Source organism: Gorilla gorilla, chromosome 1 (assembly GCF_029281585.2).
Source record: "Gorilla gorilla gorilla isolate KB3781 chromosome 1, NHGRI_mGorGor1-v2.1_pri, whole genome shotgun sequence".
Classification (NCBI taxonomy): Eukaryota; Metazoa; Chordata; class Mammalia; order Primates; family Hominidae; genus Gorilla; species Gorilla gorilla.
This window is the reverse complement of record NC_073224.2, coordinates 113,945,214-114,089,392: the sequence shown is the minus strand read 5'-3', so window position 1 is coordinate 114,089,392 and position 144,179 is coordinate 113,945,214. Positions and strand designations below refer to the sequence as shown.

The 144,179-nt window shown below is 37.7% G+C and overlaps 1 protein-coding gene and 1 pseudogene across 2 annotated transcripts; both read left to right on the top strand.

The window, feature by feature from the left end:
• The first annotated feature begins 10,830 nt into the window (after positions 1 to 10,830).
• LOC101152568 (translation initiation factor IF-2, mitochondrial-like) lies at positions 10,831 to 26,712 on the top strand (annotated as a pseudogene).
• Positions 26,713 to 41,842: 15,130 nt separating this feature from the next.
• On the top strand, positions 41,843 to 88,813 carry LOC101152936 (embigin-like). Of its 2 annotated transcripts, XM_063695444.1 has the most exons (9): positions 41,843 to 42,254; positions 55,233 to 55,316; positions 73,438 to 73,623; positions 73,860 to 73,949; positions 79,161 to 79,288; positions 81,569 to 81,845; positions 82,686 to 82,719; positions 85,083 to 85,137; positions 85,712 to 88,813. In XM_063695444.1, exons 1-9 carry the CDS (start codon positions 42,140 to 42,142, stop codon positions 85,727 to 85,729), a joined length of 987 nt encoding a protein of 328 aa, XP_063551514.1. In that variant the 5' UTR covers positions 41,843 to 42,139; the 3' UTR covers positions 85,730 to 88,813. The 2 variants fall into 2 exon arrangements, with proteins under 2 accessions (XP_063551514.1, XP_063551516.1); XM_063695446.1 differs by lacking the exon at positions 73,438 to 73,623.
• The last annotated feature ends 55,366 nt before the right edge of the window (positions 88,814 to 144,179 follow it).

Below are 144,179 nucleotides of genomic sequence, written 5' to 3'. Positions count from 1 at the left end.
AGTGACAGAAGGCACCTGGAAAATCGGGTCACTCCCAACCTAATACTGTGCTTTTCCAACAGTCTTAGCAAATGGCACACCAGGAGATTATATCCTGCACATGGCTCAGAGGGTCCCATGCCCATGGTGCCTCACTCATTGCTAGCACCGCAGTCTGAGATCGAACTGCAAAGTGGCAGTGAGGCTGGGGGAGGGGCGCCCACCATTGCTGAGGCTTGAGTAGGTAAATAAAGTGGTGGGGAAGCTTGAACTGGGTGGAGCCCACCACAGCTCAAGGAGGCCTGCCTGCCTCTGTAGACTCCACCTCTGGGGTCAGGGCACAGCTGAAAAAAAGGCAGCAGAAACCTCTGCAGACTTAAATGTCCCTGTCTGATAGCTTTGAAGAGAGTAGTGGTTCTCCCAGCACAGAGTTTGAGACCTGAGAATGGACAGACTGCCTCCTCAAGTGGGTTCCTGACCCCTGAGTAGCCTAACTGGGAGGCACCCCCCAGTAGGGGCAGATTGACACCTCACACAGCCGGGTACCCCTCTGAGACGAAGCTTCCAGAGGAACGATCAGGCAGCAACATTTGCTGTTCAGGAATATTCGCTGTTCTGCAGCCTCCGCTGCTGATACCCAGGTAAACAGGGTCTGGAGTAGACCTCCAGCAAATTTCAACAGACCTGCAGCTGAGGGTCCTGACTGTCAGAAGGAAAACCAACAAACTGAAAGGACATCCACACCAAATTCCCATCTGTACGTCACCATCATCAAAGACCAAAGGTAGATAAAACCACAAAGATGGGGAAAAAACAGAGCAGAAGAACTGAAAATTCTAAAAATCAGAGCACCTCTCCCCCTCCAAAGGAATGCTGCTCCTCTCCAGCAATAGAACAAAGCTGGACGGAGACTGAGAGAAGAAGGCTTCAGATGATCAAACTTCTCTGAGCTAAAGGAGGAAGTTCAAACCCAATGCAAAGAAGCTAAAAACTTTAAAAAAGATTGGGCAAATGGCTAAATAGAATAACCAGTGTAGAGAAGTCCTTAAATGACCTGATGGAGCTGAAAATCATGGCATGAGAACTACATGATGAATACACAAGCTTCAGTAGCCGATTCGATGAACTGGAAGAAAGGGTATCAGTGATTGAAGATCAAATGAATGAAATGAAGAGAGAAGTTTAGAGAAAAAAGTAAAAAGAAGCAAACAAAGCCTCCAAGAAATATGGGACTATGTGAAAAGACAGGTGATTTCTGCATTTCCAACTGAGGTACCGGGTTCATGTCACTGGGGCTCATTCAACTGTGGGGGCAGGACAGTGGGTGCAGCCCATCAAGTGTGAGCCGAAGCAAGATGAGGCATTGCCTCATCTGGGAAGTGCAAGCGGTCAGGGAATTCCCTTTCCTAGCCAAGGGAGGGAGTGACAGAAGGCACCTGGAAAATCGGGTCACTCCTTCATCTGCTTGGTGTACCTGAAAATGATGGGGAGAATGAAAACAAGTTGGAAAACACTGTGCAGGATATTATCCAGGAGAACTTCCCCAATCTAGCAAGACAGGCCAACATTCAAATTCAAGAAATACAGAGAATGCCACAAAGATACTCCTTGAGAAGAGCAACTCCAAGACCCATAATTGTCAGATTCACCAAAGTTGAAATGAAGGAAAAAATGTTAAGGGCAGCCAGAGAGAAAGGTCGGGTTACCCACAAAGGGAAGCCCATAAGACTAACAGCAGATCTCTCGGCAGAAACTCTACAAATAGAAGAGAGTGGGGGCCAACATTCAACATTCTTCAAGAAAAGAATTTTCAACCCAGAATTTCATATCCAGTCAAACTAAGCTTCATAAGTGAAGGAGAAATAAAATCCTTTACAGACAAGCAAATGCTGAGAGATTTTGTCACCAACAGGCCTGCCCTACAAGAGCTCCTGAAGGAAGCACTAAACATGGAAAGGAACAACTGGTACCAGCCACTGCAAAAACATGACAAATTGTAAAGACCATCGAGGCTAGGAAGAAACGGCATCAACTAACAAGCAAATTAACCAGCTAACATCATAATGGTAGGATCAAATTCACACATAACAATATTAACCTTCAAAGTAAATGGGCTAAATGCTCCAATTAAAAGACACAGACTGGCAAATTGGATAAAGAGTCAAGACCTATCAGTATGCTGTATTCAGGAGACCCATTTCATGTGCAGAGACACACATAGGCTCAAAATAAAGGGATGGAGGAAGATCTACCAAGCAAACGGAAAACAAAAAATAGGCAAGGGTTGCAATCCTAGTCTCTGATAAAGCAGACTTTAAACCAACAAAGATCAAAAGAGACAAAGAAAGCCATTACATAATGGTAAAGGGATCAATTCAACAAGAAGAGCTAACTATGTTAAATATATATGCAACCAGTACAGGAGCACCCAGATTCATAAAGCAAGGCCTTAGAGACCTACAAAGAGACTTAGACTCCCACACAATAATAATGGGAGACTTTAACACCCCACTGCCAACATTAGAGAGATCCACGAAACAGAAAGTTAACAAGGATATCCAGGAACTGAACTCAGCTCTGCATCAAGCAGATCTAACAGACATCTACAGAACTCTCCACCCGAAGTCAACAGAATATACATTCTTCTCAGCACCACATCACACTTATTCCAAAACTGACCACATAGTTGGAAGTAAAGCACTCTTCAGCAAATGTGAAAGAACAGAAATTATAACAAACTGTCTCTCAGGCCACAGTGCAATCAAACTAGAACTCAGGATTAAGAGACTCACTCAAAACCGCTCAACTACATGGAAACTGAACAACCTGCTCCTGAATGACTACTGGATACATAATAAAATGAAAGCAGAGATAAAGATGTTCTTTGAAACCAATGAGAACAAAGACACAACATACCAGAATCTCTGAGACACATTTAAAGCTGTGTGTAGAGGGAAATTTATGGCACTAAATGTCCACAAGAGAAAGCAGGAAAGATCTAAAATTGACACCCCAACATCACAATTAAAAGAACTAGAAAAGCAAGAGCAAACACATTCAAAAGCCAGCAGAAGGCAAGAAATAACTAAGATCAGAGAAGAACTGAAGGAGATAGAGACACAAAAAACCCTTCAAAAATCAATGAATCCAGGAACTGGTTTTTTGAAAAGAACAACAAAATTGATAGACTGCTAGCAAGACTAATAAAAAGGAAAAGAGAGAAGAATCAAATAGATGCAATAAAAAATGATAAACGGGATATCAATCCCACAGAAATACAGAAATACAATCCCACAGAAATACAAACTACCATCAGAGAATACTATAAACACCTCTATGCAAATAAACTAGAAAATGTAGAAGAAATGATAAATTCCTTGACACATACACCCTCCCAAAACTAAACCAGGAAGAAGTTGAATCTCTGTATAGACCAATAACAGGTTCTGCAATTGAGGCAATAATTAATAGCTTACCAACCAAAAAAAAGTCCAGGACAAGGCAGATTCACAGCTGAATTCTATCAGAGCTACAAGGAGGAGCTGGTACCATTCCTTCTGAAACTATTCCAGTCAACAGAAAAAGAGGGAATCCTCCCTAACTGATTTCATGAGGCCAGCATCATCCTGATACCAAAGCCTGGCAGAGGCACAACAAAAAAAGAGAATTTTAGACCAATAACCTGATGAACATCGATGCAAATATCCTCAATAAAATACTGGCAAACCGAATCTGGCAGAACATCAAAAAACTTATCCACCATGATCAAGTGGGCTTCATCCCTGGGATGCAAGGCTGGTTCAACATATGAAAATCAATAAATGTAATCCAGCATATAAACAGAATCAAAGACAAAAACCATATGATTATCTCAATAGATGCAGAAAAGGCCTTTGACAAAATTCAACAACACTTCATGCTAAAAACTCTCAATAAATTAGGTATTGATGGGACATATCTCAAAATAATAAGAGCTATCTATGACAAACCCAGAGCCAATATCATACTGAATGGGCAAAAACTGGAAGCATTCCCTTTGAAAATTGGCACAAGACAGGGATGCCCTCTCTCACCATTCCTATTCAACATAGTGTTGGAAGTTCTGGCCAGGGCAATCAGGCAAGAGTAGGAAATAAAACGTATTCAATTAGGAAAAAAGGAAGTCAAATTGTCCCTGTTTGCAGATGACAGGATTGTATATTATAAAACCTCATCGTTTCAGCCCAAAATCTCCTTAAGCTGATAAGCAAATTCAGCAAAGTCTCAGGATACAAAATCAATGTACAAAAATCACCAGCATTCTTATACACCAATAACAGACAAACAGAGAGCCAAATCATGAGTGAACTTCCATTCACAATTGCTACAAACAGAATAAAATACATAGGAATCCAACTTACAAGGGATGGGAAGGACCTCTTCAAGGAGAACTACAAACCACTGCTCAATGAAATAAAAAAGGATACAAACAAATGGAAGAACATTCCATGCTCATGGGTAGGAAGAATCAATATCGTGAAAATGGCCATACTGCCCAAGGTAATTTACAGATTCAATGCCATCGCCATCAAGCTACCAATGACTTTCTTCACAGAATTGGAAAAAACTACTTTGAAGTTCATATGGAACCAAAAAAGAGCCCGCATTGCCAAGTCAATCCTAAGCCAAAAGAGCAAAGCTGGAGGCATCACGCTACCTGACTTCAAACTATACTACAAGGCTACAGTAACCAAAACAGCATGGTACTGGTATCAAAACAGAGATATAGACCAATGGAACAGAACAGAGCCCTCAGAAATAATGTCACATATCTACAACTATCTGATCTTTGACAAACCTGACAAAAACAAGAGATCAGAAAGGATTCCCTACTTAATAAATGGTGCTGGGAAAACTGGCTAGCCATATGTAGAAAACTGAAGCTGGATCCCTTCCTTACACCTTACACAAAAATTAATTCAAGATGGATTAAAGACTTAAATGTTAGACCTAAAACCATAAAAACCCTAGAAGAAAACCTAGGCAATACCATTCAGGACATAGGCATGGGTAAGGACTTCATGTCTAAAACACCAAAAGCAATGGCAACAGAAGCCAAAATTGACAAATGGGATCTAATTAAACTGAAGAGCTTCTGCACAACAAAAGAAACTGCCATCAGAGTGAACAGGCAACCTACAGAATAGGAGAAAATTTTTGCAATCTACTTGTCTGACAAAGGGCTAATATCCAGAATCTAGAAAGAACTCAAACAAATGTAGAAGAAAAAACAACCCCATCAAAAAGTGGGTGAAGGATATGAACAGACACTTCTCAAAAGAAGACATTTATGCATCCAAAAGACACATGATAAAATTCTCATCATCACTGGCCATCAGAGAAATGCAAATCAAAACCACAATGAGATACCATCTCACACCAGTTAGAATGGTGGTCATTAAAAAGCCAGGAAACAACAGATGCTAGAGAGGATGTGGAGAAATATGGATGCTTTTACAGTGTTGGTGGGACTGTAAACTAGTTCAACTGTTCTGGAAGACAATGTGGTGATTCCTCAAGGATCTAGTACTAGAAATACCATTTGACCTAGCCATCCCATTACTGGGTATATACCCAAAGGATTATAAATCATGCTGCTATAAAGGCACATGCACACGTATGTTTATTGTGGCACTATTCACAATACCAAAGACTTGGAACCAACCCAAATGTCCATGAATGATAGACTGGATTAAAAAAATGTGGCACTTATACACCATGGAATACTATGCAGCCATAAAAAAGGATGAGTTCGTGTCCTTTGTAGGGACATGGATGAAGCTGGGAACCATCATTCTTAGCAAATTATCGCAAGAACAAAAATCCAAACCCCACATGTTCTCACTCATAGGTGGGAATTGATCAATGAGAACACTTGGACACAGGAAGGGGAACATCATGCACCCGGGCCTGTCCTGGGGTAGGGGGAGGGGAGAGGGAAAACATTAGGAGATATACCTAATGTAGATGATCAGTTAATGGATGCAGCTCACCAACATGGCACATGTATACATATGTAACAAACCTGCACGATGTGCACATGTACCCTAGAACTTAAAGTATAATTTAAAAAAAGAAAAAGAAGAGGGGGGAGGGGGGAGAGGGAAGTTCATGCATTAAAATAAAAAAGAATGGGGACATATGAGAAGATTCAGATGACTGAGCATTTCTAAAATCCTCCAATTTAATGAAATATCCTTTACTAGCAGAAGCAGCTCCTATTTCTCCTCATGAAAAAGCAGATTCTTACTTGCAAAAAGATCTGGTTACAAAGTTATGTGAGGCACTTAACCTTACAAAAAGAACTTAATCCTCCTTAATCCTCACCCATATTGTACCTATGACCACAGTTGAATCCCAGCATGTCCCCTACCAAATTGCAAGAATGTAATTTTTTAATACAGTAACTGCCTGGGAATATTTGTGGGAATGGTCTCTGAAGGAGTAACAATTCCGATCACTGTAATAGGACATTGCAGTAGTTTACTATACTAATTACATTATGCTGATAGAATCTGGTGAGCTGAAAGTAGCAGGTAATCAAATGCTGTGGTAAAATTATTCACACCAGAGGATAGAAGATAAATAACCTCTTCCCTAAATACAAGTGGCTTCACCTCAGTCAAACTTTAGGAGCTTCATGCCAACCATAGTCTGGGGTATGTTGGACTTTCTTCACCAAAATGAAGAAAACATGCTACAATGCCATTGCTTTTCACTAAGATACAAACATGAAAATCATTGAGTGTCTTTTCACTTGCGTGACAACATATACACATATAGGTATTCAGTAAACACCATGTTTGAGTGAGGCTGAGCCCATCATGAACACAGTATCATCTGAACTATCAAGTCATAAAATCACGCGTGTTCAGCAGCATACTTTCATGAATTGGAGATAAAATAAAGATAATCAAGCATGAGCTCTCAAGCAAGATGCAAATGTATCGCATCAGCAAATGACTCACATTTCCAGCATATGCCTGCAGAAGCACACATGAGGGTGGATTCTGAGAATTCTCGATTAGGGATGTCACGTGGGAGAACACAAGGCTGTGAAAGGAGAGTTTAGGTTGGGAAAGCACTCTTCTGGGATAAAGGACTAACATAATGTCCAGGACTCAAGCAGATGGCACAAATTCACTAAGAGGATAGTCCCTAGAAATATGAATTATGCCCCATGCATAAATTATCTTATCTAGTAGTGGAAAAAAATAAAAGTTTCAGAGGTTTAGGTGTGCTAGAGTCAAATATTAGTGAGGGCCAGAAAAACCCACAATTTTCCAATTCTTCCTTGGGAGGGCTCTGAGGATACCATTTATGGCAGCAATTAAAATGTCCTGGGGAGAGGAGAAACAGCATCAGTAAAGTGTTCAGTGGTGACTCTCCTCCCTAACAAAGTAAGAGCGGTTGTTACAGAACTAGGCTCATTGATAATAACAGTGGTGATTAGAAATAATAGAGGCTAGATGGGTTATGGCACTTAACCAAAAGAAGCTAAATGGACACAATTACTGTAATGAATGGAAAGCTTAGAGGGACAGCCAAGGGTCTTGACCCACAGAGGTCTATGGAAACTGTTAGAACTTAACACCCTTAGAACAAAATAAATAGGCAGTCAACAAGGGTATTCAACTGTACAATAAAAAGAAAGCAAGGATGGATAACCAGGAGGCTAAAGGAAATTACCCCAATAAAACTCAAGGCCCTTTGTCTAGGAATTATTAGTTAGGATTGTGTAGTAAATAAAATCTTGGTTCAAATTTGCCTCACTGGGGTTCCCTGGGTCTGGAGACCCATTTGGCAATCACTCATCTAGTCTCTGATTGCATAATTAAAAAATATTTGGTTTTGGCATAATATATATGTTAGATTCTTAGACTCCAGAACAAGAGTCACTATGATAGGGAAGACTAAGTGGAAACTTCTGAAAATTCCCCTAATCCCAACCAAGATAGTTAATCAAAACTAATATTATGTCTCATGGTCATGCAGGAATTACTGCCATTCTTAAACACCTAAAGCATGGAGAAATGGTGATCTCTAACATATCCCATTTAACTCATCAGTCTGCCCACCCTTTCCACCCCCAAATATGTATATAATTCCTGTGCTATGACAGTGCAGTATTGCAAACTTAACTAAGCAGTAGTCCTAGTTGCAGCTGCTATGCCAGGTGTGGTACCCTTGCTAGAGTAGATTAACACAGCCTCAGGAATACAGACATTTGTGTTAGTCTGCTGGAACTGCCATAACAAAATATCACAGATGGAGTGGCTTAAAGAACATAAAAATTTATCTATTTTACATTTCTGGAGGCTGGAAATCCAAGATCAAGATTTCAGCAGGTTTGGTTTCTCCTTGGTCTGTGGATGAACACCTTCTCTTTGTGTTCTCACATGGACTTTTCTCTGTATATGCACATCCTTGGTGTCTCTTCCTGTTTTTATGAGGGCATAATAGATGTGTATTTTGTGTCATTATGGCTTCATTTAACCTTATGTCTTCATTTAACCTTAGTTACCTTTTAAAGGCCCTATCTCCAAATAAGGCCATATTGAGAGGTACTGGGATTAAGCTTCAACATATGAATTCCAGGACCTAGCTAATGCATCTTTTTCCCTCCTTATCAAAAAAAAAATTCAGAAATAGTTTATATTTACTTGGAATAGACAACAGTACTTTTCCTATCTTACCTTGAGTCTAGGTCTGTCTTCTCTCCCTTCTGTCATAATATATTCTGAAGATACCCAGACTAACTCAAACTCCTGCAGAATATCACATGGGTCTATATCAATATCTATTTCAATGACACCATGACTATCACATGGGTCTATATCAATATCTATTTCAATGACACCATGACTATCACATGGGTCTATATCAATGTCTATTTCAGTGACACAGTGCTAATCAGATCGGATGTGCAAGAAGCAGCTAGTATATTAAGGTCCGTGGTAAGACATTTAAACTCCAGAGGGTGAGAAATAAATCCTATGGAGATTCAGGGGCTCATCACTTCAGTTTGATTTTTAGGTCTCCAGTATCTATGGACTGCTAGAATTACCCTTCTGAAATAAAAGAAACATTTATTCTTCGTTGTCCACTATGCAGAAGTAAGCACAGGTCTGGTAGTTCCTTACAGGTTTGGTGCAGCATTTTCCATAGCTGAGAATACTTCTCTGACCCATACAGTAGTTGACATGAAATACTGTCCAGAACAGGGAAGGTCTGTACAACATTTCCAGGCAGACTCATGGGCTGTCATGCTGCTTGGGCCACAAAACTGAGAAGAACCTATGATATTAGAGGTATTATTGGTAGGAAAAGTTGCTATATGGGGTTTATGGCAAGCCCAAATAGGAAAAACATAGCTGACATTTTGGGATCTGGAGCAATGCCATGTTATCTGCACCAAAGGATTACATACTTTTCAAAAAAGAGCTTCTTTTGTTTCCACTGGAGTTCTAGATGGGGGCAGTAAGAGACCATGAGGCCAGAGTAGTCCATTAGTACTGTAAGACTCACAAAGTGTTAAAGTTGAGCAGAACCAGCAGCAATGAGGATGGAAGTGATGTATCTAGAATGGTGCATAAGCAGAGTCAGAGGGCCCAATAACCTGAATGAGAAGATAGATTGGGCCTCATGGCACCCACCGCATTTGCAACAGTACCTCTCTCAGCACTCATTATAGTTATATTGAGAAGCCCAGATAACTAGCTGATGGAGGAGGGATAAATCTGAGCTTGCTTCCTGGATGGCATCTGCACTCAGGCCCACTCAGAGATGACCTTGTAAGTCAGTGGTGAGGAGAAATACTCCCAATGGGCAGAGACTCAGGAGGTTCACTTGATCATCCAACTTTAAGGAGAAAGAAGGAACCCAAGATTAGCATATGAACAAACTCACAGACAGTGGAAAATAGCTTGGTCAATTTGTCAGGAACCTGGAATAGAAAACACTGAATATTTGAGGTCTCAGGAAAATGCCTGAGGATGAACGTTTCTGAATGGGCACACAGAGTGAAGTCTTTGTACTTCTTGTTAATGCCCACTCAGCCAGTTGACATCAGGTGGGTGGGCTCAGTGTTGGGACAATGCTCATTTGAAATGAATAAACATGGTGGAAGAGATGGAAGCTAAGAATGATGTTAACAGCATGAGTCTCTACTTGCCAAGTATATTAGTTTCCTTAGTTTGCAACAACAAAGTGCTACAAACTGGGTGGCTCTCACAACAGAAATGTATTGTCTCCCAGTTCTGAAGGCTTCACATCATCGTCGTTCTGTTTGTTTCTCTGTCTTTTCATTCATATAGCATTCTTTTTTTTATAAGGACAACAGTCATATTGGATTAGGAACCCACCTTATTCCAGTATAACCTCATCTTAGCTACATCTGCAACAATCCTGTTTTTAAATAAGACCATATTCGAGTTCCTGAGGTTAGGACTTCAACCTATCAATTTTGGCAAGACGCAATTCAACCTACAACACCAAGGATGGTCTAGTTTTGGCTGATGCTGAATTTCCAAATTGTCAATAGCAGAGGCCAGTGCTGCATTTCTGTTGGAGCTAACTAGCTTGATCACTTTGACCCTTTCAACCCTTGGGAAGGACAGTAATTCATTTTAACAGAAATATACATGTACTTTTGGTGAAGGTTTGTCTTTCCAGGTTGCCGAATCTCAGCCTGCACATCTCACCCATGGCTTACTACACGCTTGATGCATTGACTTAGAGTCCTGCACAACATTGTGACAGACCAGGGGATTCATTTTCTAGCAAAGGAAGTGTAAGAGTGGGCACATGACCATGGGGTCCACCAGTCACATCACATTTTCATCATCCAGAAGTTGTCAGTTTGACGGAGGTACAGAGCTGCCTATGAAGACATGGCTGAAGTGACAATTCAGAAACAGGACTTTGAGAGGATAGAAGGCTATCTTGCAATATAGTGCATAATTTAAAACAACAAATTTTTATAAACCCAGGAACTAAGCAGTGGAAATTAGAGAATTCGTGTTTCTTTTCCTTGCAACTCAGGCTTCTGCGGAATTAAAGTTCCTGGTTCTCAAGGAGAAAATACTTCCACTAGAGAAAACAGAAAGAGTCTCATTAACATTGAGACATCACTGCCACTTGAGTACTTTGTCCTCATCATCACCAAGGAATGGAAAAAAGAAAAGGAGTCAGCATGTTGGCAAGGTTGGCACTCGAATGACCCACACACAGTAAAGGGACTGAGAAGGGCACAGTGGCCAGGAGCTCTGGCTCCTCTGGAATGAGGGTCTGTGTTATGCATCCAAGTAAGAAACTGAAGCCAGATAGGTTCTAGCAGGTTGGATAGTTGTGTAGAAGTGAAGGGAAAACTTACCATTTGCCCTTTGAATTTTTGCTAAAAAATTAATTTATAAAAGCCAGATTACTAGGAAAATGGCATATAATTTATTAGCACATACAGGGAAGAATTATAGAGTGATTGATCAATATTTAAATGGGGTATAGAAGTTTCTATCTCTTTTTTTTTTTAAAAGAGGAGAGTGAGATGGAGAAGCGTGGATGATTTTAAAGAGGTAGAAAATAATTTTGAGGGGAATTTAATGGGCGTAAAGAACATATAATGGCCTGGGACAAAGTCTACTGGGCCCACAGAACAGAAAATGTTTTGTGACAAAAGTCTGTCCAGATGTGTTTAAAGACTTTAGTCTTTCTTTCTGTGATGTGAATTTAGCTAATGAAAACTCAGGGAAGAAATCAAAAGTAATTGGTTTTGTTTCTTTGTTTTTGGCAGGTTCGAACTTTAGGCAGATAAGGGATCTTCAGAGAACAACTTTTTCCTGTGCTTTGGGAAGGAGGATTGAGAGACAGGAGGGCAAAGGAAGGCCAGAGAGAGCTCAAGAGGTTTCTTTTTCAGTTCAGCATGTCAAAGTGCCATATTCTAGGGTATCGGTTTCCGAGCCCCAACAGAATAAAAGGAAGACTGTAAGTGTTGAGTATGCTGCCAAGACCAGCTGCAGTGTGGCAGGTGCTCTAGTTCTTCCCACTAACCTTCCATTTCTGAAGCATTCTATTTCAAACAATTACCATCATAAAAGAAAAAATAACTTATGGTCCATTTCTAATTATATATGTTGTATTGTGAAATATATCCCTGATAGGACAAACTTCAGTTCTGTCTAAATGTGGGTGAGAATTGAAACTTTCCCTTAAATTTAACTGGTCTGATGATTGGAAGAATTTTTGACAAACCAGCTCCTGGCTCCATACATTTGTAACCTGGTATCTCCTGCACTCCGTACTTACTTCTGGTGGCAAGTGACACCAGGATATCAGGACCTGGTTTGTGACACTGCACCTTCATGTTGGAATACTCAATCCCAGTGCTGGGTGAGTTACACAGCAGAAGTTCTGTGTGCCTTGAAGCTATTTCTACACTGTGGTGGTTAGCAATAACCTGTCTCTACACAGAAGTGACTGCAAAACACAAACTATATTATAAAAAATCCCTAACAAATGTACCCTTAACTTCTTAGCACACCATCTGACATGTGACTAAGTGCAATGAAAAATTTGTAGTAGAAATAAGTAGTAGTATTAAACAATTTCAGTTAAAGTAGTTTATTTCAGCAAATTTTATAAAAGCATATGGGAAATAAACATATTACTAACTTCTCTCCCAGGATCTTAGAATGCACCTGTACAAGTTAGAGACATGAGACATCCTTTTCTGGGGGATGCTGGGAATGGGAATGTTTGCACTGGAAATGAGTGGAAGGTGTACTATGTTGGGGGAATATCTGCTTTTGTTTCAAAGACTGAGTATGAAGAATGGTTTGGAGTTCTGGAGTGGATATTTGACATGTTCAGGGCTTCTTTACATATTTTGAAAAACATTTGCATATTGGGGGAAATGTTAATATCATGAATCCTGTCTTTCCCATCAAAACCAGAACTCAGATACCCAGCCTCTCTTGCGACTAGCACTCAGGCAGGTGACCTAGACTTCGACCAACAGACACACCCCTATGAGACTGATTTAGAGATGAGCAAAACAGTGTTCCCATTTTGCTAGTATAGGTGGCAGCAGGAATTGCAAGGGCAAGTACCTGATCACAGGTAGTGTCCGTGATGGTGCAATAGTGAATGTGGGAGCACTAAGACCTGGCATTTCATGTGTGATGAAAGAGGCCCCAGTGGTATCCATGTCAGGCCATTTATTGCATGGTTTTTTGTGTTCCCAAAAGTATTATATTTCTGGCTGAACTAGCCAGACTGGATTTGTTGATTGCAGCAAGATTTTACATCCCATTTTAATACATAAAAAGTGCTCACCCTGACTCATAATAAAACAAATACAAAGTAAACCGTAAATTCATGCCATTTTTCATCTGTCAGATTGATAAAGATTAAAAATTTGATCTGTAGTCATTGGTATAGGAAAACAAACCCTCTCATTGGTGAGAATGCAAATGAATTACAGTGTTGAAGGAAAATGATATGGCAATATCTATGAAAATGTATAGCACAGGCCGGGCACGGTGGCTCACGCCTGTAATCCCAGCACTCTGGGAGGCCGAGGCGGGCAAATCACGAGGTCAGGAGATCCAGACCATCCTGGTTAACATGGTGAAACCCCGTCTCTACTAAAAATACAAAAAATTAGCCGAGTGTGGTGGCAGGCACCTGTACTCCCAGCTACTTGGGAGGCTGAGGCAGGAGAGTGGCGTGAACCCAGGAGGCGGAGTTTGCAGTGAGCCAGGATCGCACCACTGCACTCCAGCCTGAGTGGCAGAGCAAGACTCCGTCTCAAAAAAAAAAAAAAATGTATAGCACAAATATCTTCTGACAAAGAAATATTGCTACAATTATATTCTACATATGCATTCATAAGAACCAGTCAAGAAATATACAATAATTATTTTTGAATTATTTGTAAGTGGGGAGTTTTAATGTTAATGTAGTCAATTGAGAACAGATTAATACATAGTTGAACATCCACAGAATGGAGTAATATTTAGCTGTGTAAAGAGGAATGCTGTATATGTGACATTTTGTTACATATACAGTAGACATATTGTTAAAGTAGAAAAGCTGGGTGTGGGGCAGCAATCACAGAATGCTGCCATCTGTGGAGAAGGGAAAAAAAAAAACAAAAATGTATGCATAGATTTGGAAGATCTCTGGAAGAAGGTGCAACTGATAACTGTTATCTCTAGGGAGGGAAGCTCGATGAAAGATACTCCAGGAGATGGTTGCTTTTCAAAGTATACCTGTTTGTGGCTTTTGAATTTCATTATTTCCTTCTGTGTAAGAAATAACCATGGAATGACAGCTGTGTGCTGGATACCATGGCACATAGGACACAAAGGTAACCCAGACACTGCCTCAGCATTTGGGGGTTAATTGATAGAGATAAAAATGACTATAGCATAATGGGTTAAGAGCTGGGATAAGGATGTACACAAGATGCTGGGGGAAGCCAGAGAAGAAGCTCTTGAAGAAGGACAATCAGAAAAGTTTTCCAAAGGGAAGGGTGCACAGGAATTGAACTGAGAACTAGTCATCAGAGCTTCAGGCAAAGCTATGCCAAAATGTAAAAAAGAAGATGAAACAAAATAATCAGAGGTAAAATCAATGAGGTACATAGGACAGCCAACTTTGGAGGAACTTCAAGTATCTCTTGATAATTCGAGTTTGGGTGTGGGAAGACGTTGAAAGGTAAGTTAAAGAGTTATTTAAGGCCCACATAATGAAAGACCTTAGATACTGGATATTATTCTTATAGCAAGGATGAGCCATTAAAGCTAGAAGGTAGAAAGAGAATTCCGTGTGGAGACTTCAAATGGCAATTCTAAGGCATAGCACAAGGCTTTATATTTATTTAAATTAAGGCAGGCCACAGAAAGTCCTAGAGCAAATAGGAATGCATTCAGTTGTCCGTTATTCAAAAATCCAAGTAACAATGCTGTAACTAACAGTTACTGGTATTATTATTATTGTTTTACAGAAGGTCTGGAAGTAAGCATCTCAGGGCTGGCAGCTCAGTTCAATAATGTCATCAAGGAACCTGGTTTCTTCTTTTCCTTCCACACTCATTCTTGACGTCGTTCAAGTATAGAATGATTTTTTAGTTTTTTTTTTTTTACAGTGTAAGTAGAATCATACTCTATTAGTTTTCTATTGCTGTGTCACAAATTATCACTAACTTAGTGGCTTTAGACAACAGAAATTTATGATCTGACAGTTTTTATGAGTAAAGAGTTCAGGCACAGTTACTGGGTGTTATGCTCAAGTCTCAACAGACTGCAATCAAGGTGTTAGCTCAGGCTGTGATCTCATCTGAGACTTTGGGGGCCTCTTCTAAGTTCATTAGTTGTTGTCAGAATTCAGTTCCTTGGGGTTGTAGGACTAAGGTGCTCAGCTTTTGAAGGTTACCCCTTTTCATAGGCATTTCACAATGTGGGTATTTACTTATTCCAGACAAGCATGAGGGCATCTCTCTCACTAGGAATTTCTCCATCCAGCTGGCTAAAATGGAACCTTATCAAATATAACCTAATCAAGGAGTGACTACCCCAATATATTCACAGGCCTTTCCATGCTCAAGGGGAATGAATTACATAAGTTATGATATATATTATAAAATATGATATATATTATATAAGTCAGTAATCTTGGGGGTCATCACAGAATTTTGGCTATACTATCCCAGGACTTGTGTTTGTATTTTTGTTTGTTTTTATTATTTGTTTTCTACTAATGGATCATTTGTAAATTCTCACCTTTATTTTATTACTTTATATACCACTCAGTGGCCGACATATGTTTTTCTCTAGTGATTTTTAATCAAATATTATTTTTAATAAGAGATAACCTACATCCACATTCCCACTCTCATTTCCACATTTTCTCATCACCTTGTCACTCACTTTTATTCAATGATGGCTCATATACTAAAAGGAAAAATAAATAAAGATGTTTGTAGCATTATATAAACACAACACAAATTTTGGTTAAAAAAAGGTGAGTTTTTCCTATACTAATTTTCTAAAGAATAAAAGCAGAGTTCACCAAAAATACTATATATAAGACTATTTGTAGGTAATAAAAAAGAATTGTAATCTCACTGGGACAGAAGATGTACTCATACAACAAACTGAATAACAATAAAATATTTAAATTGAAATTTAAGCCAACAGTGGAGGTCAAGTCACAAGGCTATAAGCTATTACTTGTCACATTAATCCTATAGACAATCTAAGTTTAGAGGAGAATGTTTGGATTATTTATTGTGGTGACATAAGCTACCCCAAAACTTAGTGGCTTACAACAACAGCAATTTTATTATACCTCACAGTTACATGGGCCAGGAGTTTGGGCAGACCTTAGCTGGGCAGTTTTTCTGCTCCAAGTGGCATCAACTGGATCACTGTGTGGTACTCAGCTGGAGGCTTGCCTTGCCTGAAAGCTCCAAGAAGGGTCCCTCACAAATCTGGCACCTCACTGCTCCTTGGCCTCTCTCTTTCTCTCTCTGCATGGCATCTCATTGTTAAGGGATGTTAAAAAAAATTGAAAATGAAGGCCACAGTTTGGATATACACTCAGAACAACCAACCATAACCATAACAAAATGTAAGCTATGTTGATCTCTCTGAAATGCAAGCTCTAACCGTAAATAAACCATAAGCCTTTCTTCCATGTCAGTATTATAAAGTTGAGTCAATCAGCTACAGAAAAATAAGCTCCTACAGCTCTATGTGCCCTAAAAGGGATACAAATTTATCATAGCCAATTACAATAGAGTTCAATGTCTTTCTCACAGATGCTATAAAGCTATAAGCTGTGCTGTAACACTTGTGAGATGAGCTTCTTAACACGTTCAGTTTGAAATCTCCTGGTTTTTGAAATGTTCTTTGGTAGGCACAATAAACTCCTATCTTCCTGTTTTACTTGATCTGACTTTATGTTTTCATTTTTTATTTTTATTTATTTATTTATTTATTTTATTTTTAACAGTTTCTGGTGTCAAATATGAGATGTAAACTAGATCCTTGATAAGCTCCAAGGCAGGTGAGTAACCTGATGCCGTAGGCACAATAAACCCCTTTATTCCTGTTTTACTTGATCTGATTTTATTTTTAGCAGTTTCTGGTATCAAATATGAGATGTAAAGTAGATCGTTGATAAGCTCCAAGACAGGTGAGTAACCTGATGCCAGTACCACAGAGCCCATGGTGCTCACTGCTTTCTTGCTGAACACGGAGCTCAAGGGTACTCTCAGATCCAAGATGTACTCTCTGCATTTCAAGCTCTTCAACTCTGTTGTGCATACCTGTGCTGTGTGAAAGTTTCTTGATAAGTCATCCTTACATCTGCAAGAGGAGAAAACCCATTATTCCCTGTGTCTGTAACAGGAGACAACCTGCCATTCCGTTGGGTTTCTGGACAGCAGTACAAGTACAAGGTTCCCTATAGATACATTCATTTGAGGAAATCCAAGGCAAAGATACTTTCCACCTGGTCCATAATCCCTTCCCTACATCTGTCTGAACCCCCTGCTTCCTATATTTATAACAGCTATGGATCAGGATCTTGTGTCTTTTTTGTGTGTGTGAAAAATTGGTGACCTTTATAAAGGTCAATGTGAGGCTGCAGTGGCTGCTTTGGGTGACCTTCAACTTAGACAAAATAGTTCATTCTGAAAGCACTCTTGAAAAGAAATGACCCAGAACCTCTCAAAGACAATGGAATGCAGTCTTGGACTGGTAGGCAGAGGCTTTTAATAGACAGAATGACTCACAATAACCTCTCCAAAATAATGTCTACCAGTGTGCAAATAATAATTTAAAAGCTAAAACTCAGCCTGACTCTATAGACCCTTCTGTGAATCCTTCTGCTTCATTTTATCCTCCAGTAATTGATTTTTCTGAACCTCCTTTAATGTTTTGGCTTTTCCACCTAAATCTCTTCACACCAGCTTCCTTTAAAAAATTAGACACTCAAATGAGCCAGGAGTACCTGTTACAGCTGAATTTAAACCTTGATCTTACACAGAACTCTGAGCCATTATAAAAGATTTTGTGATATTAAAAAAATACAACCAAATTTATAGAAGAATTTAAAATTTTTTAGGGGGTCTATAATCCATGCTTTTAATTTGTACCAATTTGTCCATGTGATAGTATGCACAGGAAGTAACTGAAAATGGCTAGAAAAACCCCATTGGGATAATCCATCTGGATATACTGAGGCTCCTGCTAAGCATGCTTTTAAATAAGAAACGCAGATGGACAGAAAAATGGGCCAACAACTGTTAGACGCTATTACTGAAGCACTTCCAATGAGAGTAGGCTGGACCATAATCTAACCTTATAAAAAATGAATCTGCTGCAGACTATCATGCCCATCTGTAGACAGTTTTCACATAATACTGGCTTTAAAGGCCAGGACGATAAAGTGGCTATACTAGCCCATTTTGTTCCTGGATTGCATACAGAAATAAGTGAGTTACTGAAGAAATCTAGACTAAAATGAGAGGTAATTCTCACAGAACTGCAACATCTAGTAGAGCATGTTGAAGGGATATTAGATTAAAAAAAAAAGAAGCCATCAGGTAAACAAACCAATGACTCTACAACAGTTGCAGGGAATTTGGCCTATCTTTAAAAAAATCTTGTTCCCAATTTTGCCTCCATTGATAAAGATGCTTAGGGTTACTGGAAGCAGAAGGGGCATTGGCAAAAAGACTGCCCGTTGCTAAATAAGGGGAAATTGGAACAACCCCCACATCCTTTTAACAACTCTTAATGTTGATAGGGTTCCAAGGAATTGCCCAGTAAGCTGCTTCCAATAATTCCTTTAAATCAATGAGGAGAAACCAAACTTAACTGAAGAAATTTGTACTGTGACACCAGAACAACTCTTTCTACTTTAGAGTCCACCATGATATATCAAGAACTTTCTCAGGATAATAAAAGTTATCTCAATGGCAGGAGTTTCAAATCAAGTTCAAAGGGTTCCTTTAACAGAATTCTCAACTGTCACCCTTGGCCCTTTTTCTGAGAATCATGCCTTCCTTTTATGTGATATTGCTCCTCTGAATCTCCTAGATAAAGATCTGTTTTCCTAAATAGGAGGCTCAATAAAGTTATCCGCTGGAGAAATGACCCTACAAATCTAAGATTTATCAGACAATAAAACCTTGTGGGTTCTCCAGGCCCAAATTGGCTGTCCTAAGGAAACTAAGTTCCATAAATGTATAGACATACATCTTTCTGAAATTCCTGATACTCTATGGGCTTCTACTCTACAGATGTGGGAAAGATCAAACACATCAGATCCATTAAAATTGTGACTGACCCTTTTAAATTGCTTTATTTTCTTTTTCGAGACGAAGTCTCACTCTGTTGCTCAGGCTGGAGTGCAGTGGTGTGATCTCGGCTCACTGCAACCTCTGCCTCCCGAGTTCAAGTGATTTTCCTGCCTCAGCCTCCTGGGTAGCTGGGATTACAGGTATGCGCCACCGTGCCCGGCTAATTTTTATACTTTTAGTAGAGATGGGGTTTCACCATGTTGGCCAGGCTGGTCTCAAACGCCTGGCCTCAGGTGATCTTCCCACCTTGGCCTCCCAAAGTGCTGGGATTACAGGCATGAGCCACCGCACCCGGCCTAAACTGCTTTGTAAGTTACCCCAATACCCTCTGAAACCTGAAGCAAATCAGGGACTCACTTTAAGAGTAGAGGACCTAATAAATCAAGGAGTAATTATTTCGTGTGCTAGTCCTTGTGACCTTCTTATCTTACCTGTCAAGAAATCCCATGGACAGGGATCGAGATTTGTACAGGGCTTTAGAGCTACAAATAAAATTATATGTCAAGATTCCCGGCCAGGTGCTGTGGCTCACGCTTGTAATCCCAGCACTCTGGGAGGCCGAGGCGGGTGGATCACGAGGTCAGGAGATCGAGACCATCCTGGCTAACACAGTGAAACCTGTCTCTACTAAAAATACAAAAAGACAATTAGCCGGGCATGGTGGTGGGCGCCTGTAGTCCCCAGCTACTCGGGAGGCTGAGGCAGGAGAATGGCATGAACCCAGGAGGCGGAGCTTGCAGTGAGCCGAGATGGCGCCACTGCACTCCAGCCTGGGCGACGAAGTGAGACTCTGTCTCAAAAAAAAAAAAAAAAAAAAAGATTCCCAGTGATACCAAATCCAAACACTTTGTTGTCAAAGGGATCAACTGAATCTGAGTGGTTCACAGTAGTAGACTTATACTTTGTATATATATTTTAGCATTCCAGTAGACAAAAAAGAGTGTTAGTATTTGTTTGTTTTCACTTGGAAAAATCAACAATGTACTTTGACAGTAACACCTTAAGGATTAAAGGCTCTTTCATATTTCTCACAAATTTTATATCAAGATTTGAACACTGCAGTTTCCCAGACATTCTACCTTGATTCAATATGTAGGTAATTTGCTTCTTTGTTCTTCATCTAAAGAGGACATACAAATTGACCAAATATGTATAAGAACCAGCTTATGAGGGCCATAAGACCTCTTGAGATAAGCTTCAATTCTCACAAGAAGTGGCACATTATCTAGGTCATGACTTCTCTGCAAAAGTAATCTTTCTGTCTCCAGAAAAAATAAATATTATTCAAAATTATTCTAGACCTGTGACTAAAAGGCAACTCAGAGGATTCCTCAGAATTTCACGATAGACCAGGTCACAACATTGGCGTCTCCACTACATGAACTAACTAAAAATAGCAATTGGGACCCTTTTCTTTGGAAAGCAAAATAGTAGGGGGCCCTTACTGAACTAAAACAGGTTTTGCGAAATCCTCCTGTGTTATGACTCTCCAATTATTCTAAACCATTCACATTGTTTATTCATGAATGAAACAATCAGACTCTAGGGGTCCTCATTCAAAAACTTGTAGGAAAAAATAGGCCCATAGATTAGTATAGTGTACAGTTATGTCTGGTTGCTACAGCATATCCAAATTGTTTAAAGGCAGTAGTTGCAGGTGCCAAATTATACAATTTTTCTCAGAACTTGTTCAAAGCAATAACTTATGCCTACACCTTTCACATGCTGTAGAAAGCTTGCTAAATCGTGAATGTACCCAGCATTTCTCAGCCAGCAGGATAACATTTTATGTGATTCTGCTCCTATCACCTTCAAATCTGCATATTCTTTGCTGCAATTCTTTATTTAAACTCTGCTACCATCTTACCTTTACCCAACAAAAGTGAGACGTATAATTGTGTTAAACTGATTTCTCAAAATTTGACTCCGAGATTGGATTTACAAGAAATTCTATTCACCAATCCAGAACTGTTGCTCTATGCTGATGGTTCCTATGCCAAAAATTTTGAAGGAAAATACTAAGCTGGGCATGCTGTTACAATTCAACATGAACTATGATAAAAAGGAGATCTCCCCATTTTAATTCAGCCTAATCTGCAGAATTATTTGCCCTCACTTGAGATTGTAAAAGAGCAAAAGATAAGATTGTAAATATCTAGACTGATGTCAGGTATGCTTTTGCAGTAGTCCGTGATTTTAGTGTGTTGTAGAAACAGAGGGGATCCTTAACGTCAAATGATATGCCTACAAAAATGGGTCTCAGGTTGCTAATCTCTGCATTATTGCTGCCATCATAAGTAGCTATCATAAAAATTAAAACTCCTACTTATAAAAGAGACCCTGAAAATCAGAGAAATTCCATGGCTGATTTTCATGCTAAAGCTGCCACCAAAAAAACAAACAAACAAACAAAAAACAAAACAAAAAAACTTCAAAACTGTCTCAACTAATAAACTATGCACCTTGAGTGAAATCCATCCAAAGGACATAAAAAAAAAATTCAGAACTTACAAGAATGGTAAAAATATGTCTTAGAAACAGAAAAAAAGATTGGATTAATACAGGTTGTGAAATCCTTGAGAGATTCTGGGGGCACCCAGATAGCTGTTTAGTACTTTCTGATCCCTAAAGTTGCCATTCTTCTGAGCTTTTCATTCTTTTACTTACCATGGAGTTGATAAAATGATTCAAGCCCTGGTGAAGTATTGGTGGGCAGACTTTTCAAAAGGAGCTTAGCGATGTCTACCATCCCCAGCCCTGGAAACTCTGCTGTGTCACTCAGCCAAAGGAGATGCCAAATCAGACTGGCTATTCAGCAGCACAACACTGTCAGAAATTTGTCCCACATGTCCCCTGGGCATGATCCCCTAACTAGACTTCCTACATTGCTGGGACATCCTCTTTTGGACCTCTTCCATTAGCAAAGGGCAGCACTCTGATTGTTTATTAGAACTGAGGTTAACCTGGGATTAAGGTGCCATCTAGAACTGAAAAGGAGGCAATGGCGTGGCAATAAAGAACCTCTAAGCAAATATATCCAGTAAAAACCTAAACAAGTCAGACAAGGAAGACGAGTACATAACCAATCCTTCAGTGCAAAGACACAGACATACATCCACAAAAAACAATAGCAAACAGGAAACCATGTTCTCCTCAAATGAACAAAACAAGGAACCAGTAACTTCCAATCAATAGAAGAGAGAGAATCCTCCCTAACTCATTTTATGAGGCCCAGCATCATCCTGATACCAAAGCCTGGCAGAGACACAACAAAAAAAGAGAATTTTAGATCAATATCCCTGATGAACATCGATGCAAAAATCTTCAATAAAATACTGGCAAACCGAATCCAGCAACATATCAAAAAGCTTATCCACCAAGATCAAGTTGGCTTCATCCCTCAGATGCAAGGCTAGTTCAACATACACAAATCAATAAATGTAATCCATCACATACACAGAACCAAAGACAAAAACCACATGATTAGCTCAATGGATGCAGAAAAGGCCTTCGACAAAATTCAACAGTCCTTCATACTAAAAACTCTCAATAAACTAGATATTGGTGGGAAGTATCTGTTAAAATAAAAAGAGCTACTTATGACAAACCCCAGCCAATATCATACTGAGTGGGCAAAAACAGGAAGCATTCCCTTTGAAAACTGGCACAAGACAGGGATGCCCTATCTCACCACTCCTATTCAACATAGTGTTGGGAGTTTCGGCCGGGGCAATCAGGCAAGAGAAAGAAATAAAGGGCATTAAATTAGGAAAAGAGGAAGTCAAATTGTCCCTGTTTGCAAATGACATGATTGTATATTTAGAAAACCCCATTGTCTCAGCCCAAAATCTCCTTAAGCTGATAAGCAACTTCAGCAAAGTCTCAGGATACAAAATCAATGTACAAAAATCACCAGCATTCTTGTACACCAATAACAGACAAACAGAGAGCCAAATCATGAGTGAACTCCCATTCACAATTGCTACAAACAGAATAAAATACATAGGAATCCAACTTACAAGGGATATGAAGGTCTTCTTCAAGGAGAACTACAAACCACTGTTTAATGAAATAAAAGAGAACATAAACAAATTGACGAACATTCCATGCTCATGGGTAGGAAGAATGAATATCGTGAAAATGGCCATACTGCCCAAGGTAATTTATAGATTCAATGCCATCCCCATTAAGCTACCAATGACTTTCTTCACAGAATTGAGAAAAACTTTAAAGTTCATATGAAAACAAAAAAGAGCCACATTTCGATGTCAATCCTAAGCCAAAAGAACAAAGCTGGAGGCATCATGCTACCTGACTTCAAACTATACTACAAGGCTACAGTAAACAAAACAGCATGGTACTGTACCAAAATAGAGGTATAGACCAATGGAACAGAACAGAGGTCTCAGAAATAACACCACACGTCAACAACCGTCTGATCGTTGACAAACCTGACAAAAACAAGAAATGGGGAAAGGATGCCCTATTTAATAAATGGTGCTGGGAAAACTGACTAGCCATATGTAGAAAGCTGAAACTGGATCCCCTCCTTACACCTTATACAAAAATTAATTCAAGATGGATTAAAGACTTATTTGTTAGACCTAAAACCATAAAAGCCCTAAAAGAAAACCTAGGCAATGCCATTCAGGACATAGGCATGGGAAAGGACTTCATGTCTAAAACACCAAAAGCAATGGCAACAAAAGCCAAAATTGACAAATGGGATCTAATTAAACTAAAGAGCTCCTACACAGCAAAAGAAACTACCATCAGAGTGAACAGGCAACCTACAGAATAGGAGAAAATTTTTGCAATCTACTCATCTGACAAAGGGCTAACATCCAGAATCTACAAAGAACTTAAACAAAATTACAAGAAAAAAATCAAACAAGCCCATCAAGAAGTGGGCAAAGGATATGAACAGACACTTTTCAAAAGAAGACATTTATGCAGCCAACAGACACCTGAAAAATGCTTATCAGAACTGGTCATAGAGAAATGCAAATCAAAATCACAATGAGACACCATTTCACACTATTTAGAATGGTGATCTTTAAAAAGTTAGGAAACGATAGGTGCTGGAGAGGACGCGGCGAAATAGGAATGCTTTTACACTGTTGGTGGGAGTGTAAACTAGTTCAACCATTGTGGAAGACACTGTGTTGATTCCTCAAGGATCTACAACTAGAAATACCATTTGACCCAGCCATCCCATTACTGGGTATGTACCCAAAAGATTATAAATCATGCGGCTATAAAGACACATGCACATGAATGTTTATTGCAGCACTATTCACAATAGTAAAGACTTGGAACCAACCCAAATGTCCATCAATAATAGACTGGATTGAGAAAATGTGGCACATATACACCATGGAATACTATGCAGCCAAAAAAGGATAAGTTCATGTCGTTTTTAGGGTCATGGATGAAGCTGGAAACCATAATTCTGAGCAAACCACTGTAAGGACAGAAAATCAAAAACTGCATGTTTTCACTCATAGGTGGGAATTGAACAATGAGAACACTTGGACACAGGGCAGGGAATATCACACACTGGGGCCTGTCGTGGGGTGGAGGGATAGCATTAGGAGAAATACCTAATGTAAATGACGAGTTAATGGGTGCAGCAAACCAACACGGCACATGTATACATATGTAACAAGCCTGCACGTTGTGTACATGTACCCTAGAACTTAAAGTATAATAAAAAGAAACAAAAAGAAAAAAGAAAAACTCAAGTGGCAGCAATGGAAGCTGGAGGTACCACTCAGCACATTGGTGCCTTTCTTGTGTCTCTGCCTTCGGGGGAAAAGATAACTTTTCTTGATACTCCGGGACATGCTACTTTCTCAGCAATGAGAGCAGAGGGGCTCAAGTCACTGACATTGTCATCTTGGTTGTAGCTGCAGATAATGGGGTGCAGAATCTATTCAGCATGCCAAGGATGCTCAAATTCCTATTGTCCTTGACATAAATAACTGTGACAAAGCTGAGGCTGATCCTGAGAAAGCGTAAAAAAAGCTACTGGCTTATGATGTGCTGTGTAAATATTATGGAGGTGATGTTCAAACACTGCCTGTCTCTGCACTTGCAGGCGATAATCTAATGGCTTTGGCAGAAGAACAACTGCAGAAACGTTGGAATTGAAAGCAGAGCCCCACTGGTCCAGTGTAAGGAACAGTAATAGAGTCACAAAGGAAGAGGTCCTGTTACTACAGCTATAATTCAAAGAGGAATTTTAAGAGAAGACTCTGTTCTGGTTGCTGGAAAAAGTTGGGCAAAAGTACACTTAATGTTTGATGAAAATGGAAAAACAATCGGTGAGCCCTATCCCAGCATGGCAGAGGGAATTATAGGCTGAAGAGATCTTCCTTCTGCAGGAGATGAAATTCTTGAAGTAGAACCTGAGCTAAGGGCATGTGAAGTTTTGACTGGAGGAAGTATGAATAAGAACAGGAGAAAAGTCAACAGGATCTGAAAATAATAGAAGAAAAGTCAAAGGAACATGAAGAAACACATTGGAAAGCCCGTGAGAAGTATGGCAATGTGCAGTGGAAGGGGAGATCATTTCTAAAGTATTTAGAAAGAAAAGAACAAACATCCTTAAAGCCAAAAGAGAAAATGGAAAGAGATTCAAATGTACTTCCCAGTGATTATTAAAAGTGATGTTGATGATCTGTTGGGGCCATTTTGAACATTATAGATACCTATGATGCATCACACGAGTGTGAACTAGAATTAGTACATTTTGGAGTGGGTGATATAAGTGCAAATGATGTTAACCTTGCTGAAAGATTTGATGGTGTTATATATGGCTTTAATGTGAATACAGGCAATGTTATCCAACAGTCAACTGCAGAAAAGGAGTAAAAATTAAACTTCACAAAATAATTTACCGTCTAGTTGGAGATTTGCAAGAGGAAGTGAGCAGGAGATTACCCTGCGCTGTGGAAGAGCACCCAGTAGGTGAAGCGTCTATACTAGCTACCTTCTTTATAACAGAAGGGAAGAAAAAAGTTCCTGTGGATTGCTGCAGAGTCCAAAAGGGACAGTTAGAAAAAAAAATTAAATTAGCCTGTAATGGACATGTAATTTGGAAGGGATCATTAACCTCAGTGAAACACCATAAAGATGATGTTTCAATTGTCAAAACTGGAATTGATTGTGGTATCAATTTAGATGAAGAAAATATAGAATTTAAGGTGGGAAATAAAATTGTTTGTTATAAAGAAAAGCAAATTCGAGCCAAGACTTTTTGGGATCCAGGATTTTAAAATTACATTAAAAATGTAAATAACTAAAAAAAAAAAGACAAAGAGGGGCATTACATAATAGTAAATAATTCAGTTCAAGAAGAAGACCTAAATACCCTAAATATATATGCACCCAACACAGGAGCAACCAGATTCATAAGGCAAGTTCTTAGAGACCTACAAAGAGGTGTAGATTCCCACATAATAATAGTGGGAGACTTCACCACTCCACTGAGAGTATTAGATAGATCATTGAAGCAGAAAATTAACAAAGATATGCAGGACCTGAACTCAACAATGGACCAAATGGACCTGATAGACCTCTATAGAACTTTCTACCCCAAAACAACAGAATATACGTTCTTTTCATCACCAAATGGTTCATACTCTAAAACTGACCACATAATTGGACATAAAACAATCTTCCACAAATGAAAAAGAACCAAAACCATCCCAAACACACTCTTGGATGACAGTGCAATAAAAATAGAAGTTAAGACTAAGAAAATTGCTCAAAACCATGCAATTACATGGAAATTAAACAACATGATCCTGAATCGCTTCTGGTTAAATAATTAAATTAAAGCAGAAATCAAGAAGTCCTTCTAAACAAATGAGAACAAAGATACAACATACCAGTATCCCTGGGACACAGCTAAGGCAGTGTTAAAAGGGAATTTCATAGCACCAGGTGTCCACATCAAAAAGGCAGAAAAATCTTAAATTAATAATCTAACATCACAACTGGAAGAACCAAAGAAGCAAAAACAAATCAACACCAAATTCAGCAGAAAACAAGAAATAACCAAAATCAGAGCTGAATTGAAGGAAATAGAGACATGAAAGACCATTCAAAAGATCAATGAACGCAGGAGTTGGTTTTTTGAAAAAGTTATGACAGACTGGCCACTAGCTAGACTGATAAAGAAGAAAAGAGAGAAGATCCAAATAAACACAATTAGAAAAGATGATGGGGATGTTACCACTGACCCCACAGAAATAAAAATAGATATCAGAAACTATGAAAAACACCACTATGTACACAAACTAGAAAACCTAGAAAAGAATAAATTCCTGGACACATACACCCTCCCAAGACAAAACTAGGAATAGACAATATTCCTGAACAGACCAATTACAAGGTCCAAAATTGGATCAGTAATAAATAGCCTACCAACCAAAAAAGCCCAGCACCAGATGAATTCACAGCTGAATTCTACTGGCTGTACAAAGAAGAACTGGTACCATTTCTACTGAAACTATTCCAAAAATTAAGGAGGAAGGACTCCTCCCCAACTCATCCCATGAAGCAACATCCTGACACCCAAACCAGGTACAGATACAACAAAAAAAAGAAAACCTCAGGCCAATAATATCCTTGATGAGTATCTATGCAAGAATCCCCAAAAAACAAAAAACAAAAACATTTGCAAACCAAATCCAGCAGCACATCAAAAAGCTATTTCATCATGTTCAAATACGCTTCATACCTGGGATGCAAGGTTGGTTCAACGTATGCAAATCAATAAATATGATTAATCACATAAACAAAACTAAAGACAAAAGCCACATGCTCATCTCAATAGAGGCAGAAGAGGCTTTCAATAAAATTCAACACCTTCATGTAAAAACTCAATAAACTAAGTGTGCAAGGAACAGACTTCAAAATAATAACAGCTATCTGTGACAAATCCACAGCCAACATCATACTGAATGGTCAAAAGCTGGAAGCATTCCTTTTGAATATTGGCACAAGAAAAGAATGCTCTCTCTTACCACTCCTATTCAACATATCATTGGAAGTCCTGGCCAGATCAGTCAGGCAAGAGAAAGAAATAAAGGGCATCCAAATGGAAAGAGAGAAAGTCTAAATATCTCTGTTTGTAGATGACATGATTCTAAATCTAGAAAACCCCATAGTCTCAGCCAGAAAACTCCTTCAGCATGGTACTGGTATAAAAACAGTCAAATAGACCAATGGAACAGAATATAGAGCCCAGAAAAAAGGTAGCAAACTATGACCATCTGACCTTTGAAAAAGCTGACAAAAACAAGTAATGGGCCTCCTGAAACTATTCAAAAAAATTGAAACGAAGGGACTCCTCCTTAACTCATTCTATGAGGCCAGCATCATCCTGATATCAAAATCTGGCAGAGACACAACAAAAAAGAAAACTTCAGGCCAATATTCTTGATATACATTGATGCAAAAATCCTCAACAAAATACTTGAAAACCAAATCCAGCAGCAGCACATCAAAAAGCTTATCCACCACAATCAAGTAGGCCCTGGGATGCTAGGTTGGTTCAACATATTCAAATCAATAAGTGTGATTAATCACATAAACAGAACTAAAGACAAACAACCACGATTGTCACAATAGATGCAGAAAAGACTTGATAAAATTCAACATTCCTTCATGTAAAGAACCTCCAATAAGCTAGGTATTGAAGGAACATACCTCAAAATAATGAGAGCCATCTATGACAAATCTACAGCAGGCATCATGCTGAATTGGAAAAAGCTGGAAGCATTCCCCTTGAAAACTGGCATAAAACAAGGATTCCCTCTCTCACCACTCCTATTCAATATAGCATTGGAATTTCTGGCCAGGGCAATTAGTCAAGAGAAAGAAATGAAGGGCATTCAAATAGGAAGAGAGGAAGGAAGTCAGACTATCTCTCATTGTGGATGACATGATCCTATATATTGAGAACTCCATTATCTCACCCCAAAAGCTTCTTAAGGTGATAAACAACTTGAGCAAAGTCACAGGATCCAAAATCAATGTGCAAAAAATCACCAGCATTCCTATACACCAAAAACAGTCAAGGCAAGAGCCAAATCATGAATGAAATTTCATTCACAATTGCCACAAAAAGAATAAAATACCTAGGAATACAGCTAATAAGGCAGGTGAAAGATTTCTACAAGGAGAATCACAAACCACTGCTCATATAAATCTGAGGTGACATGAACAAATGGAAAAACATTCTATGTTCATGGATAGGAAGAATCAATATCATGAAGAATGTACTATTCCCATTAAACTACCATTGACATTCTTCACAGAATTAGAGAAAACTATTTTAAAATTCATGTGGAACCAAAAAGGAGCCTGAATAGCCAAGACAATTCTAAGAAAAACAAAAAACAAACAAACAAACAAATGAACAACAACAACAAAAAAACAAAGCAGGAGGCATCACACACCTGACTTTATACTACAGGGACACAGTAACCAAAATAGCATGGTACTGGTATAAGGACAGGCACACAGACTAGTGGAACAGAACGGTGAACTCAGAAATAAAGCTGCACACCTACAACTATCTGATCTTTGACAAACCTGATGGAAACGAGCAATGGGGAAAAGTTTCCCTATTCAATAACTGGCTAGCCATATGCAGAAAATTAAAACTCGGCCCCTTTACACTATATACAAAAATTAACTCAAGATGGAGTAAATACTTAAATGTAAAAACCAAATCTATAAAAACCTTGGAAAACAACCTAGGCAATAACATTCAGGACATAGGCACAGGCAAAGATTTCGTGAAGAAGGCACCAAAAGCAATGGCAACAAAAACAAAAATTGACAAATGAGACCTAATTAAACTAAATATCTCCTGCACAGCAAAATAAACTATCAACAGAATAAACAGAAAACCTACAGAATGGGAGAAAATTTTTGTAAATTATGCATCTGACAAAGGTATAATATCCAGCACCTATAAGAAACTTAAACAAATTTACAAGAAAAAGAAAAACCCCATTAAAAAGCGAGCAAAGGACATGAACAGACACTTCAAAAGAAGACATTTATGTGGACAACAAACATATGAAAAAAAGCTCAACATCAGTGATTATTAGAGAAATGCAAATCAAAACCACAGTGAGATATCATCTCACACCAGTTAAAATGGCCATTATTATCAAGTCAAAAAATAACAGATGCTGGTGAGGTTATGGAGAAAAAGGAACACTTTTACACTTTTGGTGAGAGTGTAAATTAGTTTAACCACTGTGGAAGAGAGTGTGGCAATTCCTTAAAGACCTAAAGATAGAAATACCATTTGACTCGGCAACCTCATTACTGGGTATATACCCATAGAAATAGAAATCATTCTATTATAAAGACACATGCATGTGTATGTTCATTGTAGCACTATTCACAATAGCAAACACATTCACAATGGCAAAGACCATCAACTACAGACTGGATAAGTAAAATGTGGTACATACACACCATGGAATACTATGCATCCATAAAAACGGATGAGATCATGCCTTTTGTGGGAACATGGATGGAGCTGGAGGCCATTATCCTTATCAAACTAAAACAGGAACAGAAAACCAAATACGGCATGGTCTCACTTATAAGTGTAACTAAATGATGAGAACACATGACACACAGAGGAGAAAAACACACACTGGGGCCTATTGGAGGGTAGAAGGCGGCAGGAGAAAGAGGATCAGGGAAAATAACTAATGGATACTAGGCTTAATACCTAAGGTGATCAAATAATCTGTGTAATAAACCCCCATGACACGTTTACCTGTGTAACAAATCTGCATATCCTGTGCATGTGTCCTTGAAATTAAAATAAAGGTTAGAAAAAAGCAATATGCACAGAGGAAAAAAACACACAATGTTATATGAGTAAAACAATTAATTACATAAGAAATGTATAAAACCAATAAAGTTCAAAATAATTAAAAAATGGGAAAAAGACTCCCTATTCAATAAATGGTGCTGGGATAACTCACTAGTCATATGAGAAGATCCCTTCCTTATACCATATACAAATATCAACTCCAGATGGATTAAAGACTTAAATGTAAAACCCAAAACTGTAAATATCCTGGAAGATAACTTAGACCATATCATCCTGGACATTGGAATGGGTAAAGATTTCATGATGAAGACACTGAAAGCAATTGCAACAACAGCAAAAATTGACAAATGGGATGAAATTAAACTAAAGAGCTTCTGCATAGCTGAAGAAACTATCAACATAGTAAACAGACAACCTACAGAATGGGAGAAAATTTTGCAAACTATATATCTGACAAAGGTCTAATATCCAGCATCTATAGCAAACTTAAACAAACTTACAAGAGAAAAACAATCCCATTTAAAAGTGGGCCAAGAGCATGAACAAACACTTCTCAAAAGAAGGGATACATGTGTCCAAGAAGCATGTGAAAAAAAGCTCAATATCACTGATCATTAGAAAAATGCAAATCAAAATCACAATGAGATACCATCTCACACCAGTCAGAATGGCTATTACTAAAAAGTCAAAAATAACAGATGCTGGTGAGGTTGCAGAGCAAAGGGAACACTTATACACTGTTGTGGGAGCATAAATTAGTTCAACCATTGTGAAAAGCAGTATGGTGATTCCTTAAAGAGCTAAAAGCAGAACTACAATTAGACCTAGCAATCACATTACTGGGTACATACCCACGGGAATATAAATAGTTCTACCACAAAGATATATGTACACAAATGTTCACTGCAACATTATTCATGATAGCAAAGACATGAAATCAACCTAAATGCCCAACAATGACAGACTGAATAAAGAAATTGTGCTACATATATACCATGGGATACCATGCAGCCATAAAAAACAATGAGATCATGTCTTTTGTGGGAACATGGATGGAGCTAGAAGCTATTATCCTTAGTAAACTAACACAGGAACAGAAAAGAAAATACTGCATGTTCTCACTTATAAGTGGGAGCTAAATGATGAAAACTCATGAACACAAAGAAGATAACAACAGACACTGGGGCCTATTGGAGTGTGGAGGGTGGGAGGAGGGAAAGGGGCAGAAAAAATCACTACTGGGTACTAGGCTTCATACCTGAGTGATGAAATAATCTGTACAACAAAATCCCATGACAGGAATTTCACATGTATCCTCAAACCTAAAATAAAAGTTAAAAAATAAAACTGTCATACAAGAATAGTGTATCCAGCAAACTTATTTTGAAGATGATATAAAATGTTTTCCAGGCAAAGGAAACCTGAGAGAATTCACCACTACCTGACTCATCTTACAAGAAATGCTAAAGGGAATTCTTCATTCTGAAAGAAAAAACCATTAATGTGCAAAAAAATTAAGGTATAAAGCATGTTGGTAAAATTATGTTTATGAATAAACTTGAGAGGTGAAGCCAGCTGGGCTTCTGGGTCAGGTGGGGACTTGGAGAACTTTTCTGCTTGCTGGAGGATTGTAAATGCACCAATCAGCATTCTGTAAAAATGGACCAATCAGCACTCTGTAAAATGGACCAATCAGTAGGACATGGGTGGGGCCAAATAAGGGAATAAAAGTTGGCCACCCGAGCCAGCAGTGGCAACCCACTCAGGTTCCCTTCCATGCTGTGCAAGCTTTGTTCTTTCGCTCTTCATAATAAATCTTGCTGCTGCTCATTGTTTGTGTCTGCACTACCTTTATGAGCTGTAACACTCACTGCGAATGTCTGTGGCTTCATTCCTGAAGTCTGCGTGACCATGAACCCACTGGAAGGAACAAACTCTGGATGCACCACCTTTAAGAGCTGTAACACTCACTGTGAGGCCCGCAGCTTCATTCTTGAAGTCAGTGAGCTTGACCTTTTCTGTAAGAGGGAAGGCAAATGGAGTGAAATACCTTATGTCCAAGCTTTCTTTTCATTGAAGGAGAATCCACAACTATGCAAAGCTTCTAATGTACATCCCACAAGAGGACCTCTCAGCTTACCCCATATCCTAGCCTCCCTATAACTCCCCTTCCTAGTAATGATAAGCCTCCTCTATTATCCCTGTCTAGAAGGAAACAAGGAAAGAAATCTCCAAGGGACCACAAAAACCCCCGGGCTATGGGTTATGTCCCCTTTAAACTGTAGGGGGAGGGGAATTTGGCCCAACCTGGGTACATGTCCCCTTCTCCCTCTGATTTAAAGCAGATCAAGGCAGACCTGGGGAAGTTTTCAGATGATCCTGATAGGTATATAGATGTCCTACAGGGTCTAGGGCAGATCTTTGATCTCACTTGGAGAGATGTCATGCTATTAGATCAAACCCTGGCCTTTAATGAAAAGAATGTGGCTTTAGCTGCAGCCTGAGAGTTTGGAGATACCTGGTATCTTAGTCAAGAAAATGACAGAATGACAGCTGAAGAAAGGGACAAGTTCTCTACCAGTCAGCAAGCCATCCCCAGTATGGATCCTCATTGGGACCTAGACTCAGATCATGGGGACTGGAGTCACAAACATCTGTTGATCTGTGTTCTAGAAGGACTAAGGAGAATTAGGAAAAAGCCCATGAATTATTCAATGATGTCCACCATAACTCAGGGAAAAGAAGAAAATCCTGCCTTCCTCGAGAGGCTACAGGGGACCCTAAGAGAATATACTCCCCTGTCACCTGACTCCTTCAAGGATCAATTGATCCTAAAAGATAAGTTTATTACCCAATCAGCCACAGACATCAGGAGAAAGCCCAAAAGCGAGCCCTGAGCCCTAAACAAAATCTGGAGGCATTATTAAACCTGGCAACCTTAGTGTTCTATAATCAGGACCAAGAGGAACAGGCTGAAAAGGAAAAGTGAAATCAGAGAAAGGCCACAGCCTTAGTCATGGCCCTCAGACAAACAAACCTTGGTGGTTCAGATAGGACAGAGAATGGAGCAGGCCAATCACCCGGTAGGGCTTGTTATCAGTGTGGTTTGCAAGGATATTTTAAAAAAGATTGTCCAATGAGAAACAAGCCGCCCCCTCGCCCATGTCCATTATGCCAAGGCAATCACTTGAAGGCTCATTGCCCCAGAGGACAAAAGTTCTCTGTGTCAGAAATCCCCAACCAGATGATCCAACAACAGGATTGAGGGTGCCCAGGGCAAGCGCCAGCTCATGTCATCACCCTCACTGAGCCCCGGGTACATTTAACTATTGAGTGCCAGGAAATTGGCTTCCTCCTAACATTGGTGCATCTTTCTCAGTGTTAATCTCCTGTCCCAGACAGCTGTCCTCAAGGTCCGTTACCATCCGAGGAATCCTGGGACAGCCAGTAAACAGGTGTTTCTCCCACCTCCTCAGTTCTAAGTGGGAGACTTTGCTACAGATGGTAAGTATGCTTATCTAATCCTACATACCTATGCTGCAATATGGAAAGAAAGGGAGTTCCTAACCTCTGGGGAAGCCCCATTAAATACCACAAGGAAATCATGGAGTTATTGCATGCAGTGCAAAAACCCAAGGAGGTGGCAGTCTTACACTGCTGAAGCCATCAAAAAGGGGAAGGAGAGGGGAGAGCAGCAGCATAAGCAGCTGGCAGAGGCAGGCAAAGACCAGCAGAAATGAAAGTCAGAAAGAGACAGAAAGTCATAGAGAGAGGGAGAGAGAGGAGGAGACAGAGACAAAGAGGGAATCAGAGAGAGAGAGAGAGAAAGAGAGAGATAGAAAGCCAAAGAGAGAGAGGAAGAGACAAAGAGGGAGTCAGAAAGAGAGAAAGAGAGAGACAAAGAAGAAGTCAAAGAGAGAGATGGAAGTAGTAAAGAAAAAACAGTGTATGCTATTCCTTTAAAAGCCAGGGTAAATTTTAAACCTATAATTGATAATTGAAGGTCTTCTCCATAACCCTATAACACTCCTAACCACCGTGTTGTCAGTGTAAACAAGGGTGTAGCCCAAAAACACTGAGGCCACTGACAACCCGTAGCCTTCCTATCAAAACCATAGCCTTCCTATCAAAAATCCTTAACCCAGCAGGTTTCCTAACAGGGGATCTAAATCTTAATTACTATACAAAGGTCCTATCAGACCTAGGAAGTACTCCCTTCAGAACTGGATGATAGACGGTTCCTCCCAGGTGATTAAGGGAAAAAGACACAATGGGTATTCAGTAAGTGATAAAGAAACTCTTGTAGAAGCAGATTTAGGAAAATTGCCTAATAACTGGTCTGCTCAAACGTGCCAGTTGTTTGCACTCAGCCAAACCTTAAAGTACTTACAGAATCAGGAAGGAGCCATCTATACCAATTCTAAGTTAATATGGACTGAATGAGGTCTTATTAATAGCAAAGAATAATTGAAATCCCAAACTTACAAGGTTTTCAACAATAGTAAAGTTTGCTAAAAGTTAACAGTGTAACATGTATTATCCTACTACCACACGCTCTCAAAGGATTTCTCAGACAGTTCGCAAAAAATAACAAAATCTATCCTTACTCTACAATCCCAAATAGACTCTGGTAGCAGTGACTCTCCAAAACCACCAAGGCCTAGACCTCCTCACTGCTGAGAAAGGAGGACTCTGCACTTTCTTAGGGGAAGACTGTTGTTTTTACAATAACCAGCCAGGGATAGAAGAAGATGCTGCCTGGCATTTACAGGAAAAGGCTTCTGAAATCAGACAACGCCTTTCAAACTCTTATGCCAACCTCTGGAGTTGGGCAACATGGCTTCTCCCATTTCTAGGTCCTGTTTCAGCCATCTTGCTATTACCTTTGGGCCCTGTGTTTTTAATCTCCTTGTCAAATTTGTTTCCTCCAGGATGGATGCCATCAAGCTATAGAGGTCTTACAAATGGAACCCTAAATGAGGTCAACTAACAACTTCTACTGAGGCCCCTGGATCAACTCACTGGCCCTTTGTCTGGCCTAGAGAGTTCTCCTCTGGAGGACACTACCACTGCAGGGCCCCTTCTTCACCCCTATCCAGCAGGAAGTAGCTAAAGTAGTCATCACCCAATTCCCACAGCAGTTGGGGTGTCCTATTTGGAGGGGGGATTGACAGGTGAAGCCAGCTGGGCTTCTGGGTCAGGTGGGGACTTGGAGAACTTTTCTGTCTAGCTAGAGGATTGTAAATGCACCAAAGCTCTGTGTCTAGCTAGAGGATTGTAAACACACCAGTCAGCATTCTGTAAAAATGAACCAATCAGCACTCTGTAAAATGGACCAATCAGCACTCTGTAAAATGGACCAATCAGCAGGACATGGGTGGGGCCAAATAAGGGAATAAAAGCTGGCCACCAGAGCCAGTAGTGGCAACCTGCTTGGGTCCCCTTCCATGCTGTGGAAGCGTTATTCTTTCATTCTTCATGATAAATCTTGCTGCTGCTCACTCTTTGGGTCCACACTACCTTTATGAGCTGTAACACCATGAGGGTCTGTGGCTTCATTCCTGAAGTCAGTGAGACCATGAACCCACCAGAAGGAACAAACTCCGTATGTGCCACCTTTAAGGGCTGTAACACTCACTGCGAGGTCTGCAGCTTCATTCTCGAAGTCAGCGAGACCAAGCGCTCACCAGAAGGAATAAATTCCAGACACAAACTCAGAATACTCTAATACTATAATTGTAGTGTGCAATCCACTTATAAATCAAATATGAAGCCTCAAAAAGCAAATCTATCAAAAACAATCATAGCTACAGAAACTTGTTAAGAGATAGGTAATATAAAAATATGTAAAGTCAATTAAAATTCAAAATGAGAGAGAAATGAAGTTAAAATGTGGAAGTTTTGTTTTTTCTTCGTTTGTTTCTATTCTTTGTGATCTAAGATAAATTGTCATCTCTTTAAAATAACTTGTTATATCTACAAGATGTTTTTTGTAAGCCTCATAGTAACCATAATGCAAAAACCTATAATAGATTCACAAAAATTAAAAAGCAGCAAATTAAAACATACTACCACAGAAAATCACTTAACCACAAAAGGAGAGTCAGAAAAGAAGAAAGGAAGAGAGGAGTTTCAAAATACCAGAAAACAAGCAACATAATGGCAGTAGCAATTCCCTACTTATCAATAATAACACTGGATTTACATGGACTCGATTCTCCAATTAAAAGGCATAGGGTGGCTGAATGGATAAAGAAACAATACCTAACTACATGCTGCCTATAAGAAACCCACTTCACCTCTAAACATATAGATAGACTGAAAGTGAAGGGGCGAAAAAAGATATTGCATGCAACTGGAAACTAAAAAAGAGTGGGAGTAACTATACTTATATTAGAGGAAACAGACTACAAATCAAAGATTGTAAAAAGGGATAAAGAAGTTTACTACATAATGATTAAAAGGTCAATTCAGTAAGAAAATGTAACAATTATATATATCTATGAACCAACACTGATAGGTCTATACAAATATAAGTATAAAAAACTGATTAAAGTAATTGAACAAAACATTTAAATAAGGATATTCTATGTCATGGATTGGAAGAATTAATATTGCTAAAATAACAATACTATCCAAAGCAATTTACAGATTTAATGCAATCCTTATTAAAAAACCAATGCCATTCTTCACAGAAATAGGACAAATGCTAAAATTTATATGAAACCACAAAGACCCTGAAGACCCAAAGCAATTCTGAGCAAAAAAAAGAAAAAAAAAAAAAAGCTGGAGTCATCACATTACCTGGCTTCAAAATTTACTGCAAAGATATAATAACCAACTATTCACAATAGTAAAGACATGGAATCTATCCAAATGCCCATCAATGGTAGACTGGATAAAGAAAATGTTGTACATATACACCATGGAATACTATGCAGCCATAAAAAGGAACAAGATCATATCCTTTGTAGGGACATAGATGGAGCTGGAAGCTGTTATCCTCAGCAAACTAATGCAGGGACAGAAAACCAAACACCACATATTCTCAGCTGAATGAGCTTAATGATGAGACCGCATGGACACATACTGGGCCTGTTGGGGGTGGGGTGTTGCAGGAAGGAGAGCATCAGGAAGAATAGCTAATGCATGCTGGGCTTAATACCTAGGTGATGGGATGATCTGTGAAGCAAACCACCATGGCACATACCTACATAAGAAACCTGCATATTCTGCACATGTACCCTGGAACTTAAAACAAAAATTAAACATTAAAAAAAAAAGCTATAGTAACCAAATTAGCCTAGAACTGGCAAGAAAACAGACACATAGACCAATGAAACAGAATAGAGAACCCAGAAATAAACCGATGCATTGACAGCCAACTCATCTTCAACAACAACACCAAGAGCATACAACAGGAAAAGGAGTGTCTGTTTAATAAATGGTGCTGGGAAAACTAGGTAATTACATGTAGAAGGATGAAACCAGACCCCTATATCTCACCATACACAAAAATAAAATTAAAATGGATTAAAGGTTTAAATCTAAGACCTGGAACTATGACTATGAAACAATTAGATGAAAACTTTGGGGAAGTGTTCCAGGACATTAGTCTGAGCAATGATATTTTGTGTAAGACCTCTAAAGCACAGGCAACCAAGAAAGAATAAACAAATGGGATTGAATCAGGCTAAAAAGCTTCTGCTAAAAAGCTTCTGCACAGCAAAGGAAACAATCAACAATGATTTAAGGTCCTGTATGGGGGATTTGTTAAAGTATAATCAAAATGGAGGCCACAGTATATCCTTAGGTTAACCACTCATAGCCACATAACCAAAATTTAAGCTATCCTGATTTCCCTGAAATGCAATTTCTAACCATTAACAAAAGTTAAGCTTTCCTTTCTTGTTAGTATGATGAAATTGAACCAATTTGTTACAGACAAATAAGCTTATACAGCTCTACTTGCCCAAAAAGGAATATAAGTTTTTAACAGCCAGTCACAATAGAGGTCAATGCACTTCCTCACTGATGCTTTATAAGCTGCACTGTAACTCTCATGTCAAGTTTCTTACTACTTTTGATTTGAAGTCTTCCGGTTTGTGAACTATTCTTTTGTATGTATGATAACCTGCATATTCCTTTTTTACTTGATCTGACTTTATTTTTACGGGGTCCTCCATGGTGTTTGGGTTTCTCACAGTGTGGCAGTCTCAGGATAATACCATAGTACTTTTCACCAGGCAGCTGTCTTCTGTGAGCAAGGTCTCCAAGAGAAAGGAAGTGGAAGCTCTTGTGGTCTGGAACAGAAAGCCCACACAATCTCTCTCTCTCTCTTTTTTTTTTTTTTTTTTGAGACTGAGTTTTGCTCTGTTGCCCTGGCTGGAGTGCAGTGGCGCAATCTTAGCTTACCACAAGCTCTGCCTCCTGGGTTCAAGCAATTCTCCTGCCTTAGCTTCCCAAGTAGCTGGGATTACAGGCATGTGCCACCACACCCAGTTAATTTTTTTTTTTTTTTTTTTTTGCATTTTTAGTAGAGATGGGGTTTCACCATATTGGCCAGGCTGGTTTCGAGCTCCTGACCTTGTCATCTGCCTGCCTCAGCCTCCCAAAGTGCTGGAATTACAGGCGCGAACCACCAGGCCTGGCCAGCCCACACAATATCTCTTCAGCAATATTCAGTAGGTTAGGGGAGTCACAGAGCCCACCCAACTCAAGGGGAGAAAACAAAGGACCCTTATTCCCCCTTTATACACTTCATGATGATGAGAGTATCAAAGTGCTTGTTGCAATATTTATTTCACCAAGGAGGAAAAGGTCAATTTGGACCAGAAAGGTCAGAAAAAGTTATATAGGGAAGGCAGTTGATAAGCTGGTTTTAAAGGATATGGAGCATTTGAAAAAGTGGAATGTGCATAAGGCTGGAAATATCAAATATCTAAATATAGAACAGGAACAATGATGAAAAGACTTTCTAAATGCTTAGCAAAATGAGAATTATATTTATTTCTCAACTTTTTTGTTCTAACAGCAAAAGCAACAGTGGGGATCAGCATCAACTTGGGCAAGTAAGTTTTTCTCATCATAAATAGGCTGATTCAACTGAAAAAAAATGTTTAAGTAAGTTCGGCTCATTTGAAGACGGGTGAATACTGTGTCTAAGGATTTTATGAGACTAACTGGGAAAAGTCAGTCAGAGTTTAGTTTGAGGTGAGAAGTGCTTAGTGTTGACACTCTACCTAATTATAGGGAAATGTGTGCAGTTAGTCCTGAGACCAGATGCAGGGTAGAAAGAAAGAGGCGTGATGTAGCAGCCATTGATTAGGCAATTTGGGTTTAGCAAGCCCAGTCAACGCCCTCAGAGGGTCAACAGTGTATACAATTTAGTCCTTGAAGGCATCTTTTAAAGTTTCATTCAAAAGATTTTAATCATTGTGACCATAATTTTCTGAGAAGAGGCTTTTCTGAGATTTGTTATTCACAGATAAATAGTTGTCTAATTTGTGTGTGTGTGTGTACATGTGTGCATGCGTGCATTCGTGCATGCGTGCCTATCTAGCCTTTTTTGAACACAATGACTGGCACCTGGTAGATAATATGGTTGAATGAATTGTATTATTCATATTCTCTCACTGCCAACTTGAAGAATCTACATCTGTTTCCAAAGTTTTGCGCATATAATACTAAAACAAAAACGGACATGTTTTAGTAATACGTACCAATTACAAATTAACCATTCCTGCCTGGAATAAGCATAGGTTTTGTGAAATAGTTCAATTTTCAAAATTTGTCTCATGTTATTTCCAATCCTTTTTTTTTAACGCTGATATATTTTGAATTTACGAATGTGAAAGCTGAACTTCAAAAAATAAAGGGAGAGGAAACAAAGCTCGTGAAAAATATTTAAAATATCTTTTAATGCGTTATAACATCCTGGAGAGAAATCAAATCAATGTGTTTCAATGTTACAACATAGATTTCTCCTCCCCTCCCGGATAAAGCACTAATTTATTTAATTGGGTTCAGAGCACTGAATATTCCAAGCTACAGCCTCGTGGGTAAGAGATAGCATTATCTTAAACAGTGTTCGGATTTAACAAAGGTCAACGTCTTGTGCAGTTTACATAGCATCTACTCTCAGTAGCTTTTGCTTCTTGAGCTCTACGTGGCTCCTCAGAAGCTGTTAGGCTTAACAAACAAAAATAAAGTAAAATCAGATACGGTATGGGGCCTTGGGACTCTGAAACCTTCATCCGTAGAAAATCAGTTAAGCCTTCAGAGGCTAGAAGAGAGGGTGTGTGTGATTAGTAGGCAAAGCAAAGAAAGACTAGTACAAGTTGTCTGGCAGCTGGATAAAACCTTACACCTGCGCAAAAATAAGCCTCCCTCATAAGAAAGCCCAAAGATGTCCGGGGTCGGGGAGGAGGAAAGTGTCTCTCATCTGTCCCATCAACGCAAATTAGTGAAATCTGCCTCAGATGAAGTGCAAAGGCCAGTCTGCAGGGATAGTTTCAACCTCTCCCCACGAGATGGGCTAGACATCACCTGCCCAAGCTCTCTCCCGACCTGCTAGAGCCTAGAGGCGGAGGCCGGAGAGGCTGCAGCCGGGAGTAGCACCGCACATCCGGGAACGCCAGCAGCCGGCTGAGGGCTGCATAATTGATGGAAGGCCGGGCGCGGTAAGAGCGTCTCGGGGAGTAGGGCAAGGCGGCCGGGCCCCTCCCATTCCGCCTTTTCTTCAGCGTCCTGCACGCGGCACTGGCTGCGGGTGCCGGGCCACCTGCGAGTGTGCGCAGGGATTCCGGACACCCGCGGCGGCGAGCTGAGGGAGCAGTCTCCACGAGGACTGAGGCGGACCCTCTGGCGCCATGCGCGCCCTCCCCGGCCTGCTGGGGGCGAGGGCGCCTATGCCCCGGCTGCTTCTTCTCCTCCAGTGCCTTCTCGCCGCCGCGCGCCCAAGCTCGGCGGACGGCAGTGCCCCAGGTGTGATGGGTACAGGGGCCAGGGTAGGGAGGGCGGAGGGCGCGCGAGGCTCGGGTCTCCGCGGGCAGAGGGCATCGCTGGCGCTCCGGGCAGGGTTGGCGGGAAGAGGCGCGGGGATGCTGGTGAGGGCGGGTGGCGAGAGTCGGCGGCGGCCTCCTATTGGCTACGTTTGTGTCACCTGAGCTGAACCCTGGAACTGGTGCGGCTCGCGCTCCCGCGCTCTTTGGGGCGAGTCTTAAACAAACAGCGCCCCGCGAGTCGGGCGCGTAGGTATCAGGGCAGAGTCTGGTGTTTCCTAGGAAGACGGCAGTGGGGTGTGTGGGTGGATGCAGGGACCAGATAGCGATTTGGCTTGTGCAAATGCGGCATGAATTTTGAAAGCCACATTTCCCCAAGGCCTACTCCCTTTTCTTGATTCGAGAGTGAGGCTCGAGTATCAGCTCCTTCCCTCCTTTTGTCAGGTGGGTTGGCTTTGAGGAATTTTTTTTTTTCTTTTTTCTTTTTGAGACGGAGTTTTGCTCTTGTTGCCCAGGCTGGAGTGCAATGGCGTGATCTCGGCTCACCGCAACCTCCTCCTCCCGAGTTCAAGCGATTCTTCTCTCTCAGCCTCCAGAGTAGCTGGGATTACAGGCATGCGCCACCATGCCCGGCTAATTTTATATTTTTAGTAGAGACGGGGTTTCTCCACATTGGTCATTCTGGTCTCTTAACTCCCAACCTCAGGTGATCCGCCCGCTTCGGCCTCGCAAAGTGCTGGGATTACAGGTGTGAGCCACCTCACCTTGCCAAGGATGTTTTTTTAGAGCTGAGCGGGGGAAAAAACATCATAACCAATTAGCCAACCGAAGATCCACAACTTAAAGGATAACGTGTGTGTATCTTCATTTTACACCGTGGTCTTTGAAAACAAAATGTGTGTGTGCGTGTGTGTGTGTGTGATTTTTGCTTGTTTTATTGTTTAAGACACTTTGACAGAGGGATTACATGCAAAACATTACCAAAGCCAACACGAAAGTTGCCATTTTACCTTCACCTGTTTATAATTACTTTTCATATTGAAAGGATTCCATCCAACCTATTGCAAGTTTCTGTGTCATAACTGTTAACAGCCAGTAAGGGTAATAAAACACCACCTCTCAAGCTGGTAAATATTGGCCACCAGTAACTAAAATTGGGACATTATTCTGCAAAAAGTTTTCAAACTCTCATGGGGATTTATTTTCATGGGCTTGTAATATGTGGAATTTTTGTAACACACCATAGAGAAAGAAGGATAATCAAAAGGTAAGACTATTAATTTTTATAAATGCCTTTTAAAAGGTCTAGTTGTTAACAACTTGGACAGAACATCTTGGGTTGCTTCAGTTCTAAATTTCCTTGTGCCATATCTCTTTTCCGTAATACCACTTATAAAGAATGGTCCAGGCCTGTAATCCCAGCACTTTGGGGTGCTGAGGTGGGAGGATGGCTGGAATCCAGGAGTTCAAGACCACCCTGGGCAAAATAGCAAGGTCCCTTATTTATTAAAAATAAATTTTAAAAGTGCGGTTGTGGTGATGTACACCTGTAGTTCCAGGTGCTTGGGACGCCAAGGCAGAAAGATTGCTTCAGCCCAAAGTTTGAGGCTGCAGTGAGCTATGATGATGATGGTGCCAGTAAGCTCCAGCCTGGGTGACAGCGCAAAACTGTCTCAAAAAAAAAAAAAAAAAGAAAAAGAAACAGAATTGCCCAGTTCATTTTTCCCCCTTCTGGGTATCTCCAATTCTTCTATCCCTGGTTCATCTCAGAGTATTGCAGTTCTGAGAACCAGTGCATTCTGGATTCATTGTAGAACTTTGATTCTCTTCTTGACTGTATGTCAGAATCACCAGAGAGCTTGAAAAATCCTGATACCTGGATCTTTCCCTACAAAACTCTGGTTCATTTGGCTTGGGATTCAGTGTGGGCATTAAGAAGTTTTATCAGCTCCCCATGTAGCTTTAAATGTGATTTTGAGCTGGTTAAAAACCACAGCTTTAAAATGATATGGCCTAGAGAGTGCACTGTTAGATAAATACTTATTCCGTAGGCATCACGGTTAAGTTGATATGCAGAGAAGATCTCTAAAGAGAGAGAGAAAAAAAAAGGTAGGAAACAAATGAGAGTGGAATAAATGAAGGTGTAAATCAATAAGATGAATGGGGGAGGGGATGTCCCTCTATGTATATGGTATAAGTTCTGTCCTTTTAGCTCCACTTAAGCTAAAATTGTGGAACAATGTACAAGACAAAAGTTATGAAGTTAGCATCGAATTTAAGCCAGAATTAAAAATTGTCAGGCACTCTCAGCTTGTTTTCTAGATTCGGTATTGATCTCTGCAAAATTCAGTTTTCTCTTTGCAAAAGGATATTGTGAGGTTTACTGGATATTTTTTACCTAGATGTATAGACCTACACACTTGGACATAGGTTTTCTGTTAACCTAAGACTTTGAGTCAAATTTTAATAATAAGAATAGTTATAAATGTATAGCCCTACGAGTTAGCATTTTTTTTTAGTTCCAGCTGAAAAAAAATAGAATTGTCCAGGACATTTTTCTCCCTTCTGGGTATCCCCAATTCTTCTATCCCTTATTCACCTTTCAAAATTCATCTCAGAGTATTGCAGTTCTGAGAACCTCTGCACTCCTGGGGAATTCTCACTCTTTTGCTCAGGCTGGAGGGCAGAGGCACATTCACAGCTCACTGCAGCCTTGACCTTCTGGGCTCAAGATGAAGAAATCGGGGCTTAGTTTAATAATTGCCCAAGTACACATACTTAGTTAAGCAGCAGAGCAGGAAATTTGGCATTGGTCCATCCAGTACCTGTTTGCTTAAACACAGTGCTTAAACACAATTTCCAGTTGTCTCTCCGAGTTAATTGGAAATGTTTTTGAAAGTTCAGAACTACTGACAGCATAGCCTACGCATTTAAATGTCTGATTTGCACTGAATGACATGCTGACATGGTTTGAGTCCTGGAATAAAATTAGGTACAGGGACTCTTCTAAGGTTTTTTGATTAAATAAGACGTGTAATATATCTTTGTAAAGGATACATCAGTGGGAATATTTAAATATCATTATTATTACTATTACATGGCACAAATTGGAGAAATGGGTCATGTTTATCTTTTGAAAAATGTTTGCAGTAGAATCATTTTAAATGATCCTTTTAACTTCCAGAGGACGTGGCTTTTGCATTCCCTTTATGAACCCCCTTCCCTACTAAACCCTCACCCCAAACACAGTAGCTTTCTAGTAATAAATATTTTTGAAGCAAATATTATTCTAGCACCCACATATGTCTGACATTGTTAGCCCATATCTCAGTAGAACATGCTAGCAGTTTTTTACCTTTAAGGACATTTAAAGGGGTTCCCACTGGACAAATCTGGGACAAATTGAGCATCAAATAAATAATAATATTAGTGGATTGCAACTCATTTAATAATATGGGAATTCATGAGTACCAACTGATATAAACTAAAAAAGGAGTCAATGAAAAGTTTGATGGGATACAAAGTACTAAAGATTCAAAGTAACTCTTCAGAATGTGCTTATTAGTATCAAGGGCAAAAGAGTAACTTTATGGTGGAGAAGCTTGGCAGACAACACTTTGATCAAATGATCAAAGACTAAAATCTGTTTAAAGGGAACAGATTAACCATAAGCCTACCTTTATTTATTTATTTATTTATTCATTCATTCATTTAATTTTTGAGGCAGGGTCTCACTCTGTCATTCAGGCTGGAGTACCGAGGCACACTCATGGCTCACTACAGCCTTGACCTTCTGGACTCAAGGGATCCTCCCACTTCAGCCTCCCACATGGCTGGGACTACAGGCGTATGCCACCACACCCGGATAATTTTTGTATTTTTTGTAGAGATGGGGTTTCACTACGTTGCCTAGGCTGGCCTTGAACTCCTAGGCCCAAGCGATCTTCCTGCCTTGGCCTCCCAAAGTGTTGGAATTATAGGCAAGAGCTACTGTGCCCAGCCTAAGCCTACGTTTAATAGTGATGTTTGTGATGCATGAACATATTTACCCTAAATTTATCATCACAAAAAAATTATATGTTTAAAACATTTGTTAAGAATTAGGGCAACTGACTCTTCCTCAGCTTCTGTCACCCTCATTCCCTTCCCTCCTCCCTCTCATCTTTCCCTCGATAGATCCTATAGTTATTTGGTGGGGAAGAGCAAGGAGACATCCTCACTAAGTGGGTGGAGCCCAAGGGGCCCAGATCAGGATATCTGAGGCTGACCTTGGTAAGGATGGCATCCAGGCAAGAGGGCAGCCTGGTATGGAGTGTTAGGGCCTGAGCACAGTGAATGGGTGCTCCTGCAGCGGGCAGCTTGACACAGGGTCCCAGAGTTCAGCAAGTTTACAAGGCTTTTGTGCAGGAGCAGCAGATGGGTGATGTTTGATCCCAAACAAGATGTGGAGGAAAGCATGTAGGAGGGTCAGACCAGCGATGGAGGTTGGAGCCTGAGTGGGTAAGGAGACATCTCTGTGGGGACAGGTGTGGCAGTGGCAATGAGAGTTTAGCAATATACAGGGTGACTGATCAAGTAATTAAATCTAGGAAAGTTAATAGGATCTAGGTTTTTCACTAGAGAAGAATGAAATAAAGATAGAGAAAAAGTAGAATGAACCCTGTGGTGTTGGATTGCAGTTGGCAGTATCCATGGGAATCCATGACATTAAATCCCTATCTCTTTACCTATGTCTATATAGGTATATAGATTTAAACAAGTATATGTGTAAATATATGTATGATGAATACATATCATGCATATCATATACATAAATATATATGATATACATTATAAGTTGTATGTGTATATGAATATGTGCACATGTATTCTTAGCAGTGATTTCCAGTAGTGATGAGTATACTTAGCACCCAGATCTTGGATTCTAAATACCATTCTTTACTAACAGTAACCAAAGCTTCTTGGAGAAATGGCTGATTTCAGGGCTAGTGTGGGAAAGTAGCAGATAAGCCTAGAACATCTTGTGCCAGAAAGCAATGGAGTGCTCAAAGGATAATGAGTCATGTCAGAAAGATACAGAGGCCAACATGAAGGGGTTCCCACTGGACAAATCTGGGACAAAACTGAGCATCAAAATAAATAATAATATTAGTGGATTGTAACCCATTTAATAATATGGGGATTCATGAGTACCAACTGATGCAAATTAAAAAATGAATCAATGAAAACTTTGATGGGGTACAAAGTACTAAAGATTCAAAATAACTCTTCAGAATATGCTTATTAATATCAAGGGGAAAGAGTAACTTTATATTGGAGAAGCTTGGCAGATAGCACTTTGATCAAATGATCAAAGACCAAAAAAATGGTGTGCCATCTGAGACGATATGGTGAGAAGAGCACAGCATCACTTCTATGATGTTCCTGCCAAAGGTGCCTACCTCATATATAATCACATTACAGCAGAACTGTCTCGGAATTTTAAAAAGTGTCAAGGTTATGGAAAAGTCAGAAGAGACTGTCGCACTTCCAGAGTGAAGCCACATTAGAGAGAAGTGACAGCCAATGGCAATGGGTGATTCTGAGCTGGAACATTTTGCTACCAAGTGCATTGTAGGGACTTTTTTTCTGAAACTTAGATGGGGTATGGGGACCAGATGGTGCTTCGTATATATTCATTTCTTGATTTTAATGGCTGTATTGGGATGGTATGGGGAATGTCCTTTGTAGGAAATAGATGGTAATGTTTAAGTGGGGCATGAAGCATCAGGTCAGAAACTTACTCTCACATGGTTCAGAGGAGAAAATGTTCTGTTCTTGAAATGTTTCTGCTACTTTGAGATTGTTTGAAAAGAAACAAAAATAATTAGTTTACCTGAGAAAGCTTCAGTTTACATAGGCATTAAACTAAAACAACAGTTGAGAAATCTGTTAAGGTTCTTAGGTATCATTTTCCAAAGGTGTATATGCCCTCCAACAGAAACAAATCACATGTGTTGAGGCTATTTGTTCTAAAGTGTAATCTTTTGACATTAACTTTGTATAGCTGGTCTCACATATTGCACAATATAAGGTGAACGTTAGAAATTAACAACTTATCACATACATGCTGATGTAAGATAACAAACCTCACAACACTTTGGTAAAAATAAGCTCTACTCCTAATAAAAATTGCCGCTATTTAAACATAGAATATCTCAAATAATGTTAGAATAGAAATAAAGAATGTTACCTTTAAAGAGTTGTTATTCTTTTCTTTGAAAATAGCATTTTTCCTGGCATTTTTGAAGTTATTGAGGTTATTGTACTAATATGTCCCTAATCCCAAGCCAGAAGCTTTTAATAGCCTTACAATTATATACTTCTGAGAACCTGAAAGGGAATTTAGATACCTCGTTTGATTGATCTTGAAGCCCAAAGTGCTTTTGTAACTTAGCCAAAAACAATGAGATAGCTAACAGCTATAAGTGTTTTCCTGGGTTGCATTTCAGTGTCCATCCAGCATGTGGTTTTTCTTCATAAAAAGTCCTCAAAATAGGCCCCTGGCAGGAGGGTGTTCTTGGGAGGGAAGGGTGGCAAAAAATGTTCACACTTTAGAAATGTCTGCACCTAAACTATGCAGAACAGGAATTTAGGGCCACAGGGCCATTGGAAGGTTATTAAGAATCATCACATTGAAGAATCAGGGTTGCCGATGTATCTGTTCAAAATCAAGGTTTTCAACTTTGGTACTATTGGCATTTTCCACTGGATAATTCTTTTTCGTGGCAAGCTGTTATTCTAAAATGTTTAGCAGTATCCCTGGCCTCTACATATGTGGTGGGTGAATTGTACACCCCAAAAAGATATGTTTAATCCCTGATCTTTGGTACCTGTGAAAGTGACCTTATTTGGGAGTAGGGTCTTTGCAGATGCAATGAACTAAAATAAGGTCATACTAAATTAGAGTAAGCCCTAAACCTAATGACTGTGGTCTTTATTAAAAAAAAAAAAAGGGAGGGAGATTTGAACATAGAGACAGAGACATATACAGAGGGAAGATCATCATGTGAAGACAGAGGCAGGTGTTGGACTAATGCAGCTACCACCAGCCGAGGAATGCCAAGGTTGCCAGCAACTCCCAGATGCTAGGCAGAGGCAAGGAAGGATTCTTCACTGGAGAGTTCAGAGGAGGAAGGCCCTGCCAACACCTTGATTTCAGACTCCTGGCCTCCAGAACTGTGAAAGATTACACTTCTGTTGTTTTTGCCACCAAATTTGTAGTCATTTGTTATGACACCTAATTTGTGGTAATTTGTTATGGAAACTTATATAACCTACTAAATAAATGTAGTAATCATCCCCCAATTGTGACAAGCAAAATGCTTTCAGACATTGCCAAATGTCTCCTGTGGGGCAAAACTACCCTCAGTTGAGAGCCACTGAACAAAATCCCAACTCTTATCGAATAGACTAACAATTGAAACATTTAACAAATCTATAGTCTTTAGAAAGAATAGAAATCTTAGTTATTAACTTTTGGGGTTTTATTTTTTAATAAGTTTTTATTTGGCTTAAGTTACTGTTAAAGTATCTTAGTGACCCATGTAGAGGTGATTTGAAACAGAATTTTTATGCTGCCCTTTGAAATGTATATTATTGCCAAAATTATATATTTTTAAAAAGATCAATTTATTTCCATTCCTATACCATCTGGTTTTTAAAATAGTTTTACAAGACTGGTAAAAGTGTACATTGTACTTGTCAGTAAGCCTTAAAAAACCTTGTCTATAAAGGCTTCTTGTCCAATAGCTTCCATACTATGCAGAAAATATCAAGAGCTCAAGAGTTCTCTATGTGGATTATTATCTGTCCCTGACTTAGAAAGTCTGACTTATAAATGCCTACATCAGGATTACTATATAATTTTTTTTTTTTTTTGGAGATGGAGTCTCACTCTGTCATCCAGGCTGGAGTGCAGTGATGTGATCTCAGCTCACTGCAACCTCCAACTGCCAGGTTCAAGCAGTTCTCCTGTCTCAGCCTCCCAAGTAGCTGGGACCACAGGCACATGCCATCATGCCTGGCTAATTTTTTGTATTTTTAGTAGAGATGAGGTTTCACCATGCTGGCCAGGCTGGTCTCGAGCTCCTGACCTCATGATCTGCCCGCCTCAGCCTCTCAAAGTGCTGACATTAGAAGCGTGAGCCACCGCACCTGGCCCCAATAACTAGAATTTTTTGACAAGCTTTTTTTTTTTTCCCCCTTGTTTATCTTGTTTTTTGGATGAATCGCTCTGGAGTATAATTTCCAGGACTCAGAGATGCCTTATTTCCTTTTTCCTCCTTCTGCTGCATTTATGGACAGGGGATAAGGCTACTCTGTTCCTAAAACTCATAATTCTCCATGTGTTGTGTATAATCAGTATTTTACTTAGTAATTAGGTATTTTAAAGATAAGTTTTAACTATATCATGGCTTAAGTGGCCTTTACAATTTGGCATGGGATCACATGGTTATATATAATATTGCTTCCATGAAGAAATATATTCTTATTTCCAAATCTCTATTTTATGAATAATATATAATATTCATTCCTGTCAGTGTTTCTGTAATTGGGTTGCACATTTATAATGCTGTATATCAGAATGTTAAAATTAAGATTTATTAAGTACTGCATGTTGATAGCAATCAGTATAGAGATGAGAAAGATAAAGAATAATATTTATTTTAATAGTAGTTGCTTCTTACACTTTTTTCTTAATGAAGTTCAGACCCTTCCAAGATTTTAACATATAATAAAGGGATTTTGGGGGCTTTAGAGAGAATGTTTATTCTTAATCAGAGATATAGTTGCATTTATTTCCTGATTTAAAAAAGCAAATCATAAGACCCAATGCAGTTTTCTAGTGTTACTTATTTTTCTTCCCAACTTCAATTAAATGAAGCCCTCAAAATGAAATATGTGAAAATGTTACCTTAATACCTTTAAGTAGAATTATAGCATGTTTATTTCACTTGAAAGTGTTAATAGAATAAATTATAAGCCCTTCTAGAAACACATATTTTAAAATATAATATGTGAAAAACATTTAAGTAGAGGCCATTTTGCTATTTCACAGAAAATTATAACAGGTGAAAATTAAGATGTTACTCAATTATTTGATGCAGTAGTCTCATGCCTCATCTGCCCTGCAGAGAGAGAAAAAAGTCTTTTAATCTCTTGAGCAACTATTTGATGTTACTTTTTCATGTTGATATTTTTGTCTCTTCCATATAGCATATAGAATGCTATATGGAAATTTTCCAGCAATGATTAAGAAAGGGAGTGTTTGATAACTTCAGAAATGCATGTTATGATCTTGGCATCATCACTCATATTTATATAACTTTTCTGATCCTCATTTTTTTCCCTATCAGATGAGGTTTACAGTGGAGACATATTTTCAAAGCACTGAGCTGGGCATATGGCGTTTGGAAACCCTAAGTAACAGTCAGTGACAGAATTTGGATTAAGACCCCAAATTCCTTCATCTTCATTTTATACTTCTTTTTGTGACTCAGCCTAATCCTTTTAGGGAAGTATTCAAACCACATCTGCCTGAGTCTCCTGCCAATTTCCTTTAAACCCCAATGTTAGCTGAATCAGCCTCCTGCCAGCTGTCCTCCAACTAAAAGCAATAAGGTTTACATTCTCACTTTTTTTGGTTAAAAAATATCTTGCCTAAACAAAGAACTTCTTTTACTGTCCTAATACCTTCTGTAGGCTGTCCTGCTTTTCCACTTAAGGCATTTCTGTATATTGCCTCTTTAAGGGACTTTTCCCAAGGCAAAAGCCACACAGCAGTTATATGTGTTCTTTTGCACTTGGGGCTTTTTCAGTGGAACCTGAAGCTTGATCAAGATTAATGCCATAAAGGGAATATGAAGTTAAGGTACTGGTGGTGTTTGGTTTATGGATGTCTGATTGTATTTTTAATATGTGAGCCAGCAATTGGAAATGGCCTCAACAGCTAGTATATTCTGGAAATACCCAGACTTCCCTACCTCTGGAAACTTGGTGTTTCCTTCCTTTCCTATCCTTCAACTGTCATCAGCTTAGATTCTGCCAAAGCCAAACTTAGACTCATTTTCTCTCCTTGTTCTGACACAGGTCCCTGTTGAGCCCATCCAAGACAAGTCCTAGTGATCGGTAAGGGAGAATAGCCCCAGCATTGGAGCTCATCTTCCTGGAATTATCTTCACCCTCCTTCCACCTCCAGGCTCAGGCTTCACACTCTATCTCATGTGCCAATTTGTATAAAATATACTGGCTAGTTTTAGTCAATACTGTGCATTAATGGGTGCTGCTCAAAATTTTAATGACTCTCAAGTTCAAATTGTGGGCCCAAACCCCTACTATTATGATCCATATAACCCCTTAAGGACCAAGTTTGCCCAGCTTCATATTCCCCAACAGTACCAAGTGTGCATCAGATACTGTGTATATTCATTTACTTAAGTGGAATGGGAATAAGAATGACAGTAATTTTTTCATTAGTTTATGTCACTCTTATTAGGAAATAAGATGTTGGAAATCTCAAAAAGGTTATGGGCTTGTTTCAGGGATAAAGAGTATAATAAGAACCCTTAAGATTGTATTCTGCTGTACAGTGGGGTATCCCTGGAAAGGAAAGCAAAGATATCAAAGCTTACGTTTTGCAGGCTTCACAGAACAGATGATATAGTAGAATAGCTGTTTCCTTCTCATCCACCCCCCGCCTGGCTTCCTGTCCATAAGTGAATAGCATCTGCCTTGATCTTCCTGAAATATTTTGTCTTTAACCTCTAAGTATGCTAGCCCCAAGAATAGAAACAAGGATTTTTCATTAGGAAAATAACATTTATGGGAGCCTTTCTTTTAAGCAGTGTGTATATGTGTGTTTGTGTGTGTGTGTGTGTGTGTGTGTGACAGAGAGAGAGAAAGAGAGAGTTGGGGAGGGTAGGAGGGAAGAGGAAGAGAGAAAAGGGGGAAAAGACAGAGAAGGAGGGTGATGGGAGGAGAGGGAGAATGGGAGAATATGGGTATGAATATGAATGAATGAGTGAATGAATGAATGAATACTAGATGTGACTGGAGGAAAGGTTTTGTATACTTGATAGCCCAGTGAGAAACTCAGGACATATTTTCCTATATAATCATTGTGAGAGGGTAGTCTGATTTAATATGTTATTTAAGGACTTTTTTTTTTCTTTTTTTGAGACGGAGTCTTGCTCTGTGGTCCAGGTTGGAGTGCAGTGGCGTGATCTTGGCTCACTGCAAGCTCCGCCTCCCAGCTTCACGCCATTCTCCTGCCTCAGCCTCCTGAGTAGCTGGGACTACAGGCGCCCGCCACCACGCCCAGCTAATTTTTTTTTTGTATTTTTAGTAGAGACAGGGTTTCACCGTGGTCTCGATCTCCTGACCTCATGACCCACCCGCCTCGGCCTCCCAAAGTGCTGGGATTACAGGCGTGAGCCACCGCGCCCGGCCACTTTTTTTCTTTTTTTAGAAATTATTATAAGTTCTGAGATACATGTGCAGAATGTGCAGGTTTGTTACGTAGGTGTACATGTGCCCTGGTCGTTTAGAAAGTGCATTAAACTTCGAAAGCTGTTTTAGAAGTGATTAAACCTTTGGAACACAGCCTATTGGAGAGTTAGGTTCTGCTAGGTACGTTATTTTATTAGGCAATATTGTAAAAGCAATGTTCTAAAGCTAAAGTAACAAAAGTGATCACTATGATAACATTTTTCATACATATAAGAAAATGAACTGGAAATCTAATCTTGTACTAGAAATAACTTTCTGAGCAGATTATTTTTAAAAAGTGTAATAAAAATGGCTCAGGTTTCATTTAAATTGAATGGGATTTAATTTAAATCATGCAGCCAAGTTTACAATAATAAGCCTTTTTTCCCCCTTCTCTGACTTTTTTGATATATTTGAGTAGTTTCCTGGAAGGTAAGGTCTGGTACTCTAAAATAAAAGGAACAGTAGGCCATGTCGTCAGCCGGGCGCAGTGGCTCACACCTGTAATCCCAGTACTTTGGGAGGCCGAGGCGGGCAGATCACGAGGTTAAGAGATTGAGACCATCCTGGCCAACATGGTGAAACCCCATCTCTACTAAAAATACAAAAATTAGCTGGGCGTGGTGGCGGGCGCCTGTAGTCCCAGCTACTCGGGAGGCTGAGGCAGGAGAATCGCTTGAACCGGGGAGGCGGAGGTTGCAGAGATCCGAGACCATGCTACTGCACTCCAGCCCGGGCAACAGAGTGAGACTCCGTCTCAAAAAAAAAAATAATAATAAATAAAATAAACAAATAAAGTAACTTCGAGGAGAGTGAGAGAGGTGAAGATAGAAACCTTGTTTTTTTAATGAAAGTTTTCAAAAGGAGAGAGAAGTGACAGAGGCAGAGGAAACTGAAAGTCAGGTGATAGAGGGCATGCCTCTTGGTAACCGTAGCTAGAAAACAAATAGCAACCCAAAGTGGCCCGTCAGCCGTTTTATCTTCTCTGTTCCCTGGTGCCCAATGCTATCTATTTTGTTTTTTTAATTCCCTTTATTAAGGTCTGCCTGTTGCTCTTCTTTGATCTTCTCTCTCTGCCTCTTCATGTCTTTCCATTTTCTGGCTCTCTCATCTAATTCCTTGGCATCTTCAGTTTATTTATGTTTTGTAAAGAAACTATAATAGTAGAATAAAAATGGAAGGCGTTATTTAAAAAAAGCCATCTGATGTAAGTCAGTAGGGATTTTTAGGTTAAAAAAGAAAAAAAATCAGAATATTTTTCACATTTAATAGCCTAATATATCTAAATGTCTTTGAAGTATATAAGACTTTGAGCTTCCTGAAAGCGGTTTTTTATTAATAGTTCACAACAGTGTTTTAGCTGTTTCAAAGTAGTTTTTAGATAGTCATTTACTCTTGGTAAGTGTGTAATCACGTGTTCTTTCTCTTATAGATTCGCCTTTTACAAGTCCACCTCTCAGAGAAGAAATGATGGCAAATAACTTTTCCTTGGAGAGTCGTAACATATCACTGAATGGTAAATGTATCATGTTTCAAATAATGCAATTCCAAAAAAAGGGTTTAAGCAATTTTTCTTAAACAAAGCTACTGCTCTTTGCTTTGTGAAGTGGTAATCCCTGTTCCTGGCCCGGTGGGAAAACATACCAGTAGTGTGCTGGGAATCTAATGTGGTGAGAACGTTTTACTGGGGGCGCACAAAGGGGGAAAATATTCCAGACATGCTAAGGCTAAGAATGGCTCCCCAGAAAACGGATACCTGAGAAAAGGGAGAATCAATTTTGATTTGCAGATACTCTTATGTTTTCATTAATTCCTGCTGGTACATCCATTACATAACTCTAGGTCAAGAAGAGAATTTGTATATCTGTTGGAAAACCTTTAGCCAGAGAAATTAAAGATGATATCAAATGAGTCACTGTGCTAAGGAGAAGCAAGCAAGGAACTCCAAAATTAAACCCAGCCCTGCTTTCTCTGCTTTTTCTTTCACAGTTTTGGATTCCATGTTTCCAAAGTAATCTTAGTCTTTTAAATTCCTAAGAGTCATTAATCTGTTTTAGGAACAATATTAAAATTGTATAATTAGAATTTAAAACATCACAACCTATTATTAAATCAATAGTTAGGTTTTTCCAAATACACATCTAGTGTTTAACTGTCCTCTAGTCTTATGAACTGTTTCTCTATTTCTGTTTAATATGAATAGAAGGGGTGTGTGTGTGTGTGTGTGTGTGTGCAGCTGTGTGTTTCCCAATCTGATAACAATGGAATGTTTGCATTGAGCTTTTTGGGGGAGCATTTTTGTGACTTTGTGCAGCTTTTGTTTGTTCCCAAATGTCCCCATTCCAATGTATGGAGTTCATTCTTGTAAAAAATAATTATTATAACTTTCCTGTGTTCTTTTACTTTTTGCAAGTTGTAGTTGTTGGTTGCCTCTGTTAAGATGAAATGTTTCTTTAAGAGACTCATGTGAGAAAGCAATCTACACATTCTTTAACCAGCCTGGCAATGTTGGCAGCAGGGCACCGCTTACTCAACCAGTACAGCTGAGGCCTGGAAACGAAACAGTCAATGCTCAGGGCAGGAGCAAAAAATGGACTTTTTAATTGTTATTAGGCTGGTTATTTAATTAACGTGTTTGGAGGGTTTAACTCCTATTCTTTTATTCTAAATAGTGCTATTTAAAGCCATATTCCCACTGTTATAAAGAGACTAATTGTTTGCAATTATCCATTACTTACCTCTGCCTTGGCTTGATTAAACTTTAGTCTGTCTTTTTTCTTCCTTACAGACCCCTGAAACGTGGCTTGCCCTAAGACTGAGCAAGCATTAAAATGAAGAACATCTTGATAATTGGCTGACTGCAGCCCTATCATGCTGTCTGTGTACACTCTTTCATTTGCCCAGTTTCCCTAAAAAAGTTCCTGCTTTACTGCTTATCCCTCTTCATATTAAAAAATAGCCTTTTCTGTTTACTTTTGGGATGCTTGAAGATCTTAAGTTTGGAGCTTTTTCCTCTATTGCAATAGTCTTTTTAAAAATAATGTCTTCATTCTGGGCAGGGTGGCTCACATCTGTAATCCCAGCACTTTGAGAGGCCAAGGTGGGTGGATCACTTGAGGTCAGGAGTTCAAGACCAGCCTGGCCAGCATGGCAAAACTCTGTCTCTACTACAAATACAAAAATTAGCTGGGCATGGTGGCGGACACCTGTAGTCCCAGCTACTTGGGAGGCTGAGGCAGGAGAATCGCTTGAACCCAGGAGTTGGAGGTTTCAGTGAGCCACTGCACTCCAGCCTGGGGGACAGAATGAGACTCTGTCAAATAATAATAATAATAATAATAATGTCTTCATTTAACTTTGGATTTGTTTTTGACAAAAGAAAAGATTTGACATTAATTTAGAAACATTAGATATCAGAGTTGGGCTCTGAATGGTTACATTTCCATATAGGTTGTTGTTCTAGTTCCTTCCCATCGAAAAGTTTCATCTTAGAAACTACCTTTACTGAACTACAGAATTTAAATTTGAAGATATATTTATAATTTTTAGTGTCAATGTAAAATAAAAATGTCAAGATGAATCTCTAAACAAAATGCTTTATTTGGTAGAACAGAATTGGAGTTCAGGGCATACACAGAGAGTGGAATGGTCTTCAGTATGACTGAAAAACAAGGAGAAGCTTAGAGGTTTTATTAGAGAGAAATGTTATATATTGTTTTGGAAGAAAACTCATTAGCACTAGCAAAGTTTTTGGGAGCTGACGAGCTCTGAATGGTGAGTGATGGTGGTGGGTAAATTAGTCTTAGAGTCATGGCGGTTTGTTTCAGAAGCTGCTAGGTAAAACTGGTCTTAAAGTTATACCAGGTCATTTCAGCAGCTAGCTTGCATTATTAGCCCCGGGCAGGTGCTTTGTGTCCCAAGAGTTTTTTTTTTTTTTCTTTTTTACTGGGTCTCTGGACTCTAATTTAGTTGAATATGACAAGATAACTCCAATTCCTGATTATCAATTTTTACCTTATGAACCATAGACTTTCTTCTTACTGCTGTTAAGATTTTTAACCTACTATTTGTAAATGGAGTGTTTTCATATTTTCATAACATTGATATGTATCAATATTGATTTTATCATTATTCATTGTTGTCTATAAACAATACTTATAACATTTCTATGTTGTTACTTATTATTTTCTCTTTCCCTCTGGCCATTATTGAAGTTAATCTGTCTGTTAGGATAAAATGTGTCTTGTAGAGAGATTCAAATACAATACGTTAATTGTAAATTTTGGACCAGAAAGATTTTGGTCTGGCTCTTGACATACATACTTATCCAAAGATTCTTGAGACTGGAAAACATATGGATTCTTGTGCCTGGGAGAATGAAAACATGGCCTTTGATTCATAAAAGCTTATTTATTTAATATTTTTAAAATATTGCTAATTATTTACTTAACAAACTCGATGTTGACTATGTACCATGTTTGTATTTCTAAATAACTTAATTCTTGTAACAGCTCAATGAGGTGGGTACTGTTACTATTTGTAATTTGCAGGTGAGGAAAGAGAGGCACAAAGAGACTAAGTGAACTGACCAGGATCACAGTTCCTGAGTTGGAGCTTATGGTTTTAAATTCAGGCAGCTTGGTGCCCAGTCTGTGCTATTAACCATTATGCTTTGCAGCCTTTCTTTCTGGGCATAATGCCCAGTTACTTGTTTCTTTTAACAGCATTACTAAGTCAATTATATTTATTTTAAGAAGAATGACATTAGTTTTGAAATGATGTAGTAAACTATGAAAATAAAGCTGTTTTCTAGGTTTATTGCTATTTCTAGGTTTATTTAGTAATAAAGCTATTGTTTTAGAAGTTGCATTTGCTGCCTGCAATCCCAGCACTTTGGGAGGCCGAGGCAGGCGGATCACCTGAGGCCGGGAATTCGAGACCAGCCTGGCTAACATAGTGAAACCCCATCTCTACCAAAAATACAAAAATTAGGTAAGTGTGGTGGCGGGCACCTGTATTCCCTTCTACCTGGGAGGCTGAGGCAGGAGAATCGCTTGAATCTGGGAGGTGGAGGTTGCAGTGAGCCGAGGTTGTGCCACTGCACTCCAGCCTGGGTTACAGAGCAAGAGTCCATCCCCTGCCCCACAGAAAAAAAGAAATTGCACTTGCTTAATCATAAATTTGTGAAAGTAATTGACTTGACTGAAACTAAAAGTATTTTTTCTGCTCTCAGGGGTTTTAAAACAGATCTTTTGGTAATGGACTATTTTTATATCACTGTACTTAGTTTTCCGATGTCCATGGTATTTGGAATTCATTATATTGTTTGTATTACCACAATATATTTTTATTTTTGTTTTTTCCTCTCTGCATATTAGTGTTTAGTTTCTCAATCAGTGTGTTATGGTTTAATGGAAGAGACTGAAATAAAAATAAACAGCTGAGAGTTTCCTTGACCAACTTGTTAACACTGGAATCAGCTCTCCTGTGTTGACCCAATGGCACATTTTATTTACATGTTGAGATGTGAGCAGCTGTCCCACAAGGTCCTTGTGAGCCAAGGAGATAATATAAGTAGACATTAGAGGTGCAGATGTGCAAATTAAAGCACAGTGTAAGATTCGGGAAGATTAGTCAAGATAAGGAAAACCAACCACATTGTCTAAATCTCGGCCAGCAAGAGGTCTAGGTTAGGACCACTCAGATTCTAGGGGCAGGTGATTGAGAAGATTGAGAAGAAGAAAAGAAGTGAAAATACTTTATTGCAGAAAAGATTCTAGCATGACTCCAATGCTGCAAATGTTATGATATTTTTCAGAGGCACTCATCAAACTTGCTATGTACACTGTTGATGTACAGAGAAAAAAATTGAGACCTAACATTCATAGAGAGTCAGAGAAAGCGAAGATGGAAGAGGGATCTACCCATAGCACCACAAGTGGCAGTGGCTGTGATCAACTTTTGTTCTATATCAGTTTTTTTTTTGTTTTTGTTTTTGTGTTTATTAACAGAGGTATTGATGTTTGGGGCTGGAAGATTCTTGGTTGTAGGAGGTTGTCTTCAGAATTGTAGGTTGTTTAACAGCATTCCTAGCCATTACCCACTAGATGTGAGTAACACCTGCTAAGTTATGACAGCTGGATATGTCTCCAGATATTGTCTAAACATTCCCTGGGGGACAAAATTTTCCCCATTTGAAAATTATCCCAACTTTTCTATACATTAAAAATGAGAGTCCTGCACATGTTTCCCATCCCCTTATCGTGGGAATACACATGATTTAATAATCCTGTGATTAACATTTAGTAAAGAATCTCACCATAAAGTTAGGTAATGGTGCTGAATCACAGGCATAGGACCTCACACTCTGTAAGTGGGACCTGTCTCTTCCCTCCCTCCTGCTGGTGTTCAAATCCTTCCTCTCTTTAAGAACGGAGCCAAGATCCCATCTTCAATAAAGCACATATCAGAGAAGCACATATGTTCCTGCTTCTCTGATACGTATTTACTGTATTTTTGTTAATTTTTAATTCTGTAAGTAAAAATGAGTTCCGTTTTGAAAATATTAAAACATTATTTTCAGCATTAGAGTAAATTAGAAAATCTGAAAACCCTCCTGCCACACCTACGAATATCTAAAATACAGTAAACATTCTTTTAAATATATAGCTATGTACACAAAAGTAAAGAAGTTTCTACTGATCAAAATTGGTGATCAGGGCATGAAACCCGTTAACTGATGTTGTGTTAGGTTTCCTGTGTTTGTTGCCAAGATATTTGAGTTTTAAGAGCTACAAAAATATAAAAAAGAAGGCCTTGAATTCATGCAAGGAGGAGAGTTGGAACTGAAAACCTGCAGGAAACTATCCTTCCTAGGCTGTAAATGTAGGGAAAGGTTTGATTTAGGGAAGAAAATCAGCCGACAGCACAAGATGACAAGTTGGCTTCTTTCTTTTAAAGTTTTGTTAGGCGTTTAAACCAAAAGATTCCCAGTGTTATCTGCCAATTAAAAATAATATGAATAAAAATAATTTTTTAAGAAAACCTCCAAACCCCCAAAGATTTCCCTTATTATTTAAAGACGTGGGCCTGTCCTCAACACAGTTTAAATTGCAAATTTACATTACCTGCATTATACTGTACGGGAGCCTCCGAGCTGAGAAATAACACAAAAATGACCCTGGCAGGTACTACTTCCACAGGAGAGCAATGAAAAACCCTCTGTGGAAGAATGCACTGTCCATCCTGGTGACATAATCCCTGCTGTTACATGTCTCAACATGTCACAAAACAAAAATATAAAAAACAAACACACAGTCCCTAACAGAGCTAAGGAGCAGTAGGATTAGACATTCCAGGGCTTCAGATTATAGAAATACTAGGTAGAGAAATGAAAGAAATATTAAAAACATGAGAATGAATATTATACTGTTTTTTAAAAAGACAAAGCAGGTTCGAAAAATATCCAAATAGAACTTCAGGAGGTGAAATAAAAAACTTGACTGATGAGGTTCAAGTCTCATTGAATTACCCACCATTTCTATCTCTCTTCTCTCTCCTCTTTTCCAGTGGTATACTCTGTTCAATGTGTTTTTTCCCATGCTCTGTGTGTGTGTGTGTGTGTGTGTGTGTGTATATGTGTGCATCCATAAAAACTATGTAGTATTGTTTGTATTCTTTAGTTTTAGTGGTATTAGTCCATATGTATTGTTCTGAAAATTTTTTTTTGTCATTCAACATTAGCTTTTGGAGATCTAGTCATATTGCATATGAATCTAGCTTTTTTTTTTTTTTAACTTGTATGCACAGTATAAATACACCAGCTTACTTACACATTTTTTTCCTAATGGACCCTAGTTGGCTAATATATTTTTTGTTATAAACCATGTAGCAAGGGACACCCTACATATATCTCTCTGGGCATAATTGTGAATGTTTCTCTGTGATAAATACCACAAAGTAGAATTGCTCAGTTAGAAATTATGCACATCTTTATTTTAATGTATACTTCCAGATTGGCCTTCAAAACATCTTGACAGTTGGCCCCTTCCCCTGACCCACATACTAGGCTTATATTTTATTTTTTGAATTAATTTAAATGAGATAGGCAGAAATTTTGGATACTGAATTTTTACTTTTTATAGAAGTTGCAAATATTTTTTCCCACTTTAAACTTTTATGTGGTTTTTTTAATTGTGAAGAAGTTTCATTATATGTTTCTTATTATTTGCATACTTTTCCACCTTTCACTTTTTAACCCATTTATGATATAGTTTTATGTTTTGCATGTGAGAAGGAACTAATTTTATGGTTATTATTTTGTACTGTTAGCCAGCGTCTCAATGCTCTTAACTGAATCGTTCTCCTTTTCCTGATAGCTTTGAAATAGCACTCTAATCATATTTCAGTTCCTAAACTCTGTTCTGTTTCTGTACTGTTACATTGTTTTACAAAGTGATTAAAGTACTTCCCAAAGTAAGAAGTACATTTTACTTTGTAACCTGATGCACCAACTGCCTGTTCACACACATATGAAACAAAATATTCATCCAATAACACCTACACCTACACCTAATAGGCTTGTTATACTCTGATAATTTCTCTTTTACTCCAATCTATTAAAAAACAAATCTGGTGATAACTATTAAATTGCTTTCCTGATCCACTAATAGATTTTTGCTTGCAGTCTGAAAAGTTCTGCCTATTTTATTTCATTAATTTCTTGGTATTTTATGGCATAATTAACACGTTAGTATTATTTTTAAAAACATATCTTTATCTCTGTTCTTTTTAGAAAAACAGATTTTCTTTCTTGGACTTTCATTCTTTCACATGCATTTCTTTTTTTTTTTTATTATACTTTAAGTTTTAGGGTACATGTGCACAACGTGCAGGTTTGTTACATATGTACACATGTGCCATGTTGGTGTGCTGCACCCATTAACTCGTCATTTAACATTAGGTATATCTCCTAATGCTATCCCTCCCCCCTCCCCCCACCCCACAACAGGCCCCGGTGTGTGACGTTTCCCTTCCTGTGTCCATGTGTTCTCATTGTTCAATTCCCACCTATGAGTGAGAACATGCGGTGTTTGGTTTTTTGTCCTTGCCATAGTTTGCTGAGAATGATAGTTTCCAGCTTCATCCATGTCCCTACAAAGGACGTGAACTCATCCTTTTTTATGGCTGCATAGTATTCCATGGTGTATATGTGCCACATTTTCTTAATCCAGTCTGTCATTGATGGACATTTGGGTTGGTTCCAAGTCTTTGCTATTGTGAATAGTGCCACAATAAACATATGTGTGCATGTGTCTTTATAGCAGCATGATTTATAGTCTTTTGGGTATATACCCAGTAATGGGATGGCTAGGTCAAATGGTATTTCTAGTTCTAGATCCCTGAGGAATCGCCACACTGTCTTCCACAATGGTTGAACTAGTTTACAGTCCCACCAACAGTGTAAAAGTGTTCCTATTTCTCCACATCTTCTCTAGCACCTGTTGTTTCCTGACTTTTTAATGATCGCCTTTCTAACTGATGTGAGATGGTATCTCACTGTGGTTTTGATTTTCATTTCTCTGATGGCCAGTGATGATGAGCATTTTTTCATGTGTCTTTTGGCTGCATAAATGTTTTCTTTTGAGAAGTGTCTGTTCATATCCTTCGCCCACTTTTTGATGGCTGCACTTCTTAAAATTGGGTTCTGTAAAAAGTACTTTTGGAATTTGACTGATTCTTCACTGACTCTGTAGATTTATTTTGGGGAAAATTAATGTTTTTATACTATTGTATTGCCATCTGTGATTTAGATCTCATTTGATTTAGAGTATCTGTTGTAGTTAATTGTAGTTATTTATGTTCGAGTTATATGTCCCCTGCTAGATTAGTAATTTTTAAATCCCCTCTGTATCACATACAGCATATAAAAGTACTAAACAAATTTGTTTTGGCCAATTGATGAGTCAACTGTGTGAGACAAGAACTTCTCATGCATTTCTTGCATATCCCGTAAAGTACTTTCCGCCTAGAATTCCTCACATAAATCATGAGGCAGAACTTTAATATGCTTCAACTTTCAGTCTAAGGCAAGTTGCCTTATCTGTCTAAAGAAGTGATTCGTGTTTTAAGTACTATATTCCAGGAGCTACAACCACTTCAACAAAAATATATTGAAAGCCTGGTTTACAGTGTTGAACGTGGCAGACTTCCCTTTCTGCCCTCCTTCCCCCATGTCATACAGTATATGTTTCAGTGGGAAAGGCAATGAATAAGTAAGTAAACAAATTAATATGAAAGGTGAAACTGGACAGTGCCAAATGCTAGGAAGTATATAAAGGAAGTGTGATAGAGAGAGTCTGTTGTTAGCAGTGTTGTAAGGTTAGAGGAGCCCTTTCTGCAAAGGAGGCATGTGACCTGAGACAGTCAGTCACTTGGGGTGTGTACAAAATGTATGTACTGCCTCCCTGAGTGTCTGCATGGCTAGCACCTTAAAAGTTGATACCATGAGACATAAACCATTGTAAGACTAAATGTCAAGGACTGGCATCAGGGTGTAAACACCTGCAGTTTAGAGAAATTCATTACCAAGGTAGCAGGCCATGCTTTTCAGTTTACATTAGGTATTTATGAGCCCTTATCTTGATCTGGTATGTACTGAGGCTTGTGTTTACCTCTCCTTTGATGAAATCCAGTTACTTTTATTGTATTTTATTTTTTAAATTCTGGGGTACATGTGCAGGATGTGCAGGTTTGTTACATAGGGAAACATGTGCCATGGTGGTTTGCTGTACGTATCAAACCATCACTTAGGCAGTAAGCCCAGCATGTATTAGCTCTTTTCCCTAATGCTCTGCACCCCCTGCCCTCCCTCAACAGGCCCCAATGTGTTTGTTCCCCTCCCTGTGTCCATGTGTTCTTATTGTTCAGCTCTCACTTTTAAGTGGGAACATGCGGTGTTTGGTTTTCTGTTCCTGTGTTAGTTTGCTGAGGATAATGGCTTCCAGCTTTGTCCATGTCCTTGCAAAGGACATGATCTTGTTCCTTTTTGTGGCTGCATAGTATTCCATGGTGTATATGCACCACATTTTCTTTATCCAGTCTATCATTGATGGGCATTTGGGTTAATTCTATGTCTTTGCTGTTGTGAATAGTGCTGCAATGAACATACGTGTGCATGTGTCACTTTTAAATCCTTTGTTCCATGCGATGTAACCATGATGGGGAAAGAAGATGAAGGGATGAGGAGGCCAATCTTGAATGCTTTCCACACCCTCTCCAGTCTTCACTAATTGTAGCAACATTTTTTATCAGTTTTATACAGTTATCTGTGTGTGTGTGTGTGTGTGTGTGTGTGTGTGTGCGTGGGTGGTGTAGGTGGGGGTTCTGTTTAAGTTTTCCTCTGATTTATTTCTGAAACAATTCTGCTACTAAAATAATTTTGAAATCCATTAGAATAATCCATTTCAAAATTTAAATGGTTCTTGTACTGGGGAATCAAATGATATGACATTGTCATTTGCTGTTCCTTTCTTCCATTATATTGAAGTGGATATGTGCAAAATGGTTCAGAATAAATGAAAGCTTTTTATCGGGGTAGAGAAGGCAGAAATTAGATATAAGGATTGAAGGCAAGTTGTTATGGCTTGAGATGATTTTGATTTGTAAATGTAGAAGAGATGGAAAAAATACTAAAGTGTGATTTATAGCTACAAGAACAAAAGGGCAGGACTTGCCATGGAGGGGAGCATACGGGGCCAGGGACTGGCTGATCTGAGTCCTGAACTGCTACCTCAGCCTGGATCTTGTCCCCTGTGTAACCTCAGGTATTGTCTTTCAGATGTACTGAACTGGTACTATGATTACCACTTCGCAGAATTTATTCTGGGGACCAAATATTATCATATGTTCTAGATATTTGTGAGCTGCCAAGTGACATCAGTGCTATGTAATTTTAATCGAATGGAAGGAGTGCATAGATGAAGTATCTAGTGTAAATCTTGATAGGTGTATATGGATTAGGTTAATGATCTCAAGCCCAGACACAGTCTATAGCCAGTTAAGCAGGAAATAATTTGTTGAATAAAGGATTTTGGCTAGCAGAATTGATGAGAAAACTGGAAATCAAGTTCTGGCAATGCCAAGGACCTCAGGATGACAGACAGCAAGGATTACTGGAAGAGTCTGCTTAAGATATTTCTGCAGGCACTGGACTCTTGTTACTAGGGCCTAGAATAAAGGCATGAAATATATTTTTAGTAAAATTGTTGAACGAGTGGATAAATGAAAAGCATGTGGTAGGTGTTCAGTAAATAAGTGTTAAATGAGTGAGTGAAAGAATAATGAGGCACAATCACTGCTAGACACTTGCCATTGCTGTTGTGATTAATTTTCAGTTCTGCCTAGGTCCCTAACTCCCTCCCTCTAACTTTAAAGCCATGAGTAGAAGGTTATAATTACAGTGGCCAAACCCTAGTGCTCAGCTGGGCAGAGAGAAGAAATATCTGTTCTTAGGTTTCCGCAGTGAGTGAGTACTTTGCCTATCACCAAACCTTACACGGATGGGAAGGGTGTTCGGATTCTGGTTGTCCAAAAATATGATCAGTGGTCCCCGCTATAGTGTTGGATTAACTTCATGTTAATTATTTGGAAACAGTGGCAACAAATGTATTTGGTTACTAAAACAATGTAACCATTTACTGTAGTTTTCCTGTAACTGATGTACACAATAGTTGCAGTGTTGTTCTCTGTGCTGTAGAAAAATATATTTAATTATTGGATTATTACCCAATGTTATTGTCTCAAATTAAATACTACATTGTTGAAACAAGAGACATGCAATTCTGGAATTCAAATAGAATTGTTTTTGTTTTTCTTTGAAATGATGTTAAATCAGTTTAGAAAGTAGAGAAATAACAATTACATGCCTTAATTTCTGTTACTAATTGAAGTGGAGGAAAATAGTGACTGATAGAAGCTTTGTTTAGTGAAATTCAACTAGCATCTCCTCTTAAATAATTTTAACACATTTTCCAAAATATTGCCAAATCTTTGATGAATTATTTTGGAAAACCTGGCTTCATTTGTGTAGAAACCATTCACGTTTTCTGGTATTTCTCTTTCTTTTGAGGATGTCTGTGTAAAAAAAAAATTCTAAAAGTTTGAAAATAGGCTCAGCTCATATAACACCAGCCACATAGTTCATAGGTCTTGAGGGAGTCTCCAGGGATTACTTTGAGATTTTATATACATATAAAAACATGTATCAAAGCGTATATGTACTACATTTTACTCAAGTTGGGTTTGTATAATTTCAGGTTTCTCTGTGCACATTGGTGATTTCACATTTTAAGTTTATGGGATTCAGGAAGCACATGTGTTTTAGGCTGTATCACATTGGTGTGGCACTAATCAGATGGCATGTAAATAACTTGTTGATAGGATCACTTAATAAACTATCATGATTCTTCAATCAATATGAGACTTATTTGGGAGAGAAGTGAAATTACAAGAATCAAGGGAATAGTATTATGTTTTATGAATTTTGGATATAAACTTTGATAATTCTTATTCATAAGTTAACCCCATATGTTTAAGATGCACAACATTAATGATAAAAATAAGATCCATTGTATCATTTTTATATAGGGGTGTTGGCCTCATGTTAGTGTGGCCTTCTGTTTCTGTAAGGATTCTGGATGTTTAATAGACATTTTGGGTTGCATCATGAAGCTTTATTGACTTTTATGGTGAAATTGTTACAGGGCAGGTGAATCCCAACACTGGGGCTTAGCCTGAGAAGGTTGGCTCAGGAAAGAATTCAAGAGCGAGCTGGTGGTAGAAAAATCATCTTTATTGAGGCAGGGGTGTTACAGCTCTGTGACTTCTCCTTCCGAGCAGGGGTACCCCCTGGGCAGTGTGTCAAGAGTAGCAGCTCAGGGGCAGTTCTGCAGCCATGTTTATACTACTTTTAATTATGTGCAAATTAAGGGGCAGGCTATTCAGAAATTTCTAGAAAACAGAAGGTAACTTCTGGATCATTGCCATGGAAAGGGATGGTAACTTCTGGGTATAGCCATGGCAATGGTAAACTGTCATGGTGCTGGTGGGCATGTCTTATGGGGAGGAGCTTTTGTTTCCTCTTCCTTGTTTCTGTCAGTCTTCAATCTGGTCCAGAGTCACATTCCACCTCCTACCTCATTATGAATAATGAAAAGTCAGCCTGATAGGGCTCTGTATTTTCTATCTTGGCTTCTATCAGAGTTGTCCCACCTGATCCGTCCTGTGTGTCACAGTTCACTTAACCGTTTTTAGTAAGACTTTCTGTCTTTAAAGCATGTTTGGAAACACTGTCCTATGCAATAAATTTTAATTGGCTTCTTCCATATTTTCTTTTTCTTAATAAAGAACAAAAGAGATTTTTATTTCTAGTGAAATGGTTTACAAGATTGGGTCCTGAATAGACCCAAGAAAATCTAAATGTCATTTCTCTGAAGACTGCAAATTGCTGAAAGGCCCATATACTTTAAAAATGTTATCTATGAAAATAAGAAATTATTTAGACAGGTATAAATTACTACATGGTTTTAAGAACAGTCTTAAATATATGTTTCAGAAACAACAAATTGTTATCGTTTTAGAAATGCAGATGTCATATATGTTTTTGCAGCACTCTAAAGCAGCAAAAATGCATTGCAGTTGTGCAGTATTAAGGAAGTTGAAACATTGTTGACTGAGCTCACATTAGTTTGTTGGCTAACCACAAAATATGTAAAAAGATAGAGCTTTTTGCATGTTTTTGATGCTGTGATTTCTTGACAGGAAGGAAAGCAAACTGCAGAAGCACCTGCAAAGTATTATAGGAAACAGTGAGACAACGATTAGGGCTTGGAGGATGGCCTACCATTAAGAAAAACTGTGTTGCATTTTAAGTTATGTAAAACTATGTTTAGTTGAAAATGTGTATTTTTAAAATATTTTGATTGCACTGTTCATTTATCATTACATTCATATTGGTATATAGCTACACTGTACATTTCTTTAATCTTCTATTAATATTTTCTTTTATTTAAAATCTTGGTTCAACAGTTTGAAGGTAATGAAGTTAATTCCATTGTAATGAGAATTTAATATGTTTCAGAGTTGGTATATTCTGTTGGTTATCACAATCTGGACTCAGGCATACCTAATCTGAGATTCAGTGTTGCCTTTGTCTTGATGTGTGATCTTAGACAAGATAGTCAGCTTCTCTTTGCCCCATCTCTAAAGTTGGAATTGTAACATTGATACTTACTTCATAAAGCTGTTGTGAAGATTAAATGATTTAATCAACATATAACCCTTAGCACCATATATGATAGCTTTTATAATATTCCCCAGTGAGATAATGGTGAGAAGAAGTAAGTGGGCTTTTATTAATTGCTATATTATATTACTGTTGGCATTTCTTATGATAGAACTTTTTACAATCTCATGAAATATTATTGCCCCACCTTACAAATAAGGAAACTGATGTCTAATACAAAGATACTTTGATTTGGAAATGCAAGGTATAGAATCAAGGCAGTTAAACAATTTGAGTTTTGCTTTGGTTGGAGCAAGAGAAGCTGGCCAAGAGAAATTAGGTAATTTGCCTGGTCTTGGTGAAAGATTATGAAGGCCAATAATAGGAGGGTTGGATAAAACTGGGCAAATTTTTTTGACATTTTAGTGGTAGAATCAACTAAATACTACTGCATGTGATTCAGTGTTACAGGTCAGCGCAAGGGAATATTAATGGATCTCTCTTGGATATTTTGAGTTTGAAGTTCCCATGGGATATCCAGATTTAGATGCTCCGTAGACACCTGGAGCTGTAAAATAAAAAAAAAAAAGACTTCAGTGGAGATTCTAATTTTGCAAGTAAAGAGCATTAGAGTTAATAGTTGAATCCAACAAAGGAGTGCCAAATTGAGAAGTAAAGAGACCAGAGAGCAAAATCCTGATGGGCACCCAACATTTAAAAGGTAGTTGGAATTATTTGGTGTGGCTAGCAGAATGTTTAAAATATGCTAGGATAGTGAAATAGAGCACAGTAAAGGGAACTGCAAGGAATAAGGTAGTCTCTGGCAATATATGTATTCTAGAGACATCAAATGTTATTTTTCTTTTTGAGCATTAAATTCAATTCAGCAATTTTGCAATTATACAAGCAGTTATTTCAAGCATGTGCTCACAAAGCACTTTGCACGAGCTGTACTTCACTATCTGCAAACCTTGCATCTGGTCCTTGCTTATGGAAGCATTTTGTAAAGTTTCAAATGTAGTTAAAAGTGATAGAATCTTTTTTTTTTTTTTCCTGAGACAGGGCCCTGCTTTATCACCCTGCCTGGAGTGCAGTGGTGCCACCTTAGCTCACTGCAGCCTCAACTCGGGCTCAAGAGATCCTCCCATCTCTGCCTATGACCAGATGGGACCACAGGCATGCACTACCAAGCCTGGCTAACTTTTTCATTTTTTTTTTTTTTTTTTGTAGAGACGAGGTCTCACCATGTTGCCCAGGCTGGTCTGGAATGCCTGTGCTCAAGCAATCCCACACACCAGCCTCCCAAATTACTGGGATTACAGGCATGAACCACTGCACCTGACCATTTTATTTGAGTTATATTATTTTTCTTTCTATGTTTTAGCTCTGTATTCTACATTTAATCATACTATACCATTATTGAGAATGAGAAGAGCTTGAGAAATTTGTTTATATGATGCACTGCCATCTTCCAAACACAACTCCTTCTCTTCCCCTTAAGAGTAATTACCACTATTCTGATTTTCATGCAGTCACTTTCTGGCTTTTCTATATTGTTTTATTACCCAGGTATGCATCCCTAAATATTACAGTTCAGTTTTGCTTTTCTTTTAATGGTGTTTTTTGAGTATCTTATAATCTTCAGGTGCCCCAAACATAGCACCTGACGTCCAATACAAAGACATCTCTCTCCCTTTTAAAATTTATCTATTGAAAAAACCAGGCCAGGTGCGATGGCTCATGCCTGTAATCTCAGCACTTTGGGAAGCCGAGGCAGGCAGATCACCTGAGGTCAGGAGTTTGAGACTAGCCTGGCCAACCTGGTGAAACCCCATCTCTGCTAAAAATACAGAAAAATTAGCCAGGCATGGTGTCAGGCACCTGTAATCCCAGCTACTTGGGAGGCTGAGACAGGAGAATCTCTTGAATCCAGGAGGTAGGGGTTGCAGTGAGCTGAGACAGCACCATTGCACTCCAGCCTGGGCAACAAGAATGAAACTCCATCTCAAAAAAAAAAAAAAAAAAAAGAAAAAACCGGATCATTTATTTTGTAGAATTTTCCCAGAATCTGGATTTTGTTGATTACTTTCATGAAATGTAGGTTAATGTGTTCTTCCATAATCTGTATTTCCTGTAAACTGGGAATTGGATCCAGAGACTTAACCAGTTTCAAGAACCTCCTCCAGCACCCTTTTTGACAAGACTATATCCTAGGTAGTGGGGTACTCTTCCTCAAGAGAGACGTAATTCTGTTTTTGAAATTATTGCAGCAGTTGATGCAAAATGCCTAGATCCATGATTCACTAGGGGTTGCAGCATCATTATGGTATATTTGTATGATTTCTTTTTTATTCATTTGCTGGAATTTTTCTATAAAGAGAACGTTTACTTTCTCTACTGTTTGGTTAGCCAGTGATACAGTTAGTGTAGGACAAACAAGGTACGTGCTTAATATTTTTTCTTTGTTTGCCACTGTTCAAAATTAAAGTTAACTTTTTTGTGTTTTCCCTAAGTATGTATGTGTGTGTGTGTGTGTATTGTTAGAGAGTTAGTGGTTGGGAACCTGAGGGTTAAACTGAAGAAAGAAAAGACAAGTAGAGGCTCTTACTGCTCTTGCTCTAGTGCACCCTTGCACAAACCTGCACGTTGTGCACATGTACCCTAAAACTTAAAAGTATAATAATAATAATAAAAGAAGTGCATGTGAAAGAATGAAAGTCCAAGAAAGAAAATCTGGTTTTTTAAAAAGAACAGAGATAAAAAGATATATAGTTTTTAAAAATAATACTAACATGTTAATTATGCCATAAAATACCAAGAAATTAATGAAATAAAATAGGCAAAACTTTTCAGACTGCAAGCAAAAAAAGCTTGTAATTACCTGCTGGGTCAGAGGTCCTGAAATCTCAGGCTTTGGAAGTGGGGTTGGAGTGGAAGGGTGGGGAGTCCTTAACCATTCCATATTCCTTGCCAAACTGTCAGGGAGGAACCTTTTCTCTATAATTCTCGGCAATTTCAGGCTCAGTGAATTAAACTGACAAAAGACAGATTAGCAAAACAAAAAGCTTATTTAATCACATATGGACAAAAGTTAGAAAAACATGTAGCTCAAAGGGGCAGTTAAAAGTGGGGGCTTATATACCATCTTAGTAGGGTAAGGAGAGGAGGAGAAAGGCCACTTACGGAAAAATGAAATGAGTTTTAGGAAAGATAAATGAGCCCTTTAGATAACAGGTGGAAGATATGATAGTTTTGTGACACTGTCTGTTTAGGTATGGTGTGAAGACTTCTCATCTTCAGTGATAAGAGTCCATTCTCCCTATTGCTCCTAGGGAGGGGATTTATGACAGTGGAGGTTTTTTGGAGTTCCTTTGAAAGGCTCTGCTTTTAGTCAGAGTAGCTATTTTAGGAGCTCGAATGCCTTCTGCTCAAAATAATTTGTATGCTATCCTGGCATATTCTGGACCCCTTCAGTGTGTGTGTGTGTGTGTGTGTGTGTGTGTGTGTGTGTTTGGTGTGTGTGTGTGTGTATTGTTTTCAAGATAAACACCTCAACTTCCCTAAAGCTTCTCTAAGGGTTAGCTCCTTCTCTTCCCACCTGTAGATGGGAAGAGAAATTGAGGACCTTTTAGACTACTTTTTAGGTACAAGTTTAAAAAATTTGCTAAGAGGGAAGATCTAATGTTAAGTGTTCTTATGATAATCAATCAATCAATCCAAAATAAATATCTATTTTGAAAGTCAGAAAAAAAGATAAACACCTCATGAATTCATACTGATACTGAAATTCAGTTAAAATTCAGAACTACTGGATGCTTATTTAAATTCTCTGTCCTGTACCTATGTCTATATCCAGTCCCTACAGGTTCTGAAGAAGACTAGGAATGGTTAGAATATAATATATCACTCAAATCCATGTTACACACAAAACATTCTCATAATAACTACCAACAACATGATTACTCAAAATTATTGAAACAGGCATTCCATTCTCACCCATGAGTGTGTGTTTGTATTTACAGTTGTGCTGTTTTTACATTGTCAGAGCATATGGCACATGTTATAGGGTACTCTCTACCCTATATTCTGCTCAGTACAGAGCTTAAGGAGATAACTATCACAGCTTTAGGTTTTTTTTAAATTGTGTTAATGTTGGATCAAAACTTTTCTTTAGGTGTGCATATAAAAGGGAATAAGAAAGGGAACCAACTATGTTGATAGAGGAATAATTCTTCAAACGAATGTTACATTAAGAAATTGTCAATAAAACACTACTGTTAATAATTTAAATGGTTTTATATATTAGATTCCTCTGAATATAACTTTCACATTTTGTCCTCTTTTGTGCTAATAGAACATTCTAGTATGCCAGTAGAAAAAAACATCACTTTAGAAAGGCCTTCTGATGTAAATCTCACATGCCAGTTCACAACATCCGGGGATTTGAATGCAGTAAATGTGACTTGGAAAAAAGATAGTGAACAACTTGAGAATAATTATCTTGTCAGTGCAACAGGAAGCACCTTATATACCCAATACAGTTGAGTATACAAATTTTAACCTACCTTGCTCACCAAAAGTAGCTTAATTCTAAATACTTTTGCTGACTGAGCATTCTTTTCCTCTGCAGCCACTTGAATGTTATGCTAATATTCTAATTTGCATATTTACAGAATTATTTCTCTTTTTAAATTTTGATTAATGGCTAAGTCTTTTCATTTTCATTAAGAAGGTTTTGAGAACTAAGCCTATATTAATAACTTGAATTATCTTTAGGTTCACCATCATTAATAGCAAACAAATGGGAAGTTATTCTTGTTTCTTTCGAGAGGAAAAAAGAACGAAGGGGAACATTTAATTTCAAAGGTCAGTATTAATAACTTGAGGAATAGTTAATAACTTCAGCATTATGTTCTTAGATTTCTCAATCCTGTAATTTTTAAATTATTTTTACAATAATAAACGTAATATAGCTGAAAGAAAGTCATATGCTTTCCAGAGCCACAGGAGGCAGACTTGAAAATGGTCTTGTATCCCGCAAGTCCACTTCCTTCCTGCTTCTATTCCTCAATTTAAAGCACAGGTTTTAGTTCAAAAGGCCAGCCTACCACATTATTAGTGAATTATATCAGTCGCCTGAATTTCTTTATTTATCCCTCTAAATTCATAGCTTTTATAATAATCCTCCACATCTCTAAGTTATTGTGGTCCCAGCCTCTGAGAGTGTGGGTTGATGTTCTATATGCATAGCTCCAGGACATGGGATTTTAGGATCCATAAAACTTAAAAATAATATGGAGATGCACAAAGGGTTGCCTACTTTTTATTTCACAAAGTAAGGAGGTTTAAAGATATATACAAGCCCCAGAATATCATCCACATTTCTTTTCCTTGGAAACAAACGAATTAAAATATTTTACTGTTACCATCATTAAACCAAAACTCAAGGAGGTCTCAATCTCATAATAAAGACTAGTTGTTTGAGTTAGATAATTATCATTATGAAAAACCCAGTATTTTGTGGTGATTAGTGAACCATAATATCATTCTGGTATTTGGGAAATGCAATCTGTTGCCCTATTAACTACGTTGGACTCTGCTTTGCACTAATTTCCCAGGAAACATGAAAATTGTAACTTTTCCTAAAACTCCTAAAGCCCGACTGTCTGCTGTGACAGAATGTGGATGCTATTCTCAAGGCTCCATCAACAGCAGAATGGCTTGCTTCACCATTGCCATGATCTAATGGTTCACTCCTTTGTCCCTCATTGCGTCCCTTCTGCACTCACAGAGTCATTTTATTTTTATGGCTTTGTAATTATTCCAGTGTGGTGAATATAATAAATTCTTGTATTTATATATCTTGGTCTCTCCAAAAGCAGAAACTAGTATCATTCTTTGATTATTTTAGTCATGTATATTCTTTCTTAACTTTTTTCCCTCCATTTGCCTTTAACTTAGTGAAGGACTGGATAACACCATATACATTTCCTTTCAGTTTCCTTTTCCTTTCGCGTTTCATTTTTCCCTCCCCTGCCCCATCTGCCCTTCCCCTCCTCTTTCCTTAATCTCTCTTTTCCTTTCCTTTTTTCTGTCCTTTCTTCCCTCCCACCTTTTGAGTTCATTTCCTTCCTTTTTTCCTCCCTTTCTCTTTATTTTTCTTCCCAATGAGCAAAAAATATTAAACACACAAAATTTCAGTGAACATGTTTTATTGAGTTTTCAAAAAATATGTAAAGAAAGCCTACAAATTCTGAGGAAATGCTCATAGAATCTTGTGACTTAAAATGCTCCCAAGATATTCAACTTTAAACACTGTTTTCATTTTTTTTTTTCTAAGACATTGTGCTCTGGAAATATATACTAGTAATACCTGTTTTCAATATTGAAGATAACACATTTTTCTCATTAGTTTTGCTAATTACTTAAATTATTAGGTGGAAGTGATCATTCTTGTGTCTAATGTGAAGATTAACAAGCATTTTACTTTTCAACATACCAGTACACTGAATTGCAAGTATTCACACGGAAGGCCTCTTGATTCTCCAGCTGTTTTGAGATGACTAAGCTGATTTTGGCTGGTGTCAGCAGCATTGACCCAAGGCCTAGGATTTAAATCAAGGCTTTAAGGAAAGCAAAGAATCACTGAATACTTCCTTTTTTTTCTTTTCTAGTTGTCTTGAAGCAGTGTAGGTTAGCTAATTTGTTTTTAATGCCCATTTAACATTAACATAACTTTTAAGTATGTATTATATCTTGAAGATATTTATAAAATTAATAAGTTGGGTCCTTTCAAATCTTCCTTGGTAAAATAAAAATTCTCTATAATTCATCTAAATTGAATATTGCTTAGAGAAATAATTTTACTTGAGTAGTATTTAAAGACATCTGTACATTATTCATATTATAGTTATTTAATAGTTCTGAAAGGCTTATAAAATGGTGTATATTTTTATAAATGTCCTATTATATTATTTCTCCGTATGGTTTACTTAATGGTTTTTCCTAAGAAGAATAATTATCTTTTCTTAGAATACTTACAACTGCATGTTAGATGAAAAGCCTGTTTTATTCTCTATTTTAAATTGAGCCAAAGATAAATTTTTCTGCCATTGACTACATGAGCCACCTATAGTGCATGAGCCTGAGTCTTCAGAACAATTCATCAGCAAAGTCCCTGCTGCTGTCTTTAACGGTGCTGGTTGATTTACTACTACAGGGTTGTAAAAGGCCCTCAAGATTACTGATTAGTTCAATGCACAAAAACCTGCTGACTTTATGTGTTTCACTGTTGATGCTAGGACAGAGGAGACAGCAAAAGTGTACACTGGAAGTTTGTGACTGCTAATATATTGCTGATAACTTGCCACCCGAGAAGGAGAAAGATGAGTGATGGTCTATAGTGTTTCTCAGTAGTGGATCAAATATTCTGAGTGGTTGCTGAAAGCTTCCATAATACTTATCAATGTTAAAATATCTTAGTAGAAAGTATGAAGAAATTTAATTGGTAAAGAACAAGAACTTTTTGGAAGTCATGATGAGATTTTGATACTACCAAATGTAGTGAAGCCTGTCATAGCTCAACTATCTGTCTTCTCCTGGAAGTATCTAAAAATTCAAAGTATGGAAAGGTAGCATAGTAGAATCAGCTGGGACTTCAGCCCTGGATCCCAGTGTTGAAGTATAGTTAGCATTCTTTTACTACATGGAGTAGTCTTTTTTCCTAATTTGGTGATACCTAAAAGTCTTTGAACCAGTATGACATTTAGGCCAATTTGTTCTAGTGCATGAATATACAAATATAGTCTCCAATTTTACAACTCCAGAGAGCTGTTACTTTCACTGGGTATATCCAAACCCCATATTCCTAGAAACTAGCCTGAATCAGCAATTTCACCACCTTCAAACCTGGTTTATTCCAACCCTAGCACTCTTATGCATCCGACTTTATGCAAAGTCTTAAAAGGTCAACAGGGCAGATTAGAATACTGTCTCACTGTCCTTATATTAATAAATATTTCAGAATATAAGCTGTGGCCCCAAACCCCAGAATAGTTCAAACAAATGTCATGTTCCCTGAACATAGTGCATTTTATAATTTAAATCCACACTGCTGTTATTAGCCATATATAGCAGAACAAAAGCATGGTTTATGGTATTTTAGTCGTTAGTCTAGGGGATAATCAAGAAAACTGAAGAGATGGCAAGAAAACAGAATTTTGGTTTCAGCTTTTCTATGTTGTCACTCAGTCATTGTCAGCTACCTGCAATTTACAGCCTGATCTTAATATTTAGTTGGGATGGTTTAATAACATAGTCATGTGTTCCTCATCAAATCTCATAGAATACTCAACTTTCTTGAAAAGCCCCTTGCAGCTTCCAGTATGCTTCCCAAGCAGGTGGCTCTTCGAGGAATACTGAAAAGCAGTGTATATTCTGCCGGGTTTTTCCCCAAGAATTACCTTTCTTCCACATTTTATTCTTAGCCTGTGGCTAAATTTTGGTATTTTGAACCTATTTATCCTGGATAAAATTTCCAGGATAGGAAATCTTTAGTTGATACGAATTTATGAAAGGCCAGCAAAGAGTTAGAGAAAGTGGGAACAAGGAACAAAGGAAAATTAACAGAAAGAGAACAGCGTAAGAAAGAAAATAAGATTTAAAAATGCTTTCATGTGGTTTTGTAAAAAATATATATATACTAATATCCATTATGATAAATTTCCTAGTCAAGGAAGGATATTTTCCTGCTAAAGCATGACCCAATTGCCAGAATGAAACATGTAGAGATTGAGAAATGGGATATCTGAGAGATAAACAACCTGGGAAAGCGGAAACTGTGTCCTTAACTACTTAGTGTCTAATGCAAAGCCTGCACTCCAAAGCAGCGTTTGTTTTAAGATGAGCCTAACAGGGCTGTAGAGGTCATTGCCCTAGTAATGCACTAATGCATCTTGTGCCTCTTCAGATGGAACTCAGGAAGTGTGGCTGCTCTTCCTCTCAGGTTGTAGGGAACCTTGTGGCTTCAGCAAAGATTCCCTATTTTAGCCAAGCTCCAATCTCTGCTTATCTGCAGGTCTTTAGTTGACATGATTTCATCCATTCTTTCCCTACTGGCAAACTAAACATATAAATGAGAAAAGTAAACACACAAACACATGCATGTGCACACACACGGACACACAAAACCAAAAGAAGCAAAAAACCTGCTAAAATTCAAAAAAGTAAAAGAAAAAATTAACAAAATAATCTTAGTTGCTGAGTCTACATCTTCAGTGTAAGTGTACCTTCTATAATACATCCTTCAAGGTCAATCAGAAGGAACTGATTGCACCATGTAGGCTTTTCATTGTACTGTTTATGCTCTTATCTTTTAATATACCAAGTTATTTACATCCTTAAAACTTATTTTTTTTCTAAATTCAGTGCCCATTTGTATTCTGTTTCTAATGGAATCTACTTCAAACTTCCTTGACTAGGAAATTTATCATAATGGATATTAATATATATATATTTTTTACAAAACCACATGAAAGCATTTTTAAATCTTATTTTCTTTCTTACGCTGTTCTCTTTCTGTTAATTTTCCTTTGTTCCTTGTTCCCACTTTCTCTAACTCTTTGCTGGCCTTTCATAAATTCGTATCAACTAAAGATTTCCTATCCTGGAAATTTTATCTTCTCACTCAACTGCTACCTGAGGTCAAAACTTTGAAGAAAATAATTACTCTAAGGTAGCTTAGTAGGCGGGAAGAAAGAACAGGGGTTTGAAAATATGAAGCCTCTTTCTTACCCAAAACATGTAACTTATCCAAAAAGGAACAATACTTTTGTTGTTAGGCTCAATAATAGAAGACCTTCCATTTCTATACATTGGAGACAATTATATTGAATCTATCTACTATTATTATTACTACTAACTACACCCTAACTACTATAAATTAGTTTCATTTATGTAAAACTGAAAGTATGTAAAATAATGTAATGAAAAAATGAAAGGAGACAATATCTGCACATTTAATACATTTCCTTTACCTAAATTCTTTCAGTAACATACATTTCTCTATTTTATTCTCAGTCCCTGAACTTCATGGGAAAAACAAGCCATTGATCTCTTACGTAGGGGATTCTACTGTCTTGACATGTAAATGTCAAAATTGTTTTCCTTTCAAATGGACCTGGTACAGTAGTAATGGGAGTGTAAAGGTAAGATATTTCCTTGATTTGAAGAAAACAACAACAACAAAAAACATTTATTTAATAAATAACAAGATTGTAACAGACTCAGCATTCCTAAGATGATTTATACTTTTGTTACCTTGTTGTTTAGCTTATGTTCATAAAGAAAGAGCAGTGACAAATGGAGTTGTCATTTGATGGTTTTTGGCATGTTTGCATTATACATATGAAGATACTCGTAACTTTTCATTAGCTTGTACTTTGTTTTTTAGGTTTAACAATTTAATTACATTCTTTGAAAAGAAATTACATTTTGTGTATAGTTGCCTAGTTTAGAAATAACCCCATTAGAAAATACTCTTTTAAAAATCATTCCTTGAAAGTAACTAGAAAAAATGCTAGACACCTTTTTTGGGCTTCTGTCTCCTGAAACATCTGTGATAGAATGCAAAATAATGGCACTATTTGAGAAAATAATGAAAACTTTGTAACTTAATCTTACCTCTTAGGTTCTATCAGTAAGTGTCATTGGCCTTTTCAAGCTACCTGAGAGAAGCCAAATACTTTTAATTGCTTTTTTACTAAGATAAATCGCTATTCAAAGAGCTGATATTAAGAAAAACATGAGTATTTTATAAATAATTCCTGGTTTCCTTTCTTCTCCCCAAATTGCCTCTAATGGCAGGAAAATTTAGGACATTGTCCTTTAGGAGACACCCTTCCTCTGCCCTGGCACTAATAAGCATTACAATTAAAGTCCTGTTAAAGGCAAGCTATAATTGTAGAAGGAACATATGAGACAGTGTAGATGTTACAATGAAATATTAAATTCCTTCTTAGACAAAATTGGCATTATTATAGACTATTGAAGGATGATAGATGACTCAGAAGGGAGTGTGACTTACTCTGTGCTAACAGGTTTAGTTTTTCAATGAAATAGTTCCAACCAAATCCCATAGATGCAGACTGAAGCCATTCCTACTCCTGCTTGTCTTCTGATGGATGATGAGGAAAGGCAATCATTGTGTATGTGTAATTTTTTTTTAAAAAGTATAATTTTGTAAAAACAAATGTCAACTGTGGTATTTGAAATACACAGCTTTATTTATTGATGTGTATGTGGTACAACAATACGTGAAAAACATTAGCCTTCATCTAATTATATCAGGTGTTGAAAATGTCATTTTAGACATACTGGTGCTTTTGTCCATTGCTATACTAGTCATTATCCTCTTAATTTACCTCTAAGCATGAGTCGTATTAGGGTGTGAGAAAAGTTTGGGGAACAGGGTGCAGGTCAAAACTTGAGCACAAATGCGTTTTCAAAATGTAGACCAACCATGTGCATCAGAATCAGCTGGGTACTTATTAAAAATATCGTACTTTGATTGATTAGCTCTGACCAATCGGTACCAAACATTCCAGGCAGTGTTGTGCACATGGTGCCAGGTTGCTGTAATTTTTTTTTTTTTTGCACAAATAATATACTCACAGATAATTCTTCCTTGGATAAGCTCTGAGAATATTTGTATGCAAATTAGCATTTATTGAATAGTGCGGTTGAGTGATGGAGCAGGGAAAGCATCAAATGGCTTGGGAATAAAATTTAATTTAAATAGATTAAATAAAACAGCCCCGAATAGCTTAGTATGGCACCTTGTGAGTCTGTGGAAAACCCTGCAAATCTTAGAAGCCAGCTTATCTGAGAGAGAAAGAAATTCAGATATGAAAAGACAGAAGGTGTGCAGTTCACTTCGGGTCCCAGGCTCACAGAGGGTCCCCTCCGTTCTATCTACATCAGCTCCAAAGGCCTGAAAGTTTCATCTTCATTTCTAGCCTGGGGAAATCACATTGTCTGAGTGAGCGATTTTCCTGTATAGAAATGATCAGAAATAGTAGCTTCCAGGGTGGTAGTTGTTTGAATATGTGCCTGTGCTTGTGAAGGAAAAAGTACTTTGACTAAAGCACTAGGCAGGGATAGGAATGTGAGACTCAGATGACTGGGATTTTTCTGTTTTTAATTCTTCTATAATACTTAGCCATGATGACCTATTTACTTCTTTGTAGTTTTAAACATTCAGTGCTAAATCCTTATAGCAATGTATACATTTTTTCTTTGTTTGCTCCCTGGGAGATCAAACTCTGATAAGACTTAAGTGTGTTATAGATAACCTCTCACAAATTTTAATATGCCTTTCTCTAGTAAGCAGTGTTGTTGGCATTATCTTATAGCTTTCACTGAAAAACTATATCATGTATCTTTTATGTACTATGATAGGAATGGATTTTAATGTCTCCTCACATTAGGTTCCTGTTGGTGTTCAAATGAATAAATATGTGATCAATGGAACATATGCTAATGAAACAAAGCTGAAGATAATACAACTTTTGGAGGAAGATGGGGGATCTTACTGGTGCCATGCACTATTCCAATTAGGCGAGAGTGAAGAACACATTGAGCTTGTGGTGCTGAGCTATTTGGTGCCCCTCAAACCATTTCTTGCAATAGTGGCTGAGGTGGTTCTTTTAGTGGCCACCATTCTGCTTTGTGAAAAGTACACACAAAAGAAAAAGAAGCACTCAGGTGGGATTTCTTTTTTTTTTTTCGAAAGTATTATCAGTTAATTATAAGTATTATTTACTTATGATATGGGTTATGATTTGATACATTGCAATGACTTTAGGATTTTTGGGGAAAATCTTCATTTTCTTATTTGGAGCAGTATTTAGGTTTACAACAATGGTGACAGTGAGCTGGAAACATATCAATGGTCTTCCTGTTTCAATTCCTGAAAAAACTTAGTATTAAAAATGCCTTTTTTCTTTCTCTTCCTTGCCCCCTGCCCAACCCCCCACCTTTTTTTTTTTGGTGCTACTGGTACCTAAGTACCAATTAGGTGATATATATTCTGGCACTGGAATATTCGGAAAATCTATGATAGCTTAATATAAAAAGTCTCAAAGAAACAATTTTTCTTTCACTTAGATTATCATTTAAAAAATATTTTATTAACCATTCCAGAGTTCTCATTAAAGAGAGACCATCCTGTCATTTCCTATTTTTGCAGCCTGTGCCTGATAGGTTACAGGTTGATAAAGCAGTAATCCTAGAGAAAATTGACCTTACATCCTGTGTTCTTTCCTGATTTTATACTAAATTTTTAATGATTTAAATAATGACAAACTAAGCAGTCATGTTTTTGAAAATATCAGGCCACTAAACTGTGTTTGATCAGAAATGCAGATAAGGTCTGTAGTGCCGCTAAAGGAGGTGTAGGTGTTTAAGGTAGCATGTCTCTCCTTCATTCCAAACAAGAGAAACAGCATAGTACTTTCTTACTTAGGAAGGAGGTTTAATTGAGCATATACGTTCCATAAAAATGACAAACCAACTTCATAGTCAAATTCTTCTTTTGTTACACAGATGAGGGGAAAGAATTTGAGCAGATTGAACAGCTGTAAGTATTATTTTTTACAGATTAATTTTCACTTGAGTAAAATACAGGGAAATATAAAATTGAATGAAGTGTTTGCAGTTGGGGGAAAAAAGGCAGAGGAGTATTTTCTGTATATGCCCACGTGGTGGTGGAAAGTGGCATTCCAAGTCTGCCTGCCTGCGTGAGAATTCTTCTTCATCACTTACTACCTGCACTTCTCTGTACTTCAGCTTTCTTCTCTACAAAATGGATTTAATAATAGTACTCACCATATGAGGTTGTTGGATGGAATGAATATTATATATGTGTAAATGCATAGCATAGGTTATGGTGCGCAGAAGGTGTGCAGTAACCATCAGGAAGTATTTAATATTATTTTTTTAAAGCAATAGTTCTCAAGCCTGGCAATTTTTGATCACTTAAGAGTCTCTTTAAAAATACAGTTGCTCAGACCTTGCTGAATCTCCTGGACCAGAACCTCTTGGGTTGGGTCTGTGGGATCTGTATTTCTTGAAAACATCTACAAATGGTTTTGATCCTCTGTCTGTTGAAAATCACTGGCCTAGAATTCTATTAGTTATTATTATTCAGAGAACACAAATTGTGTCACAGGTTCTCTTACACAGCCTTTGTTTAGAGTTAAGCATGAGTAGGTCTGGAAATAAAATCACCAGGGATGTAATTTAGTTTGGCAAAGATGCGAGTTCCGGATTCCTCCAAGCCAGAGAACTGAGTACGGAGGCTGGTGACAGAGGTGTCTAAGACTGGGATTAAAGCCTGAGCAATAGAGCCAAGGGCTGGGGGCCAGGAAAACGAGGCTAGATTAAAGTTGCTGCAAGAAACCTGAGAAGTGGAAGGCCTGAGCAACTATAACTAACACAAAATGGCACTTAGAGTTTATCAGCCAACAGGAGCTCTATGGAGTGAGTGTTATAGGCACGGATAGCAGGAGTGGAGCAGACAGTTGTCATTTAGATGTTTGTAGACATTATTCAAATAATCATGTTCACTCTGTTCACATAGGCTGGTAAAATAAACCAATATGATATGAGCTTCCAAGTTAAGGGCACAAAATAACTACGTCAGAAATCCTATAACACCAGATAGAGAAAAGCAGTGTTGTCTTAGAATCATAGACTCCCATAGTTGGAAGGGAATTGTATCTCTCCCAAGGGAATCCCTTCTCTTTCTGGAGAATGTAGACATCTTATTTATGTTGATTTGAACTTCTAATCTTTCCTGTTTCCATGTATTGGCCTTTTTCTTGTTCTTAGCATCATATAACAAACGTGACAGTCATTGACATATTTGAAAACAGAACCTTGCTCGGATTCCTCTATTCTCTGAGCTGTGCCTCCCACTGTCTCTAACCATTCCTCTGAGCTCACATTTGGAAGTTGCATTCTGATTTAAAACACACTCTGAAAGGATGGTGCCAGAACAGTGTGGAATGGACCATCACTTCTGAACAATGTAAAATGGATTCAATCTATAGTGTAAAAGATGAATTATTTTTCTGAAAATTGGGTTAATGTACATCATTTTGTTCATCTTGTACAGCACCATAAGGATCACTGAAGGTGTTTAGTTTTTCTTTAGGTTATTTCACTATCTTTAGATTGTATACAAATATCAAGGACACTTGAACTCATTCAGAACAATGAGCTTTTTGGTGCCCCTCAAACCATTTCTTGCAATAGTTGCTGAGGTGTTTTCTTAGTGGCCATTATTCTGCTTTTGAAGAGTACACACAAAAGAAAAAAGCACTCAGGTGGGATTTCTTTTTTTTAGAAAATATTATCAGTTAATTATAAGTAACACTGTCTTATGATATGCATTATGATGTGATAATTGAAGCCTGCCCCCAAGACCTTGAAGGGCAAGGTATTCATTATGCGTACTGGTTATTTAGTTTTCGTCAATCTTTAGAATCTGAGGCCCACATTTGTAGTCCTGCTCTGATAAACTTTGGGTGGAAAAAGAACCATTTTTAACCTCTATTTCAGTGTAATAAGCATACAAATGTATAGCACCAATATTACACATGTTGGCTGACCTCCTAATTGGCTATTAGCTTGCATGTTTCCAAAACCACACATAAGTTATGGTCTTTATGCCCAAGTCCTCACTTATGCTTGGGGAGAAGCAATTCTCCCTGTGCATAAAATCAACAAGCCTTTGTCACTATCATTTGTGGTAACAGCTCCTCTTCAAGCAATGCCATAAAAATAAATTCAACATTGTAAATAAAACATTTTTAGGAAGAAAGAATTCTGTCTGTATCGACATTTTACATTTTAACCTGATAGCCATATCAGTGATGTACTGACTTAATTTTATATAATATAAACATTTAGTAATTTTCTTTTTTGTTTTCTGTACAGGAAATCAGATGATAGCAATGGTATAGAAAATAATGTCCCCAGGCATAGAAAAAATGTAAGTTACTTCTGAATGATATTCCAAATAAAAGGTAAAATTCAATATACATAGGCTATCTATTAATCAGTTACTTTTTTTAGTTCCATAAAAGATCTGGTCATTTATGATGTGCTCAAATATGCTTGTTTACACTATTATAGGGGAAAATATGCAGTATAGTTATACAAAAATAAATACTTTCCTTTTCCACCAGAGGACACATAGCAACCAATCTAGAAGTAAATCTTTTGCAGTGGCTACATATTTTATTTTATCACCATGGACTAGTTTCTTTTACAATTTTTCATGTAGCTTTATTTGTTTTCCTCTCAAATTTTCTGGATTTTCTGTTATTTTAGTTTCATGTATTCCCATGTATTTGGGGGTGTAAACGTATGCATATAAGCTAACTTTCTTTGCTGATTAGATTCAAAATTTTTAGTTCATCAACATTACAGTAGGAGCTCTTTGTTTTGGTAGTAGATTGGATCCCTCACTTCCCAGTATTTTTTGCTTTGCTAAAGTGATAGTAAGTTACTGTAAAATAACCAGAACATACTAATTATATTTGATTATGCTTTATTTAACTCAGGAGTCTCTGGGCCAGTGAATACAAAACATCATGTCGAGAATCATTGGAAGATATACAGAGTTCGTATTTCAGCTTTGTTTATCCTTCCTATTAAGAGCCTCTGAGTTTTTAGTTTTAAAAGGATGAAAAGCTTATGCAACGTGCTCAGCAGGAGCTTCATCAATGATATATGCTATCTCAGATCTAAAGGTATATTTTCATTCTATAATTATGTTACATAAAAGCAATGTAAATCAGAATAAATATGTTAGACCAGAATAAAATTAATTATATTCTGGTCTCCAAAAGACACACAGAACAGATATCAGCAGAATCACTTAATATTTCATAGAACAAAAATCACTCAAAACCTGTCTATAACCAAAGAATTAATGAAAAAGCCTTTGTCATTTGTCTTAGAAAGTTATTTTTTTAAAAAATCATGCTTACTATTAGTATCTATGGAAGTATATGTAACAATTTTTATGTAAAGGTCATCTTTCTGTGATAGTGAAAAAATATGTCTTTACTAAGTTGAAATGAATACTTTCTGCCTTTGCTAATGATAGTTATTCTACAATCTCCACAAGAAAAACATACCTTTTATCCAGAAATATTGGTTTAAGACAAATAAATAAAACTGTGCTTGCTCTAAAGCTCTGCACTACAAAAGCAAATTTTCCAGTCTTTATTCCACTCATAACCACTGCTTTCCCAACCAGGCTAAAGTGCTTCTTAGTCTTTAGGTAGGGTTTTGAACTTCATAAGGTACACCATTGTTTATGTTTTAGGGTGCAGGTCTGTATAGTTGTAATACTTAAAACACTGCTATACTGATGCTTTTGTGGCTCATGGTTTCCTGGTGTCTTTAACACCTGGCTTCCTGGTATCTATGACTGGTTAAATATCTAAACCTGCATTATTAGTGCTTTACAATAATAATTCCCTTGACTGAAGTCCGGAAGTACTAAAGTACTTCTTTTTTATTGCTGTGAATGCCTTAGACTTACCTTCAAAAGTAGGATACTTCATTTCTATTGCATATATAACTGGAATATTTTATAAACTCACTGTAATCAAATCTTATAAAATCTGAATCGACATGAAAAGTTGTCAGTGCTTGAATGAAATACTAAAATCATGCCACAGGATACTAGATAATGTAAATGACCATGATGTGTCCTTGGAGCTGGTGGGTGCAGTGTCCCACTGCTCACAGGGCAACAACTTTAATAACAGAAGCAAAAAGTGGTGGTGTGGAAGCCAAGATTCTTGGCGACTAGGGGATTTAAAGGTTGGGGAGGAGGAATTCAATGATTTGAAAAGAAATACTTTATAAAAATTTGCTCCATGTATTGGCTAAGAAAAATATAATAAAATTTTGGTAGTGAAAATTATATCGCTAATGTTTACCAGTATTACTAGTATGAATAATACACATAAGGTAGTGACTTGGAAGCTGCTCAATACTTCGTTGCTATAACAAAATGCAATATTTTGTTGTAAAGCATCTTAACTACACATATAAGTTTGCTGAACTTGAATACATCCCAGTAATGGCAAACTTTATTTTATTCTTGGTTTTCATTTTATTCTGGTCTTAGGGCCATACATTTATTTTAGTTTAATTATTATTTTGACAACATTACTTGGGTGATATCTATCTAATGGTAGATAACCAATCAGCTTAATTAATCTAAACTATTTGAATTCAGGGAAATATTAGTCAAATCTGCTGTTTGACTAAATACAATTCAAAGCAATATATTTGTGACTGGGAATACAGAACACAAGGAAACAAATGCGTAGCCCATCTGCAGTATGCATTCTTCCATTTTACAACCACTAACCATTGAGGCTGATACAATTTTCAAGCAAGAAGCATTGCTTCCCAAAGGTAAAATAATCAGAAATATTTCTATAGTAAATTGACTTTTTAATTGGCAATACTGCTTATTTTTTTCTAGCAAAGACAATTTATTGCAGTAACCTTAAATAGGAAAAGTACTCAAAAATTAAAGTTGATTTTTTGGCTTTTTGTAGTCTCTCTAGAGGACTTCTAGAAAATTACCACTGTTGGATTTTAATCTGCTTCCATTAACCAATCTTATAGAGATGATAAATGGATTAACTAATACTGACCAACTATAAATTGACTGCAAATAATAAGCCACATAAAAGCTGAAGTAGGAAAACTACTCCAAGTTTATATATTAGGCACCTTGGGGAATTCTTAGTCTTTCCAGCTAACAAGGATTTTCAGCATAATAAGTAGATTTAATGATGGCATAAAATTCCCAGATACTTTCATATACATTTTTTGCCAAAGTGTAAATCTTCTCCTTTTGCAGTCTTTTTATTATCCCAACATTTAGCTGCTCAGGCCCCAATCTAGAACTCATTCTGATATTTTCTTCTTATGTATTAATTAATACTTATGGGTCATGAATCCCTGCTCCTTTGACCTTTTTAATAGCTCATGAATCCACCCCATTGCCTCCCGAACTCTGCGCACACCAGCTGCAACAGCTAATGCCTTGGTTTTCCTACCTCAGTCTCCTTTTCTATTAATCCCTCTTTTGCATGGCTGCTTGAGTCCACTTTCTCAAACACAAACCTCACTATGCAACTTTGGAATCTCTGTAGGCTTACCTTTGCCGTTTCTTAATATTGCATTCTCCAAATTGCTAATCTCTATCCAGTCTCTTGAACTAGACTTGGTACATGGAGATTCCGCTCAGAAAGTGCTCTTCACACTTCTACCTGCTTGACTAACCCCAGATTATCTTTCAAGACTTTAATCTGATCTTGTGTCTTAGAGAAGCCCCCATACCTAGTAGAGCATGTACCATCTTACATGCTTAAGTAACTCCACATTTATTTGTGTTTATTACTCTGTGTTATAAATATACATTTGTTGGTCTCTCTCTTGGATTATTTTCTTTCTTTGTCCTGTAACTACCACTGAAAGGGTGCAATACAGATGTCTTGAAATGTGTGTTGAATGGATGAATGTATAAATAAAAATGAAATTTTGTAAATTTCTACTTATTCTTAGAAAAACAATTAAATTGTGACACATCAGAATTGAAAAAAAATTCTAATAAAAAAACAAGCTTTTATAACTTCAGTATTTGCTTCTTTTACTTTGAAAAACACATAGAATAGTATAAAGGTCTAGTCATATTTTCTGTAATAATGAATTAGTGTCTTGTGAGCAAAACAAGTTCTAATTCCTAAACTATTACTATTACACAGATTGTGTTGCTTTCAACTTATTTAAATTTTCCTTGTTCTTCATGTTTCATGGACAGTACAAATGCAAACCTTATCTTTATCCTTTATTCTAATAAGATAATGCATTGATTTTTAAATGTAAGGAATTTTAGGCCAGGCATGGTGGCTCACAGCTATAATCTCAGAACTTTGGGAGGCCAAGGAGGATGGATCACATGAGGATAGGAACTTGAGACCAGCCTGGGCAACATAGTAAGACTCTGTCTGTACAAAAAATAAAAAAGAAATTAGCCAGGCATGGTACTTGCCTGTAGTTCCAGCTACTTGGGTGGCTGAGGTGGGAGGATTACTTGAGCCCGGGAGTTTGATGCTGCACTGAGCTATGATTGCCACTGCACTTCAGCCTGGGAGACAGAGGAAGACCCTGTATCTGTTCCCCCCGAAATTTAGCGATTGTATTCCTTTACATCATACTGTAGAGAGTTGATGTTTGTATTCACTCCACTAACCTCATTCCATGTTCCCCTGCCAGTATACTTCAGAATATCTCAGATCCAATTCAAAATTTCATCTTAAAAGGTAGAATTATTTTCACAGTTTCATAGTTTAGTTTTGATTACTGAAAGCATTTCTTTCATTTTGTCTAATTGAACAAATTTATGCAAAGGATTGGGGACTTATTCCTCATTAGTATTGTTCATCTATAGGTGGAAATAAGTTCAAGTATGTGTTGCAGTATTAATTAAAGGCAAAGTGACCTACTTGTACTATATTCTGAATAAATAATGAATGAAAAATAGAAGAATGACTCAGTTATTTTAGACTCTTAAGTTATACAGATTTATGTAATGTCTATTTTGATTTTTATTAATTAACCATGAATTTATCCTACTCTAGTATTGAGAAAAAGAAAATGGAACTATGGGCCCTTCTTTCAAATGATACTTAGGAATGTATCTGCACTGTATCCAGAAGGTCAGTTACATGCCCTGTTTACCAATTGAATTCTGCTTCACTAAGGATAATAATAACTGACATTGAGTGCATGGCACATGATGGGCACTGTGCAAAATGCTTTGACATGTTTTGTTCATTTAATCCACGCAATGGTCCTATGCTATAAAAACAGTTAATATCTACTTTTTTATAGATGAGGAAACTCCAGCTTAGAGAGATTAGGTAAGCTGTCTAAAGTCACCCTGCCTGTAAGTGTTTAGAGCTGAGATTCACATTCACGGAGTCCTCCTGAAGAACCTAGGATTAACCACTATGTTGAACAGCTTTGGCCTGCAAATTACATGCTTCTTAGAAAATGAGGCTATTATCTATAATCTGTATTTTTTAATATCAATTTTATTCCTTTCAACTGGTCAGTTATATCATAAATTCCATGGAATTTTTATGGAACCCATGCTTTGCCACTCTTGTATCCCTATAGTGGTGCTGGGGAATAAAGACACATTTATTTGCCTTAGCACTGTTTCTTTCTTTCTTTCTTTTTTTTTTTTGCAATTTTACTTATAAATTGGGAGGGTGGCCATAAAATTTATCATCCAACCACTGAAAGTGAAAGAAGATGCTATTTATGATTTCCCCAGGACAACAGGCAGAAAATACTCTCTGGTCATACATTTAGCCTGCAGAGAGAATTTAAGTACATTATGGATAGTCTGCCATAGACACAGCAGTAGCATCTGCAACAAGTGAATGATAAATATGTATACATATGTAACTAACCTGCACATTGTGCACATGTACCCTAAAACTTAAAGTATAATAATAAAAATTAAAAAATCAACTTTCAGGGAAATAGCCATTTTTAGAAAACATAGGGAAATAGCCATTTTAAGTAAATGTCAGGCGAGTCTCACTATAAACTGCCTATAATGAGACAGTTTAGTAAGCTTAAAGTTTTATTAATTCCCAAAAGCATCTAATAGGTTGAGATTTATTGGCATTCAAAAGTATGATTCACAAATTGTAAGAGAAGCTGGCAAAGAAAGTCATGTATTTGCTGGCCTATGGAATGCACTGGAGAATTCTTTGGACTTGCATATCTTCTGATTCATGTGTCATAATAATGTCTGTGTGATTCTCAGTGAATCATGAATGCATGATTATGCTTTTACAATAAAATTTGCTTATGAAGTCAGTGAAAATAATTCATGAATAACATTGTCAAAATTACTTTTAATCACATGATTAACCTGCAACAACTATGTATATTATTTTTATGTGTTGGCTTATTATGTTCAAAAACTTTGTTTATAAAAACTGATTTTGCTGAGGGAGGAGCCAAGATGGCCGAACAGGAAGAGCTCCAGTCTACAGCTCCCAGCGTGAGTGATGCAGAAGATGGGTGATTTCTGCATTTCCATCTGAGGTACCGGGTTCATCTCACTAGGGAGTGCCAGACAGTGGGCGCAGGTCAGTGGGTGCAGTGCACTGTGCGTGAGCCGAAGCAGGGCGACACGTTGTCTCACTCTGGAAGCACAAGGGGTCAGGGAGTTCCCTTTCCTGGTCAAGGAAAGGGGTGACAGACGACACCTGGAAAATCAGGTCACTCCCACCCGAATACTGCACTTTTCCGACAGGCTTAGGAAACGGCACACCAGGAGATTGTATCCCGCACCTGGCTTGGAGGGTCCTACGACCATGGAGTCTCACTGATTGCTAGCACAGCAGTCTGAGATCAAACTGCAAGGCAGCAGCGAGGCTGGGGGAGGGGTGCCCGCCATTGCCCAGGCTTGCTTAGGTAAACAAAGCAGCCAGTAAGCTCGAACTGGGTGGAGCCCACCACAGCTCAAGGAGGCCTGCCGGCCTCTCTAGGCTCCACCTCTGGGGGCAGGACACAGACAAAAAGACAGCAGTAACCTCTGCAGACTTAAATGTCCCTGTCTGACAGCTTTGAAGAGAGCAGTGGTTCTCCCAGCACACAGCTGGAGATCTGAGAACGGGCAGACTGCCTCCTGAAGTGGGTCCCTGACCCCTGACCCCCGAGGAGCCTAACTGGGAGGCACGCCCCAGTAGGGGCAGACTGACACCTCACACGGCCAGGTACTCCTCTGGGACAAAACTTCCAGAGGAACAATCAGACAGCAGCATTCGTGGTTCACGAAAATCCGCTGTTCTGCAGACACTGCTGCTGACACCCAGGCAAACAAGGTCTGGAGTGGACCTCTAGCAAACCCCAACAGACCTGCAGCTGAGGGTCCTGTCTGTTAGAAGGAAAACTAACAAACAGAAAAGACATCCACACCAAAAACCCTTCTGTACATCACCATCATCAAAGACCAAAAGTAGATAAAACCACAAAGATGGGGAAAAAACAGAGCAGAAAAACTGAAAACTCTAAAAAGCAGAGTTCCTCCTCCAAAGGAACACAGTTCCTCACCAGCAACGGAACAAAGCTGGATGGAGAATGACTTTGATGAGTTGAGAGAAGAAGGCTTCAGATGATCAAACTACTGCAAGCTACAGGAGGAAATTCGAACCAAAGGCAAAGAAGTTGAAAACTTTGAAAAAAATTTAGACGAATATATAACTAGAATAACCAATACAGAGAAGTGCTTAAAGGAGCTGATGCAGCTGAAAGCCAAGGCTCGAGAACTACGTGAAGAATGCAGAAGCCTCAGGAGCTGATGCGATCAACTGGAAGAAAGGGTATCAGTGGTGGAAGATGAAATAAATGAAATGAAGCAAGAAGGGAAGTTTAGAGAAAAAAGAATAAAAAGAAACTAACAAAGCCTCCAAGAAATATGGGACTATGTGAAAAGACCAAATCTACATCTGATTGGTGTACCTGAAAGTGATGGGGAGAATGGAACCAAGTTGGAAAACACTCAGCAGGATATTATCCAGGAGAACTTCCCCAATCTAGCAAGGCAGGCCAACATTCAGATTCAGGAAATACAGAGAACACCACAAAGATACTCCTCGGGAGGAGCAACTCCAAGACACATAATTGTCAGATTCACCAAAGTTGAAATGAAGGAAAAAATGTTAAGGGCAGCCAGAGACAAAGCTCGGGTTACCCACAAAGGGAAGCCCATCAGACTCATAGCTGATCTCTCAGCAGAAACTCTACAAGCCAGAAGAGAGTGGTGGCCAATATTCAACATTCTTAAAGAAAAGAATTTACACCCCAGAATTTCATATCTAGCCAAACTAAGCTTCATAAGTGAAGGAGAAATAAAATACTTTACAGACAAGCAAATGGTGAGATATTTTGTTACCACCAGGCCTGCCCTAAAAGAGCTCCTGAAGGAAGCACTAAACATGGAAAGGAACAACTGGTACCAGCCACTGGAAAATCATGCCAAAATGTAAAGTCCATCAAGACTAGGAAGAAACTGCATCAACTAATGAGCAAAATAACCAGCTAACATCATAATGACAGGATCAAATTCACACATAACAATATTAACTTTAAATGTAAATGGATGAAATGCTCCAATTAAAAGACACAGACTGGCAAATTGGATAAAGAGTCAAGACCCATCAGTGTGCTGTATTCGGGAAACCCATCTCACGGGCAGAGACACACATAGGCTCAAAATAAAAGGATGGAGGAAGATCTATCAAGAAAATGGAACACAAAAAAAGGCAGGGGTTGAAATCCTAGTCTCTGATAGACTTTAAACCAACAAAGATCGAAAGAGACAAAGCAGACTATTACATAATGGTAAAGGGATCAACTCAACAAGAAGAGCTAACTATCCTAAATATACATGCACCCAATACAGGAGCACCCAGTTTCATAAAGCAAGTCCTGAGTGACCTACAAAGAGACTTAGACTCCCACATAATAATAATGGGAGACTTTAACACCCCACTGTCAACGTTAGACAGATCTACGAGACAGAAAGTCAGCAAGGATACCCAGGAATTGAACTCAGCTCTGCACCAAGCAGACCTAATAGACATCTACAGAACTCGCCACCCCAAATCAACAGAACATACATTTTTTTCAGCACCACACCACACTTATTCCAAAATTGACCACATAGTTGGAAGTAAAGCTCTCCTCAGCAAATGTAAAAGAACAGAAATTATAACAAACTGTCTTTCAGACCACAGTGCAATCAAACTAGAACTCAGGATTAAGAAACTCACTCAAAACCGCTCAACTACATGGAAACTGAACAACCTGCTCCTGAATGATTACTGAGTACATAATGAAATGAAGGCAGAAATAAAGATGTTGTTTGAAACCAATGAGAATAAAGACACAACATACCAGAATCTCTGGGACACATTCAAAGCAGTGTGTAGAGGGAAATTTATAGCACTAAATGCCGACAAGAGAAAGCAGGAAAGATCCAAAATTGACACCATAACATCACAATTAAAAGAACTAGAAAAGCAAGAGCAAACACACTCAAAAGCTAGCAGAAGGCAAGAAATAACTAAAATCAGAGCAGAACTGAAGGAAATAGACAAAAAACCCTTCAAAAAATTAATGAATCCAGGAGCTGGTTTTTTGAAAGGATCAAAAAAATTGATAGACTGCTAGCAAGACTAATAAAGAAAAAAAGAAGAATCAAATAGATGCAATAAAAAATGATAAAGGGGATATCACCACCAATCCCACAGAAATACAAACTACCATCAGAGAATACTACAAACACCTCTACGCAAATAAACTAGAAAATCTAGAAGAAATAGATAAATTTTTCGACACATACACTCTCCCAAGACTAAACCAGGAAGAAGTTGAATCTCTGAATAGACCAATAACAGGCTCTGAAATTGTGGCAATAATCAATAGCTTACCAACCCAAAAGAGTCCAGGACCAGCTGGATTCACAGCTGAATTCTACCAGAGGTACAAGGAGAAGCTGGTACCATTCCTTCTGAAACTATTCCAATCAATAGAAAAAGAGGGAATCTTCCCTAACTCATTTTATGAGGCCAGCATCATCCTGATACCAAAGCCGGGCAGAGACACAACCAAAGAAGAGAATTTTAGACCAATATCCTTGATGAACATTGATGCAAAATCCTCAATAAAACACTGGCAAACCGAATCAAGCAGCACATCAAAAAGCTTATCCACCATGATCAAGTGGGCTTCATCCCTGGGATGCAAGGCTGGTTCAGCATATGAAAATCAATAAATGTAATCCAGCATATAAACAGAACCAATGACAAAAACCGTATGATTATCTCAATAGATGCAGAAAAGGCCTTTGACAAAATCCAACAACCTTCATGCTAAAAACTCTCAATAAATCAGGTATTGATGGGATGTATCTAAAAATAATTAGAGCTATCTATGACAAACCCAGAGCCAATATCACACTGAATGGGCAAAAACTGGAAGCATTCCCTTTGAAAACTGGCACAAGACAGGGATGCCCTCTCTCATCACTCCTATTCAACATAGTGTTGGAAGTTCTGGCCAGGGCAATTAGGCAGGAGAAGAAAATAAAGGGTATTCAATTAGGAAAAGAGGAAGTCAAATTGTCCCTGTTTGCAGACGAAATGATTGTATATCTAGAATACCCCGTTGTCTCAGCCCAAAATCTCCTTAAGCTGATAAACTACTTCAACAAAGTCTCAGGATACAAAATCAATGTGCAAAAATCACAGGCATTCTTATACACCAATAACAGACAAACAGAGAGCCAAATCATGAGTGAACTCCCATACACAATTGCTTCAAAGAGAATAAAATACATAGGAATCCAACTTACAAGGGACGTGAAGGACTTCTTCCAGGAGAACTACAAACCACTGCTCAAGGAAATAAAAGAGGATAGAAACAAATGGAAGAACATTCCATGCTCAATGGTAGGAAGAATCAATATTGTGAAAATGGCCATACTGCCCAAGGTAATTTATAGATTCAATGCCATCCCCATCAAGCTACCAATGACTTTCTTCACAGAATTGGAAAAAACTACTTTCAAGTTCATATGGAACCAAAAAAGAGCCCGCATCGCCAAGTCAATCCTAAGCCAAAAGAACAAAGCTGGAGGCATCATGCTACCTGACTTCAAACTATACTACAAGGCTACAGTAACCAAAACAGCATGGTACTGGTACCAAAACAGAGATATAGATCAATGGAACAGAACAGAGCCCTCAGAAATAACGCTGCATATCTACAACTATCTGATCTTTGACAAACCTGAGAAAAACAAGCAGTGGGGAAGGGATTCCCTATTTAATAAATGGTGCTGGGAAAACTGGCTAGCCATATGTAGAAAGCTGAAGCTGGATCCCTTCCTTACACCTTACAGAAAAATTAATTCAAGATGGATTAAAGACTTAAACGTTAGACCTAAAACCATAAAAACCCTAGAAGAAAACCTAGGCATTACCATTCAGGACATAGGCATGGGCAAGGACTTTATGTCTAAAACACCAAAAGCAATGGCAACAAAAGCCAGAATTGACAAATGGGATCTAATTAAACTAAAGAGCTTCTGCACAACAAAAGAAACTACCATCAGAGTGAACAGGCAACCTACAAAATGGGAGAAAATTTTCACAACCTACTCATCTGACAAAGGGCTAATATCCAGAATCTACAATGAACTCAAATTTACAAGAAAAAAACAAACAACCCCATCAAAAAGTGGGCAAAGGATATGAACAGACACTTCTCAAAAGAAGACATGTATGCAGCCAAAAGACAAATGAAAAAATGCTCATCATCATTGGCCATCGGAGAAATGCAAATCAAAACCACAATGAGATACCATCTCACACCAGTTAGAATGGCGATCACTAAAAAGTCAGGAAACAACAGGTGCTGGAGAGGATGTGGAGAAATAGGAACACTTTTACACTGTTGGTGGGACTGCAAACTTGTTCAACCATTGTGGAAGTCAGTGTGGCGATTCCTTAGGGATCTAGAACTAGAAATACCATTTGACCCAGCCATCCCATTACTGGGTATATACCCAAAGGACTATAAATCATGCTGCTATAAAGACACATGCACAGGTATGTTTATTGTGGCACTATTCACAATAGCAAAGACTTGGAACCAACCCAAATGTCCAACAATGATAGACTGGATTAAGAAAATGTGGTACATATACACCATGGAATACTATGCAGCCATAAAAAATGATGAGTTCATGTCCTTTGTAGGGACATGGATGAAATTGGAAGTCATCATTCTCAGTAAACTATCAGAAGGACAAAAACCAAGCACCCCATGTTCTCACTCATAGATGGAAATTGAATAATGAGAACACATGGACAAAGGAAGGGGAACATCACACTCTGGGGACTGTTGTGGGGCGGAGGGAGGGTGGAGGGATAGCATTAGGAGATATACCTAACGCTAAATGACGAGTTAATGGGTGCAGCACACCGGCATGGCACATGCATACATATGTAACTAAACTGCACATTGTGCACATGTACCCTAAAACTTAAAGTATAATAGTAATAAAAAAACAAGAAAAACCTGATTTTGCTATTTTTAATTTACTTTAGAAAATAATGTAGCACAATGTTAGATTTATTACATATGTAACTTAATACTATTTAATGCTGCACAATCATAGCACATAATGTTTATAACTATAGCATTTTATGAACTGTCTTTGTGCTTTTAAAGAAAGAAATATCATCTTTAGTTTTATTTAAGTGAAGGATCATGGATTTGTTTTGACATACTTTCTAATAATTATAATGTTTTCCTTTGTAAGCATATGTGCCTAAATTCTCACTGAGGGCTTTCTATACTGTGTAAATAGCACAGAAAATGTCTATATAGGAATGTTTAAAAAACATTTTCTGTTGCATGTAACCCAAAAGATACATCTAATATGCAGTTAAATTGAATAAAATAGTACTTTGTGAATTAAAAATTTAAGTATTGGAAAACATTGTCATGCTTTTTGTTTTTAATAGTGGTTTAAAAGAGAATATAAAGGCACTAAACAGAAAACACTTGTTTTTCTTTGTGTATACTCACAAGTAATTTAAATCATGTTGAACAATATGTCCTTCTCAAGCCTAGTGAAAAAGTGCACCTAGACCTGGGACTCTAGTTTAACACATCAAACCAGAAGTCTTTCAGAAAGGAATTTTCAAAATGTCCCAAAATATATTTGAACAATTTAAAAGGCAGTAATGAACTTCATAAAAATAGATATTTTAAGTTAAAATGATGCAGAGAACAAATTTTCTTGTTGTTCTTGTTAAATTTTTTTCATTATATTTTAAGTTCTGAGGTACATGTGCAGAACGTGCAGGTTTGTTGCATAGGTACACACGTGCCATGGTGGTTTGCTGCACCCATCAACCTGTCATATACGTTGGGTATTTCTCCTAATGCTATCCGTCCCCTAGCTCCCACCCTGCAACAGGCCCTGGTGTGTGGTATTCCCCTCCCTGTGTCCGTATGTTCTCATTGTTCAGTTCCCACTTATGGGTGAAAGCATGCCAGTGTTTGGTTTTCTGTTCTTGTGATAGTTTGCTGAGAATGATGGTTTCCAGTTGTCATCCATGCTCCTGCAAAGGATATAAACTCATCCATTTTTATGGCTGTATAGTATTCTATGGTGTATATGTGCCACATTTTCTTTATCCAGTCTATCATTGGGCATTTGGGTTGGTTCCAAGTCTTTGTTATTCTGAACAGTGTCACAATAATCATACATATGCATGTGTCTTTATAGTAGAATGATTTATAATCCTTTGGGTATATACCCAGTAATGAGATTGCCCGGTCAAATGGTATTTCTAGTTCTAGATCCCTGAGGAATCGCCACACTGACTTCCACGATGGTTGAACTAGTTTGCAGTCCCACCAACAGTGTAAAGGTGTTCCTATTTCTCCACATCCTCTCCAGCACCTGTTGTTTCCTGACTTTTTAATGATTGCCATTCTAACTGGCGTGAGGTGGTACCTCATTGTGGTTTTGATTTGCATTTCTCTGATGGCCAGTGATGATGAGCATTTTTTCATGTACCTTTTGGCTGCATAAATGTCTTCTTTTTAGAAGTGTCTGTTCATATCCTTTGCCCACTTTTTGATGGGGTTGTTTTTTTTCTTGTAAATTTGTTGAAATTCTTTGTGGATTCTGGATATTAGCCCTTTGCCAGATAGACACATTGCAAACATTTTCTCCCATTCTGTAGGTTTCCTGTTCACTCTGATGATAGTTTCTTTTGCTGTGCAGAAGCTGTTTAGTTTAATTAGATCCCATTTGTCAATTTTGGCTTTTGTTGCCATTGCTTTTGGTGTTTTAGTCATGAAATCTTTGCCTATGCCTGTGTCCTGAATGGTATTGCCTAGGTTTTCTTCTAGGGCTTTTATGGTTTTAGGTCTAACATTTAAGTCTTTAATGCATCTTGAATTAATTTTTGTGTAAGGCGTAAGGAAGGGATCCAGTTTCAGCTTTCCGCATATGGCTAGTTTTCCCAACACCATTTATAAAATAGGGAATCCTTTCCTCATTTCTTGTTTTTGTCAGGTTTGTCAAAGATCAGATGATTGTAGATATGTGGCATTATTTCTGAGGCCTCTGTTCTGTTCCATTGGTCTATCTCTGTTTTGGTACCAGTACCATGCTGTTTTGGTTACTGTAGTCTTGTAGTATAGTTTGAAGTCAAGTAGCGTGATGCTTCCAGCTTTGTTCTTTTTGCTTAGGATTGGCTTGGCTATGTGGGCTCTTTTTTGATTCCATATGAAATTTAAAGTAGTTTTTTCCAATCCTGTGAGAAAGTCAATGGTAGCTTGATGGGGACAGCATTGAATCTATAAATTACTTGGGGCAGTATGGCCATTTTCATGATATTGATTCTTCCTATGAATGAACATGGAATGTTTTTCCATTTGTTTGTGTCCTCTCTTTTTTCCTTGAGCAGTGGTTTGTAGTTCTCCTTGAAGTGGTCTTTCACATCCCTTGTAAGTTGTATTCCTAGGTATTTCGTTCCCTTTGTAGCAATTGTGAATGGGAGTTCACTCATGATTGAGATCTCTGTTTGTCTGTTATTAGTGTATAAGAATGCTTGTGATTTTTGCACACTGATTTTGTATCCTCAGCCTTTGCTGAAGTTGCTTATCAGCTTGAGGAGATTTTGGGCTGAGACAATGGAGCTTTCTAAATATAGAATCATGTAATCTGCAAACAGAGACAATTTGACTTCCTCTTTTCCTAATTGAATACCCTTTTTTTCTTTCTCTTGCCTGATTGCCCTGGCCAGATCTTCCTATACTGTGTTGAATAGGAGTGATGAGAGAGGGCATTCTTTTCTTGCGCCAGTTTTCAAAGGGAATGCTTCCAGTTTTTGCCCATTCAGTATGAATTTGGCTGTGGGTTTGTCATAAATAGCTCTTATTATTTGGAGATATGTTCCGTCAATATCTAGTTTATTGAGAGTTTTTAGCATGAAGGGGTGTTGAATTTTGTTGAAGAACTTTTCTACATCTATTTAGATAATCATGTGGTTTTTGTCATTGATTCTGTTTATGTGATGGATTATGTTTATTGATTTGTGTATGTTCAACCAGCCTTGCATCCCAGGGATGAAGCTGGCTTGATGGTGGTGGATAAGCTTTTTGATGTGCTGCTGGATTTGGTTTGCCAGTATTTTATCAAGGATTTTTGCACAGATGTTCGTTGGGGATATTGGCCTGAAATTTTCTTTTTCATTTTGTCTCTGCCAGGTTCTGGTATCAGGATTATGCTGGACTCATAAAATGAGTTAGGGAGGATTCCTTCTTTTCTGTTGTTTGGAATAGTTTAGGAAGGAATGGTACCCGTTCCTCTTTGTACCTCTGGTAGAATTTGGCTGTGAATCTGTCTGGTCCTGGGCTTTTTTTGATTGGTAGGCTATTAATTGCTGCCTCAATTTCAGAACTTGTCATTGGTCTATTCGGGGATTCAACTTCTTCCTGGTTTAGTCTTGGGAGGGTGTATGTGTCCAGGAATTTATCCATTTCTTCTAGATTTTCTGCTTTATTTGCATAGAGGTGTTTATAGTATGCTCTGATGGTAGCTTGTATTTCTTTGGGATTGGTGGTGGTATCCCCTTTATCATTTTATATTGCATCTATTTGATTCTTCTCTTTTCTTCTTCATTAGTCTTGCTAGCGGTCTATCAATTTTGTTGATCTTTTCAAAAAACCAGCTCCTGAATTCATTGATTTTTTTGAAGGGTTTTTCGTATCTCTCCTTCAGTTCTGCTCTGATCTTGGCTGATCTTCTTCTAGCTTTTGAATTTGTTTTCTCTTGGTTCTCTAGTTCTTTTCATTGTGATGTTAGGGTGTCGATTTCAGATCTTTCCTGCTTTCTCTCCTGGGCATTTAGTGCTATAAATTTCCCTCTCCACACCGCTTTAAATGTGTCCCAGAGATTCTGGTACGTTGTGTCTTTGTTCTCATTGGTTTCAAAGAACATATTAATTTCTGCCTTCATTTTGTTATTTACCCAGTAGTCATTCAGGAGTAGGTTGTACAGTTTCCATGTAATTGTGAAGTTTTGAGTGAGTTTCTTAATCCTGAGTTCTAGTTTGGTTGCACTGTGGTCTGAGAGACTGTTATGATTTCTGTTCTTTTGGATTTGCTGAGGAGTGTTTAACTTCCAATTACGTGGTCAGTTTTAGAATAATTGTGATGTAGTGCTGAGAAGAATGTATATTCTGTTGATTTGGATGGAGAGTTTTGTAGATATCTATTAGGTCAGCTTGGTCCAGAGCTTGGTTCAAGTCCTGGATATTGTTGTTAATTTTCTGTCTCATTGATCTGTCTAATATTGACAGTGGGGTGTTAAAGTCTCCCACTATTATTGTGTGGGAGTCTAAGTCTCTTTGTAGGTCTCTAAGAACTTGCTTTATGAATCTGAGTTCCCCTGTATTGGGCGCATATATATTTAGGATAGTTAGCTTTTCTTGTTTCATTGGTCCCTTTACCATTATGTAGTGCCCTTCTTTGTCTTTTTTGATCTTTGTTGGTTTAAAGTCTGTTTTATCGAGACTAGGATTTCAACCTCTGCTTTTTTTTTTTTTTTTTTTTTTTTTGCTTTCCATTTGCTTAGTAGATATTCCTCCATCCCTTGATTTTGAGCCTATGTGTGTCTCTGCATGTGAGATGGCTCTCCTGAATACAGCACACCAATGGGTCTTGACTCTTTATCCAGTTTGTCAGTCTGTGTCTTTTAATTGGGGCATTTAGCCCATTTACATTTAAGGTTAATATTGTTATGTGTGAATTTGATCCTGCCATTATGATGCTAGCTGGTTATTTTGCCTGTTAGTTGATGCAGTTTCTTCATAGCACTGGTGGTCTTTACAATTTGGTATGTTTTTCCAGTGGCTGGTATCAGTTGTTCCTTTCCATGTTTAGTGCTTCCTGCAGGAGCTCTTTTAAGGCAGGCCTGTTGGTGACTAAATCTCTCAGCATTTGCTTGTCTGTAAAGTATTTTATTTCTCCTTCACTTATGAAGCTTAGTTTGGCTGGATATGAAATTCTGGGTTGAAAATTCTTTTCTTTAAGAATGTTGAATATTGGCCCCCACTCTCTTCTGGCTTGTAGGGTTTCTGCTGAGAGATCTGCTGTTAGTGTGATGGGCTTCCCTTTGTGGGTAACCCAACCTTTCTCTCTGCTGGCCTTAATATTTTTTCCTTCATTTCAACCTTGGTAAATCTGACGATTATGGGTCTTGGAGTTGCTCTTCTCCAGGATTATCTTTGTGGTGTTCTCTGTATTTCCTGAATTTTAATGTTGACCTGTCTTTCTAGGTTGGGGAAGTTTTCCTGGATAATATCCTGAAGAGTATTTTCTAACTTGGTTCCATTCTCCCCATCACTTTCAGGTACAACAATCAAATGTACATTTGGTCTTTTCACGTAGTCTCATATTTCTTGGAGGCTTTGTTCTTTTCAGTGTGTTTAATCTTGTCTTCTCACTTTATTTCATTGAATTGATCTTCAATTTCTGTTATCCTTTCTTCCATTTGATTGATTTGGCTATTGGTACTTGTGTATGCTCCATGAAGTTATCATGCTGTGTTTTTCATCTCCTTCAGGTCATTTATGTTCTTCTCTAAACTGTTTATTTTAGTTAACAATTCATCTAGCCTTCTTTCAAGGTTCTTAGCTTCCTTGCATTGGGTTAGAACATGCTCCTTTAGCTTGGTGGAGTTTGTTATTACTCACGTTCTGAAGCCTCCTTCTACTAATTCATCAAACTCATTCTTCATCCAGTTTTGTTCCTTTGCTGGTGAGGAGTTATTATCCTTTGAAGGAGAAGAGGCGTTCAGATTTTTGGAATATTCAGCCTTTTTGTCCTTCCTGGATTTTATCTGTCTTTGGTCTTTGAAGTCGGTGACCTTTGGATGGTGTCTCTGAGTGGACGTCCTTTTTGTTGATGTTAATACTATTCCTTTCTGCTTGTTAGTTTTCCTTCTAACAGTCAGGCCCCTCTGTGGCAGGTCTGCTGGAGATTGCTCAAGGTCCATTCCAGAGCCTGTTTGCCTGGGTATCACCAGTGGAGGCTGCAGAAAAGCAAAGATTGCTAACTGTTCCTTCCTTTGGAAGCTTCGTCCCAGAGGGGCACCCAGCAGATGCCAGCCAGAGCTCTCCAGTATGAGGTGTCTGTCGGCCCCTACCGGGAAGTGTTTCCCAATCAGGAGACAGTCTGTCCCTTATCAGAGGTTGAATGCTTTGTTGGTAGATCTGCTGCTCTCTTCAGAGCTACCAGGCAGGGACGTTTAAGTTAGCTGAAGCTGCGCCTACAACTGCCCCTTCCCAGAGTTGCTCTGTCCCAGGGAGGTGGGGGTTTTATCTATAAGACACTGACTGGGGCTGCTGCCTTTTTTTCAGAGAGGGAATGTAGAGGATGCAGTCTGGCCTCAGAGGCCTTGCTGAGCTGTGGTGGGCTCCACCCAGTTTGAACTTCCTGGTGGCTTTGTTTACACTGTGAGGGAAAACTGCCTACTCAAGCCTCAGCAATGGTGGATGCCCCTCCCCCTGGTAAAAGTCCAGAAAATAAGGAAAAGAAACACCCTCAACTTGATGAAGAATATTTACAAAAATCTTATAGCTAATATCTTACTTAGTGGTGAAAGTAGAATGCTTTCCTCTTAAGATGAGAACAATGCAGTGGTGTTTCCCAGTCCCACTGCTAGTCAACATATTACAGGAAGTTCTAGGAAGCTCAATAAGGTAAGAAAAGGAAATAAAATACATCAATTAGAAAGGAAAATATAAAGCTGTTCCTACTTGCAGATGCCACAATGGTTTACAAAAAAAATAAGGGACCTATAAAAATACTCCTATAACTGATGAGTTCAGCGATGCCAAAAGTTCTAAGTAAAACATATAAAATTAATTGTATTCCTACATGAGAGCAATGGCCCTGTGGAAACTAAAATTAAGAATACAATAGTATGTATAATCTTTTTAAAAAACTGAAGTACTTAGGTAGAAATCTAACAAAATATATACAGGACTACTATGATGTAAACTACAAAACAGTGATGAAAGAAAGAAGGTTTAAATAAATAGACATCCAGTGTTCATGGATTGGAACACTCAACAGAGTAAAAATGTCATTTCTCCCCAAGGTAATACACATACTTTATACAATTATTATAAAAATCTTAGCAAGAATTTTTAAAGACAAAACTAAAGTTATTTTAAAATTTATTAGGAAAGGAAAAGGAAATAGAGGAGCTGAAACAATTTTTGAAAAATAGAAATGAAGTTAGAGAAATCACTTCATCTTATTTTAAGAGTTATTACGTAATTACCTTAATCAAGACTGTGTGATACTAGCTGAAGGATAGAAAAACAGATCAATGACGGCCGGGCGTGGTGGCTCACGCCTGTAATCCCAGCACTTTGGGAGGCCGAGGTGGGCGGATCACGAGGTCAGGAGATCGAGACCATGGTGAAACCCCATCTCTACTAAAAATACAAAAAATTAGCCGGGCGCAGTGACGGGCGCCTGTAGTCCCAGCTACTCGGGAGGCTGAGGCAGGAGAATGGCGTGAACCCGGGAGGCGGAGCTTGCAGTGAGCCGAGATTGCACCACTGCACTCCAGCCTGGGCGACAGAGCGAGACTCCGTCTCAAAAAAAAAAAAAAAAAAAAAAAAGAAAAACAGATCAATGAAATTGAAAAAGAAACCAGAAATAGTTCCACGCAAGTATTGCCAAAGAGTCTTTTCAACAAATGTTGCTGGAAAAATTGTATATCCAGAAAGATGACCCTCACCTTAAATCTCACACATTAGCCAAAAATCATCTCAAACTGGATTATAGATTTAATTATAAAGCAAACTGTAAACCTGTTCCACCCATGTTTATAGAAGCACTTCTCACAAAGCCAAGAGGTGGAAGCAATGCAAATGTCCAAATGTCATTGACAGATGAGTGGATAAGCAAAATGTGGTATATTCATACAATGGAACATTATTCAGTCTTTAAAGTGGAGGGAATCCTGTCACATGCTACAACATGGATGAACCTGAAGGACACTATGCTTGGTGAAATAAGCCAGTCACAAAAAAATATGTATGGTTCCACTTATATGAGGTGTCTAAAGTCATCAAATTTATAGAAATATAAAGTAGAATAATGGTTACTAGGGGATGGGGGAGGGAAGAAGAGTAATTGGTTAATGGGTATAGAGTTTAAGTTCTGCAAGAAAATGTTCTGGAGATCTGTTTCACAACAATGCAAATATACTTAACATTACTAAACAGTACACTTAAAAATAGTTCATCTTAACCATGGCAAGTTTTACGGTTTTTAAAATTATAATTTAAAAAGTGGTAGGATAAAAAATCCTATAAATCTTTCAGAAGAAAAATGCAGTCTTTAAGATCTAGGGCTTGATAAACAGTGCTTGACATCAAAAAAAGCCATAAAAATAAAATTGGTAAATTACACTTCATCAAAATTTAAAACTTTTACTCTGAAGGACCTTGTTAAGAGGATGAAAAGACAATCTACACACTGGGAGAAAATATTTGGGAACCGTATATCTTACAGATGATTCATTCAGAATATTTAAAGAACTCTCAAAACTCAACAATAACAACAAAACAAAAATTCTAGCTAGAAAATGAGCAAGAGACATGAACAGGCCAAAGAGGATATATAGATGGCAAATAAGCACATGCAAAGATGTTCATCACTAGCGATTAAAAACTGCAAATGAAGACCACAATCAGTATCACTACATACATATGAGAATAGCTTAAAACTACTGACAATATCAAATGTTGGTAAGTATACACAGGAATTATCTCTCTCATACATTGTTTGAGGAAATGTACAGACACTCTGAAAAGTAGTGCAGCAGTTTCTTTTTCTTTTTTTTTCTTAACTTATTTTTGAGGCAGAGTCTTGCTTTTTCACCCAGGCTGAAGTGTAGTGGTGCGATCTCCGCTCATTGCAACCTCTGCCTCCCTGCTTAATTTGTTTTTGAGGCAGAGTCTTGCTTTTTCACCCAGGCTGAAGTGTAGTGGTGCGATCTCCGCTCATTGCAACCTCTGCCTCCCTGCTTAATTTATTTTTGAGGCAGAGTCTTGCTTTTTCACCCAGGCTGAAGTGTAGTGGTGCGATCTCCGCTCATTGCAACCTCTGCCTCCCTGCTTAATTTATTTTTGAGGCAGAGTCTTGCTTTTTCACCCAGGCTGAAGTGTAGTGGTGCGATCTCGGCTCATTGCAACCTCTGCCTCCCTGCTTAATTTATTTTTGAGGCAGAGTCTTGCTTTTTCACCCAGGCTGAAGTGTAGTGGTGCAATCTCGGCTCATTGCAACCTCTGCCTCCCTGGTTCAAGTGATTCTGCTACCTCAGCCTCCCTAGTAGCGGGGATTACAGGCACCTGCCACCATGCCTGACTAATTTTTGTATTTTTAGTGGAGATGGAGTTCACCATGTTGGCCAGGCTGGTCTTGAACTCCTGCTCTCAGGTGATCCACCCGCCTCAGCCTCCCAAAGTACTGAGATTACAGGCGTAAGCCACTGCGCCCAGCCGCAGCAGTTTCTTAAAGGGATAAACATATACTTATATGGCCAATAAATCTCATTCCTGGGCATTTATCTCAGAGGAATGAAAACTTAGGTGCACACAAAGAATTGTACATGATTGTTCATAACGGCTTTAGTTACAAAAGCTTAAAGCTATAAGTAAACAAAATATCTTAAAGTAGGAGGATATTTAAACAAACTATGGTACATCCATATCGTGGAATATTGCTCCGTAATAAAGAGGAATGAATTGTTGATACATGGAACAATTTGGATGGATTTCAAGGACGTTATGCTAAGTGAAAAAAAAGCCCATGTCAAAAGATCTGAGTCCATTGATGGGATGTCCTTGAAAGGACAAAATTACTGAGTTGGAAAACAAATTAGTGGTTACCATGGGTTAGGAATGCTGGTGGGGGGCAGGGAAGTGGGAGTAGATGTGACTATAAAGAGGTTATAATAGGGAGATCTTTGTGGGAATGGGTTAGTTTTGTATCTTGGTGGTTGTGTGAATCTGCAAATGTGATAAAAGACATAGAACTAATACATATACATTATAACCAATGTCAATTTCCTTCTTTTGATATTGTACTATAATTACTTAAGATATAAGCATGGGGAGAAACTGAATTAGGTGAAAATGAGACCTCTCTGTAATATCTTTGCAACTTTCTATGAATCTGTAATTTTCTCAAAACAAAATATTTTAAAATGATTGAATCAATTCATTAGTCTAAGCATTAAATGATTAGTATTAGAAAAGAATATGGACGTTTTTTACTTTTTTATTATTGGTTTAGGTAGAAAATCAACCTAAACTATCAGCTCAAACTATTGGCATAAAAGCAAAGTACAGAGTCAGTTACAAGCCCATGTGCTCAGATGTCTTACCAGATAGTCCTTGCAAGAAAAAAAAAAAAAGTCTTTCTTATTTCTATTTAAATGACAATACAGGATTTAAAATGTCCTTTCATCATTGAATGATTGACAATATTTATGTATAAACTTGATAAAGATCATTTGAGAAGAATCTTTGTTTTGTGTTACTGTAGCTACATAAGAGAAAGAAATTATATATATTAAATCTCTCATTGTATCTAGCCATAGTTACAATAGCCGTTTTATAGTGGGAAAAAAAAAGGTTATTTTATTTTGGAAATAAGTACATTTTCAAGTATGAATCAAAACCTTTCACACTTACTAAAAAATATCTGTACACACAAAACACCAGAGTAAATATTCATATTCATGTCACCTCCCTATAATAACTACATTTACTCATATATTTCGTGAATAGGTGTTCTGGATCCATTATAGTAGCTAAAATGTGGTGCAGGAGATAAGAGTGTTTAATCAAGATTCACAATGATTTGCAGTGGCAGGAGACAGTTTGTGGCTAGAGATAACATTCAGCAGCACATGTTTATGAGTGAGACAGACACCTGTCTGATAGTACCACCTGATAGTACCATGAGTCAGCCTGTGTGCTTTGCTGAGGCATGTAGTGCTGAAAGCATTAAAATTCTATGCAGTGAAAAAATGTTATGCTTCTAAAACTTTTGAGATTCTGAAAACAATTATCAAATGATACTCTAATTGTGCTTTATGTTCTGAAGTCTCTTGTATTGGGGCAAACAAAAACCTTTAGCCTAAATATAAAACATGGTAATTTAAAGCATAAACGTAAGTATATTTATCTAAAGAGAAACCAAAGTTTGTTTTTAATTTTTAGTTATTTTTTTTATTGTGGCAGAAACGCTGAACTTGAGATTTACCTTCTTAACAAATGTATAGGCACAATGTTGTACACCAGATCTCTTTTTTTTTTTTTTTTTTTTTTTTGAGACAGGGTCTTGCTCTGCTGCCCAGGCTGGAGTGCAGTGGAGTGAACACAACTCACTGCAAGCTCAATCTCCAGGGCTCAAGCAATCCTCCCACTTCAGCCTCCTGAGTAGTTTGGACCACAGGTGCATGCCACCACATGTGGCTAATTTTTACAATATTTTGTGGAGACAGAGTCTCACCTTATTTGTCTTACATAAGTAAAACTTTATGACCTTTGGTCAACAACCTCCCATTTACCCTTCCCCCAGCTCCTAGCGACCACCATTTTACTTTCTATGAGATTGACTTAACGTTAGATAGCTCAGATAAGTGGCATCATACAGCATTTGTTCTGGCTAACTCACTTAGCACAATATCCTTCAGGTTTATCCATGTTCTTACATATGGTAGAATTTTTTTAAGAGCTAAATAATATTTCATTGTATGTATATATCACATTTTCTTTATCCATTCATCTATTGAGGGACATTTATATTGTTTTGAAATCTTGGGTGTTGCTAATAATGCTGCAGTGAACATAAGAATACAGAAATTCTTTTGAGTTCCTGATTTTTATTCTATTGGATATATACCCAGAAGTGGGATTGCTGGATCATATAGTTGTTCTATTTTTACTTTTGTGAGGAACCTCCATATTGCTTTCCATAGTGGCTGCATCAACTATTCCCATCAACAGTGTATAAGAGTTCAAACTTTTCCACATCCTCAACAGCACTTGTTTTTTAAGAGTCATCCTAAAGGTGTGAGGTGATTGACATTTCTCTGATGACTAGTGATGTTGAATTTTTTTTTTTTTTTTGAGACAGGGTCTCACTGTGCCACCCAGCTGGAGTATAGTGGTGCAAACACAGCTTGCTGCAGCCTCAATCTCCTGGACTCGAGTGATCCTTCTGCCTCAGCCTCTTGGGTAACTGGGACTACAGGCATGTACCACCATGCTTGGCTAATTTTTAAGTGTTTTGTGGAGATAGGGTCTCACTATGTTGCCCAGACTGGTCTCAAACTCGTGGGCTCAAGTGATCCTCTCACCTCAGCTTTCCAAAGTGTTGGATTATAGGTGTGAGCCACTGAGCCCAGTTTGAATGCTTTTTTATATATTTTTTGGCCATTTGTATGTCATCTTTGGAGAAATGTATATTCAAATCCTTTGCCCATTAAAAATTATTTTTTGACAATGAGTTGTAGAAGTTCCTTATATATTTGGAGATTAACCCATTATTGGATATGTGGTTTGCAAATATTTTAACCCATTCTATAGGCTGCCTTTTCACTCTGTTGATTGGTTCTTTTGCTATACAGAAGCTATTTAGTCTAAAGGAGTTTCACTTGTTCATTTTTGTTGTTATTGCCTGGGCTTTTGTCATATACAGGAAATCATTGTCAAGACCAACATCCAGAAGCTTTCCCCCTATGTGTACTAAGAGTTTTACAGTCTGGGGTCTTACATTTAAGTCTTTATTTTGAGGTGATTTTTATATATGGTGTGAGATGAGAGTCCAATTTATTCTTCTGCATGTGAGTATCTGGTTTTCCTAACACTATTTGTGGAAGAGACTTTTTTTACCCCATTGTGTATTCTTGGCACCCTTTTTGAAGATTGGTTGGTTGTATATGCATGATTTTATTTCTGGGCTGTCTATTCTGTTCCATTGATCTATATTTCTGTTTTAACTTCAGAAAAGAAATATAATTAATTCAGCTGGAATTTTGATGGGGATTGCATTGAATCTGTTGAACACTTTGGGTAGTATGGACAAGTTAACACTATTAATTCTTCCAACTCAAGAGCACTGGATAACTTCATTTTTTGTGTGTGTCCCATTTATTTTATTACCGTTTATAGTATGTAGTTTAATTTCATGGTGCTCAGAAAAGATACTTGGTTTAGTTTCAACCTTCTTAAATTTGTTAAAACTTGTTTTGAGACCTAATATGTGACATATCCTGTAGAATATTCCCTGTTTACTTGAGAAGAATGCATATTCTGCTACTAGTGAGAGGAATGTTTGTTACACATCTGTGAGGTAAATTTGGCCTGTAGCATTGTTCAAGTCTGTTGTTTTCTTATCTTTGAGTTCACTAATTCTTTCTTTTCTTTTTTTTTTTTTTGAAGAAGTGTTGAATTTTATTGAAAGCCTTTTCTGCATCTATTGGGATTAAAATGTGGTTTCTGTCTTTAGTTATCTCTATGTGATGAATCACATTTATTGATTTGGGTATGTTGAACCAACCTTGCATCCTAGGGATAAAGCTGAGTTGGTTGTGGTGTATCAGCTTTATTATGTGCTGCTGGATTTGGTTCACCAACATTTTGTGGAGGATTTTTGCATCAATACTCATCAAGAACACATATTCATTTGTGTCATAAATTTCCCTCTAAGGAATGTTTTAGTGGAATCCTATAAATTTTAATACATTATGTTTTCTTATTATCATTTAAATGAAAATATTTTTCCATTTTTTTATTATACTTTTAGGGTACATATGCACAACGTACATGTTAGTTACATATGTATACATGTGCCATGTTGGTGTGCTGTACCCATTAACTTGTCATTTAACAATAGGTATATCTCCTAATGCTATCCCTCCACCCTCCCACCAACCCACAACAGGCCCCGCTGTGTGATGTTCCCCTTCCTTTTTCCATCTGTTCTCATTGTTGAATTCCCACCTATGAATGAGAACAAGTGGTGTTTGGTTTTCTGTCCTTGTGATAGTTTGCTGAGAATGATGGTTTCCAGCTTCATCCATGTCCCTACAAAGACATGAACTCATCATTTTTTATGGCTGCATAGTATCCATGGTGTATATGTGCCACATATTCTTAATCCAGTCTATCATTGTTGGACATTTGGCTTGGTTCCAAGTCTTTGCTATTGTGAATAGTGCCACAATAAACATACGTGTGCATGTGTCTTATAGCAGCATGATTTATAATCTTTTGGGTATATACCCAGTAATGAGATTGCCAGGTCAAATGGTATTTCTAGTTCTAGATCCCTGAGGAATCGCCACAATGACTGCCACAATGGTTGAACTAGTTTGCAGTCCCACCAACAGTGTAAAAGTGTTTCTATTTCTCCACATCCTCTCCAGCACCTGTTGTTTCCTGACTTTTTAATGATTGCCATTCTAACTGGTGTGAGATGGTATCTCATTGTGATTTTGATTTGCATTTCTCTGATGGCCAGTGATGATGAGCATTTTTTCATGTGTCTTTTGGCTGCATAAATGTCTTCTTTCAAGAAGTGTCTGTTCATATCCTCCACCCACTTTTTGATGGGATTGTTTGTTTTTTTCTTGTAAATTTGTTTGAGTTCTTTCTAGATTCTGGATATTAGCCCTTTGTCAGATGAGTAGATTGCAAACATTTTCTCCCATTCTGTAGGTTGCCTGTTCACTCTGATGGTAGTTTCTTTTGCTGTGCAGAAACTCTTTAGTTTAATTAGATCCCATTTGTCAATTTTGGCTTTTGTTGCCATTGCTTTTGGTGTTTTAGACATGAATTCCTTGCCATGCCTATCTCCTGAATGGTAATGCCTAGGTATTCTTCTAGGGTTTTTGTGGTTTTAGGTCTAACATCTAAGTCTTTAATCCATCTTGAATTAATTTTTGTATAAGGCGTAAGGAAGGGATCCAGTTTCAGCTTTCTACATATGGCTAGCCAGTTTTCCCAGCACCATTTATTAAATAGGGAATCGTTTCCCCATTTCTTGTTTTTCTCAGATTTGTCAAAGATCAGATGGTTGTAGATATGCAGCATTATTTCTGAGGGCTCTGTTCTGTTCCATTGGTCTATATCTCTGTTTTGGTACCAGTACCATGCTGTTTTGGTTATTGCAGCCTTGTAGTATAGTTTGAAGTCAGGTAGCGTGATGCCTCCAGCTTTGTTCTTTTGACTTAGGATTGACTTGGCAATGAGGGCTCTTTTTTGGTTCCATATGAACTTTAAAGTAGTTTTTTCCAATTCTGTAAAGAAAGTCATTGGTAACTTGATGGGGATGGCATTGAATCTATAAATAACCTTGGGCAGTATGGCCATTTTCACGATATTGATTCTTCCTACCCATGAGCATGGAATGTCCTTCCATTTGTTTGTATCCTCTTTTATTTCCTTGAGCAGTGGTTTGTAGTTCTCCTTGAAGAGGTCCTTCATGTCCCTTGTAAGTTGGATTCCTAGGTATTTTATTCTCTTTGAAGCAATTGTGAATGGGAGTTTACTCATGATTTGGCTCTCTGTTTGTCTGTTATTGGTGTATAACAATGCTTGTGATTTTTGTATATTGATTTTGTATCCTGAGACTTTGCTGAAATTGCTTATCAGCTTAAGGAGATGTTGGGCTGAGACGATGGGGTTTTCTAAATATACAGTCATTTCATCTGCAAACAGGGACAATTTGACTTCCCTTTTTCCTAATTGAATACCCTTTATTTCCTTCTCCTGCCTGATTTCCCTGGCCAGAACTTCCAACACTATGTTGAATAGGAGTGGTGACAGAGGGCATCCCTGTCTTGTGCCAGTTTTCAAAGGGAATGCTTCCAGTTTTTGCCCATTTAGTATGATATTGGCTGTGGGTTTGTCATAGATAGCTCTTATTATTTTGAGATACGTCCCATCAATACTTAATTTATTGAGAGTTTTTAGAATGAAGAGTTGTTGAATTTTGTCAAAGGCCTTTTCTGCATCTATTGAGATAATCATACGGTTTTTGTCATTAGTTCTGTTTATATGCTGGATTATGTTTATTGATTTTCATATGTTGAACCAGCCCTGCATCCCAGGGATGAAGCCCACTTTATCATGGTGGATAAGCTTTTTGATGTGCTGCCAGATTCAGTTTGCCAGTATTTTATTGAGGATTTTTGCATCGATGTTCATCAGGGTATTGGTCTAAAATTCTCTTTTTTTGTTGTGCCTCTGCCAGGCTTTGGTATCAGGATGATGCTGGCCTCATGAAATCAGTTAGGGAGGATTCCCTCTTTTTCTCTTGATTGGAATAGTTTCAGAGGGAATGGTACCAGCTCCTCCTTGTAGCTCTGGTAGAATTCAGCTGTGAATCTGTCTTGTCCTGGATGTTTTTTGGTTGGTAAGCTATTGAATATTGCCTCAATTGCAGAGCCTGTTATTGGTCTATTCAGAGATTCAGCTTCTTCCTGGTTTAGTCTTGGGAGGGAATATGTGTCAAGGAATTTATCCATTTCTTCTACGTTTTCTAGTTTATTTACATAGAGGTGTTTATAGTATTCTCTGATGGTAGTTTGTATTTCTGTGGGATCGGTGGTGATATCCCCTTTACCATTTTTTATTGCTTCTCTTTGATTCATCTCTTTTTTCTTCTTTATTAGTCTTGCTAGTGGTATATCAATTTTGTTGATCTTTTCAAAAAACCACCTCCTGGATTCATTGATTTTTTGAAGGGTTTTTTTGTCTCTATTTCCTTCAGTTCTGCTCTGATTTTAGTTATTTCTTGCCTTCTGCTAGCTTTTGAATGTGTTTGCTCTTGCTTTTCTAGTTGTTTTAATTGTGATGTTAGGGTGTCAATTTTAGATCTTTGCTGCTTTCTCTTGTGGGCATGTAGTGTTATAAATTTCCCTCTACACACTGCTTTGAATGTGTCCCAGAGATTCTGGTATGTTGTGTCTTTGTTCTCATTGGTTTCAAAGAACATCTTTATTTCTGCCTTCATTTCATTATGTACCCAGCAGTCATTCAGGAGCAGGTTGTTCAGTTTCCATGTAGTTGAGTGGTTTTGAGTGAGTTTCTTAATCCTGAGTTTTAGTTGAATTACACTGCGGTCTGGGAGACAGTTTGGTATAATTTCTGTTCTTTTACATTTGTTGAGGAGTCCTTTACTTCCAACTATGTGGTCAATTTTGGAATAAGTGTGGTGTGGTACTGAAAGGAATGTATATTCTGTTGATTTGGGGTGGAGAGTTCTGTAGATGTCTATTAGGTTGGCTTGGTGCAGAGGTGAGTTCAATTCTTGGATATCCTTGTTAACTTTCTGTCTCATTGATCTGTCTAATGTTGACAGTGGGGTGTTAAAGTCTCCCATTATTTTTGTGTGGGAGCCTAAGTCTCTTTCTAGGTCTCTAAGGACTTGCTTTATGAATCTGGGTGCTCCGGTATTGGGTGCATATATATTTAGGATAGTTAGCTCTTCTTGTTGAATTGATCCCTTTACCATTCTGTAATGGCCTGCTTTGTCTCTTTTGACCTTTGCTGGTTTAAAGTCTTTTTTTTATCACAGACTAGGTTTGCAACCCCTGCTTCTTTTTGTTTTCCATTGGCTTGGTAGATCTTCCTCCATCCCTTTATTTTGAGCCTATGTGTGTCTCTGCACATGAGATGGGTTTCCTGAATACAGCACACTGATGGGTCTTGACTCTTTATCCAATTTGCCATTCTGTGTCTTTTAATTGGAGCATTTAGCCCATTTACATTGAAGGTTAATATTGTTATGTGTGAATTTGATCCTGTCATTATGATGTTAGCTGGTTATTTTGCTCGTTAGTTGATGCTGTTTCTTCCTAGCCTCGATGGTCTTTATGATTTGGCATGTTTTTGCAGTGGCTGGTCCCAGTTGTTCTTTTCCAAGTTTAGTGCTTCCCTCAGGAGCTTTTGTAGGGCAGGCCTGTTGGTGACAAAATCTCTCAGCATTTGCTTGTCTGTAAAGGATTTTATTTCTCCTTCACTTATGAAGCTTAGTTTGGCTGGATATGAAATTCTGGGGTGAAAATTCTTTTCTTTAAGAATGTTGAATATTGGCCACCACTCTCTTCTGGCTTGTAGAGTTTCTGCTGAGAGATCAGCTGTTAGTCTGATGGGCTTCCCTTTGTGGGTAACCCGAGCTTTCTCTCTGGCTTCCCTTAACAGTTTTTCCTGCATTTCAACTTTGGTGAATCTGACAATTATGTGTCTTGGAGTTGCTCTTCTCGAGCAACTTGGTGGTGTTCTCTGTATTTCCTGAATTTGAATGTTGGCCTGTCTTGCTAGATTGGAGAAGTTATCCTAGATAATAACCTGCAGAGTGTTTTCCAACTTGGTTCCATTCTCCCTGTCACTTTCAGGTACACCAATCAGATGTAGATTTGGTGTTTTCACATAGTCCCGTATTTCTTGGAGGCTTTGTTCATTTCTTTTTATTCTTTTTTCTCTAAACTTCTCTTCTCACTTTATTTCATCATTTGGTTTTCCATCACTGATACCCTTTCTTCCAGTTGATCGAATTGGCTACTGAGGCTTGTGCATTCGTCACATAGTTCTCGTGCCTTGGTTTTCAGCTCCAGCAGGTCCTTTAAGGACTTCTCTGCATTGGTTATTCTAGTTAGGCATTCATCTAATTTTTTTTCAAGCTTTTTAAGTTCTTTGCCATGGGTTCAAACTTTCTCCTTTAGCTTGGGGTAGTTTGATTGTCTGAAACCTTCTCTCAACTCATCAAAGTCATCTCTGTCCAGCTTTGTTTCATTGCTAGTGAGGAGCTTCATTCCTTTGGAGGAGGAGAGGCACTCCAATTTTTAGAGTTTCCAGTTTTTCTGATCTGTTTTTTCCCCATCTTTGTGGTTTTATCTACCTTTGGTCTTTGATGATGTTGACGTACCGATGGGGTTTTGGTGTGGACGTCCTTTCTGTTTGTTAGTTTTCCTCTAACAGTCAGGACCCTCAGCTGCAGGTCTGTTGGAGTTTGCTGGAGGTCCACTCCGGACCCCGTTTGCCTGGGTATCAGCAGCGGAGGCTGCAGAACAGCAGATATTGGTGAACAGCAAATGTTGCTGCCTGATTGTTCCTCTGGAAGTTTTGTCTCAGAGGAGTACCTGGCCATGTGAGGTGTCAGTCTGCCCCTACTGGGGTGTGCCTCCCAGTTAGGCTACTCGGGGGTCAGGGACCCACTTGAGGAGGCAGTCTGTCTGTTGTCAGATCTCCAGCTGCATGCTGGGAGAACCACTGATGTCTTCAAAACTGTCAGACAGGGACATTTAAGTCTGTAGAGGATTCTGCTGCTTTTTGTTTGGCTATGCCCTGCCCTGAGAGGTGAAGTCTACAGAGGCAGGCAGGCCTCCTTGAGCTGCTGTGGGCTCCAACCAGGTCGAGCTTCTGGCTGCTTTGTTTACCTACTCAAGACTTGGCAATGGCGGGCGCCCCTCCCCCAGCCTCACTGCCACCTTGCAGTTTGATCTCAGGCTGCTGTGCTAGTAAGGAGTGAAGCTCCATGGGCATAGGACCCTCTGAGCCACGTGCGGGATATAATTTCCTGGTGTGCCGTTTGCTAAGACCATTGGAAAAGTGCAGTATTAGGGTGGGAGTGACCTGATTTTCCAGGTGCCGTCTGTCATCCCTTTGTCTAGGAAAGGGAATTCCCTGACCCCTTGCACTTCCCAGGTGAGTCGATGTCTCGCCCTGCTTTGGCTCACTCTTGGTCTTGGTGCACTGCTCCCTCTGTCCTCTGCACACTTTCTGATACTCCCCAGTGAGATGAACCCAGTACCTCAATTGGAAATGCAGAAATCACCCATCTTCTGCATCGTTCATGCTGGGAGCTATAGACTGGAGCTGTTCCTATTCAGCCATCTTGGCCCCACCCCTCCGAGTTCACTAATTCTTTCTTCTGCTTGATTAAATATGCTCCTGAACACTTACATTGAATATTTTAGTTCAGTTATATTCTTGAGTTCCAGAATTTTTGTTTGGTTCTTTAAAAAAATATTTCTATTTGTTTACATTCTTAGTTTACTTATGCAATATTTTTCAGAATTTGTTTAATTGTCTGTGTTCTCTTGCACCTCCTGAGCCTCTTGAAGATGACTATCTTGAATTCTTTGTCAAATAGTTTTTATATCTCTCTTTCTTTAGTATCCATTACTAGAGATTTGTTTTCTTTATTTGATTGTATCATGCTTTCCTGATCTTTTCCTATTTTTTGTAGCTTTGTATTGATGTCTGGAGATTTGAAGAAACAACTAACTCTTCTAACAATTCTCCATAGAGTGGCTTTGACAGAAAAGAATTTCCTGATCAGCCTGGCTAGGGATTCCAGGCTTGTGTTCCTAGTTGCCCAGGTATCTAGTCTTTTTATTTTTAAAGCTCATGGTTTCTTGCTCCTGCTGGTGTTAGACTGTGTCAGTTCCTTTAGTGCTCCATGTAAGGCAAGACAGGCACTGACTCCTTGAGCAGTGTGCTGAAAGGCCAGGGACATTGGAGTCACATTCCACTCATCTTCTTTCCTGAGGGAGAAGTCTCAGTTCTGTACTGTTTCCAATCTTGCAGCTCTGTGCTACCTGTAGGGGGGTGCCCACCCCTTTGTCTTTGTTCCAAGCTATCCCAGTAATCTGAGCTATGCTGCTTCCTTCAGCACTTTGTTTGCGGTAACACAGAAACTAGCCTCTTGTGGAGCATATTGAAAAGCTAGGAAGCTAGGCTTATGGTTCACCCTCTCTTTACCCCCTTTGTAGAAGTCATGGGCCAGGCAATCTCTCTCTGTGCTGAGCTGTGCCAGTTTCAGGGAAAGGCTGATGTGGATAAAGTGAAATTACTCATATCCATTTCAGTGTGGCTGTTCTTGGTTTTGTGCTCATGTGTTGTGCTGCAACTCTTTCCCTAAATTGTAGACTTCTCATAATGGTATTTTCGTGTATACATTATTGTTTGCTGTTTCTCTGGGGGAACTAAATGCTGGGACTTCCTATTCTTCCATTTTGTGGGCATCACTCTTTCAAAGTTTATTTTTTAATGTTATGAAAGCACACGGAGGTGATAGAAACTGTAAATCTATTTATACAGAGGAAACCACAGTTAAGAAAATTAATCCTCAGCAATGAAACATCAATTTCTGTTCTTACAGTTATTAAGTAGTGCCTTACTATTTTCTGTTATTCTGAGCTTAATAATTCCTGGTGAAGTACAATTTGAGCTCAGATCCCAAAACTTGTTCATTCAAATCGGTTGTAGAAAGAAACAATGATGTTCCCTTATATAACGGGAACAGGCATTATTTCATTTTTGGCTATTAATCTTACTCTAAAACATATGAAATTCATCTGTCATTCTTACTTTTCTGTTTTAATCATATCAATTTGCCAAAGTACTAAATGTTTATGTCTGTGTATCCCTGTGCACACAGAGTAAATGGGCTTCAATTAATGTAATAGTATGTTTCAGAAAAGCAATCAGTATCCATAAGATTGAGCTTAAGCTGGAAGCTTCTCAGTCCAAATGATTGCCGTTAAAAGTATACAGGAGCTGAATGTCCTTGCATTTGGCGGACTTAAGAAAGAAGGATGCCAAACGAATGAACTATGACATGATTGAATTTTTGCAAATTCCTGAGAACTGTGGCAAAATGTTTTCCTTTCATAACCTCTGAACTGCTAAGATCATAAATAAGAACTTAGATGTTTTTTGCCAATGTTCCTTTTACACTACACACAATAGAATGTGGTTGCATTTGGTACGTTATATATGCCAGAACTGTTGCTAACCAGTATCTAGTGAGGGATCGGGCATCAGCCACCATGTTCATTTGCTTTAGCCTTAGAAATACCAACAACTGGCCTGGTGTGGTGGCTCACGCCTTTAATCCCAGCATTTTGGGAGGCCGAGGTGGGTGGATCACCTGAGGTCAGGAGTTCAAGACCAACCTAGGCAACATGGTGAAACCCTGTCTCTACTAATAATACAAAAATCAGCTGGGCATGGTAGCATGTGCCTGTAGTCCCAGCTACTTGGGAGGCTGAGCCAGGAGAATCGCTTGAGCCCAGGAGGTGGAAAGACACTCCGTCTCAAAAAAAAAAAAAAAAAACCAAGAACTTACACTTGAGGAAGGAAGTTAAGTATTTAGAGAGAACATAATTTAGAGCTAGTGTGTTTTCTTAGAATTAGGTCATAGTTGGATTGAGAGAAAAATACCTTTTTATTTTCATGTTTCTTCCATAGGCTTTTCTCTACTCCAAATTCTTGTTTTGTAATTTTGAAAGACAGGGTAGGAATTGTAAAAATGTGAAGAAGAAAATTATTGAATTTTAATGATGTAGAGCATTATTTTCATGTCATTTAACCTCTTATTCTATAACAATGCACAAGTGTTTTTGCAATAAAGGTATTCTAAAATATTCCTTGCTGATTTTATTGTTTTTAGTTTTTGTTTGTACAAGGCCCTTGACACAACTTAAGATTCAATTAACATTATTAAGACACATATTTTGTATATGTTATTTCATTCAAATCATGGGAATGATGGCAAATGCTATTTAAAAGATTTGTTTCTGCCTTCCACAAATATTTATGGAGGGCTCCCTTTGCTTAGCAATGTGCTGGTTACTGGGAATACATGGATAAATGAGGCAGTTCCTGTCTTTAAAGAATGTACAAGCTAGTCTTGGGTAAAAAGCAACAATTTTCAGTATAATGTGAAAAATGCTATTTTTTTTGGAATGAATGATCTCTGGTATATAAGTAGAAAAGAATATATAAAGGATATCTTACTTAGGTAGCCTTCTTTAAAATGGAATGAGCTCCTACACGCTTTAGTGCAGAAATGAACACTTTCTCAAATTCTCAAGTGTAACAATTTCTAAAATTTTTTCACAGTTCTGGCTCTTGTGTCAGGTCCTTCTGATTTGCCCCTCCAATTTTGTTATTATTATATGGCACTGCTGTCTCAGCTATATCACCTGGGTTAATTACCACTATTTTGGGCACATCAATACCAAGAGACCAGCTCTCTGAATTTTTGGAAAGGGACTCTACTTTCTCTCTGACTGCTTTATCCTAATATGTAGAATAGTCCCTTTTCCTTACTTCTTCATGACATAGAGAACATTTATCAAGATTTTACCAAAGGCTTGACCACACTAGAAGAAAATACAGCATAGAAAATAATTCACAATTATTACACAGTTGCAGCCCTTTACTGCAGAGTTTTTATCAGCCCTACTTCTTCCTGTTTACACCCAGGTTGCCTCCACCAATGTGAGAACTACCTGTGTCTCACTGAATCTAGGCCAAATGGCCAAAACATTTAGAGAAAATGAAAGATCTTCACACTTCTCAGCTGTGGCGCACCTCTTGAGGCTCTTGAGGAATTTTCTTCCCCAGGGTTGACAATTTGTCCAGTATAATTGACTGTGGGAATATTCATGAGGGAAAGTTCTACTCCCATCCATAACACTTGTATCCAAACAATCCCACAGTAGTGTGAAATCAGTATATTTCCAGAATTTTGAATTATATAATGTTAGATAGTATCATGTTGAGTCAAAAATTGTCCAGGTCAGGTTGTGGTGTAACAGTCACTGAATTTATTTTCTACTCTTTTCCCATTAAAAAAACTGAACTTAAGGTCTAATATCAGCAAAATTCTTCCTGTTTTCTGTATGTAAAACTCACAGAACAACATAAGAATTCACCAAGTAACACTCTGAAGATTCTTCAGGGGTCCTTTAACAAACTGACCATCGAAATGACGATCAGTGTCTTATCAGTTTACCAGCCTAACTGTATCCTGGATGTCCTGGGTATAGTACATAGGATATATAATTTATGATATTCTAAGAATAGTACAAGAACATTTTGTGGGTAAGTTAATGTATAATCAATTATTTATGCATTTATACAGCCAATAAATATATATTGGACACCTGTACCTGGAACAGTTATTGGTCTAGGAGATAGCATGGTAAACAAATTGAAGTGCCTACCCTCATGGAACTTACCTTCTAACAGAGAAGACAGATAAAGTAAAAGACAAATAAAATATATAATATATTAGCTGAGATTAATAAGTACCACAAAAGAAGTAGCAGACAAAGAAAGACTAACTTGTGCTTTTATTTAATATATGATGACTTGAAGGCATTTCTGGAAAAGATCCAAGCAGAGATCAGACTAAAGTTATGTGAGTATCTGGGGAAAGAGCATTGCAGTCTGAAGGGCAGAAAGGACAACCTTATGGTGTGGTGTGCTCTAAGGAGCAGCAAGAAGTTTGGCATAGCTGTACTAGAATGAATGAGGATGCAGGTTAGGAAATAACAGAGAAAGCCAAGGGCTGAGTCATATAGGAACATACAAGCCATGAAGAAGATTTTAAATTTCCCTCTCAATTTTGTGAAAAGTTAGAATTAGGCATCAATGAAATATATATGTTTACAAACGCACACACGCACGTGCACACACACACACACACATATATGGAAGTGAATGAATCTTCTATCTTTCAATGAGTATCTCATTAGAGTACGGGGACAGAAAAATATTTCTACATTTTTTATTGACTGTGTTTTTTGAAGTAAATATTAAGTGAATAATCAAGGCAATAAAAACTTCAGGAAGTAGGGTCAGTAACTGATATTTGGCCAGTTCCAAAGTAAACTTTATAACAAATATCTTATAATTACATATCTATTAAACCATTACTAAGATGACCTTCATAGAATTTAGATTGCTATCATAGACTTCTAGCTGGTCTCCCTGCTTCAACTCTAGACTCTTCCATTCGTCACGCAGCAGTCCAAGGGATCCTTTCATAATCTAAATCAGTTTGTGTCATGCCTGTGCTCAACATCACCCAATGGCTTCTTATGTTGGAGTCTACTCGTATTCCTCCAATGCATAGTTATTATTCTTTTTGGGAAATTGCACCCCTGATGTATTCACAAATAATTAGAATAAAAACTACATTTTCTTATTTATCTCAGAGCTAGAGTTAGCCACAAGATTAAATTCTATTTAATGGAATGTAAGCAGAAGTGTAAGCAGAAGTCCATTCAATGGAATGTAAGCAGAAGCACTAGAATATATATATGTATATTCTCTCTCCCTCCCTCTCTCTCTCTCTCTCTCCCTCTCTCCCTCTCTCCCTCTCCGTCTCTCTCTGTCTCTTTCCAGGAAAGATAAAGATTCATTCACTTTCATATAAAGACATCAAGATAAAGGCATCCTGTTGAAATTCATAAAATTATCAAGGACCTAAGCTCCTCTCTCTTGCTGTTCAATCATACTCAGACTATGACTTCCGCCTCAGGGACTGAAATGCCTAAATGAGCTCCAGTCATCAACTCTCTATTTCAACAACCATAAAATATAAAGAAGCAAGGAAAATACCTCTATCTAAAAAGTTATGTCCCAGAAAGTGTTTAAGACACTTCTGATTCCATTCCATTGAATAGAATTTAATTTCATCTCATGGTTACCTCTAGGCCTGAGATAAAGAAGAAAATGTAGTTTTTATTCTAATCATTCATGAATACATCAGGGGTCCAATTACTCCCCCAAAATAGTAAGGAGGCATTGGAGGAATATGAGTAGGCTCTGACATAAGTAACCATTGGGTGGTGTTGAGCACAAGCATGACACAAATTGATTTAGATTATGAAAAGATCCCTTGGACTGCTGTGTGAAGAATGCGGGAGTCTAGAGTCAAAGTGGGGAGACAAGTTAAAAGTATATGACGATAATCTAAATTCTATTAAGGTCATCTTAGTAATGGTTTGATAGATTTGCAGTTATAAAGTTTACCTTGGAACTAGCTAAATATCAGTTACAGACATTACTTCCTCAAGTTTTTATTTCCTCAATTGTTCACTTAATACTTCAAAAAACACAGTCAATAATACATATAGAAATCTTTTTCTGTACCCATACTCCAATGAGATGCTCATCAAATCTTTTTGAAAAAATCTATTTTATATTAAATATAAAATATGCAGAATTTATGACAAAACAAATTAATACATGTTTGGTATATTGGCAGTTGATAGACAAATCATTGAAATCAATGTTTTCCACTGCAGAGAACAATCTTGTGACAAAACATTTCTTCATCATTCTATTTCCAGCCCAGATGAACTAGGCTTTCAAATATAATTTCCACCTAATATAAATGTTTCTCCAGTGAGAAGTCAGACTACGAGAGAGAGAGAAAGACACACAGAGAGAGATGGAGGGAGGAAAAAGGAGGAATGGAGCGAAGGAAGGAAGGAAGGGAGGGAGAGAGGAAAAGGTTAGCATATGTTACCAAAATGCTAAGTGGAAGTCAGTTTTAATGAATCATAAATGATGGATTTAGTTGAATTTGTCCTTCCTTTGAAATTAGTTTTGGAAGAGAGAAAAAGATTATCTTACTAAATGGGAGGAAGGAAGGAAGGGAGGAAAGGAGAGAGAAAGAAGGAAGAAAAAGGGACAGTCATCCTTATGGAGAGCCATGGCTAAAAGCAACAGGAAAGATAACCTTGAAAAAGTAAGAGTTGTGACTGCTTCACTCTAATTTTTCATATTAATCACTTCTACCAAATGTTTTCATTAATGTACAGATTTTTTTCATCAAAGAAAAAAAGTAAGCTTGTTTTCTGGACAGGGGTGTCTTCCAACCTGACTAAGAAAATCCAATTTGCATTGTGCCTACTTGAGGGCAAAGTAGAGGAACAGAAATATATAAATAGGAAAGGAAGCCAGGGAAGAAGTCATTACCTTTTCATCAGCTAAAGAGCATTAAATTTGATTCCCGAAATTATTTGATGTGTTTGGTATTTTGATATTAAGGCCAGCTATCTGTGTAGTAGTCTGATATGGTATATTAGGAAAATTCCATTGGTTATAAATATTTCCTCCACTCCTTCAGTGAAATTATTCATTTGGGAAAATACCATTTAGAGGGTCATGGGAACATAAAGGGAAGAACTCCAAATGTAAATTTTCTAAGGGGCAATATGGTGGATAATGTGGTATTTGCCTAAATATATAGCCTATGAGGAATAAGGTTAAAATATTTCTATATTTAATTTTGTACCTCAAAGTTTCACCAAATTATTTCAGTAATAAGTCCCTCAGTAAGCAAAATATGCCCAAATCAGCAACAAACTTACAACATCAAGTTGGAACTACAAGGGCTTCATAAATTTAGTTTACCTAGAGTAGGCCAATCCCCACAGTATAAGAAAGGTTAGGAACTGAAAGGTAATAGATTCTTCAGAAGTTCTTGATAAGGTACTTCATGGGTTGTCAGTGAATGAGACTTCCCCAAAGTTTCATTTCCTCCATATTCTGCTGTAGATATTTTGATACAATTCAAAGCATACTCCAGTTTATGAAGACAAGTGATGGTAGAAGTCAACACCCACAGTTATAAATTGGAAAATATCAAAGTGCCTTTTTATGTAAAAAGCATATCTTCTTTTTAAAATTTAAAATTGACATCCAGCCTCCTAATTATGTCTCATGTAGTGGTTAATCAAGGATAGAAAATATTTATGCTGTGAAAAATTCACCTTTAATTATTGAAAACGTCTGATGTTTTAAAAACGTCTTTGGGAGAATACGAAATATCACAGGAATTGAAATTTCATAATCACAGTGTTTACCCAGGAAAAGGTTAGCATATGTTACCAAAATGCTAAGTGGGAGTCAGTTTTAATGAGTCATAAATGATTGATTTAGTTGAATTTGTTCCTTCCTTTGAAATTAGTTTTGGAATAGAGAAAAAGATTATCTCGCTTAAATGTTGCATCTAGTTATCTCACGCCATGGTACCAGTCTCAAGAGTGGGAAATGACTCCTGATTTGATTTCTTTTCATATAATCATAGAGTAAAAATTTAATTAAACCTAAGGGGAAAGGACAGAAACCCAGTAAACAAATACTTTTAAGTGGTGAATAAGTTAATGGAGGGCAGTTTTAGAGGAGGAGAGAGCACAGCAAAAGTATAGAGATGAGAAATACATGGCAAAATTAAGGAATGTAAGAAACTGTGGCACAGGTTATTAAAATAGAAGATAGGTGTGCGGGGCTAGGAGTAAGATTTGGCTGATGAAGGTGTAAAATTAAATTTAAGCCATATTGTGAAGAATTTTGAATAAAATCTAGAGAAGCTTATATTTTCTTCTGCAATAATTAAGAGTCTATAGATGAAACACAACTTTTTAAAAAGTACTATATTAGTCCATTCTCACACTGCTAATAAAGACATACCTGAGACTGGGTAATTTATAAAGAAAAGAGGTTTAGTTGACTTACAGTTCAGCATGACTGGGGAGGCCTGAGGAAACTTACATGCATGGTGGAAGGGGAAGCAAACATGTCCTTCACAGGGTGGCAGCAAGGAGAAGTGCTGAGCAAAAGGGAGAAAAGCCCCTTATAAAACCATCAGATCATGTGAGAACTCACCCAGTATCATGAAAACAGCATGAAGGTAACCACCCCCATGATTCAATCACCTCCCACCTGTTCCCTCCCATGACACCTGGGAATTATGGGAACTACAATTCAAGATGAGATTTGGGTGGGACACAGCCAAACCATATCAAGTAAACTGATGGAATTGGAATAGCCAAAGTAATGGTGGCCACCTCAATTAAAATCTCCCAACATACTTTTCAAAACAATACAATTCAATATGAACAACAACAGAGAAACCCACAAATCTCAAGTAAAAAACAGGGAATACCACTGCTTCAAATTACCTATAAATAGAAATATAAACATCACTTTCGTAGAGTTGTTTGCTGAGCTTCCACCGACCTTTGCAGAGAGTAAGGGGCAGGCATCTTGAAAAACGAAGTGGAAGACAGGAGAAGCAAAAGGAGGGCTTATGACTGAGCTAACATTATCACTAGAAAAAAGAAAGTCGATGTTAAGTGCTAAAATACTGAAAAAGAGCCTGTATATCAGTACATTGGCTACAGATAAGGGACCTAAAAAGGATACAGTCTTGGAAAGCTATTTCTTCTGGGAAGAATAAGGGAAGAAAGAAGAGAGAGTCAGACTTTGAAAATTGTGCAGTGAAGAGACAAACAGAGCAAGTAGGGACTTAAAATACTGACACACAAAAGAAAAGACGAAAATCACAGAGCAAAACCTGCCTGGACAACATAGCTAGACTCTCTCTCTACAAAAAAAAAATTTTTTTTTTTTAAGTTAGCCAGGTGTGGTGATGCTTGTAGTCCCAGCTTCTTGGGAGGCTGAGTTAGTATCACTGCTTGAGCCCAGGAGTTCAAGGCTATAGTGAGCTACAGTTGTACCACTGCCCTCCAGCCTGTGCTATAGAGCAAGACCCTGTCTCAAATAAATAAATAAAATAACAGAGCACAAAACATAAAACCTGTCCTCTAAGTGCCATCAACTAAAGAAATTGCACTTTCCCACCATGACAAAGAGTGGGGTAGGCCTTCTTTAAGAATGTTTTAAATCACCCTAAATCAAGAGTCCTGTTCATGAAATTCATGGCAAAATAAATTTTGACTTCCAGAAAGACACTATCAGAGAAAACTAAAAATAAGAATCAAACTATTGATTGGAATAGTTTCAGAAGGAATGGTACCAGTTCCTCCTTGTACCTCTGGTAGAATTCGGCTGTGAATCCATCTGGTCCTGGACTCTTTTTGGTTGGTAAGCTATTGATTATTGCCACAATTTCAGCTCCTGTTATTGGTCTATTCAGAGATTCAACTTCTTCCTGGTTTAGTCTTGGGAGAGTGTATGTGTCCTGGAATTTATCCATTTCTTCTAGATTTTCTAGTTTATTTGTGCAGAGGTGTTTGTAGTATTCCCTGATGGTAGTTTGTATTTCTGTGGGATTGGTGGTTATATCCCCTCTATCATTTTTTATTGCATCTATTTGATTCTTCTCTCTTTTTTTCTTTATTAGTCTTGCTAGCGGTCTATCAATTTTGTTGATCCTTTCAAAAAACCAGCTCCTGGATTCATTAATTTTTTGAAGGGCTTTTGTATCTCTATTTCCTTCAGTTCTGCTCTGATTTTAGTTATTTCTTGCCTTCTGCTAGCTTTTGAATGTGTTTGCTCTTGCTTTTCTAGTTCTTTTAATTGTGATGTTAGGGTGTCAGGTTTGGGTCTTTCCTGCTTTGTCTTGTGGGCATTTAGTGCTATAAATTTCCCTCTACACACTGCTTTGAATGTGTCCCAGAGATTCTGGTATGTTGTGTCTTTGTTCTCATTGGTTTCAAACAACATCTTTATTTCTGCCTTCGTTTCGTTATGTACCCAGTAGTCATTCAGGAGCAGGTTGTTCAGTTTCCATGTAGTTGAGCAGCTTTGAGTGAGATTCTTAATCCTGAGTTCTAGTTTGATTGCACTGTGGTCTGAGAGATAGTTTGTTATAATTTCTGTTCTTTTACATTTGCTGAGGAGAGCTTTACTTCCCAGTATGTGGTCAATTTTGGAATAGGTGTGGTGTGGTGCTGAAAAAAATGTATGTTCTGTTGATTTGGGGTGGAGAGTTCTGTAGATGTCTATTAGGTCCGCTTGGTGCAGAGCTGAGTTCAATTCCTGGGTATCCTTGTTGACTTTCTGTCTGATTGATCTGTCTAATGTTGACAGTGGGGTGTTAAAGTCTCCCATTATTATTGTGTGGGAGTCTAAGTCTCTTTGTAGGTCACTCAGGGCTTGCTTTATGAATCTTGGTGCTCCTGTATTGGGTGCATATATATTTAGGATAGTTAGCTCTTCTTATTGAATTGATCCCTTTACCATTATGTAATGGCCTTCTTTGTCTCTTTCGATCTTTGTTGGTTTAAAGTCTGTTTTATCAGAGACTAGGATTGCAACCCCTGCCTTTTTTTGTTTTCTGTTGGCTTGGTAGATCTTCCTCCATCCTTTTATTTTGAACCTATGTGTGTCTCTGCACATGAGATGTGTTTCCTGAATACAGCACACTGATGGGTCTTAACTCTTTATCCAATTTGCCAGTCTGTGTCTTTTAATTGGAGCATTTCATCCATTTACATTTAAAGTTAATATTGTTATGTGTGAATTTGATCCTGTCATTATGATGTTAGCTGGTTATTTTGCTCGTTAGTTGATGCAATTTCTTCCTAGTCTCGATGGTCTTTACATTTTGGCATGATTTTGCAGCGGCTGATACCGGTTGTTCCTTTCCATGTTTAGCATTTCCTTCAGGAGCTCTTGTAAGGCAGGCCTGGTGGTGACAAAATATCAATAGAAAAAGAGGGAATCCTCCCTAACTCATTTTATGAGGCCAGCATCATTCTGATACCAAAGCCAGGCAGAGACACAACAAAAAAAGAGAATTTTAGACCAATATCTTTGATGAGCATTGATGCAAAAATCCTCAATAAAATACCGGCAAAATGAATCCAGCAGCACATCAAAAAGCTTATCCACCATAATCAAGTGGGCTTCATCCCTGGGATGCAAGGCTGGTTCAATATACGCAAATCAATAAATGTAATCCAGCATATAAACAGAGCCAAAGAGAAAAACCACATGATTATCTCAATAGATGCAGAAAAGGCCTTTGACAAAATTCAACAACCCTTCATGCTAAAAACTCTCAATAAATTAGGTATTCATGGGACGTATTTCAAAATAATAAGAGCTATCTATGACAAACCCACAGCCAATATCATACTGAATGGGCAAAAACTGGAAGCATTCCCTTTGAAAACTGGCACAAGACAGGGATGCCCTCTCTCACCACTCCTTTTCAACATAGAGTTGGAAGTTCTGGCCAGGGCAAATAGGCAGGAGAAGGAAATAAATGGTATTCAATTAGGAAAAGAGGAAGTCAAATTGTCCCTGTTTGCAGATGACATGATTGTATATCTAGAAAACCCCATTATTTCGCCCAAAATCTCCTTAAGCTGATAAGCAACTTCAGCAAAGTCTCAGGATACAAAATCAATGTACAAAAATCACAAGCATTCTTATACACCAACAACAGACAGAGAGCCAAATCATGAGTGAACTCCCATTCACAATTGCTTCAAAGAGAATAAAATACCTAGGAATCCAGCTTACAAGGGATGTGAAGGACCTCTTCAAGGAGAACTACAAACCACTGCTCAAGGAAATAAAAGAGGATACAAACAAATGGAAGAACATTCCATGCTCATGGGTAGGAAGAATCAATATCGTGAAAATGGCCATACTGCCCAAGGTAATTTACAGATTCAATGCCATCCCCATCAAGCTACCAATGACTTTCTTCACAGAATTGGAGAAAACTACTTTAACGTTCATATGGAACCAAAAAAGAGCCGGCATCGCCAAGTCAATCCTAAGCCAAAAGAACAAAGCTGGAGGCATCACGCTACCTGACTTCAAACTATACTACAAGGCTACAGTAACCAAAACAGCATGGTACTGGTACCAAAACAGAGATATAGATCAATGGAACAGAACAGAGCCCTCAGATATAACGCCGCATATCTACAACTATCTGATCTTTGACAAACCTGAGAAAAACAAGCAACGGGGAAAGGATTCCCTATTTAATAAATGGTGCTGGGAAAACTGGCTAGCCATATGTAGAAAGCTGAAACTGGATCCCTTCCTTACACCTTATACAAAAATCAATTCAAGATGGATTCAAGACTTAAACGTTAGACCTAAAACCATAAAAACCCTAGAAGAAAACCTAGGCAATACCATTCAGGACATAGGCATGGGCAAGGACTTCATGTCTAAAACACCGAAAGCAGTGGCAACAAAAGCCAAAATTGACAAATGGGATCTAATTAAACTAAAGAGCTTCTGCACAGCAAAAGAAACTACTATCAGAGTGAACAGGCAACCTACAAAATGGGAGAAAATTTTCACAACCTACTCATCTGAGAAAGGGCTAATATCCAAAATCTACAATGAACTCAAACAAATTTACAAGACAAAAACAAACAACCCCATCAAAAAGTGGGCAAAGGACATGAACAGACACTTCTCAAAAGAAGACATTTATGCAGCCAAAAAACACTTGAAAAAATGCTCATCATCACTGGCCATCAGAGAAATGCAAATCAAAATCACAGTGAGATACCATCTCACACCAGTTAGAATGGCAATCATTAAAAAGTCAGGAAACAACAGGTGCTGGAGAGGATGTGGAGAAATAGAAACACTTTTACACTGTTGGTGGGACTGTAAACTAGTTCAGCCATTGTGGAAGTCAGTGTGGCGATTCCTCAGGGATCTAGAACTGGAAATACCATTTGACCCAGCCATCCCATTACTGGGTATATACCCAAAGGACTATAAATTATGCTGCTGTAAGGACACATGCACACGTATGTTTATTGCGGCATTATTCACAATAGCAAAGACTTGGAACCAACCCAAATGTCCATCAATGACAGACTGGATTAAGAAAATGTGGCACATATACACCATGGAATACTATGCAGCCATAAAAAAGGATGAGTTCACGTCCTTTGTAGGGACTTGGATGAAGCTGGAAACCATCATTCTCAGCAAACTACGGCAAGGACAAAAAACCAAACACTGCGTGTTCTCACTCATAGGTGGGTATTGAACAATGAGAACACATGGACACAGGAAGGGAAACATCACACACCGGGGCCTGTTGTGGGGTGGGGGAAGGGGGGAGGGATAGCATTAGGCGATATACCTAATGTTAAATGACGAGTTAATGGGTGCAGCACACCAACATGGCACATGTGTACATATGTAACAAACCTGCACGTTGTGCACATGTACCCTAAAACTTAAAGTATAATAAAAAAGAATCAAACTATTTTAGCTAATGAAAGCTTCTCCCTCCTACCACACACAGCAGAAATGTAACCAATATTGTGAAATGAATTACATATTCTCAAACATTTGCTAATATTAAAAAAACCAAGCATCTTAGGTTAGTAATTTTAGAAAGGACAGAAATGTACCCAAACCGTCAAGTAATAAAATGGTATTTGATTGATCTTAGGAAAGATATCGAAGAAAAAGAGAAAATTGCATAATAATAAGACTAAATTACATGATTCCTGAGAAACAAAAGTAGGAAAACATCAGAGAAGATAAAAATTGAGATAAGAAAGAAGTAAATTGGGCCAGAGAAACAGTGGTTGAAATATGCAAGCAAAGAAGATCCACATAAGCATACTTTGAAGTTATTGAAGAAGAAAAACAAAACACGGAAACAAAACTAGTATTTATATATATAAGACAGGAACAATTTCCAGAAATAAAATGACATTAATCAGCAGGGCTTCCCAATTACCTGTGGAGATCAGTTCAGAAAAATCAAACTATAGACATATTTTTATAAAACTATTAAACTTTAAAAGTAGAATATTACCAAGGCACCCTGTGCCTCAACCTAAATAAACAAGCAAACAAATAAATACATTTCATGAAAATTAGACTATCAGCCTTCCCAAAACAGCATATAAATAAAGACAACAATGAGTAACATTTTCAGGACACCATTTTCAGGACACTCAAGGAAAGAATGTCTGAACAAAGCTTTTTTTACTTAGGTAAGCTATCCTTCAAGTGTGAAGGCTATAAATAAAAAAATTTAAAACATTCAAGATATTGAGTTTTATTTTTTGAACATTGTAAGAGAAGATGAGTGTTATCCAATCAAAGGGTAACGGAGGAAATTTCAGCAAAAAAACCCTGCTAATATGTATTTAGTATTTTAAATTGATGATCTGAAACTAAAACAATGGTGGATATGAGTATTAAAATATACTAATATACCTTTGGACAGAAGAAATAGTACAGCTAAAAAGGTGACAAGGGAGTGGAGAAGAGGCAAGTAGAATAAATTCATTAATTTTTTATATAGGCAATAGGTATAGTCAAAGTATAGCATCACAAACTGACCAGCCAGTAAAAGGTTAGATAAGAAAACAAGAACAAAGGGGCACTTTAAAATTGTAAAGATAGCCATTAGGACAAAAAATAAAATACTATTTCAGTTTTAAAACAAACAAGTAAAGAGAACATATTACATAGAGAAAGCAAATAGAACAGATATGGTAATTATAACTTAAATAATTGGACAGGGTAGAGACTAAGCATATCAATCATCTTAATAAATGTGTGTGGGCTTAACTTACTTATTGAAAGGAAGAGATTCTCAGTTTAACTCACAAAGCAAGACTCAACTGTTTAATGCATATGAGAACAAACCTAAACAAAAGGTTCAAAACAAAGAGATGGACAAAGGAATTACAGGGAAACGGAAATAATAAGAAAGTGTAGATTGCAATTCTGATATCAGACAAGTAGAATTCAAGTCAAAAGTTATTACATAGGACAAAGAAAGGCACATTTCATTTCAAAAGAAAAAATATAATAGTTATGATCACCAATGCACCAAATAACTACCCTTATGAAGCAAGCACTACAGGCAATGTAAGAAGACATTGGTAGAAACATACTGAATATTGGAGACTTTTATACATCTCTCTAAGATTAAGATGACAAGTAAGTATATAGACCTGCACAACAAAATGAACTAGATACATCTTATAGTTAGATATTGATCTCTATGCCCTGACAACAGAGAATAGACAAATAACATTTTCTAGCAATGCAATAAAACTAGAAAGTAGTTACAAGATATAAAAATCAAGAGTATTTCCAACAGGAATAAAAATCTTCTATTGATAAACTCTTTTGTTGTTTTAAAATATAAGTTTTATTGTTATTTAGGTATGGCAAGGCAAAGAGATCAAGAGAGGACTGCCGTTGGAAAGACAGTTTGTTATATACACAGATCCCAGGAGGAGGGGCCATGCCTTGCCATGGGGAGGCCACATGGGGAAGCACCAGAATGGTCAGGATGCAGGTGGAGTGGGAAAATGTGGGCAAGAGACTTTATTGTGGTTTCTGAAGAAAGGGACAGGCAAGGCAAGGTAAGCAGGTTTAGGATGGGCTAATTTGAATAATTCTAGTGGGCTCTGGGACTTAGGGACTGCCCCAAGTTGTTTGGTACCTGGCCCTGAGGTGATAAGGGCAGGTGGATACTCGCCTAAAGTGTGAGAGGGCCCAACGAAGGAGGTGGTTTGGGGGTATGAGGGTCATGGGGGTTGGTTGGTAGCACATGACAGGTGTGTTCAGAGGTGAGTTGTATGCCTTGTCTAGGAATTAGCCCTGAGAGGGGCAGTTCCTTCAGGTTCAGCAAGGCCCCAAGATATCAAAGTATCAAAAATATGGAATGAAAAGACATAGTTAATACATTGGTGAAAGGAGATGTACAAGTAAAATAATAATAATGAAGACACCCCTAGCCAGTGCAATACGGTAAGAAAAGGAATTTAATGTTTATAGGTGAAAAGGAAAACTAAAATTATACCCACTTATAATTGTTTATGTAAATAGTTTCAAGAATCTACAAAAAGAGATTCTTAGATCTAGCAGGTACATTCAGGTCATTCAGGTTGCAGGATTCAAGCTCAACAGACAAAAATTTATTCATATACAAAGAATGAAACTGAAATAAAAATACAAAACCATTTACATTAGCTCCAAAGAAAATGAAATTCCTAAATACAAATCTAAAAAATTTACAATATATGTTTGGTAAAAATTCCAAAATGCTGATGAAAAAAATCAAAGAAGACCTAAATAAGTAAAGAGGCATACCGTGTTCATTGTTTTGAAACCTCTTTATAGTAAAAAAAAAAAAAAAAAAAAAAAAAGTTAATTCTCCCCAAACTGATCTGCAGGTACAATGCGATTCCTATAACAAATCCCAGGTAAACTTTTTGTTGACATAAACATATTCTAACATTCATATAGAAAGGCACTGGAGCTGAAATAGCCAAAAGATTTTGGAAAAATAAAGAATAAAGTGGAAGGAATGATCCTGTTTGATACTAAGTCTTTCTGTATAGCTAGAGTAACCAGGATTGTGTGGTGCTGGTGGAATTGGTAAAGGAAAAGACATATTTTGCCAACTAATTAGTGACAAAGACATAAAAACAATGGAAGAAAGATAGATGTTTTAACAAATGGTGCTGGGGCAATTGAGCGCTGTGGAAAAAAAAAACTAAAACAAAATCTCAATCTAAAATCTCACTCCTTTTACAAAAATTAACCTAAGTGGCTTATGAACTTAAATGTAAAATGTAACACCACAGAATTTTACTAAAAACATAAGAGAAAATCTTTGGGTTGTGGTGCTAAGTGAAAGTTATTTGACTTGACATCAAAAGCATATTCCATAAAAGTAAAAATTGATAAAAATAGACTTCATCAAAGTTATAAACCTTGCTAAACAAAAAAGTTTTACTGTACAAAACCTTTTGCTCTATCCTGTGAAGAGGATAAAATGACAAGCTATAGATTGTGGGAAAAGATTCGCCAACCACATATGTACAAAATAACTTGTATTTATAATATATAAAATAAAATTATCAAATCTAACTATAAAAGTAAGAAACCCAAATAGAAAATTAACAAGAGACATGAACATACATTTCACAGCAGAGGATATACAGGTGGCAAGTAAGCACATGAAATGTTCAGCATTATTCACCATTAGGGAAATGCAAATTAAAACCATACTGAGCTAGCCCTGCACACATATCAGAAAGGCTGAAATTAAAAAAAAATGTTATAATACCAAATGCAGACAAGGATGCAAACAAACTGGATCACTCATTAAACAGATTTATGTGTTGCCATGGGTAAGGAGACAGGGAGAAATCTAGTTTGTTGTGACTGTAAAAAGGTAGCACAAGAGATGCTGATAAGGGAACTGTTCAGTTTCTTTTCAGTTTCTTGACTTTAATAGCAATCATACAAATATATGTGATAACATTTCATAGAATTAAACAAACACACACACACACACACACACACACACACACACACACCCTGCATTACCCAGGGTTCATCAGAGAAACAGAATCAATTGAATTAAATACACACACACACACACACACACACACTACATTACCCAGGGTTCATCAGAGAAACAGAATCAACTGAATTAAATACACACACACACACACACACACACTACATTACCCAGGGTTCATCAGAGAAACAGAATCAATTGAATTAAATACACACACAGACCCCTGTAGAAGGGGATTTAGTATGAGAATTGGCTCACATGATGGTGAGAACTGAGAAGTTCCATTAAATGCCATTTGCAAGCAGGAGAACCAGGAAAGCTGGTGGTGTAATTCAGTCTGAGCCCAAAGGCCTAAGAACCAGGACACCCAATGATACAGCTTCCAGTCCAAAGCTGTAGGCCTTAGAGCCAGGGGAGGGAGCTGCAGGTGTGAGTCCTGGAGTCTGAAGGCTTGTGAACAATGAGTTCCAATCTGTGAGAGCAGGGGAAAATGGATGCACCAGCTCAAGAGGAGAAAGTGAATTTGCCCTCACATCACCTTTTCATTCTATCTGGGCCTAACAGTTTTATGTGACACCCTCCCACATTGGTGAGGGAGGATCTGCTTTACTCATCTACTAATTCAAATGCTAATCTCTCCAGGAAACACCCTCGCAGACATACCCAGGAATAATGTTTTACCGGCTGTCTGGGCATCCTTCAGCCCAGTCAAATGGACATATAGAATTAACCATTACACACACACACACACACACACACACACACACACACACAAATGTATGCAAAACTCGTAAAATCTGAATACGGTTAATAGATTCTGTTAATGTTAGTTTCCTGGTTGTGCTATTGTAATACAGTTGAGCAAGTTGTTAGCATTGAGGGAAGCTAAATGAAGGATACACTGAATCTCCATATTATTTCTTACAAGTGCATGTGAATCTACAATTATCTCATAATCAGAAGTTTAAAAAATTACATCTCAAAATTTGTGATATGCATTTAAAGCAATAACCAGTAGAAAATGTATAACTTTTATATGCTTATACAGTCATGCTCTGTATAATGACATGTTTGTCAACTTCAGAGAACATATATAACAGTGGTCCCATACGATTATAATACTGTATTTTTTTTTACTGTGCCTTTTCTATGTCTAGAAACACAAATGCTTATCACTGTGTTACGGTTGTCTACAGTATTCAGTACAGAAACATGCTGTTCAGGTTTGTAGCCTAGGAGCAATAGGCTGTACCATGTAACCTAGGTGTGTGGTAGGCTATACCATTTAGGTTCATGTAAGTAAACTCTACATGGTTTGCACAATGACAGAATCATCTAACAACTCATTTCTCTTCCTTCCTTCCTTTCTCTTTTTCTTTCTTTCTCTTTTTCTTTCTTTCTTTTTCTTTCTTTCTTTCTCTTTCTTTCTTTCTTTCTTTCTCTTTCTTTCTTTCTCTCTTCTTCCCCTCCTTCCTCCCTCCTTCTCTCTCTTTCTTTCTTTTTCTCTCTTTCTTTCTTCTTTCTTTTCTTTCTTTTTCTCTCTCTTCTTTCCTTCCTTCCTCCCTCCTTCTTTCTTTCTCTTTCTTTCTTTCTTTCTTTCTTTCTTTCTTTCTTTCTTTCTTTCTTTCTTTCTTTCTTTTTCTTTCCTTCTTTCTTTCTCTTTCCTTCTTTCTTTTTCTTTCTCTTCTTTCTCTCTGTCTCTTTCTTTCTCTCTTCTTTCTTTTCTTTCTTTCTATCTCTCCCTTCCTTCCTTCCTCTCTCCCTTTCTTTTTTTTTTTTTTCCAGAGTCTCACTCTGACACCCAGGCTGGAATGCAGTGGGACAATCTCAGCTCATTGCAAATTTCCCCTCCTAGGTTCAAGTGATTCTCATACCTCAGCCCCTTGAGTAGATGGGACTACAGGCGTGCACCACCATGCCTGACTAATTTTTGTATTTTTTAGTAGAGGAGGTTTTGCCATGTTGCCCAGCCTGGTCTCGAAATCCTGACCTCTAGTGATCCACCTGCTTCAGCTTCCCAAGGTGTGAGCCACCATGCCTGGTCCCTAATGACTCATATCTCAGAAAACATCCCATTGTATTAATGAAAATGAAAGAATGAATATTAATATAATTTCCAGCCCCAAAAACTAGTAAAAGAGCACAAAACAAAGCAACATATATACACACACACAGAAATAATAAGTATACAAACAGAAAATAAATGAGATAGATTGAAAGCAGTGGATCTATTGTATTCAAAATCCTGTTTTGCTTTTTGAGAAAAATTAACAAAACAAATCACTAAGAGGAAAATGAAAGAAAATCCTAATACTCACATACTACATAATAAGGGGTGAAATAAACACTTAAAGAGATTAAATTAAACATATATTAAACTAATTTGCTGACATTCCCTACAAATAAAATCTGAAAACCTAGATGGTTGGATATTGTTTTTAGAAGACATAGCAACTTCTATAGAAGAAACAGAGAAAATTATTTAGGACATATTTCACACAAAAGTACTATTGTCAGATATTTTCACAGGAAAATTCCACCAAACCTTCAAAAACTAGATGGTCCCAATGCTACGTGAACTGTCTCGGCACATAGAAAATAAAGGGATTTTCTTAATTCTTTTTTAGAAGGAAGTATAACAATGAAACTTAAATCTGATTAGGTTAGTACAATAAAAGAAAATTACAGACTAATATCATTTGTGAATATTATTATAAAAATAGAAAATAAAATATTAATAGAAAGAATCCAATACCATATTAGTAAAATAATACATTATACACAAATAGGATTTATTTCAAGAGTTCATAATGGACTCAATTTTTTAAAAATCTAGTAATATAAAATACCTAGCAATCATCTTCTAGAAATTAACTCTGAAGACACAGTTCTCAGAACACAAAAACATACATGCTTAAGTTTATTAAATGCAACATGATTTGTAATGTTAAAATATTAGGAACAGCTTAAAATACTGTACCATAGGTGATTAGCTGAGTAAACTATGAGACGTCCACCAATGGAGAACTATGCAACTATATAAAAAATTGAGCAAGCTTTCTATGAACTGATGAGATTGCCACAATATATGCTTAACTTAAAAAAAGTTAAAAATATTAATTATAGTTAACCTTTGTGTAAGAAAATGAAGAAATAAGAACACAAGTAAGGGTGTGTTTCACATTACAGAAAAGAAACAACAGAGAGAAATTTCAGAAAAGAGTGAGCTTGGTTGCCTACAGGGAGTTAGTGGGATCAGGTTGGAGGAATGGGGAGTGTGCACATGAGTGAAAGGCATTGAGGAGTGGAGTGATACTTCTCAGTATATATTTTGGGTAGGTTTCACTTTTGGAAGTGTTAACATTTCACTTCAATTTGAATGAATGAATGAGGGAATGAATAAAATCAACAGGGTTTGAAGGTAAAAAACTAAAATGCAATACAAACAGAAACTAGTCAATATAAGAAGTATATTTGTCCCTGTTTGCAGATGATTGTATATTTGGAAAACCCCATAGTCTCAGCCCAAAATCTCCTTAAGCTGATAGGCAACCTCAGCAAAGTCTCAGGGTACAAAATCAGTGTGCAAAAATCACAAGCATTCCTATACACGAATAACAGACAAATGGAGAGCCAAATCATGAGTGAACTCCCATTCACAATTGCTTCAAAGAGAATAAAATACCTAGGAATCCAACTTACAAGGGATGTGAAGGACTTCTTCAAGGAGAACTACAAACCACTGCTCAGTGAAATAAAAGAGGACACAAACAAATGGAAGAACATTCCATGATCATGGATGAGAAGAATCAAAATCGTGAAAATGGCCATACTGCCCAAGGTAATTTATAGATTCAATGCCATCCCCATCAAGCTTCTAATGACTTTCTTCACAGAATTGGAAAAAACTACTTTAAAGTTCAAAGTTCATATGGAACCAAAAAAGAGCCCACATTGTCAAGACAATCATAAGCCAAAAGAACAAAGCTGGAGGCATCATGCTACCTGACTTCAAACTATACTATAAGGCTACAGTAACCAAAACAGCATGGTACTTGTACCAAAACAGAGATATAGACCAATGGAACAGAATGGAGCCCTCAGAAATAATACCACACATCTACAACCATCTGATCTTTGACAAACCTGACAAAAACAAGAAATCAGAAAGGATTCCCTATTTAATAAATGGTGCTGGGAATCCTGGCCAGCCATATTTAGAAAGCTGAAACTGGATCCCTTCCTTACACATTATACAAAAATTAATTCAAGATGGATTAAAGACTTAAATGTTAGACCTAAAACCATAATAACTCTAGAAGAGTAGAAAATGAGTGAAGTGAGAATCATGTCCTATTTATTCTTTTATTTTCACATTTTATTACAAAATGCTTTTTATGTAGTAACATTCTTAAAATTGTTGGATCACTTATAAATGCACTAAATAATGTAAAAATACTAAAGTAGAAATCTAATTAGCCTTGTAATTTGTTCGTATTTCCATTAAAATAAATTTAGTCTATTTAATCAATGTCAAGAAAAAAGAAAAACCCTAGAAGAAAACTTAGGCAATACCATTCAGGACATAGGCATGGGCAAGGACTTCATGACTAAAACACCAAAAGCAATGGCAACAAAAGCCAAAATTGACAAATGGGAGCTCATTAAACTAAAGGCTTCTGCAGAACAAAAGAAACTACCATCAGAGTGAACAGGAAACCTACAGAATGGGAGAAAATTTTTACAATCTACCCATATGACAAAGGGCTAATATACAGAATCTGAAAAGAACTTAAAAAAATTTACAAGAAAAAATCAAACAACCCCATCAAAAAGTGGGCAAAGGATATGAACAGACACTACTCAAAAGAAGACATTTATGCAGCCAACAGACACATGAGAAAATGCTCATCATCACTGGCCAACAGAGAAATGCAAATCAAAACCACAATGAGATACCATCTCACACATTAGAATGGCCATCGTTAAAAAGTCAGGAAACAACAGGTGCTGGAGAGGATGTGGAGAAATAGGAACATTTTTACAGTTCCTGTTTCATTTTACAGTTGGTGGGACTGTAATCTAATTCAACCATTGTGGAAGTCAGTATGGTGATTCCTCAGGGGTCTAGAACTAGAAATACAATTTGACCCACCATCCCATTACTGGGTATATACCCAAAGGATTATAAATCATTCTACTATAAAGACGCATGCACACACGTGTTTATTGCGGCACTATTCACAATAGCAAACACTTGGAACCAACCCAAATGTCCATCAAAGATAGACTGGATTAAGAAAATATGGCACATATACACCATGGAATACTATTCAACCATAAAAAGGGATGAGTTCATGTCCTTTGTAGGGACATGGATAAAGCTGGAAACCATCATTCTGAGCAAACTATCGCAAGGACAGAAAACCAAACATCGCATTTTCTCACTCATAGGTGGGAATTGAACAATGAGAACACTTGGACACACGGTGGGGAACATCACACACAGGGGCCTGTGGTGGGGTGGGGGGATGGGGGAGGGATAGCATTAGCAGATACACGTAATGTAAATGACAAGTTAACGGGTGCAGCAAACCAACATGGCACATGTATACATATGTAACAAACCTGCACCTTGTGCACATGTACCCTAGAACTTAAAGTATAAAAAATAAAAGAGAAGTGTATTTCAAATGAATACCATAAACACACTGAAGGGAGGAGAAAGAAATAACACGTGACCTTTGAACACAATATATTCACGATATACTTTGAGACTAAAAAGACAGCTAAACCAATATTGAACTCTAGTTACTACTTTTCCATCTCCAACATTCCCAATGGGCTGGTTGGCAATTTTAAACTATTTTTATTATGTTCTAGCATTGAACAAATAAGTAAATATGATAGTGATCAGAGTCAGATATCTATGTTAAAGAGATGAGTTCTAGTAAATGCTGTCTAATGTCCCCAGTTCCCTTTTAGGACTAAAGGAATTTTTCTCACGACTGCTGAGAATGCTGCAGGCTGGCAGCTCTCAGCTGTCAGCAGTCCCTGAGAATTATGCTCGTCTAAATAGAGTTGCCTAGTTTGTTGAAGAGTATGTGATCAAATGATGCAGCATGCCACAGCTTTATAGAAATATTTGATTCTTAGTTTAGACAATATACATGAAAAGTAATGTTAAATCAGGAATTTAAAATGTACGACTCGTGGGTCAAATCCAGACTGTTGTCTGATTTTGTCTGTAAAATTCTATTGGATCACAGGCATGCTCCATTGTTTATATATTGTTTATGGCTGCTTTCCCTCCATATAGGCAGTGTTGAGTAGTTGCAACAGAGATCATATGGCTCACAAAATTGGAAATATTTACTATCTGTTCCTTTATGAGAAAAGCTGACCTCTGTTCTAAACTAGAAAATTATACATTTAGTTGGTATAAAATAAGAATCAAGGTAAAAGGACTTATAGGACTTAAATCAACTAAATTTTATCATGTTCTCTATACCACCACCACAATCATAACAAGGAACTGATTCAACTGACGCTTTATTGATCAGTGGAGTCAGAATTTTCTAACATTTCATGCATGAAATGTTGATCTCTATGGATTTTTTAGAAAAAGATTCTGTAGTTAAATAATTTTGAAACATGATGTGCAACATCTTCCCCTCCTAAAAATCTCATACCCATTGCTGTAATAAGTGAATGATTAAAGCCCTAAGCAGTCAGAATTTCCAGTTTCTTTGTGTGTAAAATAAAACATGTATCTATAAGTCATCATTTTAAAAAATCACATAATAGCACAAATGAAAAGCAATTACAACCTTGAATCTCACTATGCAAAAATATGACTAGAATTAAAAACAATAAAAACAATAATAAAACTGTACATGTACACAGATAGTGAACCAAGCCACATGAAAAGCTATGGGTTAGAAACATTAAAAATCTTTCTATATTTTCTCTCATTCTGCTTCTTTAAGGTTATCTTTAAAATTTTTTTTTCTGAGTTCTTCCAGTTTTTTTAAAAAAAGAGAAAAAAGAAAATAGAGGTGTATCTACCTACATATTATTTTAGTTGTTTTACAGAAAATAAATCGTGTTATATACATTGCTTTGCACTTTGAATTTTACATTTGAGCTTGTATTTTGGAGAGCTTTTAAAATATTATGTTTGCTTTTATTTTCCATGGTGGATTTTTTTTTTGGTAGTATCCCCTAACTTATTTAGCCAGTCTCCTGTATATGGAACAGTTGCTTTTAATATTTGCTGTTTTGTTTTTGCTGTTTATTTATTTTTGCAACTACAAAAAAGCTGAAATGAAATCCTTCTGCTCATATTTTCATACAATTATGTGTATCTGTAAAGTAAAATTCTGACAGTAGGATTTCTAGATAAATTTTAAAAATACATTTAAATCATTTTCTATAAAAGTTGCACTATGTGCACAACAATAAGCAGGATGTTTTTTCTCCATATTGCTACTAACAATAAAAATCATTTTATTAGGGAAATCTCTTTAAATGTCACACATTTGAAGGTAAATATCGAGAAAATATAGTCCTCCAATATGATTGTTCTTCCTTTTATCATTGGTATTACATGCCTCAGAAATAAGCATGTAAATAGTGCTTATTTATATACATATAAAGTCAAAATTTATAAAAATTTTGAGATCACAATTGTGTACAGTAAGCAGCATTAAGGAAGGAAATATTACAGCTGATTATTGAGCAAAATGACAGTTATGTGATTATTAAACTCATCAGCAATAACTCTTATAATTCCCTTTCTAAAATTAAATGGCTCAAATATGAGAGAAAGTATATTGGTGTCCTGCAGATGTTGTGATTTATTTATGTATTTATTTTGAGATAGCGGTCTTGTTCTGTCACCCAGGCTGGAGTACATTAGCCTGATTATGACTCAGTGCAGCCTCGATGACTTGGGCTCAAGCAACCCTCCCACCTCAGCCTCCCTAGCAGCTGAGACCACATATGTGTGCCACCAAGCCCAGCTAATTTTATTATTATTATTGTTATTATTTGTAGAGATCAGGTATCCTTATGTTGCCCAGGCTGGTCTTATTTTTATAATTGCGTATATTTGTTTGTGAGAGTCAAATGGCCAGGGATTTGAAACTTATCTAAATGAACTCCATGTGTTTTCCTGTTTGTCCCTATTGTTAGGTAAGAACCCTGCTGGGTATTTTAGATTTCTCTCAGGAATATCAAGTTTACATTAACCACAGGCTAACAATGAGAGCTTAAAACAGTGGAAAGAGTTAGGTGTTAGGAGTACAGTTATTTTCACAAAGAACCTCTGTCTGGTAGATTTCAAGCTTTAGGTCTCAGTTTTGATTATTCCGTTTCAAAATTAAGGTTGTGGTTTTGAGCCAACAAAATGCATTTATATGTTAATACTGAATGTAATAACACAATGAGAATTGACATCTAAAAAAGATTGTAAAATGTTGTTATAGCCATTAAAACGGTGGTTTCTTGTCTATTTGGAAAGTTGAGGGATTCTCTTGAATAAAAGTGGTAAGAACCAGATATGTTCTTATTCTTCCTTCCCTTCCATGATTCTGTGAGTTTGTGATTATAATTGGTTTTATTGGCAATAGCTACTTCTCTTTGCCTAAATTAATTCCTTCTGATATTTCAGAGACCCAGAGTCAATAATTGACTGGAAATTGATGGTAAATTTTATATTTCCAACTGTTAAAAAGGGTAAAGCAAAACGCTTCTTTTTGTCAATCTCATTTGAAAAGGATGTGTTGGTTAGGGTGATTTTTTTATTTGTGATTGAGGGAAAATGCTTATTAATTATAATATTATACATCAATATCAATCCTTGGGAGGGAAATACCA

Excerpts from the sequence above, each read along its gene's own strand:
- LOC101152936 (XM_063695444.1), top strand. The coding sequence starts at position 42,140 with ATGCGCGCCCTCCCCGGCCTGCTGGGGGCGAGGGCGCCTATGCCCCGG. Across the intron at positions 42,255-55,232 it reads GGCGGACGGCAGTGCCCCAG|ATTCGCCTTTTACAAGTCCA; the intron begins GTGTGATGGGTA and ends TTTCTCTTATAG. Across the intron at positions 81,846-82,685 it reads AAAGAAAAAGAAGCACTCAG|ATGAGGGGAAAGAATTTGAG; the intron begins GTGGGATTTCTT and ends TTTGTTACACAG.